Source organism: Strix aluco, unplaced genomic scaffold (assembly GCF_031877795.1).
Source record: "Strix aluco isolate bStrAlu1 unplaced genomic scaffold, bStrAlu1.hap1 H_2, whole genome shotgun sequence".
NCBI lineage: Eukaryota > Metazoa > Chordata > Aves > Strigiformes > Strigidae > Strix > Strix aluco.
The window spans coordinates 707,874-852,052 of record NW_027436667.1 but is presented as its reverse complement, the minus strand read 5'-3'; the positions used below and the strand labels follow the sequence as shown (position 1 = coordinate 852,052).

At 49.5% G+C, this 144,179-nt stretch overlaps 1 long non-coding RNA gene, 1 other non-coding gene and 2 pseudogenes across 2 annotated transcripts; 2 read left to right on the top strand and 2 right to left on the bottom strand.

The window, feature by feature from the left end:
• Positions 1 to 12,255: 12,255 nt before the first annotated feature.
• Positions 12,256 to 18,991, top strand: LOC141919158 (uncharacterized; annotated as a pseudogene).
• A 4,262-nt stretch (positions 18,992 to 23,253) lies between these two features.
• Positions 23,254 to 29,124, bottom strand: LOC141919166 (uncharacterized). Its single transcript, XR_012621885.1, has 2 exons — positions 28,687 to 29,124; positions 23,254 to 23,555 (listed from the first exon to the last, which is right to left on the bottom strand). It is a non-coding gene; the product is annotated as an uncharacterized LOC141919166 (long non-coding RNA).
• Positions 29,125 to 77,274: 48,150 nt separating this feature from the next.
• TRNAF-GAA (transfer RNA phenylalanine (anticodon GAA)) lies at positions 77,275 to 77,347 on the top strand. Its single transcript has one exon. It is a non-coding gene; the product is annotated as a tRNA-Phe (tRNA).
• A 2,213-nt stretch (positions 77,348 to 79,560) lies between these two features.
• LOC141919157 (scavenger receptor cysteine-rich domain-containing protein SCART1-like) lies at positions 79,561 to 107,165 on the bottom strand (annotated as a pseudogene).
• Positions 107,166 to 144,179: the final 37,014 nt, after the last annotated feature.

Here is a 144,179-nt window from a genome sequence, read left to right as displayed (position 1 = left end):
TGGGGAAGGCCTTCCCACGTGACCTGCTGTGTATCGGCGGCTGTGGGCAGTGGATCAAGCTCAGGCCTCAACTCCCTCAGTGTCTCTTTCTCCATCCTAGCCTGTTCCCCAGGATGTTCCCAGCCCTTCAGGATCACCAGCACTCATCCCCAGACCCCTCCACAGCCAGCCCCTCTCTCTTCCAGGCTAAAGGCATCCTTCTGTCCTGGCTGGCCAAACCATAGAGCCCTCCTGCTCCCTGGCAAGACGGGCAGCATGCAGAGAGGGAAATGCTCGCTCCACGCAACTCGATACGCTCCTGAGCAGCCAGGCTGCCACTGTGAGCAGCCAGCCCCTCGCACCTGCTTCTCAGACATGCCAGCACCAGAAAATACCAGCAGCCAAAACATCTTCCCTCTGCTACTCCAGCCCTGCAAGGTCACTCTTGCTTCTCTTCTTCATTTTCTTCTTTCTTTTCACGCCCTGTCCTGGGCCGGAATGGCAAAACCACATTCCATTTGGGTGAGAATATGTCTGTGACCAAACTGGCTGTGAGGACGGAGGCAGCAGCGCTGCATTCCTGCGCCACCTCTCCCCATCAGCCCCTGCCGAGGCTTTTGGCAGAGACCTCCTTCCTCCTGCCCTCGCTGAGCTCCTGCAGTTCTCTGCCGTAGCCTGTGGTGGATTTCCTTGCAGGGACGTCGCCGTGCTCGTCACATCACAGGCTGTCCCAGCTGATGCATAGCTGGCACATCACTCCCGTGAGCTTTACCCACATCCCAACATGCCGCAAGGATGAAATGCTCTTTATTTTTCGAGCGATCAAACCACAGAGGTCTGACAAAACTTCCCGGTGGTGTCAGTGTCACCAGTTACTTTTCCTTTTCTGACTCCCCAACTGGCACTTGGCTGTTACGAAGAACATAAGCAAAGGAGAGGAAAAAATGATTACTACTGTACCCAGTTACTAAATGTTGATACAACATGAACTTTCCAGTCTGAACTCCACAGCATTTGTTGTCTGAAAATATTTTAAATCATTCGCTCCCAAACTGTTTCAAGTTATTAATCCAAAAGGTCAGGCCATTGTTCCACTCTTCTTCCTCCTGCTTGTAATTGCCATATCCTTGCTCTTGTTTCAGTTTCTTGTTGCATAGAAATTTGATTCAGGAGGTTTTCAAGTGATTTTTCTTTTTCTGGCAGGTTATGGGCAAATTTTACTGTGATGGTATCAATGTCCCATTTTCCATCTATCATTTAGACAGGAAGATCCAATGAGGCAACACCTCCAAGGCTTTCGGAGCTGACCTCTGTGTTTCCCATATCTTCCTTCTCCCTAAAGTCATCCCATCCCAGCACAGCGTATCAATACTCCTGTAACATACTGGGTCTTAAAGATAAGCAGAAGATAGTTTTCCACTAGTGGAGTTGGACCTGTGAGAGCTGTGTCATTACCAAACCCCAAGCAGCTACCCAAGGGCCTTATTAAACAGTTTTGGTGGCTGGGTCCCTCGGTGTGCAGCAGCACACCCATTTACTCAATGACCTTCTGTGCGTGGCGTCCTGAAGGTTGAGAAAGACACCACGCACTTCTAAGCACTCAGAAGCCCTTTGTATGAAAACACAAGTCTCTAGCAATAAAACCATAAATGTAGGGTTGTACTACCAATGGGTAGCCAGAGAGCCAGAGCCCACCTTCCTTCATTGTGATCCAGTGAGCCATATTCCACCATCCTGCACTGTTAGTCAGAGAGCCAGAGCCCACCTTCCTAGGCTGTTAGTCAGAGCCCAACTTCCTGCATTGTTGCCCCAAGACCGAGAGCCCAACTTCCTGTGATGGTTGCCAGAGCCCACCATCCTGCATTGTTAGCCAAAGAGCCAGAGCCCAATTTCCTGCTTTGTTAACCAGAGAGCCGGAGTCACCCTACCTGCGTTGTTAGCCAGAGACCCAGAGCGTACCTTCCTTGCTCTCTGGCTAACAAAAGGAACATAGACTCGGGCTAAAACCACAGGAAGGTGGGCTCTGATCTCTGGTGAACAATTCAGGAAGGTGGGCTCTGGTTCTCAGAGCCCCCTTGGACCCCATCCTGACAGCCAGAGCCTACTCAGAGCCCTTGTGGCCTACAGCTGCTAGTCAGAGCCCACTTGGAGACCTGCAGAACAGTAAAGCTGGCCAGTCAATCCTATGGAGAGTAGTCTTTGAGCTTTGCATGGCACACAGAGCCTGCTTAGAGCCCAGGTGGACATCAGCTGGCCAGCCAGAGGAAACTTAGAGTCCTCCTGGACCACAGGTAATCCAGGCTGAGCCTACTTGAAGCCCATGTGGACCAGTCCCCCAACCCTGTGCTAGCCAGATCCCATCTTCCTGCGTTGTTCGCCTTCCTGCATGCCAGCCTCAAGGAAAAATCTGAGTAAGATCTGGCTGGCCAGCTTTGGTCCAAGATGCCTGCAGGTAGGCTCTGGCAGGTGGACTGCAGGCCACAAGGACTCTGAGTAGGCTCTGACTGGCCAGCTGATGTATAAGAGTGCTGTGAGTAGGCTCTGGCTCTCTGACATGTGGTTTAGGCAGACTCTAAGTTGCCTCTGGCTGGCAATCTGGTATCCAACTGGGGTCCAAATAGGCTTTGAGTGGCAGGCTGGGCTTAAAGACAACTGTGATTAGGATCTGGCTGACCAGATGGTTTCCAACGTGGCTCCACATACGCTCTGGGTACCAGGCTGGGCTGAATGACAACTCTGATTATAATCTGGCTGGCTAGCTGAGGTCCCAGAGGGCTGTGAGTAGGCTGTGGTTGGCTGACCTGTGGTGTAGGAGGGTTCTTGGTTGCCTCTGGATGGCCAGCTGATAGCCTACTGGCTCTCAGTACACTCTGGGTGGTAGGACAGACTCTAAGACAACTCTAAGTAGGATCTGACTGGCCAGCTTTAGTCTCCAAGGGGCCCTCAAATGTGCTAGCACAGGGGCTCTGAGTAGGATGTCTCTGGCCAGCTAGGGTCCAAGAGGGCTGTGAGTAGGATCTGGCCGGCTGACCTGTGGTCTAGGCGGGCTGTAGGTTGCTTCTGGCTGGCCAGGTAATGTCCTCCTGGGCTCCAATTAGTCTCTGGATGGCATGCTGGCCTCAAGAAGTACTCTGAGTAGGCTGTGGCTGTCCAGCTGTGCTGTCCAGTGGTCTCCAACTAGGCTTTGGATCGCAGGCTGCAGGCCACAATGGCTTTGGATAGGCTCTGGCTGACCAGCTGCTGCCGTCCAAGAGGGCTGTGAGTAGGTTGTGGCTAGCTGACCTGTGGTCCAGATGGACTCTTAAGTTGCCTCTGGCTGGCCAGCTGGTATCCAGCTGTGCTATAAATAGGCTGTGGGTGGCAGGCCGGGCTCAAAGGCAACTCTGAATAGGACCTGTCCAGCCAGCTGTGGTCCATGAGGGATGCAAGTAGTCTCTGCCTGAATTAGCTCTTGTGCAGGCGGACTCTAAGTTGCCTCTGGCTGGCCAGGTGGTGTCCAGCTGGGCTCAAAGAAGGCTCTGGCTGACACACCGGGCTCAAAGACAAGCCTGAGTAGGATCTGGCTGGCAAGCTGGGGTCTAAGACAGCTCTGAGTAGGCTCTGGCTGGCTGAGTTGTGGTCTAGGCAGGCACTACGTTGCCTCTGGCTGGCCAGCTTGTGTCCAAGTGAGCTCCAAGTAGGCTCAGGTGCCATGCCATTCTCAAGGACAAGCTTTGGTCCAAGAGGGCTGCGAGTAGGCTCTGACTGGAGTGCTGCAGGCCACAAGGGCTCTGAGCAGACTCTGGCTGGCTGACCTGTGGTCCTGGCTGGCAGGGTTTTGGTTTCCTCTGGCTGGCCAGCTGTGCTGTATATAGGCTCTGGGTGGCATACCTGCTTCCAGGACAACTCTGAGTAGGATTTGGCTGGCAGGACGGGGTCCAAGAGGGCTCTGAGAGCCAGAGGCTACCTTTCTGCGTTGTGATCCAGAGAGCCAGAGCCCACCTTCTGGCGCTGTTAGCCAGACACCCAGAGCCCATCTTCCAACGTTAGCCAGATCCTCCCTTCCTGCATTGTTAGCCAGAGCCCACCTTCCTTGAGTCATCCAGTAAACCAGAACACACCTTCCAATGTGAGCCAGAGCCCATTGTCTTCAGCGCTAAGCAAGAGAGCCTGAGCCTACCTTCCTGCATTAGCCAGAGAGCCAGAGCCTCTGGCAGGTCAGCTTGTGTCCAGCTGAACAGTAAGTAGGTTCTGGGTGGAATGCCGGCCTCATGGAGAGCTCTGAGTTGGCTCTGGCTTGCCACCTTTGGTCCAAATGGGCTCCAAGTAGTCTCTGGCTAGCTGGCGGTAGGCCACAAGGGCTCTGAGTAGGCTCTGGGGGGATTACCTCTGCTCCATGCAGGTTCTAGGTTCTAGGTTTCCTCTGGCTGGTGTCCAGCTGGGCTCTAATTAGTCTCTGCGTGGCAGGCCAGGATCAAAGACAACCCTGAGTAGGATCTGGCTGGCCAGGTTTAGTCCAAGATGGCTCCAGGTAGGCTCTGGTGGTTGGCTTTAAAAGGCCTTTAAAAACTGGACAAAAGACTCTTATCACGGTCCAGCATGATATAAAAGAAATACATCAAGTGCTAATGAGAGTCAAAAGGATGGAGAACATCGATGGTGGGAAAGCTTATATTGGTGGTCACCAACAGCCACAGGACTGTTTAATTCCATGTTTCACCTGGTCATGATTTTCCTAATTCTAATTTAATATCTATACTGGTTATAGTAGTATTGTATATTAAGGTTTGGAGAATGGTTAGACAGATTACGCAGTTACAAAAGTATCCCTGTGTGTATACTTCCCTAAAATATTTTTTTTTTTTTACTAGAAGCTAATCAAACACAAAATCCCCTCCAATTATAATTGGATTGTGGCATCCTCTGTTTATAGGCATAGAGGCAAGAGGCAAGCACACTGCCACTCTATGGACAAGATAAATTGACTTTAGTCACGGGGTGGATTGTGGTGGTGCAATTCTCACCCCTCCCCGCCCCTCCTTTGTTGGGCTGCTTTGTGCCAGGTGTGATTCCAGCCACCTCCCCCGAGCTATACACCAATCTGTGGAGATAAGGACTGATAACGTTAAGGCGCCCCCTTAACGAGCCTGGCTCCTGCCCTCCCGATTGCTTAGAAATGGTTATAACAGCCCATCATCTCCTAAGGGCCTGGCACACCTGTGCCTGGGATGGGGTCAAATGGGAACAATAACAGAGTTGCACATTCGTCAAATTCTTGTGCGACTGCTGGAAGGCACCAGAATACTTCGTTGTTCGAGCTGGGCGTGAGTAAAAAGTATCTGACGAAAAGTCAATTATCTTGGACCCTATAAACTGCGACCACCAGGGAGACCCTTTGAGCTCTCCTGGATCGCAGCGGGCCTGTGACCAGCATCTCCCCTGAGCTGGGACGCCTCTCAGGTACCAAACCCTTACGGTGTTGTGTGCTGCCACAGCTGATGGAAGGCCAGGGCAAAGTCAACCCTCTCGAGTCTCAATTATCGCCCATTGACGAACGCCAAGGCATTGTGGGTATTTACTCTAAACTCGAGAGGAGGGAAATTTTCCTTTGAGCTAGCTTCTCTTTCACCCACTCTTTCTCTGCTTACTGGTGTGTGGGTACACACTTCATTCTACTGGATCCGGATACTTTTGTCTCTGTGTGTGTTTGTATGTTTTGTGTTTGTCTATGTGTATGTATATATGTATAAATTAAGATACCATAAAGTAAGTTACTGTGAATCTTGTCATCTTAGAATCCGTAGATAATTTATTTTTATAACATTTTCTGAATTCTTTTGTAATGATCAAATGCTGTTAGATAATAAATCTAGATTTCCTGTTAAATCATTACCGTGTTAATACTTTCATCCGCAACAGATGGAGATGTCCCCAAGAGCCAGTTTGATGTCTCCTGTGTCCCCTCAAGCTCATGGGGTGTCAACGTGGTGATTTGCAGAAGCACAGCTCCACAACTTATAAAGTTATAAAGTCGGTATGTTTATTCAGCGCTGAGGCGCACGGGGGATCGCTCCACCCAAACGTGCGCACCTCTCGTGGCACCTTGTCTTGGCTTTATGCTACAAAGCATCACATATTCATAATATGCCTATACATATGCATGACCTATTCCCGCTTCGTATTATAATGAGCCTGAAAGTCTTTTTCGTATGTTCCGCCCCGGTCTCCTCCTAGTTGTGTCTGCGCAGTGTGTCCCAGTGGTCATGGGCTGGAGTCACAGAGATGAAGTAGCTCCTCTTCCTCACTGTTGAACTTTTTACCTCCATTCCTTGCGCAGTCTCTGTCGCCTTCTGGACTCAGGCCGGACCATAAGGTTGGTTTTGACCAGTTTTTAGGGCTGTCTTCCTATTCTATCAGGAAGCATTCCCTCACAGCTTCCATTAATCAAGGTTTCCATATTGTTTTGCTCTCTGGCCCATCGACTATGATCTATTATCCTATTCAGTCTTAGTTATCTTTTAACTAATGGGCCTCTAGCCCCCAGCCTGATCTCTAAGTCTTCCATCTTTATCTCTAAACTAAGTTATACCTTCCTTTCTTGAGTGCCTAATTTCTATATCCTATTTTAATTTCCTAGCTCCTCATCTCAGTGGGGGATGTGTCATAGATGGACTGTCCCCAAGAGCCAACTTGGGGTCCCCATGTCCCCTCCCATCCCCAGGGTATCAATTTGGAGACCACCAGGAGACCCATGGGAGTATGGGGGAGGTGTCCCCATGTCCCTGTGTCCCCCCTGGGGTGTCCATGTGTCCCCCATCCCGGCCGATGCTGTTGATGCACAAGTGGAGGCCATTGGTGGCTTTGATTGTCAGCCCAGTGTGGTCCCCTTCCATGGGGGTGGGGGGCACACGGGTGACAACAGGGTCCCCAAATCTGAGGGGAAGGGTTGTGGGGGGCATTGGGAGGTGTCCTCGAGGGGTTGGGGGTGCAGGGATGGGGGGTTGGCATCAGTGGGACCTCCAGCAAACCCCTGCAGGGGATGGTGGGGACAGCAGGCACACGGTGTGTGGGGCAACTGGCAGAATGTGTGGGGGGGAGCGACAGCAGTGGGACCCCAACAACCTCTGCTTGTGTTGTCTTCAGTACACAATGCCCGTTCTGATGGCAGGAGCTATTCTGATGTAACTTCACGCCCCAGAGTATTACCTGCCACTTCATGCTGTCTTTCAGCACAGTCCTTCCCCACACCTCAGGCACTTGCAATTTCACAAAATCCCTCAAGAGAGCCTCCAGCCTTGTGCCTTCCACTTCCAGTTTCACAACTTGTCCCCCAAAGAGTGCCTCAGCCCCATCCTGCCCACCATCAAATCCACACCTCATGTCTCTATGAAGACAGCCCCTTGCCAGCATTTACTACCTACCCACAACACCTCACTCATCTTCTCACCATGTACAGTCCCTCTGTGTGCATGAGCTGCCACCACCATGGTGTCCAGACCCACCTGTCACAGTCAGTGGAGTGAAAATGGAGAAAACACCTTTCTCCTTTCCTGATAGTAAGCACATCCTTCTAGGAAACTGTTTTGCAACAGGAGATACCAGCAACTCTTGATTTGGGCTGGTGAATTAAGTCCCTTCTGCTAGTCCGTTTGGACAGGGAGACAAAAGGAGATGACTATGATGCTAGCCAAATTACTGCCATGTGTGTCAGTGGATACAGAAACTGGCAGATCTGGCCCAAACAGCTTAGCAGGCTAGATACCTGCTGGTTCACCTTTAGCTGCTTCTGTCATTTGCTGTTCCTCTTCCTTTCCCAAAGACTGTAAGACTGTTTTTACTTTCTTACCCAATACTCTGTTTCCTATAGTGACTACTGTGACCGCTTGTGAATCTGGCCAGGACTCCAGGCTACAGGGTGAGATGATATTTAAGTTAGAAGACTATTTTCACTTAGAGCAGTATTTAACCTCCTCATTAATTTGGGGGTTTTCATTTCCACTGCATGGATCGCTGGCATTCTGCGTCGGGAGATGCCTACATTGCCTTGCTTGTTATTTGGCCATTCTAAATTTCAAGAAATGTCAGTGAACCAAAGTAATGGGCAGTGGATGAAACAATTGACACCCGTAAGTCAGAAGCTAAAAATACTCAGTAGACTTCAGAGCAGTGATGAGTTGAACTGATGCATGAAATAGCATCTCCATTTGCTTCGTTCTGTTTGATTTTATAGATTCAACTTTGGCTGCAGAAGCTTTAAGTTAAGAAAGACGAGGCTCTTCTTGACAGCAAGATTGCACAGAATCATAGGATGGTTTGGGTTGAAAGAGACCTTTAAAGATTATCTAGTCCAACCCTCCCTGTCATAGGTAGGGACATCTTTCACTAGATCACTTTGCTCAAAGCCCCATCCAACCTGGCCTTGAATACTCTGGGCAACCTGTTCCAGTGTCTCACCACCCTCATCATAAACAATGTCTTCCTCGTGTCCAATCTAAATCTACTCTCTTCCAGTTTAAAACTGTTGCCCCTTGTCCTGTCACTACAGGCCCTGTTGAAAAACCTTTCTCTGTCTTTCTTATGTAATTTTGAAAGGCCACAAGAAGGTCTTGAGGGGGCTTCTCTTCTTCAGGCTGAAGCCTCTCAACCTTTCTTCATAGGAGAGCTGTTCCAGCCCGCTGATCATTTTCATGGCCATCCTCTGGACCTGCTCTAACAGGTCCGTATCTGTCTTGTACTGAGGACCCCAGAGCTGGATGCAGTATTCCAGGTGGGGTCTCACCAGAGTGGAGTAGAAGGGGAGAATCACCTCCCTTGACCTGCTGGCCATGCTTCTTTTGATGAACCCCAGGATATGACTGGCTTTCTGGGCTGCAAGCGCACATTGCCGGCTCATGTTCAATTTTTCATCCACCAGTATCCCCAAGTGCTTGTCTGCAGGGCTGCTCTCAATCCCTTCATCCTCCGGTCTGTACTGATAGTGGGGGTTGCCTCAACCCATGTGCAGGACCTTGCACTTGGCCTTGCTGAACTTCATGAAGTTCTCATGGGCCCACTCCTTACACCTGTCAAGGTCCTTCTGGATGGCACATCCCTTCCTCAAGTGTATCAACTGCACCACTCAGCTGGGTGTCATCTGCAAACCTGCTGAGGTTACACTCGATCCCACTGTCTATATAAATGATGAAGATATTAAATAGTATTGGTCCCAGCATGGACCCTTGAGGGACACCACTTGTTGCTGGTTTCCATTTGGACATTGAGCCATTGACTGCAACTCTTTGATGCAGCCTTTGTCTGCCCTAAGCAATTTTGTTCAACATCTAAACGTCTATTTCAGACCTAATCCCATCCTAAAATCAGGTCTGAGGTAGATCAGGTGAACCAAATTCTGGAGAGTTGTATTTCTTTCCATAGGAAAGCCTAGAGTGATGAAGACTCAACTCAGCTGACTTCCACAGGCATAAAATAGCTGACTTGCTCCCTCAGTTCCCCCATTTGTAAAAGCAGGATTTTTTTACATATTCTGTAAATTGCTGACCTTTGCTAAAACGTGCAAGTTCTTACAAGAGGCTTTATTCATTGGGTTGCCAGTGATGAAATTTCATGCAAGAGAGGACTTGAAGGGCCATCAAGAGGTAACCCAGGGCGTCTGCTGTCTTTTTGAAAGCTCAGTCATAACCACCACGGATAGAAGTGTGCCTGACTTGCCCTTTAAAAGACTTGTGACAGGTAACTCTGCCAGCCCCAGAGCATGGCACCGCTCTCCTTACTAATAGAAATCTCTCTGACTTTTTTAAAAAGATTTGTGGTTTATGTGTTTTGTTTTTGGGATACACAAAGATTTAAATGTATTGTTTTATTACTCACAATGCTATAAAGCCAAAGCCGTGGATCTAATGGGCCTCCACTCTTGGGAAAACCCTAAATCATGGCTTACTGGAAGACTCTGGAAAGGGTTAACTGGACTAGGTCTTTGCAAATGCTTGTCCAGTTTAATATTCAGCTAATCCATTGGCTGTTATTTCTACTGGAGAAATCCTGAAGTGCCTTCAGAATATCATCATCACTGACTGATAGCTATTTCTTTAACATATGTTTGCTCAAACTTTTCAGTCAGGAGAGAGTTATTTTCTCCTCCTTTGCCCCTTCCTTTCATGCCTTTTCTCCATTAAGCCTCCACACCTCCCTCCTCCAGCCCCAAGAGCCCTTGCAGTGGGAGATTTCCTTGGAGAGGGTTAAAGAGTGCTACTTAAGCAGTTTTCTTCTCAGTCTTCTTTCTGCTGCTGGGTTGTGAATGCATCCTTCCGTGCACCCAGGCCAGGCCACACTACCCAGACAGCCCACCAAAGCAGTTCTCACTCAGGTAGAAAATACCAAGATACACTTGTGATGCATGAAATGAAATTAGACGGGATTATACAGTAAAAGGCACCTCCTAAGCAAGTGTTGGAAGATTTCCAGAAGCTATTCTATGTTCTTTAAAGAGTCTGTGCTCTAACATATTCCTACCAGGGAAGACAGGTGTTGGGGACATAAAATCATACAGCTCTTAGAGAAAATGTTAGATCTCCAAACACAGAGGAGGTAAGTTTTCCAGGTTCTCGAGATCCTTTCTTATTTCTTTTCTTTTCTTTTCTTGTTCCCTTTCCTCTTTTCCGGATTTCCTTTCCTCTTTTGTTTCCCTTCTTGGACAAGTGTGAAAATACAAAAAGAAATTTTCACTGAAGTTATCAATTGTCTATGGCTATCTTTGGTTGGAAGCATGCAGAGCTAGTTCTGTAACCCCAGATTAGGTTATTTTGTTGTTTGTTTCCCATAAACCACCTGAGATTTTAGGGAAGCATTCCTCCCTAGGAGCAAGGAGATGGTGCAATTACCCATCCTTTTTGAAAGTTAACCTTCCACACTGTATTTATTTTATTTTGCAATTGATTGCATTATATCATACAATTATAGTCTCTCCCTGAAAAGATACTTTTAGAAGTATTCCTCTGTGGGAATCTTCCCCTGAATTAGTCATTCTAGTCATTGTCTTGGAGTCAACAGAAAGAAATAGACATCTCCGGAAGGTAATTCATCACATCTTAGACACCTTAAGTACACACCTTAGGCTGATCATGAGTTGCCCTGCAAAGGCAGAAAAAAGAGTGCACGACTGGCTCAGATATAGGTGCCTACATGACGTAAGGCAATGAGATGGAATGAGGCAGGTGAATATACTGTAAAATGCAGTTTGGTGATGGTGACGGGGGCCTTACCAAGAGGGACACACAGTAGAGCTGTCTTGTGGTGAGCGGGTCATATCTTTACAATCTTTTTAAAAGTATACACCTTGTTTTCCATTTCCATCAGGAGTTTCCCATCTGCCGTTATTCAGGAATATAGTTTTCCTTGATCATTTATCTCTTGGTCACTCCTTTCTGAACCACTGATTGCCTAAACATGACACCGAGACTGGAGGGGTTTGCTTCCAGTTCTGCCCTGGCCTAGATGGAGCCCAGCTGTTTCTCTTCCTCTGGCTACTGCCCAGCCATAAATATGCACACATTTTGTCCTTTGTTTTCTGTAGAAAACTATGTCAGTGTTAAGTGAAAAGAGGAGGGATGGAGAGGATCACAGCTTGGTAAGACTAGGTAGAAATCGATGTCACATTGTTCTTACTGATCTTTTCTTCTTGGAGATATATCAGAAAAGGAATTATCCATGTAAATTTTACTCCCCTTCTTGAATACCTGTTACCTACTGTTAGTACAACTGTAAGCACAGGAAAAGTCCCTAACTTTCCCATCTTCCTCTCTAGGCTTTACTTTGTGGCTTTGAGAGCAATTTTGGGTTTTCTCCATTTCCGTGTTTCCTGTGGATGTTTGACCAGTTTTTGCTTGCACAAGAGATTTTGCTGTAAATTTAAATAGGCACTAGATAATTTGAATTAACTGAATCATTCCACAGAAGTGCTCAGATGACCTTCACAAACAGGGAGAACTGCTTGTGTTTTTATTGGGCAGGACTTGCCATGGTCATTTTTAACAGCAGTTGCCTGGGAATGTTTTGATACTAGGATGAATCCCATACAGATAGTTTGTTTCTAAGAGGTGCCTATTTTTGGTGAAACTCTAAAGTAAAAACCAGCAAAAAAACCACTTCATAAACTTAATACTAATCCTGTCTATTTCTTAGTGTGCATGCAATTCTGATAAAGAATTCATTTTTAAGAATGAAAAAACCTGATGAATCATTTGTCTTTATTTTTCCATGTGCCCAGGCTGTGTATTGCATATCGCCACCCAACTGAGTAACATGAAGAATGCAAGCAGTGTGAAGGAATTCATTCTTCTGGGCCTCTCAGAGAACCAAAGCGCACAGAAAATACATTTTGTGATGTTTCTGTTCTTCTATATGATTACTGTGGCAGGGAATCTGCTCATTGTTATCACTGTAATTAGCAGTCTGTGTCTGAACTCCCCCATGTATTTCTTCCTCTGCTACCTGGCCTTTCTAGATATCTGTTACTCTTCCATCACAGCTCCCAAAACGATTGCTGACTTCCTTGCTGAAAATAAAACCATCTCCTTTGTGGGTTGCATAGCACAGCTGTTTGGGGTACATTTCTTTGTCTGCACAGAGTTCTTCATCCTCACAGTGATGGCCTAGGATCGCTACGTGGCCATCTGCAGACCTCTCCACTACACCACCCTCATGATCAGGTGCGTGTGTGTGGCCGGATGGTGATTGGCTCATGGGTAGGAGGCTTTGTGCGCTCCATAGTGCAAACTCTTCAAACCTCTCAGCTCCCTTTCTGTGGCCCTAACAAAACTGACCACTACTTCTGTGACGTCCGCCCTCTACTACAACTGGCCTGTACCGACACCTACACTGTGGGCATCATTGTTGTTGCCAACAGTGGAATGATAACTCTGAGCTGTTTCTTCATCCTGGTCATGTCCTCCATTGTCATCCTGGTTTCCTTGAAGTCAAATAGCCGAAGGGTGGCACAAGGCCCTCTCCACCTGTGGGTCCCACATCACTGTGGTGATTCTGTGCTTTGCACATTCATCTACATACGCCCATCTAAATCTGTTGGAGGACAAGAGCGTGGCAGTGTTTTACACTGTCATCATACCCATGCTGAACCCACTCATCTACACGCTAAGAAATAAGGAGGTGAAGAGTGCCATGAGAAAACTGTGGAGTAGAAAAGTGGGAAGTGAAAACGGGAAGGTGTAGAACTGTGGTAACATTTCCAAAGGATCAGAGAAAATCAAGCATCTTTCACTATAATTTATTTTGTGAAAATTCCCCAAGAACTGCCTTTCAAAGAACAGCTTGTTAGCTCCTGTTGTAATTAGGAAGACACCAAAGATTCATCTTTTGATTTGAAAGAAATTGTGAGCTCTGTGACAAACAGGCATTCTCTTTCTATTTTGTCAACTAGTGCAGGCCCAGGCCTGGGGCTCCTGAACACTAACGGAAACATCAGTGTTTAAATAAATACTATTAAAATGCTGAAAATTTTGTCCAGGTAGAGCATCCCATTACTCAGATATAAACTTTCAGATGAACTCCATCTGCTCTGTAACCCATTCAGCCAGGAACACAGAGGTCTATGGTCACATACTGCTGGAATTTCTGCTTGCAGTAAATGTCTTTTTATGAGAACCACATTGTGGTATCTTGAATCTATGAGTTAGCAGTTAAAAATCTGATATTAGGTGCTGGATGGGTCATTTGCTGATGTAGATGAGAGGAGGTAAACTTCTCCCCTTCTCCTGCCAGTGAAACAAATCCTTCCTGCAGTGTTTAAGGCCAGGTTGGATGGGACTTTGAGAAACCTGATCTAGTGAAAGATACCTCTGCCTGTGGCAGGGGGGTTTGGACTAGATGATCTTCAAAGGTTCCTTCCAACCCAAACTATTCTATAATTCTATCTACTTCACCTATCACTGATGCCATCCTTCCAACCATCCCCTCTATCCTTCAGCTCTGACTCAAGATTTTTATTTTAATATTTAGACTAATACAGAATCATAGATCTAATGAAAGACACCTTTCTGACTGTAGGAAATGAAGGAGTCACCAAAGAAGGCATTTAGATGTGCAATTTCATTTATCAATGGAAAAAAGAAAGAATTGCTTAGAGACTATTCCAGTATGCAAGACAACTCCTAGCCTGACAGAGCACATTTACACACACACACAAGGGAAGAAGGTGTTTGCCATGGGAACAGCTGGTACCCCTACTATTGCAGGAGGGAAGAGAAGAAACATGAGGATGAAAAACCAAACCTGTTCGGTGCCAGTCAAAGCTGTCACTGGGTGAGAAGCTATAGCAGCCTGGGGTCTCCATCTGAGGAGCACAATGAGACAAGAGACCCTAGCCCCTACGTTGCCTGCAGAAAAACCACCAAATCAGCTGAGTGAGGAAGGAAAAGCCCTGCTTGGTTGCATCCAAAAGTAACTGAAGCTCTTTTATTTCTCCACTTACATTCCCTATAAACACCTGCAGCTGTGTTACATGTTAATGTGACTTATGTAGGATTGAAGGTTACAAGGTGTTCCCAGCCTAAGCTAGGGCTATATAACTATATATAATATATATGCACAAAACTATACCTATATATATATTAAAAATAGATATTTTTTTTTTTTAATGCTTGGGGGGGGCAACACCAAGTTTTTTTTCTGGATGTCTCATTTCTGGGTGCTGCTGGGCAAATATTTGACCATAGCTTATAGAAGGTGTCACTGAAAACAACATTATGCTCCTTTACACTTTGGTAAGAATTCTTATAAGAACTTAATACTTGGGCTAAAGAGTTGCTTCTGTGTTTTGCATTACCTCAGTAAAAATACCTGGTAAGCAGTGAGGACTAACCACAAACCTCTCTAAATTTTTGAAGTAATTTCCTGTTTAACTTCTTGTTCCAAATTTGTACAGCTTACGTCTAAGGGGTAACAGTCTATAAAGCATACAATCATAAGAACAAGTTAATAAGAAATAAGAATGCATATGAGAACTATTAGCTTAGGACCGAAGGCAGAATTTATATAAATGTCCTCTGTAAGAGACATCTTTACTCCAAGAATATTTGATTGCAAATTAAGGTGAATACAAATCTTGGAAATGGACAGGTGTGATGTTTATTTGAACCAGAAATGCTTCCAGAAGAAATACATGTCCAATAGTAAATATTTATCTGGACAGCATTAAAAAGCCAGACAGCAAACAAACAAGCAAACAAGCAAACCCACGTGCAATCTAACAGTCTAGATGACCACACTCCAACATCACTCTCCAGAGACTGCCCTAATAACTATCCCAAGTACAATTTTTAGCTCCTTGTCCACTGATGATTTCTGACAAAATGTTTTATGCCTCTGGGATCTCATTACTCCTGATAGTCTTGTGCTTCTGCAGCATGATTCAGTTTAAATATTTCTGCTACAATTTCCTCATCTTCTGAAAGATAATTGTTCTTGTAGATGTTCTTGGAAGTAGTTCTTTGAAGAATGGGAAATGCAGGTAGAGAGCCAGGCTGTTCTTTTCAGCCACTGTAGGTTTCAGAATTGGTGGAGATATGCTCTCACAACATCCAAGCAACAACTTGCAGCTGAGACGTTCTGATGAAACCACCTGAAGTGGTTAGAGGAGGTCATCAGAGGAGGAATAGCATGAGAACTCTTGGATACTGGCAAATATGAACTGTGTAAGTTTTCTGATATTGTTCTAGCATGACTGAAATTCTACCTTTGAAAATAGGTATTTCTGGTGAGTGACTTCTGTGAGGTCCATTTGATGAAATAGAAAAAACTCAATTACAGGTTTTTCAACCTTTGCTTTAGTTGGTGTCTTATCTGTTGTTTTTGTTTGTTTGTTTGTTTGTTTGTTTTTTCCCCAGTTATATGCTGTTTCCAGAAAGATCTGTCAAAAGGATGTTGTCAGTGTTACAGAGAGGACTCGGGAGCTGATGGCAGCACTTCCTACGTGATCAGTCTTACATTGTCTGAGCTGGACATATCAGGCAACAACGGCCACGACACATACACTTTGGTCTTTCTCATAGTGCCTTCATTCTGCCCATGGAGGGGCATGGAGATAGGGATGGAGACATTAAGGAGCCTTTCCTCTGCTGCCCTAGTCGGGGAATAGCCAGGAGGTGAGGCAGAGAGCTCAGGAGAAAGAACCAAGTGTCCTGTGATTCTCAAATAGAATTCAGACCCCAAAGAGCTTGCTGATATCACAGGCAAGATTATTACACATTTGCCACCTCTATCTTCATGTATACATTGAGCACTAGTGATACTTGTGTACGTGGGAATCCTGCAGAGGTCAATTCATGGGTGTTTGTGAGTAAAGGAGGGTCACCAGCAGTACATTCATGACCCCAGTGTCACTACAGGTGTATTTATGAGGTGTTCCAGGACCTGGGTGAGGTATACAAACCCCTGTTAATGCACCATTAATGCAAATTACCTCCAGATTAGTTCATTCATGTACTGTAAGAAAGGCAGTCCAAGAAAACACCAGCCAGCTCTTTCTGTGACTGAACTTATTCAGGTGTATCACAGTCAGAGCGAGAAGAAGTAGTTCTGCTGCAATCCTTTAGAGGACTGAAAAGGAAAGTACAGTCACTGCTTAGGCAACGATCTTCCTCGGGCCATGATCAAAGTGTTGTATTAGTGAATTATAGATGCACTGTCTCTTTTGGTCAACTTTTATTTCCAAATCAAAGTGTATTTCCAAATCAAAGGGTAAAAGTGGGTTGTGAGGGGATCTGGTAATTAGTCTTCTTTTTTAAAAGAGGCAAAGGTGAGAACTAGGATTCAGGAGGGTATTATTTCTACCACCCTCCTCAAATAAATAATTTGAGCTTGTTATTGTATACCTCCATAATACGTTCTGATTTGGATATCACCTGTTGCTCCTTGAGGGAAACATTGACTTTAAATGGAAACTGTCCCCAAAAGACAGGAAAGGAAATATGTTTAATATCTAACATACCGGTGGTCCGTATGTGTGTGTGCTAATAATGTCCCATGTCTAATGCCATAGCTGGTGTCTTTTCTGTGCTTCAGATCCAGACTACATGGTGCCTATGGAGAACAAAAACAATGTGACTGAGTTCATCCTCCATGGACTAACACAAGACAAGACAGTAGCAGAAATGTGCTTCTCATTATTCTTAATCTTCTATGCCACCACCATTCTTGGAAACCTGCTTATCATCACTATGATAAAGACAAGTGAACAGCTGAACTCTCCCATATACTTCTTCCTGAGCTACTAGTCTTTTGTAGACATCAGTTAATCTACTGTCACAGCTCCGAAACTCATTTATGACCTTCTCTACTGGGTCTCACTGAGCCGGAATTGGTTTTCCCCTATAGCAGCCCTCATGGTGCTGTGTTTTATGTTGGGAGCTGGCAGGGTGTTGATAGCACACTGGTGTTGTGGCTACTGCTGAGTAGTGCTTACACAGCACCAAGGCTCTTTCCAATATTTCCCCCCCACAGTGGGACAGGGTGGGCAAGATCTTGGGAGGGGACAGAACCAGGACAGCTGATCCAAACTGACCAAAGGGATATTCCAGACCATCTGATGTCTGCTCAAGTATAAAGCTGGGAGAAAGGAGGAAGGGGGTGGGGTCACCCTTGGTCCTCCGAGGCAACGACTACGCATGTTGGAGCCCTGCTTCCTGAGAAGGCCCGACATCGCCTGTTCATGGGTGTGGTGGTTTAGTCCCTGCCGGGGTCTGAGACCACGCGGCTGCTGCCTCTCCCCCACAAAGGGAGTGAAATACAAAGCCCCAAGGCTGAGATAAAGAGAGGTTTAATACAACAGTGCAACTGCAACGCAACAAACAACAACAATAACAATAAGAATAACAGTAATAACAATAAACAGAGCAAAATATCTACCGATACAGCAGTGAGAACAGAGCAAATCCCACAGTACACGCGGTAACTGACTGTCCCGCTTCGGCACCAGGATGTGACGTCCGCATGGTATCTGAATAACCCGGCTAGAGCTCCCCGCCTACTGCTGGGGGAAACTTAACCCTATCCTGGCTAAACCAGGACAATGGGAAGTAGAGAATAAATCTGTTTTCATTTTTTTTGCTTCCGCACGCGGACCTTTGCTTTACTTTGCTTATATTAAAACTGCTTTTGTTTTACCCACAAGCGTTGTTTTATTTTTTCCTATCTTATTTTCTTTCCCCTCTTTGCCCTGATGAGAAAAAAAGGGGGAAGGGGGCGGGGGGAGGGGGGGGTGAGAAAAAAAGGGGAAGGAGGGGGCAAGTGATAGAGCGACTTGGTGGGTACCTGGCATTTAGCCAAGGTCAAACCACCACACCTTCCTGTTGAGAAGAAGACCATCTCTTTTGTGGGCTGCATAGCTCAACTGTTTGCAGGCCATTTCTTCGGGTGCACTGAGATCTTCCTTCTCACAGTGATGGCCTATGATCGTTGCGTTGCTATATGCAAGCCACTTCATTACACAAATATTGTGAACAAGCATGTCTGTGGCTGGTTGGTGGCAACTTCTTGGGTGGGGGGCTTTGTACACTCAGTGGGGCAGACCTTGCTGGCCATTTGGCTACCGTTTTATGGGCCCAATGAGATTGACCACTACTTCTGTGATGTTCACCCTTCACCAAAGCTGGCCTGCACTGACACCTACATCACCGGTGTCATCGTGGCTGCCAATGGTGGTGGGATTTCCCTGAGCTGTTCTGTTGTTCTTGTTGTGTCCTATGCTGTTATCGTGGTTTCTTTGAGGACACGCTCTGCCAAAGGGCGTCTCCAAGCACTCTATACATGTAGTTCCCACATCGCTGTTGTAGTTCTGTTCTTTGGGCCATGCGTTTTCATCTATATGCGCCCTTCCACCACCTTCTCAGCAGACAAGATGGTCTCTGTGTTCTACGCCATCATTACGCCTACGCTCAATCCCTTAATCTACACCTCCAAAGAAGAAGTGAAAAATGCCATGAAAAAGTTGTGGATCAAAAAAGTGAAGAGGAGTGAGAAATGAAACAACACAGTGCATGTTTGTGAGATGATGTGAGCTTAAGAAAGCATGTGGAGTGAAAGAGAGACTTTCCAGTAATGTCGCTCTGTTTTCAGCACAGCTGTTCAGAATAGGGCTGATACTAAATTAAAGGTTTGTGTAACTCATCTTCTTTGGAAACTGTCAGTCAAAAAGGTGTGAAGTTATTGTCAGCTACCAAACCTGAGCATTGGGGGTTGTATTGTGGTATTTACCTCCAGGCACCTCATAGCTGTAGCTTGGGTATTTGTCTAGGCTTCTCCTGGCAATAGGAGAAATAACGAAGTATTTTGAGAGGTTGTTCTTTCCTACTAGCTCCTAAAAGCTTTGGAGAGTAACATCTCCTTAAATTTTTACACAAAGGAGTGATGGTGGTAGCAAGCTTCCAAGAGTACACAAACCTTTCAGTATGGCACAGCACTGACAGCTTTTATCTCACATATTTTGATGTGCTAACGTGAGGTGTCTACAACTGAGCAAGCTGCTGAGGAAAGTCAGCAGCCTTTGGGCAGGTGGGACTCATTTAATGGTACAACAGGACCGTGAGAGATGTCGGAGTTTTCATTAGGTCTCTGCATGACAGGGAGAGATGTCAGGCTGTACTGAAACACCAGCAAATTATGTAAATATTAAAAACATTTTCCAGGTAGAGCATCCTGTCAGTTAGTGTGACCTTTCAAACAACCTGCAGCTACTCTGTAGTCCCTTCAGCTGGGAAATGGTGGCCCAAGGTGTTTGCAAAATTGATTGTTGCCTGCCAGAAACAATCGTACCACTGGTGTTCCCGTTCTGCTTGCAGTACATGCCCTGCTATGAATATTGCATTGTCACATGCTGAATCCATCAGTTAGCTGTTAAAAAACTGGTACTAGATGCAAGTTTGATCGTTTGCTGATGCCGATAATGTTATAGACTATCTTGCCAAAATGATGCAAGTTAGGACAAATTAAATTTCAATTATTTATTTTAGCAAGCGGCAATAAGCAAAACAGCGCTGGGCGGCCGGGGAGTCCCTGCTCCACCAACGGCGCGCACCCACTTCCCGAGGGTCCGTCTTTTTATATCCTCCGCCTTCCGTTATCGGGTCTCTCTGAGAGGTGTATCCTGCGTCTGCGCACTTTGCAGCTAGGGGGTCGCTCCATCCGGGTCTTCCTCACGTCACCAGCTTCTCGTATTTCCTACTTTCCTGAGAGTGGCTCACAAAGTCTTTGTTTATATCTTACAGAATATAGACACTACACCCTTTTTTTTTTTTTTTTTTCTTCTTCTTCTTCCCTTTGTCTTTCTCCCCTTTGTCCTTCTTCCCTTTCTCCCTCTTTTCAGTCTTTTGCCTAGTAGGAGTCCTTGCTTCAGCATTTCAACTTAGATAAGCACTTACAGTCAGTTAGTCGTTACACAGTGTAATAGTTAAGATTAAGCTTAGGCCAACATAGTTTATGGAATAACATGTCACGAGCTCCCAGTATCTTCAATGGAATTTGATGAACAAACAGTTTACTGTCTATCACAATCCCCCCTTTTTCTTTTTATCATTTTGTTCATCAAATCGTTGCAATTCTTGTTGACTTAACAGGAGAGTTTTTTTCAATTTAAAGTCATCATCTAATTGATTGGTTTTGGCTTTAATGAGTATTGGACGGGTGACAGACATCAGATATGTTACTCGTTGCATCATTCTCCAAGTTATGACATATAATATTATTGACAAAGTTAAACTGATTAAGATTAATATCAAGAGAACCACAATGGGGTGACACAACTTGTTTAAGATGCCTGTAGCAGTAGGTGACCATCTAAAAAGGGTGTCCCACCAGTTATGTTCTGTATTCTTTTTTGTTCTTTCCAAGACTCGGTGTATTTCTTCCACATTGTGATGAACAGTTATTAGAGTTTTCTGTCCGTTTTCTCTAATTTTCTCTAAAATTCTAACTAAGTCTTTGTGTTGAAGTAACTGCTTAACCAAAGTGAGGTTCATTCCAATGGGTGTAGGTTGTAGATTATGTATTAATGTATAATTGGATTGCAGGAGTTGGTAAGACGTGACCGGGGCTAAATAGGAAAAGTTACATCCGATTACCTTTGTGAAGTTGCAAACACAGAGATTTGAATAATTTTTTGTCTCTATTATGATCTTGTCTACGGTTAAGAATTCACAAACCGTCCTCAAACATACACAACCTTCGCCAATATATATAAGTACTGTTTTAGGATTTTCATTGGGATGGACCTCAAAGTGACAAATATTTTGTTCGGTATCTAAATAAATATCTTGTGCCTCAATTGTATTGCCTTCACAAATGAATCCTTGTTGTTCCCGTACAATGCAGGACTCTAGATTGACAGTTTGCCATTTTTCGTTTACTTTTCGGGCCCATACTCTATGCTCAGAAGGATAGAGTATGGTTCCGTTGTGATTCAGCCCTAATGCAATGATAGGATAAATTTGGTATATGGTGGCATTGTAAATAGTGAGTATAAAGGTAGTAGCTGTGTTTGTGATGGGGTCATAGGTAAAGTTTACCAGGTTCCACCAGGATTGGAGTTTCTTTTCAAAATTAGTAGCACTGTCCCAAATTATTCTTCGAATTTCAGTAGGAAGAATACCTTCTTCACCTTCTCTTATAATTGAGGTAGTTATCGACTGCATCCATATTTGAGTCTGGATGCAGCTGAGAGTTAAAGAGAGGTTATTTTGGAGCACACTGAGTGCATCTGTAATCAATTCATGATCCTTTATATTTACCTTTTCCCCTTTTGGTAATATATTCGACAACAGCCACTGGTTAGCCCCTAAAGCCAATAAGGAAGATCGCAAAGGCCTTTGTATATTAGTTAAATCACTAATTGAGGTAGCCAATTTGTTCATTATCACCTCCGAATCAATACTATTTAAAACTCCCAATCCTGTTCCCAAAGCACCGGTTAAGTCTCTCTGCGTTCTTTTTGTGTGAGGAGTTTGTTTTTGCAGTCAGGTTGTCCATCCTTCGTAAGAAGTCTTTAGGAAAGGTGAACATGCTGGTTGAATATTTGAAACATTATTTTGCATTAACAATTCAACTTGTTTGAGAGACCACGCCGGGTTAAACAGCATTTGTTGTTTACCTGTATTTCTAATTGCATATGGTCCAATTTTAAAAATTCTTGGGCTAAGCACGACTGTTGGTTGTGTTGGAACAGTATGAGTAGTCTGAGTAGTCTCTTTGGGAGCGTGGGTTGTGATTGTTGTAGTTTCCTCCTGTATATTCAATGGAAATCGGAAAGATATAGCTTGATCTCCTGACCTGGTCCCTCCCAAACAAACTATGGACACCGGTTGGGTTGCAGTAAATGCATACCAACAGGTTTCCGACTCACAACGGGTTTGAGCTATTTTAGATTCCGTTTTGTCTCTGATAACGATTTGAGTAAAAGGGGGCTGACGGACGGTTTGAATTAAAGGGTGCCGACTTATTATCACATTTACATTGAATACTCTGCAGCCTATCTGTATCTCATCTCCTTTTTTAGCTGTCCAGGTATGGGATGAATTCTCCCATTTATATGTTTGGAGTGTTAGGTTATTGCTTAGTATGGCAGTTGCTAACTCTGTCCCATACAAATCTGCATCCATACTTCCTGTATGTCCATAATAAGCATCTGTCCAAGGCCATATAATTTGATTAGTTAGGGTATGTTCAAAAGGTTGGTGGGATTGGTTAGTCGTTCTAGCCCATCCTGGTAGTGTATTCATTGTAGCTAATACACCTAGTCAGACTATCCAATAGCTCCAATAGAAGGCTGACGGGATTCTATAGATTTGCATATTTTTTCTTAGTCTCTTTTGTATCGGGGTGTCTGACACTCTCGTCTGGTTCTTCTCCCTCAGAGGTCCTTTTTTCTTCAGAGTAGGGCAGTAAAGTTTTTCCCACTTTGATACGTCTCTGCCTCCTCTGCCTACTCTGTTGCTTAGAGCAGCAGGGTGTTCCATCTTCTCGGCAGCAGCCGTATTCTTCAGGGGTACATTTGCCTCTACTCCGAGACACATAGGTTTCCCAGTTTTTATCTTTGACCTCGGGTTCACGACAGGGGACCCAGAGGATGTGTTTTCTACAGATCACCCTTAGGATCTGAGAGTGTTATTGAGTAAGCCAATTAGAGTGAGTGCACTCTCTTTAGTAAATATTTTCTACCAAGTTTTAGAATCTCCAGTTTTAGGGCCTGATTAGTTAATCGCTGTTCTCGTTAATAACACTGATTACAACTAGACCGAAGATTTATTCCATGTGCATTATGAATCCCCCAGCCTTCTTTACATACATTACACTTTACACTTTATGCATATAAAAGGAAAACAAATATAAGTTTCAATTGGACAAAAATATCAGGGTCTCACTCATCGAGTCCTTCGTAGGTTCTTATCTCACAATGTGTAGAGAGTTCTTTCAGGTTTTCCGAAGGGTGACTCGTAGATCCCCAGGAGGGCTGGTCACTTTCCAGGCCGGATCCTGTATAGGTCCCTTTACTCGGCTTGCGTGTGTCCACCCCTTCTCAGCAGTCCGAACAGCAGTTTCTGTAGTGATAAGAGCAACATAGGGTCCTTCCCAACGGGGGGTCAAAGAAGATTCTTTCCATGATTTGATTAGTACTTTATCTCCTGGTTGGATTTGATGCATGGTCACATCCAATGGAGGTCTTTGTACTACCATCCCCCGAGCCTGTAGTTGTTTTCTCCTTGCCATTAGCTGTATCAGGTAGGACTTTATCTTTAATTCTTCAAGTTGGGGGTGATCCGGTGGCATTTCTAAATCATAGGGCATCCCATATAGCATTTCAAAGGGAGAAATGCCTACATCAGTTCGGGGCTGAGTTCTGATATTTAACAAGGCTAAAGGGAGACACTTTACCCATGACATTTTAGTTTCTAACATTAGTTTGGTAAGTTGTTTTTTTATTTCTCCGTTCATACGTTCAACTTTCCCTGAGTTCTGCGGGTGCCACGGAGTATGGTATTGCCACTGTGTACCCAGGGCAGCCAAAGTCTCTTTGGCTACTCTGGATACAAAGTGTGGACCTCTATCTGAGTCTATTGCTTCTATTGCTCCATACCGAGGTATAATTTCTTCAAGTAATATCCTTGTTACTGTGTGAGCTGTGGCTCGGGCTGTGGGAAAGGCTTCTACGAATTGAGTTAAATGATCTATAATTACTAATAGGTATTTATACCTCCCCACCTTTGGTAATTCAGTAAAGTCTATTTGTATTCTTGCAAAAGGTCTATGAGTCAATTCTCGCCCCCCATATACTCGTTTTCTTATTTGATGTTTATTTACTTTTTGACAAACGAGACATTCTCCTATCACTCGTTTGGCTATATCATATATCCCAATGCACATGTATTTAGTTGCAAATTGATCCACTAATGCCTGAGTTCCCCAATGAGTGTTTTTATGGAATTGCTGTATTATCTTGGTAGCTATGGGTTTTGGGAGAACTTCTCGGCCGTCCGGGAGTTCCCATTTTCCATTAGCTTTCTGTTTAATCCCCATTTGATTTAATTTTGCTTGTTCTTGAACAGTAAAACTTAAAAGTTCATAGGATTTTCCATGGAAAAAGCACCACTTAAACCCTGGTCTTTCACATACACATTCTATACCGTCTACTCTGTATTCTTTCCAGCAACCATAACAGGGGAGGTAATTATCTCCACAATTAACACACTGCTTTCTGTCCTCTATCGGATCATCCAAGTCCAGTGCTGATAGCGCTGCTCTCTTTGTCTCTTGATCAGCAAGGTTATTCCCCCGTACTAAAGGATTTAGTCCCCTCTGGTGTCCTTTTACGTGTACTACCGCAATTTCGCTGGGCCCTCGTATAGTTTGCAAAATTTGTGATATTAACTCCTGATGTACTAGGCTCTTCCCCCGAGAATTGATTAAACCTCTTTCTTCCCATATTTTTCCAAAGGTATGTACTATTCCGAAGGCATATCTAGAATCAGTGTATATAGTTCCCACTTTTCCATTTAGTAATTGTAAAGCCTTTAATACTGCATATAATTCACATGCCTGTGCTGACCAGCTGGGACTCAAGGGTCCTGATTCTATCACCTTAAAAGTTTTTCCATCAATTATGGCATACCCTGATTTTCTTTTCCCTTCTACCACTCGAGAGGATCCATCTACAAATAATTTTTCTCCTTTCCCTAATTCCTCCTCTTCTAAATCTGGTCTTATCTTAGTCTGCTCCTCGATGTTACGGAGGCAATCATGAAAAAGATCTTGACTAGGTTCTCCATACAAAAATTGGGCTGGATTTTGTAACGATGTTGTTTCAAGGGTCAGGTGGGGGGACGTAATGAGGATTGCCTCATATTTTACTAGTCTAGCATCGGTTATCCATTTTTCTGCTTTTTGCTGTAACACACCTCTAATATTATGGGGTGATAGTACCCTTAATTCACTACCAAAAGTTATTTTATGCGCTTCCTCAACTAACAAAGCAGCTGCCACCACAACTTGTAGGTACGTAGGCCATCCCCGACTTACGGGGTCCAGTAATTTTGAGATATATGCTACTGGTTTCTTTTTTCCTGCCCATTCCTGGGCTAATACTCCAAATGCAGTTCCTTCCTCTGTGTTGACAAATAAGAAAAATGGTCTTTTCAGGTCGGGTAAGCTCAGAACAGGAGCATTTACTAATTCAGTTTTTAGTTCTTTTAACCGTTGATCATCTTCCTGAGTCCATTTTAATAATCCATTTTTAGTTATTTTGGTGTATAAAAACTTTACTTTTCCACTATACCCTTCGATCCACTGTTTACAATATCCAAATAGCCCTAATAGCTGCCGGACTTGTTTTTTAGTTTTTGGACTTGGTAGGGAAAGTATCCCTTTCACCCTTTCTGGATCCAATTTCTTAGTTCCTTGACTTAATCGATGCCCTAGGTATTTAACTTCCTTTTCAACAAATTGCAATTTGGATTTTGACACTTTCAGTCCCTTTAAGCTCAGGAAATTTAACAACTTGATGCTTTCTTCCCGAACCCTTTCCTCATCCTCCCCTGCTATTAAAAGATCATCTACATACTGGACTAGGGTAAGGGTATCTCCTATCTGGTAATCCTGCAAAATTTGTTCTAAAGCTTGCCCAAACAGGTTTGGGGATTCAGTGAAACCTTGGGGTAGGACTGTTCACCGGAGTTGAGTTTTCCTGTGGGTGTCTGGGTCCTCCCACTCAAAAGCAAAATAGTTTCTACACTCCTCTTTTAAGGGACATGCCCAGAAAGCGTCCTTCAAGTCTATTACACTGTACCACCGGTCGTTCGGGCCTAATTGACTTAAGAGAGTGTGTGGGTTAGCTACTACAGGGAATCTAGTTACAGTCCTTTTGTTAATTTCCCTTAGGTCATGGACTAATCTGTACCCTCCATCCGCCTTCTTGACAGGTAAAATGGGAGTATTAAAAGGGGACATGCAGGGTTCCAATAATCCCTGCTTTATTAATCTCTGAATTTCTGGTTTTAATCCTTGCCTTCCCTCCAGAGGTATGGGATATTGCTTAATCCTCACCGGTACTTCAGGATCCCGGATGGTTACCATAAAAGGTTCAACATTCAGTTTTCCCACCGTATCCGGAGTGTACCACACTTCAGGGTTGATTTTAGTCTCATCTTTAACCCGTAGGGGGCATAGTTTGATTTCAAGTTTGTGTTCTGTTATTTCCAAACTAATTCCTAATTCAATCATTAGATCTCTCCCCAGTAGGTTATAATCTGCCTCAGGTACTAACAATAAGGATCCCACCCCCACTTTAGAATCTGTTTCAAGGAGTACATCTTTAATTACCGGTACTCCGAATGGTTCTCCTTTCGCCCCAACTACTTGTACTTTTTTTGATGAAATCTTACATCCTTGGGGCAATGATTGAACAGTAGATCTCTCCGCTCCTGAATCTACTAAAAATTCTACCTCCTGTTGCTGAGGACCTACTTTTAACTTTATCAAGGGCTCAGTTCGTTCTCGGGTCCCCAGCAAATAGAGTCCCTGACACCCCTAATCTTCTTTAAACATTCTCTCATCCATCATTCTCCTTCTGCAGCTCTTCTTTGTGTGACCTTTTCTTCCGCAATAAAAGCAGACAATACTCCCTTTTTCTCTCTCTCTCTCCGGTTCCTTTGATCTATAGCCTGTTCTTTGACCTTCTTGTTTTTTCCCAGCACTGTTCACTCTCTGTCCTTCCCTTATCGCAGCTACCATCATTCTGGTATGTTTCTTTTGAGTCTCGTCCTCCCTTCGGACATAGACTTTCTGTGCTTCTCTCAGTAATTCATCCAACCCCCGATCCTGCCAATCTTCTATTTTTTCTAGCTTCTTTCTAATATCTATCCATGCTTTTGCCACAAATTGTGTCTTTAACAATGCCTGTCCCACTGGGGTATTAGGGTCTAGTCCTGAGTAAAGCTGAAGATTTTTCCTCAGTCTCTCTAACCACTCAGTAGGAGTTTCATCCTTTTTCTGATGTTCACTAAAGGCTTTGTTTATATTTTGTCCTCTAGGGACTGATTCCCTTATACCCTGGATTACAATCGTCCTCAGGTCTTGCATATGACCTCTATCGATTTCATTTTGATTATTCCAATTAGGTCAATTTAGAGGCCATTTTACATCTGCTGCCGGACCTTGCTGATGCTGTTGATTCCAAATTCTCATTCCTGCTCTCCTGATCATATCCCTTTCTTCAACAGTGAATAGTATAGCCATTATGGCTTGTATTTCATCCCAGGTATAGATGTTTGGTCCTAAAAACTGATCCACCCGCTCCGCCACACCTAAGGGATCCTCCAATAGATTCCCCATCTCTTTTTTAAATTCTCTGACGTCCCCTGAATTAAGAGGGACAGTCACATATCCCATGCCAGGCTGGGGTCCCCCCATCGCAACCTCCCTTAGGGGGTACAAGCCACTATCACCCCACCCCATTCTAGTTTGACTACGGGTTATTCGTCTCGGTTCTTTCGGGGATTCAGGTGGGGAGTCTGAATTCTCTGGGTCCTCCGGCGCAGTCGGAGGAGGTGAAGGCGCCGGAGGTGGGGGTGGAGGTATGTAAGGAGGAGGACAGGTGGGAGGTTCGTCCTCATCACGTACCTTCTTTTTCTTAACTTTTTCTTTTAGAGGATATAGATTTATTCGGGTATCTGATGCTATCCATACCTGTGCATATTCACTCTCCTCTAAATTAAAGGGTTTCCTTGAGTTGACATAAATGTTTAGGGTTTGGCAGACCCATTCTTCAAAGGACCCAAAAACAGGCCAATAGAGATGATCGCCTCTGATTTGTTTCCCTCCCCAAACTTCCATACAATAATAAATCATTTTTGCTTTGTCCTTACCCCGCCTAGAGGGGTAATCTTCCCAATGGTTTAACATCAAGCCTAAAGGGCTATCTGGTGGTATTTGGGGGTACCTCACCTTGGGTCCCAAATCACCCATGGGATCAGAAGGCTTGCTTTTCTTCTGTCCCATCTTCCGGAGCGCCTTCACACACTCACACAATTCGCTTCCCCCTTTTCGTGACCCAGTCCCTCGCGGGACATGGGAACTGCACTACCGAGGGGTCCGCACTCGCTTCGCCCTGCTGGGCGTCTCACACACCACGCTCCGGGATACCCAACCCCAACCGAACGGTAACCGGCCTATACTCACGCAACCCTGCGTCTTCGTCCGGGGCTTCGTGCACAAAGATTACGGGGTTACCGGTATTTTTTTTTTGCTTGTTGCCGAGTTTTGGAGTTCGTCGGTAGAGGGCGTGATGTGATAGCACTCAGCCGGGGCCGCTGAACTCAGCGGGGCGCGCCTCCCCGTATGGGGCTTCCCACCAGATTGCCTCTATCCGAGTCACGGCACCAATTTTGTTATAGACTATCTTGCCAAAATGATGCAAGTTAGGACAAATTAAATTTCAATTATTTATTTTAGCAAGCGGCAATAAGCAAAACAGCGCTGGGCGGCCGGGGAGTCCCTGCTCCACCAACGGCGCGCACCCACTTCCCGAGGGTCCGTCTTTTTATATCCTCCGCCTTCCGTTATCGGGTCTCTCTGAGAGGTGTATCCTGCGTCTGCGCACTTTGCAGCTAGGGGGTCGCTCCATCCGGGTCTTCCTCACGTCACCAGCTTCTCGTATTTCCTACTTTCCTGAGAGTGGCTCACAAAGTCTTTGTTTATATCTTACAGTATATAGACACTACACCCTTTTTTTTTTTTTTTTTTCTTCTTCTTCTTCCCTTTGTCTTTCTCCCCTTTGTCCTTCTTCCCTTTCTCCCTCTTTTCAGTCTTTTGCCTAGTAGGAGTCCTTGCTTCAGCATTTCAACTTAGATAAGCACTTACAGTCAGTTAGTCGTTACACAGTGTAATAGTTAAGATTAAGCTTAGGCCAACATAGTTTATGGAATAACATGTCACGAGCTCCCAGTATCTTCAATGGAATTTGATGAACAAACAGTTTACTGTCTATCACAGATAACAGGAGGGGAATCTTCTCTCCTTCCTCTTCCAGTGCAACTTCCAGTAATGATAATTACTATTGTTACAGCGTAATGTCAGCACTGTGATTCTAAAGCTCACCAGGATAACAGCTAAAAGCTTTCCTTTCTTTCAAGTCTGAATGTTCCCAATTTTATGTTTTGGTACTTTCTGGTGAATGTGCTATCTACTTCAGTTTTGTTCTCCCTCCTACCCCTGTGTGGTGGTTTGACCTTGGCTAAATGCCAAGTATCCACCAAGTCGCTCTATCACTTCCACCCCCCCCCCCTCCCCTTCCCCTTTTTTCCTCAACAGGGCAAAGAGGGGAAAGAAAATAAGATAGGAAAAAATAAAAAAACCCTTGTGGGTAAAACAAAAGCAGTTTTAATATAAGCAAAGCAAAGCAAAGAAAAGAAAAGGTCCGCGTGCGGAAGAAAAAAAAAGAAAACAGATTTATTCTCTACTTCCCATGAACAGGTGATGTCGGGCCTTCTCAGGAAGCAGGGCTCCAATACGCGTAGTGGTTGCCTCGGAGGACCAAGGGTGACCCCACCCCCTTCCTCCTTTCTCCCAGCTTTATACTTGAGCAGACGTCAGATGGTCTGGAATATCCCTTTGGTCAGTTTGGATCAGCTGTCCTGGTTGTGTCCCCTCCCAAGATCTTGCCCACCCCATCCCACTGCGGGGGGGAAATGTTGGAAAAAGCCTTGGTGCTGTGTAAGCACCACTCAGCAGTAGCCACAACACCAGTGTGCTATCAACACCCTGCCAGCTCCCAGCATAAAACACAACACCATGAGGGCTGCTACAGGGGAAAACCAATTCCGGCTCAGCCAGACCCAGTACACTCTGGTTCCTCAAACACTCATAATTTAAGCTGTCCAGTGACAACAAACGTAAGACATGCAAATTAATGCCCAGGTCCAAAAAATTCTCCTGTACTATCAACCCAAAATTATTTCTATTCTTGCTTGGATCAATATAATTTAAAGGAGCCCTGCTGCCTAACACCATTCCGAACCCTTGAGTTTATGTCATAGGTGACCTTTATAATCTCTCAGGGCAGCAATCCAAGCGTTGTTTAAGACCATAGACACTGACTGATCCACAGCCCAGTGCATTATCAGGATATTTTTCATAGTTTTATTTAGATACTGGATGAAATTTCATGCTTTGGTCAGTACTCTGGTGCTATTGCACTAGCGTTATCTGAGGGATAGGTATCTCAGTGGCAATATGAGAATTAAATATTTCTCCATACTGAAATACAACCAAGTTCCTAGTTGAACATGGAAAACATTCCTCATTTTCTTAATAAGAACATTATTGTTTGGTTGACATTTTCCTCAGCCATTTCCAGTATGGAGACGTAGAAATGTCTCTAGAATCTCATGACTGTGGGCAATGCTCTTCTACTGCAAAATGACTGACTATGTGTGTGCACGTATCTACCTCTGTGTGTGTCTCTGTGTGTGTGTGTGTGTGTGTGTGTGTGTCTGAGTGTCTCTGTGTGTGTGCGTGTGTGTCTCTGCGCACGCGCATGAGTGAACAGTGGGTCGAGGGGATCCCAGGGCCAGGTTCTGAATAGATGAAAGGTGTAGGACCAGCTCTTAAGGCATCCATTTTGCCTGTCTATATAGGTATATATCTGGCAGTAGCATGTTATCGCAGACCAACAGCCCACACTTGTTTCTCTTTCTCCACTGACTGTGGCTTTGATTGGCATAGAAACCTTTCCTTGCACCACGGGTCTTCGATAAAGCATTTGTGGGGCAGGAAGGCTGGGTCAGTGCAGGGACAGGGCTGGCTCTGACAGGGCTCATGGAGCAGCTGCCAGGAGGTGACACCACGGACTGTTCACAAAGGATAAATTTGTGTATATTGACTTTGTTGTTTTTAGGAAGGCAAAGCTGGCCTGGAGCCAATGGTTGTAAAGGAAAGTCAAGAGCAAGCAGACAAGCTTCAGTCACTCATTAGATGCCAAGGCTGAACAAGGGAAATGCAGGGCTGCTGCTGAATGGGGAGGGTGATTTCATAACAGCAGACACAGATGGGGCTGGGGGACTCAACACCATCTTTGCCTGAAACTTTATTGAAAAGGTGTCCAGGCCTCAGTGCTCAGGGAAGGGGCCAAACGAGCAGGAGAGCACGTACTGGCAGGAACCTCAGGGAATGCAGCAAGGACAAGTGCCAGCATCTGACCCTGCAGGACATCCCCCTGGCAATGACACATGCTGGGGGCTGCCTGGCTGGGAGAAGCCCCATGGGAAAGGTCTTGGTTGGGTTGGGCAGGAGGCAGCCGTGTGCCCTGGCAGCAAGGGAGGCCAGCGGCTTTATGTCCAGGAGTATGGCCAGGAGATCAAGAGAGGGGATGGTCCAGGTTACTGCATCCGGATTTCAGACCCCAAGTACAGGAATGATGTTGGAAAGCTGGAGGGGGGTTGGTGAATGGCCCCCAAGACAGGCTGGGGCTGGAACACTTTTCCTGTGAGGAGAGGCTGAGGGAGCTGGGCTTGTTCAGCCTGGAGGAACAAAGGGTGACGGGGATCTTACTGCAGCCTGTCAGCACCTATGAGGACATAAGTACAGAACTAGGCTCTGCACCATGGTGATGTTAAGGGCATGAAAGAGGAGTGTTGGGTGAAACAGGGGATGTTCAACCTGGAGATAAGGGCTGGAACACCTCCCCTAGGAGCACAGGCTGAGAGTTGGGATTGTTCATCCTGGAGAAGACAAGGCTCCGGGGAGAGCTTATTGCAGCCTTTCAATGCTTAAAGGAGAGACTATTTAGTAGGACCCGTTGTGATAAGGAAAGGAGTAATGGCTTTACACTAAAAAAGGGAAGATTTAGATTTGACATCAGAAAGACTTTTTCATGCTGAGGATGTGAGACACGGGAAGAAGTGTCCCAGAGAATAAGTGGATGCCACTCTCCCTGGAAGAGCTCAAGGTCAGGTTGGATGGGGCTTAGAACAACCTGGTCTAGTGGAGGGTGTCCCTGCCTGTGGCAGGGAGGTTGGGACTAGATGATCTTTAAAGGTCCCTTCCAACCCAAACCGTTCTGTGATTCTGTGGTTCTATGATTCCATGGCTCTATGACTGACTGTGCAGGGCAGAATCCCAGTGCAGATGTTTGGGGTTTTTTTCCTAAGTTCATACTCCCTCCTGCACAAACCAATTTACAAAATTAAAGAGCCCTTTGCAATCCAGACTAGGGCAAAAGCTCCAGCAAATAATGTAATATAGATGCATAAGCTGCAGTTCAAGTGCCCATATTTTGAGTGACAGGCTAACTTCACAGAATCACAGAATCGTGTAGGTTGGAAAAGGCCTTGAAGATCATCCAGTCCAACCACTGACCTACCACTGACAGTTCCCAACTACAGCATATCCCTAAGTGCTAAGTCAACTTTACTCTTAAACACCTCCAGGGATGGGGACTCCACCACCTCCTTGGGCAGCCCATTCCAATGCCTAACTACCCGTTCTGTAAAGAAATATTTCCTAATATCCAGTCTAAACCTTCCCCGGCGCAACTTGAGGCCATACACCTCTTGTCCTATCACTTGTCACTTGGTTAAAGAGACTCATCCCCAGCTCTCTGCAACCTCCTTTCAGGTAGTTGTAGAGGGCGATGAGGTGTCCCCTCAGCCTCCTCTTGTCTAGACTAAACAACCTCAGTTCCCTTAGCCGCTCCTCATACGACATGTGCTCCAGACCCTGCACCAGCTCCGTTGCCCTTCTTTGGACATGCTCAAGTGATTCAATGTCCTTTTTGTAGTGAGGGGCCCAAAACTGAACACAGTAATCAAGGTGCGGCCTCACCAGTGCTGAGTACAGGGGCAAGACCACTTCCCTGTCCCTGCTGGCCACACTATTTCTGATGCAAGCCAGGATGCCATTGGCCTTCTTGGCCACCTGGGCACACTGCTGGCTCATGTTCAGCCGGCTGTCAATCAACACCCCCAGGTCCCTCTCTGACTGGCAGCTCTCCAGCCACTCCTCCCCAAGCCTGTAGCACTGCTGGGGGTTGTTGTGACCAAAGTGCAGCACCCGCCATTTGGCCTTATTGAACCTCATACAGTTGGCCTTAGCCCATCGCTCCAGCCTGTCCAGGTCTCTCTGCAGAGCCTCCCTACCCTCGAGCAGATCAACACTCTCACCCAGCTTGGTGTCATCTGCAAACTGACTGAGGGTGCACTCGATCCCCTCGTCTAGGTCATCAATAAAGATGTGAAACAAGAGTGGCCCCAAAACCGAGCCCTTGCGGACACCACTCGTGACTGGCTGCCAACTGGATTTAACTCCGTTCACCACAACTCTTTGGGCCCGGCCATCCAGCCAGTTTTTGACCCAGCAAAGCATGTGACTATCCAATCCGCGAGCAGCCAGTTTCACCAGGAGAATGCTGTGGGAAATGGTGTCAAAGGCCTTACTGAAGTCAAGGTAGACAACAGCCACAGCCTTTCCCTCATCCAATAAGCAGGTCGCCCTGTCGTAGAAGGAGATCAGGTTTGTCAGGCAGGACCTGCCTTTCATAAACCCATGCTAACTAGGCCTGATCCCCTGGTTGTCCATTATATGACTTCTAACGGCACTCGAGATGACCTGCTCCATGACCTTCCCTGGCACCGAGGTCAGACCGACAGCTCTATAGTTTCCTGGATCCTCCTTCCTGCCTTTCTTGTAGATGGGTGTCACATTTGCCACCCTCCAGTCCAATGGGACCTCCCCAGTTAGCCATGACTTCAGGTAGATCATGGACAGCGACTTGACAAGCACATCTACCAACTCCCTCACCACCCTTGGGTGTAACCCATCCGGTCCCACAGACTTGTGTGCATCCAAGTGGTGTTAGCAGGTCTCTGACCACTTCCTCTTCAACTGTGCTGACGTCATTCTGCTTCCCCTCCCCATCTCCCAGCTCATGAGGCTGGGTGTCCAGGAACAGCCAGTTCCACTGCTAAAGACTGAGGCAAAGTAGGCGCTGAGCACCTCAGCCTTTTCCTCATCCTTAGTTACCATGTTTCCCTCTGCATCCAGTAAAGGAGGGAGATTTTTCCTAATCCTACTCTTGATGTTAACGAATTTATAGAAAGATTTTTTGTTCTTCTTAACAGCTGCAGCCAAGCTGAGCTCTAGCTGTGCTTTGGCTCTCCTAATGTTCTCCCTGCGTAACTTCACTATGACCTTACAGTCTTCATGAGAGACCTGGCCCCTCTTCCAAAGGCAATAGATTCTCCTTTTGTTCTTGAGATCCAGCCAAAGGTCCCTGTTTAGCCAAGCTGGTCTCCTTCCCCGCCTGCTTGTTTTTCGGCACACGGGAACACCCTGCTCCTGTGCCTTTAAGACTTTGCTCTTGAAGTATGTCCAGCCTTCCTGGACTACCATTTTCTTCAAGCCAGCCTCCCAAGGGATTCTGTTAATCAGTCTCTTAAACAGGTCGAAGTTAGTCCTCCAGAAGTCTAAGGTGGCAGTTTTACTAACCCCTCTCTTTGTTTCTCGAAGGATCAAAAATTCAATCATCTCATGATCACTGCACCCAACATGGCCTCCAACCTTTACCTCCCCCACAAGCTCTTCCCTGTTCACAAGAAGCAGGTCCAGGAGGGCATCTTCCCTGGTCAGTTCACTCACCAGATGTATGAGGAAGTTATCCTCCATACATTCCCGGAACCTCCTGGATTGTTCCTTCTCCACTGTGTTGTGATCCCAGCAGATATCTGTGAGGTTAAAGTCCCCCACAAGAACAACGGCAAGTGACTGCGAGATTTCTCCCAACTGTTTGTAGAAAGCTTCATCCACCTCACTGCTTTGGTTGGGGGGTCTATAGCAGACTCCCACAGCAAGATCTGCTCTATTGGCCCTTAACCTGATCCACACACTCTCAACCCCATTATCACTATACTTGATTTCTGAGCTCTCATAGCATTCTCTTACATACAGGGCCACTCCACCACCTCTCCTTCCCTGTCTATCCCTCCTGAAGAGCTTGTAGCCATCAATTGCTGCACTCCAGTCGTGTGAGGCATCCCACCACGTTTCTGTTATAGCTACTATGTCATAATTCTCGTGCTGCATTATGGCTTCAAGCTCCCCCTGTTTGTTGCTCATACTGGTGCATTGGTATAGATGCACTTGAGATGAGCTCATGAATCCAACACCCTCTTGTGAGCATGGGCCCCATTCCCTACCAGACCCTTCTCAAGTGCTTCCACGGTTCCTGAACATCTTTCCCTTCTCCCAAATGAAGTGGCAGAGGGAGAGCCCTCACCAGTCCACCAGCCTTCAAGCTTTGGCATATTTCCCTTAAGCTTGTTCCTAACATGCCCAGTTATCTCCCCGTCCCCCCTCATATCTAGTTTAAAGCCCTGTCAATAAGCCCTGCAAACTCCTGCCCCAGAATCCTTTTCCCCCTCAGAGACAGCTGCATCCCACCTTTCTCATTTGTCGCCAGCAGACCAGGTGCCTTATAAACCTCGCCATGGTCAAAGAACCCAAAATTCTGACGGTGGCAGCAGTCTCTGAGCCACGTGTTAATCAGATATGTTTTCCACCCTCTATCAGTGGTTTTCCCTTCCACTTGAGGGATTGATGAAAACACGACCTGAGCTCCAGAGCCTTCAATTAGCCACCCCAGTGCTTTGAAGTCCTTTTTGAATGGCTTAAGACTTCTTTCTACCACCTCATCGTTACCTGCCTGGATAACCAATAAGGGTTAGTAATCAGAGGGCAGCACCAGACTAGTGATTTTCCTTTTAATATCTCTGACCTGAGCCCAGGGAGGCAGCAGACCTCTCTAAAGTATGGGTCTGGTCGACATATGGGCCCCTCTGTACCCCCCAGAACAGAGTCACCCACTACAATTACCCTCCTTTTCTTCTTACTTGAAGAAGTCGTAAGTCTTGGGGCTGAGGGACAAGCAGTAGATGACTCACCAGGTGAGTCCTCATTTCCATCTTCATTTGGCTGGCTGTCTAGTTCCAACACCTCATACCTATTGTATAATGACAGCTGGGAAGGTGAGGAGGGTGGAGGAGGTTTTTGCTTGCCTTTCCGAGTAAGGACCTGACTCCATTCCCCCCTGCCCTCCACATGCCTTCGTTCTGCCTGGTGAGAGTAGGAGAGGCAGTCATGTATTTCTTGTAGAGCCTCTACCTGTTGTCTTTGACTCAGAGTGTAGCTCCACCAGTCAATCTCATTTTCACACTCTTTGATCGTTCTCAACCTTTCTACCTCCTCCCTCAATTCGATCACCTGCCTGAGCAGATCGTTTACTTGATCACACCGCACACAGACGATGTCTCTGACTCCCTCCGATGCGAGTGCCAGGCTCAGGCACTCTTGGCAAGGAGAGACCTGCACAGCCACCTGTTTGTGCAGGACCTCTGTCTGAGTTCTCACATTCTTCATCACTTTGCCTCTGGGTCGTGTTGTGACCATGGTCCTTGGCCAGGAAAGAACCAATCCCTGTGTGCTGTTTCCCACACACAGTGCTCTCACATCCCTGCAGTGCTGTTCCTTCCCTCCTCTCTCTCCAGTACTGATCAAATGCTTGCAGGGACCGAATGTACCTTGTCCAGTGGCAGGGTCTCAGCCCTGCCCTACAAGCTGCCTAGATGCACTCCCAGTCACGTACTACCTGAACACCCTGGGCTCGGTGGGCAGCGACCAGGTCGCTGCCCTCCCACAGGGTTCTTATCACCGAATTAACGGTGGGTCGTGCTGGTTCTGGCCACGGTAACTCAGAAGCCCTCCCAGCTCGTTACTGAGGGGTGGGGTGTGAGCTGGTCTCCTCGGCGAGTGACCGTTGGTGTCTTTACACCTCGTTCAAAACAGGTGCCACTGGCTCTTGGCTCTGCCCACAGCTCACAGTGCCTCAGCTGCCTGCCCACCGGCTTGCCAGTCTCCTTAGAGCTGGCTAGCCACCTTTTTGTCTCCAAAAAGATTCAAAAGCCCCCCAGAAAAGCTCCTTTCCGGTCCCTTTTGCCGTGAATCCCCCCAGTGCGGCCTTACCTGCACTGGAGCTGGTCTCCTTGGCAAGTGACCGCTGGTGTCTTTACACCTCGTTCAAAACAGGCGCCACCGGCCCTTGGCTCCGCCCACAGCCCACGCCGCCTCAGCTGCCCGCCCACCGGCTTGCCCGTCTCCTTAGAGCCAGCTAGCTGCCTTTTTGTCTCCAAAAAGATTCAAAAGCCCCCCATCAGTTTTTGATGCTGAGCTGTCCTGACACCTAGTTCCATCATGATTCCCTTCAGGTTTACCATCATGGGTAAACAGAGTCACACGGAGTGCCAAATGCTGTACCACCCCTGGCACTGTCACCTTGGATCAGATACCTGTGAGGAGAGGAGGGAAATGAAGGGAGCCCTGTCTCACTCCTGCTGTTCCCCAAAGCAGACTATTCCTCATCCTGAAGGACTTTCTCAGCCAATGGAGAGGCACATGGGAGAGCTTCAGTGTGACAGGATGGGCGCGACCAATCCCAGGAGTCTGTTCCAAGGTGTTCGCATCATTCCTGGGAGAAACTGTACCCAAACACAAGTCCTCTTTGCTGCCATACAGCCCCTCTAACTCATAGTGCACATGGAGAACAGAGTAGTGTCTTTCCTCCAATTCTACAACCTAATTTCAAATTCTGAGCTTCTCATCCAAACCACTTTCAAATGCTCCCAGATTTGTTCTATCTAGCCATCCCCAGCCCTGCAGCCATTAATGGGCCTGTCTAGAAGCACTGGATGCAAGTCTGGGCTCTGCAGAGCCCCACCAGACACAGGCTTCCCTTTGAGCAACAAGTTCCCCCTCCTGTGTACACTGGGCTCAAGAAGAAGACGTTTAGGAGACATTTGAATCTTCGAGTCCCACACAAGACATGTTAAGGGCACAAGCACATGACTGGAATCTATAATCCTTAGATCATGGGTGCTTTTTGTGTAAAAAGCAACTCCCAAGAAATATTAGAATCTGACTTTTTATCTTTTTTTTTTTTATTATTATTATTTTGTGGTTTTATTTAAAAAGAAAAAAAAAAAAAAAGAGGGGAAATATAAATTTTTCTAAGCGGTGAGGTTTGTTCCTTGTCATTGTCTCCATGTTTGCTCTGTCAGGTCTGTGTCCTGGTACATTATGATTTCTGGCTTCCCCTTTTTCTACTGGTTTCCCAACTGACAGCTCCTGCCCCAGCCCCACAACCTAGGGACAAGCCAGAGTATGCTGGTGCCCATCTGCCCTGATTGCATGCTGCTGCTCTCAGGTCTGGAGACCTGGAACTCTCAGGTCCCCACAGCTGAAAGATAATAAACACAAAGTCCCACAAAGCCAAGGCACACATGGCAGGGGATGGGGGGTGGTCAGTCCAGCATCTGGGAACAATGACCTGCCTTCCTGGCTGTGGTGGGGCTGTTGCACCTCAGAGGAGGGAGTGGCCTGGGGACCCCGGAAGGCACATGGGCCCAGTGTTGGGCTCTGACATCTCCTGTGAACCCAGGAGAGCTGAGACCATGGGACAGCGAACCACCGCCCTTCCCAGAGCGGGGCAGAGGACCCAGGGGTCTGGGCTGCCTGTCCACGCTCCTCTCCTGCCCAGACACCAAACTGTGTTCTTTGGGGGATGGTGCTCACTGGAGCCCCACTAAGAACCTGTTTCCTGCTGTGCCTCCAAAACACCGGGTGCCCCAAGGGCTGGCACCGGCTGGCCCTTGCCTCTCCCAGCCTCATGGCAGGACACTCCAGTTTGCCCTAATCTGCTTTATCTGGGGGCACATGGCGGGTGGGTGGGAAGGGGATCTCCTTTACAGAGACACCCCAGGCGCCTGGGCTCCCTCAGCCACTCTGGTCATCACAGTGGTGCAGCCAGAGAGGACCCGGGCGTCAGGGTGCTGGCAGAGGAGAGGGGATGTGGACACGGAAACACACACACACGCAGAGCGAAGCTTTGCTGAAGGGGTTTATTGATCATTAGAGGGAAATGACCCAGGGCTCCCACGGGATCAGGTGGGGTCATCCAGGGATGATCATCTCCTCATGCCGCTGGAGGGGGACAGGACAAGGGTGTCACCACCAGCTCCGGTCCTGAAAGACAGAGCCCAAAATGTGACCCCCAGTGTCAGCTGGGACATGAGAGGGGCCTTGTCCCCACCATCTCTCCCTGCAGAGTCCTGGGGAAGGAGAAGGGTATGGGAGCCCTCAGGATACCCAGGACAGGACTTGGCTCTCCTGAGACCCCTATGGCACCCAGAGCCCCTGCCCAGTGTGTCATTGCCCTGGGATGCCCCTACATCTCCCAGAGCCCTGCCCAGCCCTCACAGTGATCCTGGGTGTCTGGATGGCACCAGAGGCCCTGCCTGGCCTGCACAGTGACCCTCTGGGGCCATAGAGCCCCACGGAGTGCATGGAAAGGCATGGGGGCAGCTCTGTCCAGCTCACCCTGGGACATGGGGCAGTGACAGTCCCCTCTGTTTCCCTCTCCCATACCCAAGGTCTGCTCACGCCTGAGGTCTCAGGGAACCCCCGAGGCCCGGGATCCTTTGTGGGGCTGGAGACACCCTAATCCTGCTCACCTTGACATCAGCAGATACAGCCAGGCTTTTTGGGGGCAGAACCTCCACCATCATGTCATCCAGAAGAGGCTGGGGAGAAAGGGAGGGTTAGGGACACGCTTGAGTACATTGGGGTGTACTGAGTGTTAGGGGACAGCAATGGCATCCTTGGGGAATGTGCCTCTGGGTCCAATGGGGTACGTGAACTTGTATGGTGGTGCATAGAAAGGAGGGGGAAGGGGCCCATGTGTGTGCATGGCTGTGTACTGGGGCGTTGACGTGTACTGGGTTGTAATGAGATGGACGGGTATGCAATGGGTACCCCAGGAATGAGGCCTCCCTGAATAAATACTGGGGTGCAGGGGTGTTTTCTGGGGTTGCAGTGGGGTGCACTGGGGTGTACTGGGACACACTGGGATGCCCTGGACTGTTGTGTCCATGAGAGGTCTGGGTGTATCTGGGGAAGACAGAACACTTGGTACCCACCTCAGCCCTCTTCACTTTCCTGAATTTGAGAAATCGCACCTGCAAAGAAAACACGAGACCTCAGTGGTCACTGGGATGTCCCCAGTCCCAGCAAGGGATGGAATGACCACATTGCCCTCCAGTTCCCCAGGCTCCAAGTCCACCCCACTACTTACCTTCCTCGCATTATTTCCACCTTCTTCCAAAAATGCCTAGGGAGGAAGAGCAAAGGGGTTGTCTGGATTGGACCTTGGTGAGGGGGTGTGTAGAGCACAGGTGTCCTCAGGCCCCCCAAGCCTATGGCTTCCCCCTCTTCTCAATGGTAATATCCCTACTTTTACTCCCAGCCCCATTCCTCCATGTTTCACCTGGGATACCTGTTCATGCAGGGACCAGGGTTGGGGATGGAGACAAGGAGAGTGTGAGGAATTCAGGGTCTCCAAAGAAGATGGGGTTGAGGTGGGGGGAGACCCAAAGACAGGGCACTGGGGTTAATTAACGGACCCCAGTGTGCTTAGCTGGGGGTTTTGAAGGGACAGGACTGTGTCGGTTGCAAGTGGGGCATTGTAGTGGAGAGAACACGAGGACTTCAACGATTTTGGTCGGTGGAGGAAGAGGACTGCAGAGGTTACAAATGATGGGATTGGGAGAGTGTTTGGGACTGGAGGTTCAAGGATGGGATCGGAGGACAGTACCGCAGTGGAGAGGGTGAAAAGCAAAAGACTGGCGGGAAAGATGGAAAAACATTGGGAATGATTAAAGGGAGGGGATTTGGGGACCCAAGATAGGACACGGAAGAGATCCCAGGGAAACATGCCTGAGGGGACCAATAGGATGTGATGGGGAGGCACAAAAGGGAGGGAGGTGGGGGCACCAAGACAAGAAACCGGTGGGGACCCTCCCAGGGAGGAGGCATGTCTGAGCATTCAGTGAGGAACGCAGGCTCTAGGCACAAGGACATTAATTGTGGGTGAAGGCGGGGAACCGAGGGAATTGTGGAAGGTTGAAAGCTGTATTGCCCAGGGCTGGAGGTGCAGGGCAGCCTGGAGGAGCCCCTTGCCTGGGAAAGGGAGAGGCCAAGACAAGGGGTTTCCTGCTCCCCACTATAATTCTATTCTGCAGGAGAGCTGATGTCCTGCAGCCAAGACCCATCCCCAGCCTTGAGCCCCTTCCTGTGGCATTGGGGACTCACCTGAGCATCTTCCGGGGTGCACAGCAGGATGGTGAAGAGCAGGGCCACGCTGAGCACTGCGACCTTCATCTTCCTCTGAGGTGTGGTGAGTGCTGGGTGAGGCTGGAGAAGGTGAGGGGCAGATTTATCCCTCCCAGGACTCCTCCTTGTTCCTCCCAAGAGTCTCCAGGGCAAAGCCAGGCTTGGCAGAGACACCAGCTCTGGCACAAGCCCAGACCCAGCACAGAGTCACCCCCACCTCTGGCACAGATCCAGCCACCTTCCCTGGCATCAGTCCAGCTTCCTGCATGGGGCAGCTGCACATGGAAGGGCCCAGGAATCTGGGGGTGGTGAAGAGCAGGTGGACAGAGCACTCCTGATATCCAGAAACCCTACAGTGATGCCCCACTCCTCCAAAACCATCCTCCAACAACCTCCCAAAGCCAGGTCCCCCCATCTCCCAGTGCCCCTCACGTCCCAGAGCAGTCTGTCCCTTCAGTGCTCCACCACAGATGACACCAGTCTCAAATGACGTGTCTCCAGGTAGAATTGTCTCTGCCCCCTCTCCAGCTCCTTGAGTAAATGGGGGACTGGGACTGGTCCTTCTTCCTGGACACAATGGACCCCAGGATTAGGGAACATTGGGAAGTGGGATGAGAACTTGGGGCATGGACAATGGGGTCAGCCACATGACTGGGATCTTCAGTCACTGGAGGCACTGGGCAGCACTGGTGAATGTTGGGCACTGGGACACCAGGGCTCAGTTTGGGGTAAGTGCTGGGGTGGTCGCAGTGTCCAGCTCCAGCCCACCCATTTCCCTTGCAACACAGGCCCAAAGCTGGCCCAGTACACAGCCATGGCCTCCCCAGAGCAGAGATCAGAGGGGAATATCCCCTGCCCTGGCCTCACCCTGGCACTCCCTGGGGTGACTGGGCTCCAGACAACCTCCAGACAACCTGGGTCCCACTCTGCAGAGTTATCCCTGGATGGTGGATCCAGTGACTTTGTCCTTAACAAGGCTCTGGCTCCAGCCCCGTCCCTGGCTGGGACTCGGACACAGCTCACCCAAGGCCCTTGTCCCCACGTAGTGTCCCTTCAATGCCCTCGTCCTTGGCCCAGGCCAGCGCTGTCCCTGAGCAGGATGTGGCCGTCCAGAGGGACACAGTGAAGCAAGTGCTTGTCTCCAGGCAGCCACTCAGAGCTAATTGCAGGGACAGAGCTGCCCTGGCAAGAGGAGGGAGGTTTGTCCCCGCAGCATCTCTGAGAAGCTGTGTTTGTCCAGGGCCCATGGCACAAGGACCACATTCAGAAAGCTCAGTGCTTCATGAGACTGCCCGATTTGGGAGAGTCTGGGAGGGTTAAAGTAGCCTGGATGCCTGGGCTCCCTCGAGCCCAGAGGTGGGCACAGTCCCAGGGGAACGGCCTGACAGCCAGGGTGCCCCTCTCCTTTGGGAAAGCCTGGTGGCAGGGAAGTCCTGCAGAGCGGTGCTTAGAGCAGGCTGGGGCATGGAGCTGCCTCCCCGGGGACACCGTGTCCCTTTCCCTCTGCCCCCCTTGCCTGCCCTGCAGCTATCCCTGCCTTTCCAGGGTAGTTTCCTTCACAGTAGCCCTGGCCCAAACATCCCCATCCTGGGGGCCCTGGGCAGCATCCTCTGGCGAGTGTGGGGCAGCGGCAGTGTGGGGTTGTAGGCAAGGGGTTCAGCTCTGCACTTGGAGTTGGGAGAGCTAGTGGGTGAAGCTGCTGGCCTGGCTCGCACAAGTCAAGCAGGACCTTTTCCAGCCACCCGGCACCAATGCACCCATTTTCTCTGGTTTAAAGGGAATGAAAGGGCTCAAAAAAATTAATTACTGACAATTATCACTAAACTCTGATGTGATGTATTAAGGCTTTGCTTGTGTTTCTTCGTTTGTTTCAAAGCTTTGCTTGTGTTTTGCTTCATTTGTTTCTCAAGGACTCCTGACTCCTCAGCTGTTTCCTTAGGTCTTTTTGTCTGTTTAGGTAAAACTGAAACACTCGTTAGGCTCACAACATAAATCACTGATAGCAGACTCATAGCCTTCAGCGGACACTTGAGCAACTCCTAGAATGAGATAAGGGGGGGCTCGAACAAAGAGACACAGAGACCTATTACAGGGAGGATGATTCTGCTGATTTAGGAAGGAGACACCTGGACTTTACTTCACAGCGCACGCTCTAGAAAGGTCAACTAGCGAACACTGTGAAGAAGACTACTTACTTCCTCCCTTACCACTGAGGACCCTCACCCTATTTTCACTACACATGCTCAGACTATGCAAATGAATTCTGGGAACTCATTGTCATAAGACACCCTTTTTCTTAGAAATTTAATGAATATGTATGATTTGTGTGTATGTAAACGGATGTCCCTTACTAATTCTCGGAAGCCCTTATGGTAGAGAATCCCCAGGGTGACCCCAGCGCTGCTAGTAAAGAATACCTGCGTAACAGTAAAAAGACTTTACTCTTGAGTGATTTTCTTTGTTTCACGTTTGTGACACTCACACGATCTGCTGTCATTGCTCTGCTCAAGCATGCAAATGCCCCAAACTGCAGAGGGAATAGCTGGTTCCTCTGTTAGCAGGGATATACTCGTGATGAAGATGGACATAGTTTGGATCCACATCTCAGGCACCCCTGCTTTGCCTCCCTGCAGATGCACACAACTATCAGCAGAGATAGATAATATGACATATATTTATTTATTTATGCATAATGCGGGTATTTCTCCAGATGGTGGGAGGGGATAGGTCCAGTAAGGTCTCAATCAGGAGGTGCAGCACATAGTTACTTGTCTCTTTCGGTAGCTGAGAGTCAGCAGTAACCACATGTAATGACCAGCAAAGCCACTGGCTACACTGAGCAACAGCAGCACTGAATGCATTGGGCTCACTGCCTGTGCTGAGTTCGTGGGACATCACCATTATGGCAGCAGATCCAGGAACACTTTCTAAGGCTGGCACGGTCCTCTGTAAACTCATTCTCTGGTTGATATGTGCCACAGTAATTCAAGCCGCCACGCTGTGCTTCCCAATCACCATTCACTTCCAAATCCACCCAGCAGTCCGTGTCACATGTCTGAAAGTAAAATAGTGCTGTGTTATAGTCCTCTGTCTATGAGGGTGTGAGCATCATTTTGTTTTGCGAGACACAAGCTGGGAATCAAAGACTGATGGTATAAATCTGGTCTAGGTTTTGAAGTCAGTGGGAGGTTTGACTGAGTTCAGAGAATCCAAGTTGTCACTGTTTTTGTTCCCACGATGATACAGACTGCTGTCACGGCTTCAAAGAAATAAAAATACACTGAGGAGTGGTTCAGGAGAACTGTAAATGGCTCAGATTCTTCACTGACATTATATGTCATTTTTAAGGGTTATGCTTATATCTTTACGGGACACTAACCGTAAATAAGAGCTCTGTTGTGGATCAGTGGTGAGAAGATTTAAGGCAACTGACTTGAATATTTGCTTTGGAAATTGCCCAAAGGCAGGCAGTCACCTGGAAGATTGTCATTGTAACAGATTCTGCTTTGTGCGCTATCTATTAGATAACTAGGTTACACAGTGCTGTATTTTTTATCATATTTAAATATGCTGTGACATCATTTGTATTCTGAAGTTATTTTGAAAAGAACTGATGAATTGTACGCACTGTCATAACTGAGGAATATTGACTCAGGAGCGGTCAAGGCTGCGTTTAAATGCCAATCAGGTGGATGGCATTTGACAGCCACTGAATATTAAAGGTGCAATGAAAATGCTCGAACTACTTCTCCTTTGGTGGAAACACTTGGTTCATCTGTTCATCCTGCAGAGGTATATGGGGTCGGAACCTAAGCAATCACCCCATCTCTCCCCTCTACCATTTGGAGCTGCACCTTCCCCTGCCCCGTTGTAGGAAACCCAGAGATGGAGGCAGGGAGGGAGAGAAACCAACCGAGGCAGGCACGGAAGGGAAGGAGAAGGGATGGGGGGATAGAAGGAGGGGGAGAGGCAGCTCTGCAGCACTGGCAGGTGTGTCAGTGGGGACAGACGGAGAGTTTTCCGCACATTTACATCTTGCTTCCCATCTCCCAGTGCCCTCCAGTTCCCAGTGTCCCGTAGTACCTGCGGAGGTTGGGGGAAGGACAGGACTCAGCAGGGGGGCTCTGTCCTGCTGTGCTGCTTTTGGCTGGGCTTGAGTGAACAGCGGAGTTGTCCAGAGCGTGTTAGAGGGAACTTACCATGGTGATTTCTGTTTCACAGTTGTGGGTCGTGCTACTGACTTCTCTGGGCTCAACATCAGTTTATCTGCTCTGTCCATGCTCCCTTTTCTGTTGTACATGTTAAAGGCTGGTTTGGCTTTTGCAGTTTGCTGTGCTCTGTAGGGGTTGGTGGTGTTTTGTCTGGGAGATGGACTGTAAAACCTCTGGCCTTGAGCTTAAAAATCAAGTATTTGAGCTCTGCACTGATGCCATTACTCTACTTTGGGAATCATCTCATGGAGGCAATCAACAATTACACTTTTTCCTTTTCTGCTCCAAGAGGTTTTCAGTGGAGGAAACACAGAATGGTACATTCACTATCTTCTTCTGCATGGCAGATATTTACTCCCTTGTTACAAAACTCTTCAATATCTTGAACATCCTTGGGTAACAAAAATACTCCTATTGGTACTTGTCAGTATTTTTTTTTTTTTTTCAGCTTTTTCTAGGGTTAATCAACTCTTTAGGAATATCACCAGGAATATGCCTCAAGGCAGTGTGGTGTGGGACAATATGGGAGGGTACCACACTGATCTGGCACTTCAGCCCAAACAAGTGCGGGATCCTGATGAAGTGACAGTGATTGGAAAAAGGGTGCTCTGGCCCTCGCTATGCCAAAGAGACACAGCTTGTCGCCCTGTGCTGGGGCCTGTCCTACACCTACTGGGCATGATCCAGCACCATTCAGCACTCTCAGGAGAAGAGAGGGTCTCTGGATCTGAAGACACACAAACAGACACTGGCTAAAGCAGAGCCCCAGCCCTCAGCTGTATCAATCACCCCATAGTCAAGAAAGAACAATGGGAGCTGAGGTCAACTTGTGAGATATGCCAAAATATTTCAGTCGTCATCCCGGAGAGGAAGTATCAGCTGGCTGCTCTGATGCTGGGATGTTGGGGCCAATAGTCAGGAATTAGAGGGTGAGGAGCCCGGCAGCTGGGATCCCTTGCCAGGGATAAGACCATGGTCAAAGGGATTGGCAAAGGGGCAGCACTCAGCCTTGGGATGCGACTCCTCTCACATGTGGAGGACAGGCATCGCTTCAAGGAAAATCTTGCAAATTCCCAAACAAATGGGCCCTCATTGAGGGAGGTATCCCGTATCTGAGGGATTTAGCTATGGTGGAGGTGATTTACAGCATCAAGGCTCTCTCCAAATGTCCCTCAAGAAAGGCCAGGAGGCTGTGTGTGCACAAGAGGTTGTGGGGACACAGCCAGATCAGCTGACCCAAACTGACCAAAGGGATATTCTGTACCATACGACATAAACTGCCTTTCTCTCAGCCCATGAGTTCCTTTTCATCTTTTTTTCTCCCGCCTTGTCCTGTTGAGGAGGGGGAGTGATAGAGCAGCTTGGTGGGCACCTGGCAGCCAGCCAGGGTGAACCCACCACAGGAGGAACTGGGGAGCACTGGGGAGCACTGAGGTCCTTGGGGGGCACAGGGGAAAGTGAAGGGAATGAGGGAGCAACACTGGGAGCACTAGGTTGGGTGAGAGGAGCAAGGGAATGGCACTGGGAGCACTTGAGGACGGTGAGGAGAATTAGGGAGAAACACTGGGACCACTGGGGCAGATGGGGAGAATAAGAGAGCAGCAGTAGTGGTACGGGGGTGGGTGGGGGGAATAAGGGAGTGGCACTGGGAGTACTTGGGTGGGCAGGGGCAATGAGGAAGGAGCACTGGGGAACATGGGGGAGGGGGAGGGGAATTAGGAAGTGGCAGTGGGAGCACTGGGTCAGACAGGGAGAATGAGGGAGCAGAACTGGGAGCACTGGGGTAGGTGGGGGAGCAAGGAAGAAGTACTGGGAAAACTGAGACAGACAAGGGAACCAGGGAGTGGCATGGGAGGGCACTGAGACAGGTGGATGGACTGAGGCAGCAGATCTGGGAGCAGTGGGGTTCAGGGGGGTTTAGGTGATGCTGGGGTCACACTCAGGGTGTGTAGGATGACACTGGGAGCAGCACTGTGGCAATAGGAGTCACTGGGGACTGTGAGGTGACTGGAAGCCTGAGGGCAGAGAACATCTGTGCCCTGCTGGAAGGTGTCACCTACCTACTAGGCTCTGGAGGCAGCTGAAAATCAGAAGTGACCACATGTAGCCACCAGCCAGGCCAGGAGCCCCACATCCCCAAGTCCTTTAGACCCCATCCAGTGGCTTCTCACCTCTCACCCCTCCCACATTCGGGACCATCCTCCCCAAGATGGCTCTCAGTCCCTGGAGGTGTTCATTGAGGGGGTAATCAGTGACATCCAGCCCCTCAAAGAGCAGGTCCTTGAAGGTGATGTCCCAGTTGGTCATGAAGCTGTAGTGGCCTTCACTCAGGTGCTCTGGTACTGCTCAGAGGATACCTGTATAGAAGGTGCAAGGTGCGGAAAGACTTGCGTCAATTTAATGATGGTAAAATCATTGCTGGTCCATTTGTGGTGCTCATGTAGATGCCTGTGGGTGTTAGTGAGTGAGTGACTCAGGAAGGGTGAGAAGGTTGGGGATGGAGGGATGGGGGGATGAAGGGATGAAGAGGGAGAGGAAGGGATGGAGAGAGGGAGGAAAGGAAAGAGGGAGGGATGGGGAGACCAAAAGATGCAGGGAGGGTAAAGGGGGAATGGAGAGGATGGGGAGATGGAGGGAGGATTGAACTCACTGCAGGGAGCCAGTGAGCAGTTGGGTGGGCTGTGCTGCCCACGGGGTAACCCCCTACATGCAGGCAATGCCTTAAATCTTCTCAGAGGGACTTCACAGCTGTGTCACAGCCCATTGAAATGCAATTAATAACTTAGTTCTTTGTGGCTCAGTCTTCTTGCAACTAATTCACAAGGCAGAACAATCTTCCAGGTGACTGCCTTTCCTTTGAACCATCTCCAAAGCAAATATTCAAGAGTGTTTGACACCTTCTCACAACTGTCCCACAACAGCCCTTTTCTTTATGCCAAGTGTCCTGTAAAGAACAAGCACCCATCCTCTGATGGATAGTCTTTAGAAATTACCTTTAATGTTTCACTGGAGAATCCCAGCCATTTTCAGCTCTCATGAGCCACACCCTGGGTCTTTATTCATGTCTCTCCATCTGGATCAAGCCAGGCAGAATTTATTTGAAGTCATGACAGCAGTGTGTATCATGACAGAAGCAAAACCAGGGTCACCTCTCGCTTCCCCTGAAATCTCCATTGGGCTTCAAAACCCAAGTCAGGTTTTCCCCACCAGTCTTGTGGAATCGTCCTCACAGAGGATTACTTTAGTTATTTCAGTTATATTAGAGGGAGCAAGTGCTGAGCCTTTTGCTTGGTGTATGGAAGGACTGTGACACTTCAGGAGAGGAAGGGCCTAAGGAGGAAGACAACAACTTGGCAAAGCATTCACAGCTCGCCTCTCCTAATGTTGGCCTCAGAGGACCTCAGTTCAGAGCATTCAATGCTGCCATTGCTCAGAGCAGCTGGCAGGTTTGCTGGTGGTTACACAGGGTCACTTCTGATTTTCACTCCCACAAGAGACTTGTAGGCAGGTGACCCCAAGAGGGATGAGGGGGTTGGAGTGGTTCTTTGGGACCAACAGTCTTTGTGCCCTCACCTGATGGGACACCACGGCCAAGCTGTCTTGGGGAGGAGACAAGAATGGGATTGAAGAGAGAAACCCAGCGTGCCTCAGTGGTTTCCCTTTCAAAAAGGCACAAGAGAAAGACATCAGGGTCCTGAGCTGAAATGGCCCAAGATTGGCCAAGACTGTGAGGGTGCTCTCAGTTGTCCTTCCCTTTTCCTTCTAGCACAGGATGTGGACAGAATTGCTTGCCCCATGGAAAGGACTCAGGCTGACAGCCATGTTTTAGGGCTCTATTGCCATTACAGTTGATTCTTGTGCAGGACGAGGTTGCAATGCTTGAAAACAGGCATGAAATTATGTCTCATCCTTTGGTTTGGCCAGTCGCCAGGCTCCCACAGCTGCCTCTGCCCCACACTGGCCAGAGGATGCTGCCCAGGAGAGGCAGCAAAGGAAACCACCCCGGTACCCAGGTGTCTGGGCTGCTTCAACCCCCACAGCAACAGGCTCTCTCCAAGCTCCATCAACACGCTCTTTGTGCCACGGGCCCTGGGAAAACACGGCTTATCAGAGATGCTGTGGGGACAAACATCCCTCCTCTGGCCAGGGGAGCTTTGTCCCCACAATTAGCTCCGAGCGGCTGCTCAAAGACAAGCAGACAATTCATTGTGTCCTCTCTGAATGGCTGCATCCTGGTTGGGGACTGTGTTGACCTGGGCTGATGATGATGGCATTGAAGGATGTCACAAAAATTCACACTGACCGAGGTGAGAAACCAGAACACAAAGTACAGAATTACAAGGGTAAATATTTATTCATGCACATGAGGTGTCCCAGTCAACTTGGGACACCCAAATGTGGTTTTACACAGGGTTCTTGTACCCTTGAAATGTTAGGTAAACCGTGACTTGACTAATCACTAACACCCGCACTGCGAGTTAATAAACATAGTAAACCCAAAGTTTTCAGTAAAATGCCGCTACCTCATTACATTACACTGTATATTGTGGGTTTGTATATTTATATAAAATACAGATATATATTAGTCAAGGTGTCTGCTCTGGGGAGATGTTGGCTGAGGACTGGGACCAGTTTGGGACTGGCAGGAATCTGAAGATGGTGTGATTTGGAACCTTGCACTGAGCTTAGACCCTACACCTCCCCCAGCTCTATCCCCCTCTCCTGCTGCCCACCCTTCACTACTGCTCCTCATTTCCCATGTCTCCCCATTCCCCCATCACAAACACCATCCAGTTCCAAGTCCCTCTGCTGTGCCATTGCCAGTGCCCCTGAGCCTCCCCCACCTCCCAGTGAGAGACCCTGATTAACAGTGTTATTGTTAGGGTTGGGGTTAAGGACTAGGGTTTAGCATTAGGGTTAGGGTAAAGGATTAGGTGTCAGAATGCAAGCTGCGTCTCTGCAAGATCGCCTCATCTTTTCATGACTTCATCACACTGGAGAGGTTGTGAAACAACCTCCAGAGGACTGGATGCACTGAAGAGTCCTCAGGCATTCTTCAGATGATGAACCCCCGAATACTCTACGATGTCCTTAATCTCAGAGTATGGCTGCTGCTTAACATGTTCATTGAGGGTTAAGCTTTGGAAGAGCCTGGTTTGCACTTGTGTCCCTTTAATTTCCTTTAAGTCTTTGAGCTTGACTGTGTGACACATCCTTTGAGGAGGGATACAGCAACATAGGCAGACTGGGATGAAGAGGATTTACCAGGTCATCAAGATGGATGGATGTTATGGTCCTTACCACGTATGACCGGTGCAAGTAAATGCCTCATGGAGTTGTCTTCAAGACTTGGTCACGGTCAGGCAGGAGGCAAGTAGTCTGCTCGGTCTCACACATACCTCCTATAGGCATTTTTATCTGACCTAATCCCCTACACTTTCACAAAAAAGAGAGAATTTTCATTTTTAGGCAGTGAATCAATCTGTTTTCAGAGGAACAATTGAAAACACAAAGGGAAAAACATTCATGCACAGACAGGTCCAAGGTATCTGGGTGTGAGATTCACCAGGTGGTTCACTGGGAGAACCTCCGAGGATGACCTTGCAGACTGAGGATGGGTGTTTCTGCCTCTGGGGAGCTGAGACTCATTGTGGGATGCCAGAAAAAGCATTTGGCAGTTTTGCAAATCTTGTCATGGAATGTCTAGGAAAGGACCAACAGCAGCGAAAGGAATTGATCAAGGTGGGTTGGGGAGGAAAAAACATGGGAAACAGAGGGAAAAGGAGAGAAAAGGAGTGAGAAGGAGCTGGTCACATGTAAGCAGTTTACTAGTCATACATTTGTCTGGCCATGCCTGCAACTGATCCCTCCAGCCTGTCATATTGTCTCATTAAAGTTCATTTCCAACAACTTTCTGGGGTGAGGGGACCCTGTGCTCTTTGTAGAGATAGAGGTCCAAGTGACAGCCATTGGAGAGGGAATCACAAGTCATAGGGGCTCGCTCAGGTGCTCACAGGGCCAGCAAATGAAGACTTTCCAAAGGGGACACAGAATGGCCTTGCTAGGAGAGCAGCCAGCTCTCAATGTGCCCCCATGCAGCCTCCTCATCCCCACAGACCTGCATGGGCTGAGTTCATACAAGTAACCCCTGACCCCACCCTTATTCACTGCTGGTTATTTTTCTCCTCTGGAGACTTGACCCTACACACAAAGGCCTGGGAGACATTGTTGGTGAAGACTGAAGCAAAGGCGGCCTGGAGTTCCTCAGACCTGTCTGGATCTGCCATTAGTGATTACCCACCCCGCTGAGCAGCTAGCCCTGAATTTTCCTTGTTTATTCTTTCCATGTTAAGGAAGTGGTAGCAGCTCACCATCTTGCCCTTGATGTCCCCTGCAAGGTCCAAGCTGAACGAAGCATTGTCTTTCCTGAAAAAATGTCTGCTTCCCTGGAATGTGTTTCCAAATTCCTCCTTGACAGCCTGCCCTGCTTCCACCATCTAGTTCCCCACCAGTTCTGCAGTGGCCTGCTGGATGGGCTGGACTCCTCACCATTCTGGAACAACATTGGGAGAGAAGGAGGGAAGAAGGGAAAGAGGGGAGGAGAGAGGGAGGGAGGGATGGAGAAGGAAAAGAAAGGAAGGTGATTAGCTTTCCTGAAAGAGTGAGCAGCTGTGCCAACATGGCCTGTGAGATGAGGAGGTGGGAAGAAGCAAAACATGAGCTGCAAGGAGTGAGAGGTGGCCACAGAGGGAAGAAACCAAATTGGTGCCCGTCACGTCTACACAGCTTGGCTATGGGGTATGAGGGACAGGGGCTGACTCCTTCCATTGTCCAAACTAGTACCTAGGCAAATAGTGTTGACTTTCAGAGGTTTTGCTGAGAGGGTAAAGCAGGGAGAGGAGAGATGCAATTTGTACGGGAAATGCACGTGTTCACACACATGCACACACACAGCCCCATAGAGCCGCAGGCCCAGCCCTGGTGACAAGCTGGTAGGAGAAAAGCTCCTGAAGAGGGTTCATGGAACAGGCAGGTAAAGAGGGGGAGAGCTGGGCTTCCCAGAGCAGACAGGGAGAGGCAGGTGTCTGGGAAGAGGCAGGAAGGGAATGCCAGTGCTCTTGGAGAAGACAAAGAGAGACACTGGTATGCTCCCACCTATGACAACCTCAATGAGAGCAACCCCATGATGGCAATCATAGAACCCTAGAATGGTTTGGGTTGGAAGGGACCTTAAAGATAATCTAGTTCCACCCCCTCTGCCCTGGGCAGGAACACCTTCCACTAGACCAGGTTGCTCAAAGTCCCATCCAACCTGGCCTTGAACACTTCCAAGGAGTGGGCAGCCACCACTTCTCTGGGCAACCTGTTTAGTGTCTCACTACCCTCATAGTAAAGAATTTCTTCCTTATATCTAATTGAAATCTCCCCTTTTTCAGTTTAAAACTGTTAGTCCTCACCCTATCAGTACAGTCCCTGATAAAGAGTCCCTCCTCATCTTTCCTGTAGCCCCTTTAAGTACTGGAAGGCTGTTATAAGGTCTCCCCGGAGCCTTCTCTTCTCTAGGCTGAACATCTTGAACTCTCTCAGCTTGTCCTCATAAGGGACGTGCTCCAGTCCCCAATCATCTTTGTGACCCGCTTTGATGTCCTCCTGATGTTGGTGCCCCAGAGCTGGACACAGCACTGCAGGTGGGGTCTCATGAGAGCAGAGCAGAGGGGGAGAATCCCCTCCCTCGACCTGCTGGCCACACTTCTCTTGATGCAGCCCAGGACACAGTTGGCTTTCTGGGCTGCGAGCGCACATTGTTGGCTCATAGTCAGTTTTCCATCCACTAATACCCCCAAGTCCTTCTCCTGGGGGCTGCACTCCATCCACTCCTCACCCAGACTGTATTTGTGCATGGGATTGCCCCAACGCATGTGCAGGACCTTGCACTTGGTGTTGTTGAACTCCATGCAGTTCTCATGGGCCCACTTCTCAAGCCTGTCCAGGTCCCTCTGGATGGCACATCCCTTCCTTCCAGCGTGTCAACTGCACCACACAGCTCGGTGTCATTGGCAAACCTTCCGAGGGTGCACTCGATCCCACTGTCCATGTCACCAGCAAAGATGTTTAACAGCACCAGACCCAACACCGATCCCTGAGGACGCCACTCGTCACCGCTCTCCACTCGGTCACAGAGCTGTTGATCCTAACTCTTTGAGTGTGACCATCCAGCCAATTCCTTATCGACCGAGTGGTCCACCTGTCAAATCCATGTCTCTCCAATTTAGAGACAAGGATGTCGTGCAGGACAGTGTCAAATGCTTTGAACAAGTCCAGGTAGATGACGTCAGTTGCTCTTCCTTTATCCACCAGCACTGTAACCCCATTGTAGAAGGTCACCAAATGTGTCAGGCGGGATATTCCCTCAGTGAAGCCACATTGGCTGTCACCAATCGCCTCCTTATATTCCATGTGCCATAGCATGGTTTCCAGGAAGATTCAATCCATGATCTTACCAGGCAGAGGTGAGACTGATGGGCCTGTAGTCCCCTTGGACTTCCTTTATTCCGTTTTTAAAAATGGGGTTTATGTTTCCCTTTTTCCAGTCAGCGGGAAATTCACCAGACTGCCAGGAGTTCTCAAATATGATGGATAGTGGCTTAGCCACATCATGCACTGGTTCCCCCAGGACTCATGGATGCATTTCATCAGGTCCCATGGGCTTGTGCACCTTCAGGTTCCTTAGATTGTCTCAAACCTGATCTTCTCCTACAGTGGAGGGTTCTTCATTCTCCTAGTCCCCATCTTTACCTTCTGTGTCTTGGGTGGTGTGGCTGGAGCACTTGCCCATGCAGACTGAGACAAAAAAGTCATTGAATACCTCAGCCGTCTCCATATCCCAGGTGAGTAAGCCTCCCTTTTCCTTCCAGAGAGGGGCCACATTTTCCTTCTCTCACCAACATAACTGTAAAAGATCATTTTGCTGCCCTTGATGTCCCTGGCCAGAATTAATTCTATCAGGGCTTTGGTCTCCCTAACCTCATCTCTGGCTGCTCAGACAATTTCTCTGTATCCTTCCCAGGCTACCAGTTCTTGCTATCACCCTCTGTAGGCTTCCTTTTTATGCTTGAGCTTGTCCAGGAGCTCCTTGTTCATCCAGTCAGGCCTCCTGGCATTCTTACCTGACTTCCTCTTTGTCCAGATGCCTCACTCCTGAGCTTGGAGGAGGTGATCCTTGAACATCCACTAGCTCTCTTGAGCCCCTCTTCCCTCTAGGGCCTTATCCCATGTTACCCTGCCAAGCAGATCCCTGAAGAGTCCAAAGTCTGCTCTCCTGAACTCCAGGGTAATGACCTTGCTGTGTGCCCTCCTCGCTGCCCTAAGGATCTTGAACTCCACCATTTCATGGTCACTGCAGCCACGGCTGCCCTTGAGCTTCACACTCCCCACCAGCTCCTTCTTGGTGAGAACAAGATCCAGCAAAGCCACTCTCCTTGTTGGCTCCTCTGTCACTTGGAGAAGGAAGTTATTATCGACAAATTCCAAGAATCTGCTGGATTACTTATACCCTGCTGTGTTGCCCCTCCAACAGATATCGAGGTGCTTGGCGTACCCCATGAGGAGCAGAGCTTGTGAAGGTGAGGCCGCTCCCATCTGTCTCTAGAGGACTTCATCCACTCTTCCTGGTTGGGTGGCCTGTAGCAGAACCCGAGTATAACATCTCATGTCCCTGCCTTTATATTAATATATATTAGTGATATTCCTAAATAATTGGTTAAGCCTAGAAAAAGCTGAAAAAAAAAAAAAATACTGACAAGTACCAATAGGAGTATTTTTGTTACCCAAGGATGTTCAAGATATTGAAGAGTTTTGTAACAAGGGAGTAAATATCTGCCATGCAGAAGAAGATAGTGAATGTACCATTCTGTGTTTCCTCCACTGAAAACCTCTTGGAGCAGAAAAGGAAAAAGTGTAATTGTTGATTGCCTCCATGAGATGATTCCCAAAGTAGAGTAATGGCATCAGTGCAGAGCTCAAATACTTGATTTTTAAGCTCAAGGCCAGAGGTTTTACAGTCCATCTCCCAGACAAAACACCACCAACCCCTACAGAGCACAGCAAACTGCAAAAGCCAAACCAGCCTTTAACATGTACAACAGAAAAGGGAGCATGGACAGAGCAGATAAACTGATGTTGAGCCCAGAGAAGTCAGTAGCACGACCCACAACTGTGAAACAGAAATCACCATGGTAAGTTCCCTCTAACACGCTCTGGACAACTCCGCTGTTCACTCAAGCCCAGCCAAAAGCAGCACAGCAGGACAGAGCCCCCCTGCTGAGTCCTGTCCTTCCCCCAACCTCCGCAGGTACTACGGGACACTGGGAACTGGAGGGCACTGGGAGATGGGAAGCAAGATGTAAATGTGCGGAAAACTCTCCGTCTGTCCCCACTGACACACCTGCCAGTGCTGCAGAGCTGCCTCTCCCCCTCCTTCTATCCCCCCATCCCTTCTCCTTCCCTTCCGTGCCTGCCTCGGTTGGTTTCTCTCCCTCCCTGCCTCCATCTCTGGGTTTCCTACAACGGGGCAGGGGAAGGTGCAGCTCCAAATGGTAGAGGGGAGAGATGGGGTGATTGCTTAGGTTCCGACCCCATATACCTCTGCAGGATGAACAGATGAACCAAGTGTTTCCACCAAAGGAGAAGTAGTTCGAGCATTTTCATTGCACCTTTAATATTCAGTGGCTGTCAAATGCCATCCACCTGATTGGCATTTAAACGCAGCCTTGACCGCTCCTGAGTCAATATTCCTCAGTTATGACAGTGCGTACAATTCATCAGTTCTTTTCAAAATAACTTCAGAATACAAATGATGTCACAGCATATTTAAATATGATAAAAAATACAGCACTGTGTAACCTAGTTATCTAATAGATAGCGCACAAAGCAGAATCTGTTACAATGACAATCTTCCAGGTGACTGCCTGCCTTTGGGCAATTTCCAAAGCAAATATTCAAGTCAGTTGCCTTAAATCTTCTCACCACTGATCCACAACAGAGCTCTTATTTACGGTTAGTGTCCCGTAAAGATATAAGCATAACCCTTAAAAATGACATATAATGTCAGTGAAGAATCTGAGCCATTTACAGTTCTCCTGAACCACTCCTCAGTGTATTTTTATTTCTTTGAAGCCGTGACAGCAGTCTGTATCATCGTGGGAACAAAAACAGTGACAACTTGGATTCTCTGAACTCAGTCAAACCTCCCACTGACTTCAAAACCTAGACCAGATTTATACCATCAGTCTTTGATTCCCAGCTTGTGTCTCGCAAAACAAAATGATGCTCACACCCTCATAGACAGAGGACTATAACACAGCACTATTTTACTTTCAGACATGTGACACGGACTGCTGGGTGGATTTGGAAGTGAATGGTGATTGGGAAGCACAGCGTGGCGGCTTGAATTACTGTGGCACATATCAACCAGAGAATGAGTTTACAGAGGACCGTGCCAGCCTTAGAAAGTGTTCCTGGATCTGCTGCCATAATGGTGATGTCCCACGAACTCAGCACAGGCAGTGAGCCCAATGCATTCAGTGCTGCTGTTGCTCAGTGTAGCCAGTGGCTTTGCTGGTCATTACATGTGGTTACTGCTGACTCTCAGCTACCGAAAGAGACAAGTAACTATGTGCTGCACCTCCTGATTGAGACCTTACTGGACCTATCCCCTCCCACCATCTGGAGAAATACCCGCATTATGCATAAATAAATAAATATATGTCATATTATCTATCTCTGCTGATAGTTGTGTGCATCTGCAGGGAGGCAAAGCAGGGGTGCCTGAGATGTGGATCCAAACTATGTCCATCTTCATCACGAGTATATCCCTGCTAACAGAGGAACCAGCTATTCCCTCTGCAGTTTGGGGCATTTGCATGCTTGAGCAGAGCAATGACAGCAGATCGTGTGAGTGTCACAAACGTGAAACAAAGAAAATCACTCAAGAGTAAAGTCTTTTTACTGTTACGCAGGTATTCTTTACTAGCAGCGCTGGGGTCACCCTGGGGATTCTCTACCATAAGGGCTTCCGAGAATTAGTAAGGGACATCCGTTTACATACACACAAATCATACATATTCATTAAATTTCTAAGAAAAAGGGTGTCTTATGACAATGAGTTCCCAGAATTCATTTGCATAGTCTGAGCATGTGTAGTGAAAATAGGGTGAGGGTCCTCAGTGGTAAGGGAGGAAGTAAGTAGTCTTCTTCACAGTGTTCGCTAGTTGACCTTTCTAGAGCGTGCGCTGTGAAGTAAAGTCCAGGTGTCTCCTTCCTAAATCAGCAGAATCATCCTCCCTGTAATAGGTCTCTGTGTCTCTTTGTTCGAGCCCCCCCTTATCTCATTCTAGGAGTTGCTCAAGTGTCCGCTGAAGGCTATGAGTCTGCTATCAGTGATTTATGTTGTGAGCCTAACGAGTGTTTCAGTTTTACCTAAACAGACAAAAAGACCTAAGGAAACAGCTGAGGAGTCAGGAGTCCTTGAGAAACAAATGAAGCAAAACACAAGCAAAGCTTTGAAACAAACGAAGAAACACAAGCAAAGCCTTAATACATCACATCAGAGTTTAGTGATAATTGTCAGTAATTAATTTTTTTGAGCCCTTTCATTCCCTTTAAACCAGAGAAAATGGGTGCATTGGTGCCAGGTGGCTGGAAAAGGTCCTGCTTGACTTGTGCGAGCCAGGCCAGCAGCTTCACCCACTAGCTCTCCCAACTCCAAGTGCAGAGCTGAACCCCTTGCCTACAACCCCACACTGCCGCTGCCCCACACTCGCCAGAGGATGCTGCCCAGGGCCCCCAGGATGGGGATGTTTGGGCCAGGGCTACTGTGAAGGAAACTACCCTGGAAAGGCAGGGATAGCTGCAGGGCAGGCAAGGGGGGCAGAGGGAAAGGGACACGGTGTCCCCGGGGAGGCAGCTCCATGCCCCAGCCTGCTCTAAGCACCGCTCTGCAGGACTTCCCTGCCACCAGGCTTTCCCAAAGGAGAGGGGCACCCTGGCTGTCAGGCCGTTCCCCTGGGACTGTGCCCACCTCTGGGCTCGAGGGAGCCCAGGCATCCAGGCTACTTTAACCCTCCCAGACTCTCCCAAATCGGGCAGTCTCATGAAGCACTGAGCTTTCTGAATGTGGTCCTTGTGCCATGGGCCCTGGACAAACACAGCTTCTCAGAGATGCTGCGGGGACAAACCTCCCTCCTCTTGCCAGGGCAGCTCTGTCCCTGCAATTAGCTCTGAGTGGCTGCCTGGAGACAAGCACTTGCTTCACTGTGTCCCTCTGGACGGCCACATCCTGCTCAGGGACAGCGCTGGCCTGGGCCAAGGACGAGGGCATTGAAGGGACACTACGTGGGGACAAGGGCCTTGGGTGAGCTGTGTCCGAGTCCCAGCCAGGGACGGGGCTGGAGCCAGAGCCTTGTTAAGGACAAAGTCACTGGATCCACCATCCAGGGATAACTCTGCAGAGTGGGACCCAGGTTGTCTGGAGGTTGTCTGGAGCCCAGTCACCCCAGGGAGTGCCAGGGTGAGGCCAGGGCAGGGGATATTCCCCTCTGATCTCTGCTCTGGGGAGGCCATGGCTGTGTACTGGGCCAGCTTTGGGCCTGTGTTGCAAGGGAAATGGGTGGGCTGGAGCTGGACACTGCGACCACCCCAGCACTTACCCCAAACTGAGCCCTGGTGTCCCAGTGCCCAACATTCACCAGTGCTGCCCAGTGCCTCCAGTGACTGAAGATCCCAGTCATGTGGCTGACCCCATTGTCCATGCCCCAAGTTCTCATCCCACTTCCCAATGTTCCCTAATCCTGGGGTCCATTGTGTCCAGGAAGAAGGACCAGTCCCAGTCCCCCATTTACTCAAGGAGCTGGAGAGGGGGCAGAGACAATTCTACCTGGAGACACGTCATTTGAGACTGGTGTCATCTGTGGTGGAGCACTGAAGGGACAGACTGCTCTGGGACGTGAGGGGCACTGGGAGATGGGGGGACCTGGCTTTGGGAGGTTGTTGGAGGATGGTTTTGGAGGAGTGGGGCATCACTGTAGGGTTTCTGGATATCAGGAGTGCTCTGTCCACCTGCTCTTCACCACCCCCAGATTCCTGGGCCCTTCCATGTGCAGCTGCCCCATGCAGGAAGCTGGACTGATGCCAGGGAAGGTGGCTGGATCTGTGCCAGAGGTGGGGGTGACTCTGTGCTGGGTCTGGGCTTGTGCCAGAGCTGGTGTCTCTGCCAAGCCTGGCTTTGCCCTGGAGACTCTTGGGAGGAACAAGGAGGAGTCCTGGGAGGGATAAATCTGCCCCTCACCTTCTCCAGCCTCACCCAGCACTCACCACACCTCAGAGGAAGATGAAGGTCGCAGTGCTCAGCGTGGCCCTGCTCTTCACCATCCTGCTGTGCACCCCGGAAGATGCTCAGGTGAGTCCCCAGTGCCACAGGAAGGGGCTCAAGGCTGGGGATGGGTCTTGGCTGCAGGACATCAGCTCTCCTGCAGAATAGAATTATAGTGGGGAGCAGGAAACCCCTTGTCTTGGCCTCTCCCTTTCCCAGGCAAGGGGCTCCTCCAGGCTGCCCTGCACCTCCAGCCCTGGGCAACACAGCTTTCAACCTTCCACAATTCCCTCGGTTCCTCCCCTTCCCCCGCAATTAATATTCTTGTGCCCAGAGCCCACGTTCCTCACTGAATGCTCAGACATGCCTCCTCCCTGGGAGGGTCCCCACCGGTTTCTTGTCTTGGTGCCCCACCTCCCTCTCTTTTGTGCCTCCCCGTCACATCCTATTGGTCCCCTCAGGCATGTTTCCCTGGGATCTCTTCCGTGTCCTATCTTGGGTCCCCAAATCCTCTCCCTTTAATCACTCCCAATGCCTTTCTTTCCATCTTTCCCATCAGTCCTTTGCTTTTCATCCTGTCCACTGTGGTAGTGTCCCCAAATCCCCTTCCTTGATCCCCCACTGCCAAACATTCTCTGTCCTTTTTGTCCTCTACAGTCCTCCTCATTCTGACACCTCCAACCACTGTATTTGAAGTCCCTGTGCCCCCTCTACTTGAATTCTTTCACCCCAGACTTGCATCACACAGTCCTGTGCCTTCAAACCCCCCAGCCCAGTACCCTGGATTCCACTAATTCACCCCAGTACCCTGTCTTTGGGTCCCCATCACCGCCTTCTTCTTTGGAGGCCCTGAATTCCCCACACTCTCCTTGTTTCCATCCCTAACCCCAGTCCCTGCATGAACAGGTATCCCAGGTGAAACTTGGAGGAGTAGGGCTGAGGGGAGCAGAAGGGATTTTCCTGCTCAGACCAGGGGGAAGTCATGGGCCTTGGGGGACTGGGGATACCTGTGCCCCAGCACCACCAAGATCCAGTTTACTCTTTGCTCTTCTTCCCTAGGCATTCCTCGAAGCAAGTGGAGGTTATGGTGCAGTGGTAAGTAGTGGGGTGGATTGGAGGGCACCCAGTCAGGGGAACTGGAGGGCAATGTGGTCGTCCCATCCCTTGCTGGGACTGGGGACATCCCAGTGACCACTGAGGTCTCATGGTCTCTCTACAGGCATCATTCAAACTCGGGAAGGTGAAGAGAGCTGAGGTAGGTACCACAAGTTTTGCTGGCCCCAGACCCTCCTATCCAATGGCCATGACACTTCAAGGTTTCCCAGTGTGACCCAGTAATTCCCAGGGCACCCCACTGCAACCCCAGAGGATACCCCTGCACCTTTCCCCAAGATCTATATTGCATTCCCATCCATCTTATTACATCCTAGTGCAACCCAGGACACCCCAGTACACAGCCACGTGCCCAGGGGGCCCCTTCCCCAGGACGCCTACTCCTTTCTGTGCACCACCATACAAGCTCACATACACACATACAACATTTGTGCCAGAAGCACCTGCCCTGAGAACACCATTGCTGTCCAATGACTCCCAGTACACCCCAATGTACTCAAGCGTGTCCCTAACCCTCCCTTTCTCCCCAGCCTCTTCTGGATGACATGATGGTGGAGCTTCTGCCCCAAAAAAGTCTGGCTGTATCTGCTGATGTCTAGGTGAGCAGGATTAGGGTGTCTCCAGCCCCACAAAGGACCCCGGGCCCCAGGGGTTCTCAGGCGTGGGCAGACCTTGGGTATGGGAGAGGGAAACAGACGGGACTGTCCCTGCCCCATGTCCCAGGGTGAGCTGGACAGAGATGCCCCCATGCCTTTCCATGCACTCCGTGGGGCTCTATGGCCCCAGAGGGTCACTGTGCAGGCCAGGCAGGGCCTCTGGTGCCATCCAGACACCCAGGATCACTGTGAGGGCTGGGCAGGGCTCTGGGAGATGTAGGGGCATCCCAGGGCAATGACACACTGGGCAGGGGCTCTGGGTGCCATAGGGGTCTCAGGAGAGCCAAGTCCTGTCCTGGGTATCCTGAGGGCTCCCATACCCTTCTCCTTCCCCAGGACTCTGCAGGGAGAGATGGTGGGGACAAGGCCCCTCTCATGTCCCAGCTGACACTGGGGGTCACATTTTGGGCTCTGTCTTTCAGGACCGGAGCTGGTGGTGACACCCTTGTCCTGTCCCCCTCCAGCGGCATGAGGAGATGATCATCCCTGGATGACCCCACCTGATCCCCCGGGAGCCCTGGGTCATTTCCCTCTAATGATCAATAAACCCCTTCAGCAAAGCTTCGCTCTGCGTGTGTGTGTGTTTCCGTGTCCACATCCCCTCTCCTCTGCCAGCACCCTGACGCCCGGGTCCTCTCTGGCTGCACCACTGTGATGACCAGAGTGGCTGAGGGAGCCCAGGCGCCTGGGGTGTCTCTGTAAAGGAGATCCCCTTCCCACCCACCCGCCATGTGCCCCCAGATAAAGCAGATTAGGGCAAACTGGAGTGTCCTGCCATGAGGCTGGGAGAGGCAAGGGCCAGCCGGTGCCAGCCCTTGGGGCACCCGGTGTTTTGGAGGCACAGCAGGAAACAGGTTCTTAGTGGGGCTCCAGTGAGCACCATCCCCCAAAGAACACAGTTTGGTGTCTGGGCAGGAGAGGAGCGTGGACAGGCAGCCCAGACCCCTGGGTCCTCTGCCCCGCTCTGGGAAGGGCGGTGGTTCGCTGTCCCATGGTCTCAGCTCTCCTGGGTTCACAGGAGATGTCAGAGCCCAACACTGGGCCCATGTGCCTTCCGGGGTCCCCAGGCCACTCCCTCCTCTGAGGTGCAACAGCCCCACCACAGCCAGGAAGGCAGGTCATTGTTCCCAGATGCTGGACTGACCACCCCCCATCCCCTGCCATGTGTGCCTTGGCTTTGTGGGACTTTGTGTTTATTATCTTTCAGCTGTGGGGACCTGAGAGTTCCAGGTCTCCAGACCTGAGAGCAGCAGCATGCAATCAGGGCAGATGGGCACCAGCATACTCTGGCTTGTCCCTAGGTTGTGGGGCTGGGGCAGGAGCTGTCAGTTGGGAAACCAGTAGAAAAAGGGGAAGCCAGAAATCATAATGTACCAGGACACAGACCTGACAGAGCAAACATGGAGACAATGACAAGGAACAAACCTCACCGCTTAGAAAAATTTATATTTCCCCTCTTTTTTTTTTTTTTTCTTTTTAAATAAAACCACAAAATAATAATAATAAAAAAAAAAAAGATAAAAAGTCAGATTCTAATATTTCTTGGGAGTTGCTTTTTACACAAAAAGCACCCATGATCTAAGGATTATAGATTCCAGTCATGTGCTTGTGCCCTTAACATGTCTTGTGTGGGACTCGAAGATTCAAATGTCTCCTAAACGTCTTCTTCTTGAGCCCAGTGTACACAGGAGGGGGAACTTGTTGCTCAAAGGGAAGCCTGTGTCTGGTGGGGCTCTGCAGAGCCCAGACTTGCATCCAGTGCTTCTAGACAGGCCCATTAATGGCTGCAGGGCTGGGGATGGCTAGATAGAACAAATCTGGGAGCATTTGAAAGTGGTTTGGATGAGAAGCTCAGAATTTGAAATTAGGTTGTAGAATTGGAGGAAAGACACTACTCTGTTCTCCATGTGCACTATGAGTTAGAGGGGCTGTATGGCAGCAAAGAGGACTTGTGTTTGGGTACAGTTTCTCCCAGGAATGATGCGAACACCTTGGAACAGACTCCTGGGATTGGTCGCGCCCATCCTGTCACACTGAAGCTCTCCCATGTGCCTCTCCATTGGCTGAGAAAGTCCTTCAGGATGAGGAATAGTCTGCTTTGGGGAACAGCAGGAGTGAGACAGGGCTCCCTTCATTTCCCTCCTCTCCTCACAGGTATCTGATCCAAGGTGACAGTGCCAGGGGTGGTACAGCATTTGGCACTCCGTGTGACTCTGTTTACCCATGATGGTAAACCTGAAGGGAATCATGATGGAACTAGGTGTCAGGACAGCTCAGCATCAAAAACTGATGGGGGGCTTTTGAATCTTTTTGGAGACAAAAAGGCAGCTAGCTGGCTCTAAGGAGACGGGCAAGCCGGTGGGCGGGCAGCTGAGGCGGCGTGGGCTGTGGGCGGAGCCAAGGGCCGGTGGCGCCTGTTTTGAACGAGGTGTAAAGACACCAGCGGTCACTTGCCAAGGAGACCAGCTCCAGTGCAGGTAAGGCCGCACTGGGGGGATTCACGGCAAAAGGGACCGGAAAGGAGCTTTTCTGGGGGGCTTTTGAATCTTTTTGGAGACAAAAAGGTGGCTAGCCAGCTCTAAGGAGACTGGCAAGCCGGTGGGCAGGCAGCTGAGGCACTGTGAGCTGTGGGCAGAGCCAAGAGCCAGTGGCACCTGTTTTGAACGAGGTGTAAAGACACCAACGGTCACTCGCCGAGGAGACCAGCTCACACCCCACCCCTCAGTAACGAGCTGGGAGGGCTTCTGAGTTACCGTGGCCAGAACCAGCACGACCCACCGTTAATTCGGTGATAAGAACCCTGTGGGAGGGCAGCGACCTGGTCGCTGCCCACCGAGCCCAGGGTGTTCAGGTAGTACGTGACTGGGAGTGCATCTAGGCAGCTTGTAGGGCAGGGCTGAGACCCTGCCACTGGACAAGGTACATTCGGTCCCTGCAAGCATTTGATCAGTACTGGAGAGAGAGGAGGGAAGGAACAGCACTGCAGGGATGTGAGAGCACTGTGTGTGGGAAACAGCACACAGGGATTGGTTCTTTCCTGGCCAAGGACCATGGTCACAACACGACCCAGAGGCAAAGTGATGAAGAATGTGAGAACTCAGACAGAGGTCCTGCACAAACAGGTGGCTGTGCAGGTCTCTCCTTGCCAAGAGTGCCTGAGCCTGGCACTCGCATCGGAGGGAGTCAGAGACATCGTCTGTGTGCGGTGTGATCAAGTAAACGATCTGCTCAGGCAGGTGATCGAATTGAGGGAGGAGGTAGAAAGGTTGAGAACGATCAAAGAGTGTGAAAATGAGATTGACTGGTGGAGCTACACTCTGAGTCAAAGACAACAGGTAGAGGCTCTACAAGAAATACATGACTGCCTCTCCTACTCTCACCAGGCAGAACGAAGGCATGTGGAGGGCAGGGGGGAATGGAGTCAGGTCCTTACTCGGAAAGGCAAGCAAAAACCTCCTCCACCCTCCTCACCTTCCCAGCTGTCATTATACAATAGGTATGAGGTGTTGGAACTAGACAGCCAGCCAAATGAAGATGGAAATGAGGACTCACCTGGTGAGTCATCTACTGCTTGTCCCTCAGCCCCAAGACTTACGACTTCTTCAAGTAAGAAGAAAAGGAGGGTAATTGTAGTGGGTGACTCTGTTCTGGGGGGTACAGAGGGGCCCATATGTCGACCAGACCCATACTTTAGAGAGGTCTGCTGCCTCCCTGGGCTCAGGTCAGAGATATTAAAAGGAAAATCACTAGTCTGGTGCTGCCCTCTGATTACTAACCCTTATTGGTTATCCAGGCAGGTAACGATGAGGTGGTAGAAAGAAGTCTTAAGCCATTCAAAAAGGACTTCAAAGCACTGGGGTGGCTAATTGAAGGCTCTGGAGCTCAGGTCGTGTTTTCATCAATCCCTCAAGTGGAAGGGAAAACCACTGATAGAGGGTGGAAAACATATCTGATTAACACGTGGCTCAGAGACTGCTGCCACCGTCAGAATTTTGGGTTCTTTGACCATGGCGAGGTTTATAAGGCACCTGGTCTGCTGGCGACAAATGAGAAAGGTGGGATGCAGCTGTCTCTGAGGGGGAAAAGGATTCTGGGGCAGGAGTTTGCAGGGCTTATTGACAGGGCTTTAAACTAGATATGAGGGGGGACGGGGAGATAACTGGGCATGTTAGGAACAAGCTTAAGGGAAATATGCCAAAGCTTGAAGGCTGGTGGACTGGTGAGGGCTCTCCCTCTGCCACTTCATTTGGGAGAAGGGAAAGATGTTCAGGAACCGTGGAAGCACTTGAGAAGGGTCTGGTAGGGAATGGGGCCCATGCTCACAAGAGGGTGTTGGATTCATGAGCTCATCTCAAGTGCATCTATACCAATGCACCAGTATGAGCAACAAACAGGGGGAGCTTGAGGCCATAATGCAGCATGAGAATTATGACATAGTAGCTATAACAGAAATGTGGTGGGATGCCTCACACGACTGGAGTGCAGCAATTGATGGCTACAAGCTCTTCAGGAGGGATAGACAGGGAAGGAGAGGTGGTGGAGTGGCCCTATATGTAAGAGAATGCTATGAGAGCTCAGAAATCAAGTATAGTGATAATGGGGTTGAGAGTGTGTGGATCAGGTTAAGGGCCAATAGAGCAGATCTTGCTGTGGGAGTCTGCTATAGACCCCCCAACCAAAGCAGTGAGGTGGATGAAGCTTTCTACAAACAGTTGGGAGAAATCTCGCAGTCACTTGCCGTTGTTCTTGTGGAGGACTTTAACCTCACAGATATCTGCTGGGATCACAACACAGTGGAGAAGGAACAATACAGGAGGTTCCTGGAATGTATGGAAGATAACTTCCTCACACAGCTGGTGAGTGAACCGACCAGGGAAGATACCCTCCTGGAACTGCTTCTTGTGAACAGGGAAGAGCTTGTGGGGGAGGTAAAGGTTGGAGGCCATGTTGGGTGCAGTGATCATGAGATGATTGAATTTTTGATCCTTCGAGAAACAAAGAGAGGGGTTAGTAAAACTGCCACCTTAGACTTCTGGAGGACTAACTTCGACCTGTTCAAGAGACTGATTAACAGAATCCCTTGGGAGGCTGGCTTGAAGAAAATGGTAGTCCAGGAAGGCTGGACATACTTCAAGAGCAAAGTCTTAAAGGCACAGGAGCAGGGTGTTCCCGTGTGCCGAAAAACAAGCAGGCGGGGAAGGAGACCAGCTTGGCTAAACAGGGACCTTTGGCTGGATCTCAAGAACAAAAGGAGAATCTATTGCCTTTGGAAGAGGGGCCAGGTCTCTCATGAAGACTGTAAGGTCATAGTGAAGTTACGCAGGGAGAACATTAGGAGAGCCAAAGCACAGCTAGAGCTCAGCTTGGCTGCAGCTGTTAAGAAGAACAAAAAATCTTTCTATAAATTCGTTAACAGCAAGAGGAGGATTAGGAAAAATCTCCCTCCTTTACTGGATGCAGAGGGAAACATGGTAACTAAGGATGAGGAAAAGGCTGAGGTGCTCAGCGCCTACTTTGCCTCAGTCTTTAGCAGTGGAACTGGCTGTTCCCTGGACACCCAGCCTCATGAGCTGGGAGATCGGGAGGGGAAGCAGAATGACGTCAGCACAGTTGAAGAGGAAGTGGTCAGAGACCTGCTACACCACTTGGATGCACACAAGTCTGTGGGACCGGATGGGTTACACCCAAGGGTGCTGAAAGAGTTGGCAGATGTGCTCGCCAGGTCGCTGTCCATGATCTACCTGAAGTCATGGCTAACTGGGGAGGTCCCATTGGACTGGAGGGTGGCAAATGTGACACCCATCTACAAGAAAGGCAGGAAGGAGGATCCAGGAAACTATAGAGCTGTCAGTCTGACCTCGGTGCCAGGGAAGGTCATGGAGCAGGTCATCTCGAGTGCCGTTAGAAGTCATATAATGGACAACCAGGGGATCAGGCCTAGTCAGCATGGGTTTATGAAAGGCAGGTCCTGCCTGACAAACCTGATCTCCTTCTACGACAGGGCGACCCGCTTATTGGATGAGGGAAAGGCTGTGGATGTTGTTTACCTTGACTTTAGTAAGGCCTTTGACACCGTTTCCCACAGCATTCTCCTGGCGAAACTGGCTACTCGCGGCTTGGATGGGCACACGCTTCGCTGGGTAAAAAGCTGGCTGGATGGCCGGGCCCAAAGAGTTGTGGTGAATGGAGTTAAATCCGGTTGGCGGCCGGTCACGAGTGGTGTCCCCCATGGCTCAGATTTGGGGCCACTCCTCTTTAATAGCTTTATTGATGATCTAGATGAGGGGATCGAGTGCACCCTCAGTAAGTTTGCAGACGACACCAAGTTGGGTGAGAGTGTTGATCTGCTCGAGGGTAGGGAGGCTCTGCAGAGAGACCTGGACAGGCTGGAGCGATGGGCTGAGGCCAACTGTATGAGTTTCAATAAGGCCAAATGCCGGGTGCTGCACTTGGGCCACAACAACCCCCATCAGTGCTACAGGCTTGGGGAGGAGTGGTTGGAGAGCTGCCAGTCAGAGAGGGACCTGGGGGTGTTGATTGATAGCCAGCTGAACATGAGCCAGCAGTGTGCCCAGGTGGCCAAGAAGGCCAATGGCATCCTGGCTTGCATCAGAAATAGTGTGGCCAGCAGGGACAGGGAAGTGATCTTGCCCCTGTACTCAGCACTGGTGAGGCCGCACCTTGATTACTGTGTTCAGTTTTGGGCCCCTCACTACAAAAAGGACATTGAATGACTCGAGCGTGTCCAGAGAAGGGCAACGAAGCTGGTGCAGGGTCTGGAGCACATGTCGTATGAGGAGCGGCTAAGGGAACTGAGGTTGTTTAGTCTAGAGAAGAGGAGGCTGAGGGGACACCTCATCGCCCTCTACAACTACCTGAAAGGAGGTTGCAGAGAGCTGGGGATGAGTCTCTCTAACCAAGTGACAAGTGATAGGACAAGAGGTGTATGGCCTCAAGTTGCGCCGGGGAAGGTTTAGACTGGATATTAGGAAACATTTCTTTACAGAATGGGTAGTTAGGCGTTGGAATGGGCTGCCCAGGGAGGTGGTGGAGTCCCCATCCCTGGAGGTGTTTAAGAGTAAAGTTGACTTAGCGCTTAGGGATATGCTGTAGTTGGGAACTGTCAGTGGTAGGTCAATGGTTGGACTGGATGATCTTCAAGGCCTTTTCCAACCTACACGATTCTGTGATTCTGTGAAGTTAGCCTGTCACTCAAAATATGGGCACTTGAACTGCAGCTTATGCATCTATATTACATTATTTGCTGGAGCTTTTGCCCTAGTCTGGATTGCAAAGGCTCTTTAATTTTGTAAATTGGTTTGTGCAGGAGGGAGTATGAACTTAGGAAAAAAAACCTCAAACATCTGCACTGGAATTCTGCCCTGCACAGTCAGTCATAGAGCCATGGAATCATAGAACCACAGAATCACAGAACGGTTTGGGTTGGAAGGGACCTTTAAAGATCATCTAGTCCCAACCTCCCTGCCACAGGCAGGGACACCTTCCACTAGACCAGGTTGTTCTAAGCCCCGTCCAACTTGAACTTGAACTCTTCCAGGGAGAGTGGCATCCACTTGTTCTCTGGGACACTTCTTCCCGTGTCTCACACCCTCAGCATGAAAAAGTCTTTCTGATGTCAAATCTAAATCTTCCCTTTTTTAGTGTAAAGCCATTACTCCTTTCCTTATCACAACGGGTCCTACTAAATAGTCTCTCCTTTAAGCATTGAAAGGCTGCAATAAGCTCTCCCCGGAGCCTTGTCTTCTCCAGGATGAACAATCCCAACTCTCAGCCTGTGCTCCTAGGGGAGGTGTTCCAGCCCTTATCTCCAGGTTGAACATCCCCTGTTTCACCCAACACTCCTCTTTCATGCCCTTAACATCACCATGGTGCAGAGCCTAGTTCTGTACTTATGTCCTCATAGGTGCTGACAGGCTGCAGTAAGATCCCCGTCACCCTTTGTTCCTCCAGGCTGAACAAGCCCAGCTCCCTCAGCCTCTCCTCACAGGAAAAGTGTTCCAGCCCCAGCCTGTCTTGGGGGCCATTCACCAACCCCCCTCCAGCTTTCCAACATCATTCCTGTACTTGGGGTCTGAAATCCGGATGCAGTAACCTGGACCATCCCCTCTCTTGATCTCCTGGCCATACTCCTGGACATAAAGCCGCTGGCCTCCCTTGCTGCCAGGGCACACGGCTGCCTCCTGCCCAACCCAACCAAGACCTTTCCCATGGGGCTTCTCCCAGCCAGGCAGCCCCCAGCATGTGTCATTGCCAGGGGGATGTCCTGCAGGGTCAGATGCTGGCACTTGTCCTTGCTGCATTCCCTGAGGTTCCTGCCAGTACGTGCTCTCCTGCTCGTTTGGCCCCTTCCCTGAGCACTGAGGCCTGGACACCTTTTCAATAAAGTTTCAGGCAAAGATGGTGTTGAGTCCCCCAGCCCCATCTGTGTCTGCTGTTATGAAATCACCCTCCCCATTCAGCAGCAGCCCTGCATTTCCCTTGTTCAGCCTTGGCATCTAATGAGTGACTGAAGCTTGTCTGCTTGCTCTTGACTTTCCTTTACAACCATTGGCTCCAGGCCAGCTTTGCCTTCCTAAAAACAACAAAGTCAATATACACAAATTTATCCTTTGTGAACAGTCCGTGGTGTCACCTCCTGGCAGCTGCTCCATGAGCCCTGTCAGAGCCAGCCCTGTCCCTGCACTGACCCAGCCTTCCTGCCCCACAAATGCTTTATCGAAGACCCGTGGTGCAAGGAAAGGTTTCTATGCCAATCAAAGCCACAGTCAGTGGAGAAAGAGAAACAAGTGTGGGCTGTTGGTCTGCGATAACATGCTACTGCCAGATATATACCTATATAGACAGGCAAAATGGATGCCTCAAGAGCTGGTCTTAGGCCTTCTGTCTACCTAGAACCAGGCCCTGGGATCCCTTGTCTCCCTTTTCACCCGTGCACAGGCAAGCACACAAACACACACACACACACACACACACACACACATAAACACAGCTCTCTTCAGCACAGACTCACAAAACCATTGAGGCTGGAAGGCAGCCAGCTTCCACCTTTTCTGTGACACCTCTTCATGCTTCATTTTTAGTCAGGAGCTCCCTTCTCCATGCAAGTTTCCTGCCACTTTTCTATGACTTCCTGCATGCCAGGGTGGACTGTTCTGGAGCTGGAAGAGATCCATGAGCATCAAACAGTTCTCTGTATCCCTCTTCTCTGCAGGGTGGTATCCCATGGGCTTCTTCCAATCAAGTCCCTCCACAGGCCAAAGCCTGCTCTCAGGAAGCCTTGTTCCATTCTTTCAGGGGCCACAGCTCTACCTTCTCACCTCTGACTGTTACATCCCTGAACACCTCTTCCTTGTTTGTAAGTATGAAGTCCCAAAGGGCACCTCACCTCACTGCATCCACAGTCACCCTTCTCAGGACAAGTCAATAAGCTCCAAAAGCAGCCTGTATGGCTTGCACCTTGCTCTGTTGTCCCTTCAGCAGATATTGGGATAGCCAAGGTGGGCGGTGAGATATCAGGAAAAGAAGGAAGATGCTCAGGAGAGAGCAAGGTGGGACAGCTGAGTGGGTGACTACAGCCTGCAGGGAAAGAGGTGTAGGTGATGCAATAAGATTCCTATTTTATCCTGTGGTGGAGGTGACACAGGGTTGTGGAAAAGCAAAAAGCCCCCAGTAAAGTCAGCCTCTTCCTGACTTTGGCCATGGCTGTTGTTTCTGACACGGATGCCTATGAGGAGGCACAGTCCCTGGCAGCACTGGCGCCTCATTGCCCCCTTGTCCCTACTCAGGAGCCTGGGAGGTGCACATCTCCATTGTCCACTGCCCCAGGAAGAGCCCTGAGGAATATGTGAGGGACAGGATCTCCCTCCCCAGGCACTGGGGGTCACGGTTTGGCCCTTTGGTTAATGGGGTCAGGGCTTGGTCCTTTGGTTTCATGAAACACATCCAGGTTTCCTCAGTATCAGAGCCACCTTTCCTTTGCTTTTTCCTACCTGTCATCACTGCCTCCACATTTCTGCTCTAACCGGAGCCTGGAGAGGCTTTGTCAACAGTGTCCCCCAGTGGGACCCATTAAAGTCACAAGAAACTTTGTAGTTTGAATCTAACTTTGAATCTTCAGAGGTTTATTCAGCTTCTTCACTGTGTCTGAGATTCATGGAACTGGCACGAAACCCACCCGAGGGTTCATTAAAATGCCTTGGGCTGGTCCTGTGCTGCAGAACTGGGCCGGGCTCCTGGGATGGAGGTTGCTCAGGGCAAGTGGGCAGTGCTGCAGAGAGACAGCTCTGCCCAGGAGCAGCTCCTCTGCAAAGCGCAGCAGGGCTGAGGGCACTGCCGGCAGGCACATGAGAGCAGTGAGGCAGGGAGAGCTTAAAGGCAGTCGGGAGTAGGAGAATACTGATGGCTCAAAGGAGGAGAAATCATCAGGGCCATTGACACAGTCAGTCTCTGGGTGCAGGGCAATGCAGCTGCAGTTCATGGAGGGATCTGGTCAAGATGGCACAGGCCCCAGGAATCTCCCTCCTGTCTAGAGGAGGAGGACGTGCTCCAGAGCAAGGCTTCCCTGCTGCACTGTCAGAGGGACAGGCCATGGCGGCTGCCTTCTCCTGGGGATGGCTGCAGGGGTGTGCAGCCGTGGGTGCAGCCAGGGGTGCCCAGGGTTGTCCTTCAGAGCAGGGTCCCTGCACCCCAGGGGCTGTGTGCTGGGGCAGGGACTCTGCCGCCTGCCAGAGTCAGCACTCAGCCTGCCCAGGGAGCTCCCCACAGCACTGTGTGGAGAAGCTGTGGGGATAGGGAGAGACCCCCAGCAGGGCAGGGTCCTTCTGCTGTCCAGAGGGTGCTGCATGGGTCAGGGCTGCTCACAGCTCTGGCTTATAGGCTAGCCATCCTTGGAGAGAAATTTTCCTAATGGAGAAAAAAGGGGGGTTTTACTTGGATGGGAAGGAGCATGTAATGTCAGTTTTCTACTCCAAGTTTGCCGTGTGGGGATTAAGAGGCAGGAATTACACACACTAGTTCGGAAAAGGCACTGATACTCCCAGTCTGTTTCTCCGAGTGATGAATGAGTCTGGAAGCATCAGATCAATCCCCTATGGCTTACAGCATCACCTTTCCAGCCTCATCAGTGTTCATATGATTTGCCAATCTGAGCTTTGAAACACAGAGGTGCCCCTGGGCAGTGCCCTGTCCCTGGAGGTGTCTGCAGAGCAGAGCTGAGCACACAGCAGCTGGGATGGCATCTGTGAGCCTGGACAGGGATCAGACATGGGGACAGCGAAGCAGATCCTGGCAGAGGCAGCTGCAGGAAGCAGAGACATGGGCAGCGACTGAAGAAAACGTCTACCAGAAATCTCCTTTCAGGGGATATATGGCACCTCCCATCATCCCCTGCAGTGCAGATCCCTTCCCCTGAGCAACCCCTCTTTATGCCTTCTCTCCCGCCCGGCTGAGATGCACATCCTAGAACTCACAACCATGAGTTCCAGGGCATGAGTAGGCTCCTTGTCCACCTGAGGCTCAGAGGAGGTGCATCACTCCTGCCACCTGATCATTCCCCTCTGCCCAGCAGAGGGGTGAGGGCAGGGCCCTCCGAAGTTGCTATCTGGGATGGTGATGTGCACATCTGGGAAGGGGATGTCTCTCCCCCATGCCTGGCTGTCTCTCTGCTGGCCTTTCTTGACTGGACCATCACTCTATCTCTTCTTGTCTCTCCACTCACCTGTGCTGCTCTTGTTCATGCTGTCAGGCTCTCTGGGGATGGAGAATTATCTGCAGAGTCAGGCACTGACTTTGTGAGTCCTCCCCACCAGCTCACCTCACCGGAACCAAGAGCCTTTTGCCTCTTAGGGCTCATGGCTCTTTACTCTGAGTACAGCAGAAATGCTGAGGATTTCTGATTTCAGATAACACTCCCCAGGTGAGATGGGGTGGGGCAAGGAAGGGCTGTGCAAATAAACAACAAAAAAGTCTAGAACTCCTTTCTACAGCCAACTTCCTTTATGACTGAGCATGCACCTGCTGACAATCCCTTCGATGTTAATGGGAATTTCATCTGAGAAATTCTGACTATCATCACATATGGTTGCTGCATCCCCGCTGCTCACAGGTACCCCCTAGACTAGAGCAAGATGGACACCTCGGGAGCCTATAGCAAGAGGTGCTGCTCCTCAGGGCTCACTCAGCCAGCATGAAGCAGAGCTCCAGCCATGGAACTGAATTGATGTCCTGCTAAGCAGAAGAAATTAGTACGTGTGTTGGTGGAGGGGGGACACTCTATGAGATATGTCTCTGATTTTGTACAGCAAAGTGATTCCTAAGTTGTCATTGTGTTCTCCTGGCACAGGTCCTGGATCCTTAGGGAAGAAATGTCCAGTGCAAGCTCCATCACTGAGTTCCTCCTCCTGGCATTTACAGACAGGCGGGGAGCTGCAGCTCTTGCACTTCTGGCTCTTCCTGGGCATCTCCCTGGCTGCCCTCCTGGGCCAACGGCCTCATCATCACCACCATCGCCTGTGACACCACCTGCACACCCCCATGAACTTCTTCCTCCTCAACCTCTCTCTCCTTGACCTGGGCCCCATCTCCATCATTGTCATGGTTTGTGCCCAGCGGGAAACTGAGCACCACGCAGCTGCTCAGTCACCCCTTCCCCCTTGGGAATGGGAAAGAGAAAATAAAGCAAAAGGTTCAGGAACTGAAATAAGGACAGAGAGGGATGATTCACCCATTGTGGTAATGGGGAAAAGACAGATCCAGTAAGGGGGAAAAAAAAAAAAAAAAAAACATCAATTTAATTCAAACATTAACAACAACAAAATTTAACATAGTAGTACAGTGAGAAGTATTATCACATCTTAAAAACACCTTCCCCCACCTCTCCCTTCTTTCTGGGTTCAGTTTTGCTCCCGATTTCTCACCCTCCTGCCCCACAGCAGCACAGAGGGGCAGAGGATTGAGTTACAGTCAGTTCATCACGTGTTGTCTCTGCTGCTCCTTCCTCCTCATGGGGAAGACTCCTCACACTCTTCCGCTGCCCCAGCATGTGGCCCCATTCATGGGAGACCATCCTCCATGAACTTTCATGTGAATCCTCATCACAGGGTGAATTCTTCTCAAGATGCTCTGTCATGGGTTACCTCCATGTGTTGCAGTCCTCCCAGCACTAAACTACAACAGTGAGGGCTTCTCCCCTCAGAGTCTGTACTGGTTTAGCCAGGATAGGGTTAAGTTTCCCCAGCAGCGGCGGGGGAATCTCTAGCCGGCTTATCCATATATCATGCTGATGTCACATCCTGGCGCGAGCGCGGGAAGAATCGGTGATTGCGTGGGTTGGCGCAGCCGGTTCTCTCACTGCTGTATCAGTATATACTTTGCTCTGTTCATTGTTATCACTGTTATTCTTATTGTTATTGTTTGTTGTGTTGCTGTTGCTCTGTTGTATTAAACCTTTCCTTATCTCAGTCTTGGGGCTTTGTATTTCACTCCCTTTGTGGGGGAGGGGCAGCGGCTGCGTGGTCTCAGACCCCGGCAGGGATTAAACCACCACAGACTCCCGGCCTTCTTCAGGCAGAGCCACCTGCTCCAGCATGGGGTCCTCCTCTGCTTCACCATGGACCTCCATGGGTGGCAGGGGGGTGGCCCTGCCACCTCACCACAGGATGCAGTGTGAGTCTCTGCATTGATGCACACCACCCCCCTTCTTCTTCCTTCCTTTCACTGATCTTGGTGTTTGCACAGGTGTCCTCCTCGCAACTCCTCCTCACAAGTTCAACTCCTCCTCACAGGTTCCCTTTCTTAAATATGGTATCACAGAGGTTCAGCCATAATTATTAATTTGTTTGGCCTTGGCCAGAAGCAGGTCTGACTTGGAGCTGGGGGAACTTCAGGAAACTTCTTCACAGGAAGCCATCACTTTAGCCCCCTCCCCCACTAGCAAAAACCCCCACCACACACACGAACCCTGTACAAGGAGCTGACAGAGTTCGCAGATGTCACAAAGCTGCGTCAGGGGACCAATGCATACACTGGCAGGCTGCCTTCTGGAGTAACCTCGGCAGGTTGGCAGACTGGGCCAACAAGAACCTACTAGATTTCAGAGAGGAGAAATTCCAAGTCCTGCCCTGAGCTGGCCTAACCCTGGACAACCTCCCTGAGTAGGGTGCAGCTCAGCAGAAAAGGCCCTGGGGGGTCATGGTGGACAACAAGCTGCACATGAGTTGGCAGTGAGCTCTGGCAGGCAAGAAGGCCAACAGCATTCTGGTTGTATGAAGAGGAGCATGACCAGGAGATGAGGGGGAGGGATTCTCCCCCCCCATTCAGTGCTCGCTAGACCACATGCCCAGTTCTGCACTGAGTGTGGGACCTCCTGCCCCCAGTACAGGAAAGACATTGATCAACTGGAGCAAGTTCAGTGAAGGGGCACCAATACAATTGTGTGTGTGGGGGCATGCAGGGGGCTGGAGAGCTTTCCACCTGAGAAAAGGCTGAGGGAACACTGTCCAGTATGGAGACAAGAAGGCTTTGGGAAACCTCGCAGGAGTATTTCAGTACCTGTCAGGTGGTTAAGAAGATAGAGCCAGACTCTTCATAGTGGTGCATGGTGGGAAAATGAGAGGCAATGACAAAAGCTGAAAGACTGTTCAGGCAGGAGATGAGGACCATGAAGTCTATGAGGTCATAACCATGAGGTCACACACACTGGAAGAGGTAGCCCTGAGAAGTTGTGCAATCCAGATCCTTGTAGGTTTTCAAGCCTCCTTTTCCCCTAAATATGGTGTCCCAACACTGAACAAAACACTCTTGCTCAGGCAAGAATGAAGCAGAAGCCTATGGCACCAGCACAAGCTCGGCTTCCCCTGGGCCTTCTCTTCCCTGTGAAAGAGGTCTTCTACCAAACCACACCTCTTCCACCCTCAGCCTTTGCAGCTGCACGTGCCTGGCCTGCCCACTTGCCTTCATCACCATCACATTTGTAATTAAGGCCCAACACAGATCTTGGCACTCCCACTGTAGGCTGGCACCCACCCCACACCTGGAGCCCATCTGGCCATGGAGGCAGGGAGAGGCCAGGTCCACTCTGCCTGGCACGGGGCACAGCTTTTTCCTGGGCATGTCCCCAAGGAGCTCTCCTCATGGGTGTCAGCCTGTGGCCTGGCAGGGGTGGCACAGGGACAAGGGCTGCTGGGGCAGGGGTGAAGGAGCTCAGCTGGGAAAGCATTAGACTGAAGATCTAAAGGTCCCTGGTTCAACCCCAGGCTTCAGCAGTGATTTTCTCCCTTAGATTTTTGCAGAGCCCATCTGCCTTCTTCCATCCTGCCCTGGTTCCTCCTTGCTCCTTCACCTCTTGCCAGAGCACTGCCCGTGCTCTGTAGCTGCAGATCTACAGGTTAGAAGGAGCCTTCCTCCAGCACCACAAGCCCCCAGCCTCCCCCTGGGCAGGACTCTCCATTCAGTGTTTCTTTGGGGTGGTCTCCAGCTGTGCTTCCTTCCCTGTTCCACAAGGATCGGGATCTCTCCTCTGCGAGGTCTCTGCAAAGACCTTGTCCCTCTCATCTTTTTCATTCTCAGTGGTGCACAGACTGCTCCCCTCCTCACACACATCCTGCACCTGGACCTCAGTTCCCAGACCAGAGGCCACCATCCCCCCAGTCCCAGGGAGAGGCACATTTTGGAGTTGAGGCCTGAATGGGAGTATCCTCTCTCCAGAGGTCTGTCACAGCCAGACCTCTGATGTTCCCTGGACAGCTGAATAAGCCGTGCTGAGGATCGTGGCACATGGGCGCAGTGTTCTTTAGTCACACACTGTCCTGAGCAGAGATTCTTGGCCCCCTTTGCCCCCCAGCTGCAACACTTGATGAAACACAGACATGCTCCTCTCTGGGCAGCAGCAAGGAGATACACAGCACAGGGGGACCCCTCTGGGGCCCCACATGAACATCCCTCTGCATCGCTCCTCCCTCCTGCAAGGGCACAGGTCAGGACAGAAATGTCACCAGTGGCTCCCCTGAAGTCCAGCATGGAAGGTCACCAACTCACACTGTGACTTCCAAACAACTCCAGCTCAACCACTGGATGTCATTTTCATTCTCCGAATTTACCTCCCTCTGCATTTTCTGTACATCACACATGCTTCTGTGTTCTCTATCAGCACCAGACCAAGGGATCACAGCACAAGTGTCCCAGCTGTCCCCAGTTCCCATCCCCAAATATCCTCACACACTAGATGGGACTGTCCAGCCCAGCTGCAGCCCTCACAGACATCACTCCCTGCTCACAGGAAGAAAGATCTGCTCATGAGCTCCAACAAGCGGCTGGGCTCCCCTCTTGCAACCTCTTGCTGCTACAGAACCCTTCTGGCCCATCAGGAACACGGTGACAACTGTGACCCAGGAGATCGTCCTCTGTCTCCAGTCTGAGCACCTCCCCAGTCAACCAGTCAGGCCAAGGAACGTCTGTCACGGATGAAAGTATTGACATGGTAATGATTTAGTAAGAAATCTAGATTTATTAATAACTAACAGAAATTTATCATTACAAAATAATTCAGAAATGCTGAAAGAAAGAAAAGCGACTTATTCACAGATTCTAAAATGACAAGATTCACACTAACTTACTTAACAGTACCTTAATTTATACATATATACATGCACGTACACAAAACAGACAAACACACACACAGAAACAAGGGTACGTACCCCCCCACACGCACCAATACGCAGAGAAAGAACGGGTGAAAGAGAAGCTAGCTCAAAGAAAAATTTCCCTCTCGAGTTTAGAGCAAATACTCACAATGCCTTGGCTTTCCTCAATGGGCGATAATTGAGACTCGAGTGGGTGGACTTCGCCCTGACCTTCTGTCTGGAGCAGACGATACCTTAAGGGTTTTGGTACCTGAGAGGTGTCCCAGCTCAGGGGAGATGCTGGTCACAGGCTGCTGTGATCCAGGAGAGCTCAAAAGGTCTCCCTTGTGGTGCCAGTTTATAGGGTCCAAGACTTTTGTCAAATACCTTCTGTTGCCTTCCAGCAGTTGCACAAGAACTTGATGAATGTGCAACTCTGTTATTGTTCCCATTTGATCACATCCCAGGCACAGGTGTGCCAGGCCCTTAGGAGATGATGGGCTGTTATAACCGTTTCCAAGTAATCAGGAGGGGCAGGAGCCAGGCTCGTTAACGTTAGCAGTCCTTATCTCCACAGATTGGTGTATAGCTCGGGAGATGTGGCTGGAATCACACCTGGCACCAAGCAGCCCAACAAAGAGGGGCGGGGAGGGGTGAGAATTAAACCACCACAACATCACATACTGGACTGTAGTCCCACAGTAATGTGCACATCCCAGCCTGCTGCGGACCTGCTGCCTTGTAGCCAGCTCCCCAGGGATGCACCTCCAGAAAAGTTTGGCTTTTGTTGTGACTGAGTGCTAGCGAGAGGAGGGGAGAGGAGAGACTGTCCAAGCAAGGTTACTGCCTTGTCAGCTTTAAGCATGAGCTTGAAAATGCTTGTCCACAGGGATAGTTCCTAAAGGACTATCACTGCTCTGAAAGAGCCCTTCTAGGTCTGGAGAAAGAACGGGGTAGTCACTGCTGAGGATGGGCTTTGGGGCCATGTTGTGCAAAGCAGAACAGATGAGCAAGTCCATCACTTTAGCTCCACTCAACCACTCCAGAAGTTCATGGTGACTGTGGTCTGATTTTGATTGCACAAAACCCTCTCTGCCAGGCAGGAGCTCAGCAGGGGAAAATCTATGGCACAGGGCAGCACAATTGCCCCAGGTTTACCACCATGAAGACACCATCCTGTATGAGGTCAAGTGATCAACCTTTGAGTTAACAGCTGAACATGCTCACCCACCCTGCCACAGAGCCCAGCCACGGCTGTCCCAAGCACTGCTTTGCTGTCAGGGCAGTCCTCAGTGCTGAAGGAGTGGGAAGGTCCATAAGCCCAACCCACATCCCAGGGAGATGGACACCTGTTGTTCAGCTCACCTCCAGGGATGCTGGTGGGAACAGTGGTGCAGAATGAGGCCCCATGACTGGAGGAGGGGTTATAGGATTTCTGTCCCCATGTCCCCACACCACACACCCTGGGGTGTCATCAGAACCTGGGGGCACCTCAGCCCAGGGAGGGAATTTCCCTCACCCTGTTGCACTGCTCTTGCTATGGAGTTGAGGACAGATGTGGCACAGAGGGGTGTTGCCCTGTGGGGCAGAGGAGGCTCAGGGATTTTCTCCTCTCCATCAATCAACCCTGGAGTGTGTCAGAGCATGGAAGAAGTGCCTGCAGCAAGAGCCTCCTCCTGCCCCATTGCCCTGCAGAGATGTTAAAAGGGCAGCACTCTGGAGTGCAGCCCTATTCCAGGATCAGGCCCCAGTGGAGAGGCAGTCCTGACTTCCCCCTTCTTAGGACAATTCAAGTGTTGTATTCTGTGGAGGGTCCCTGGAACCCAGGTGTGGTGGTTTAGTCCTTGCCGGGGTCTGAGACCATGCGGCCGCTGCCCCTCCCCCACAAAGGGGGGCAGAGATAAGGAGAGGTTTAATACAACAGTGCAACAGCAACACAAACAACAATAACAATAACAGTAACAGTGATAACAATGAACAGAGCAAGATATATATATACCGATATACAGCAGTGAGAGGACCAGCTGCACCAACCACGTGATCACCGATTCTTCCGGCTCTTGGGTGCCCGGAGGTGACATCAGCATGATATATGAATAACCCGGCTAGAGCTTCCCTCCACTGCTGGGGAAACTTAACCCTATCCTGGCTAAACCAGGACATAATCCACCCCTTTATTCTATACCATGTGCGTCACATCCAGCTGCCATTTAGCAATTAGCATTAACAAAGAAAAATTAACAAAAGCACAGTATAATTCACGGTGTGTTTTCACCCACAATCAAGTCCCCTTGTGGTACGCATCAGACCTCTCCATCCTTCTGCATCACCCACCAGGTGCACCCAGGTCCTTGAGCAAAAACAATCCCGTGGATGGGTTTGCCTTTGCCCAGCACAGGACTAGCCCAGACCATTTTTCCCAGCAGATCCCTCATGCGCACCACAGGGACTTTATCCCCGTCTACAACACATGGAAGTTTTGACTGAGCCGGGCCAGCTCGATTGGCAGATCCTCTTGTGTTCACTAACCGAGTGGCCTCTGTCAGATGTGTGTCCCAGGGTTTGAAGGTTCCACCCCCCATTGCTCTCAATGGAGTTTTTAACAGTCCATTGTAACGCTCGATCTTCCCAGAGGCTGGTGCGTGGTAGGGGATGTGGTAGACCCACTCGATGCCGTGTTCTTCTGCCCAGGCATCTATGAGGTTATTTCGGAAGTGAGTCCCATTGTCCGACTCAATCCTCTCTGGGGTGCCGTGTCGCCACAGGACTCGGTCTTCAAGGACCAGGATGGTGTTCCCGGCGGTGGCGTGGGACACTGGATAAGTTTCAAGCCATCCAGTGGTTGCTTCCACCATTGTGAGCACGTGGCACTTGCCTCGGCGGGTCTGTGGCAGTGTGATGTAGTCGATCTGCCAGGCCTCTCCATATTTAAATTTCATCCATCGATCTTCATTCTGCTGGGGCTTCACCCGTTTGGCTTGTTTGATTGCAGCACACGTCTCACATCCATGGATGATCTCTGCGATGGTGTCAATGGTGAGGTCCATCCCTCAATCTCGAGCCCACCTGTATGTTGCATCTCTGCCTTGGTGGCGCGAGGTCTCATAGGCCCACTGGGCTATGAACAGTTCACCTTTACGCTGCCAGTCCAAGTCCACCTGAGCCACTACGATCTTAGCAGCCTAGTCCGCCTGCTGGTTGTGTTGATGTTCATCAGTGGCTCAACTCTTGGGTATATGGGTGTCCACATGGCGCACCTTCACAACGAGGTTCTCCACCCGGGCTGCAATATCCTGCCATACTTCAGCGGCCCAGATGGGTCTGCCCTTGCGTTGACAGTTGCTCTGTTTCCATTGCTGCAACCACATCCACAGGGCACTTGCCATCACCACGAGTCAGTGTAGAGATAGAGCCTCGGCCTCTTTTCTCACTCAGCAATCTCCAAAGCCAATTGGGTGGCTTTCACCTCTGCGAACTGGCTTGATTCACCTTGTCCCTCAACAGCTTCAGTGGTTTCTCGAGTGGGATGCCACACTGCAGCCTTCCATCGTTGATGTTTCCCCACAATGCGACAAGACCCATCAGTGAACAGGGCATATCGCTTCTCCTCCTCTGGCAGCTCCTTATATGGTGGGGCCTCCTCAGCACGTTTCACCTCTTGTTCTGGTGACATCCCAGCATCTTTGTTCTCTGGCCAGTTTTTGGTCATTTCCACTAATCCTGGGGGGTCGAGGTTCCCTATTCGAGCCTGTTGTTTTATCAACGCAACCCATTTACTCCACGTGGCATCTGTTGCATGATGTGTGGAGGGAGCCTTTCCTTTGAACATCCATCCCAGCACCGGCAGTCGGGGTGCCAGGAGGAGCTGTGTCTCAGTGCCGACCACTTCTGAGGCAGCTCGAACTCCTTCGTACGCTGTCAGTATCTCCTTCTCAGTCAGGGTATAGTTAGCTTCAGAGCTTTTGTATCCCCGGCTCCAAAAGCCTAGAGGTCGGCATCGGGATTCCCCATATGCTCTCTGCCAAAGGCTCCAGGAAGGGCCATTCTCCCCGGCTGCGGTGTAGAGCACGTTTTTAATCTCCTGCCCTGCTCGGACTGGCCCGAGGGCCACTGCCTGGGTAATCTCCTGCTTAATTTGTTCAAAGGCTTGTTGTTGCTCTGGGCCCCATTTAAAATCGTTCTTCTTGCGGGTTACGTGGTAGAGAGGGCTCACAATCAGGCTGTAGTTTGGGATGTGCATCCTCCAGAACCCCACAGCGCCCAGGAAAGACTGAGTCTCCTTTTTGGTGGTTGGTGGGGCCATGGCTGTTATCTTGTTTATCACCTCCATTGGGATGTGGCGACGCCCATCCTGGCATTTTATTCCTAGGAACTGAATCTCCCTTCCAGGCCCCTTAACTTTCTGTTGCTTGATGGCAAAACCAGCCTTCAGGAGGATTTCAATTATCTTCTTTCCTTTCTCAAAGACTTCCTCAGCTGTGTCCCCCCATACAATGATATCATCAATGAACTGCAGGTGTTCTGGAGCCCCACCTTTCTCCAGTGCAGTATGGACCAGTCTATGGCAAATGGTGGAGCTGTGTTTCCACCCCTGGGGCAATCGATTCCAGGTGTGCTGGATACCCCTCCAAGTGAAAGTAAATTGTGGCCTGCACTCTGGTGCTATTGGGATGGAGAAGAATGCGTTAGCGATGTCAATCGTGGCGTACCACTTGGCTGCCTTCGACTCCAGCTCATACTGGAGCTCTAACATGTCCGGCACTGCAGCACTCATCGCTGGCGTAACTTCATTCAGGCCACGGTACTCCACGATTAGTCTCCACTCGCCATTAGTTTTTCTCACTGGCCATATAGGGCTGTTGAAAGGTGAATGAGTCTTGCTGATCACCTTCTGGCTTTCTAGTCAACGGATCAGCTGATGGATGGGGACCAGGGAATCTCGGTTAGTGCGGTACTGCCGCTGGTGCACCGTCTTGGTGGCAATTGGCACTCGCTGCTCTTCAACCTTAAGCAACCCCACCACCGAGGGGTCCTCTGAGAGGCCGGGTAAGGTGGACAATTGCTCAGCCTCCTCCAGGGCAGCTATACCAAAGGCCCACTGGTACCCTTTTGGGTCTTTAAAGTACCCTCTCCTGAGGTAGTCTATACCTAGGATGCACGGGGCATCTGGGCCAGTCACAATGGGGTGCTTATGCCAGTCCTTCCCAGTTAAGCTTACTTCAGCTTCTAATAGGGTCAGCTGTTGGGACCCCCCCGTCACTCCGGAGATGCAGATGGATTTGACCCCACCGTGGCTTGATGACATCAGGGTGCACTGTGCGCCAGTGTCTACCAAGGCCTTATATTCTTGTGGTTCTGATGTGCCAGGCCATCGGATCCACACCTTCCAGTAAATCCCATTATCCCTTTCCTCCAGCTGGCTAGAGGCAGGGCCCCTCTAATCCTGCTCACCATCACTCATTTGATCTAAGAGTGACTCCTGCAAGAATGACTTCCTGGTCCCCTCAAGAGGGTGAGGCATAGTGTTGGCCATTCTATTCTGTCTGGGGTCCCAGCTGCCTGGCCTCTCTCTCCTCCAATTCAAAACCAGCAGCTCCACTATCCCAGCACCGGAGCAGCCAGGTGTAGATTTGCTCGCCTGGAAGTCAGCTAAAATCCTTCCACATATCTCACAACTCACTCAGGGATAGAGATCGGATGGTTACCTCCGGCTCTTCCTCCTGATCTCGTGATGGGCCTGATTCATTATCACCTTGTACACTGCGAGGGGATTTTTTGGTATATTTGGTTTTCCCTATCAGGGCGACTGATATAGGTACTGCTTGTCCCTCTGGCCCAGCTGCTGTGCTGGTGGAGGCGACTGGTACTGGCACTGCCTGTCCCCCTGGACCAGCTGCTTTACCAATAAGTCCACTTTCAGATCCTGCAGCTCTTTCTCCCCCTTGAGGGCAGTGAACAGTGTTAAGGACTATGCAGTAAGCATGGGCAAGCCACCAGCACATTGCAGCGAGTTGTGTTTCCCGGGGTTTGTCAGAGTGGCAACACACCTTTTCCAAATGCTCCACCAGTTTATCAGGACTCTCCACTTGTTCGGGAGTGAAATCCCAGAACGTTGGGGGTGACCACTGACCCAGGCACTTGCCCATCTCTTCCCACACACCTTGCCACTCATAAGTATCTGCCCTCGGGGTGTTATAGACTATCTTGCCAAAATGATGTAAGTTAGGACAAATTAAATTTCAATTATTTATTTTAGCAAGCGGCAATAAGTAAAACAGCGCTGGGCGGCCGGGGAGTCCCTGCTCCACCAACGGCGCGCACCCACTTCCCGAGGGTCCGTCTTTTTTATATCCTCCGTCTTCCGTTATCGGGTCTTTCTGAGAGGTGTATCCTGCGTCTGCGCACTTTGCAGCTAGGGGGTCGCTCCATCCGGGTTTTCGTCACGTCACCAGTTTCTCGTATTTCCTACTTTCCTGAGAGTGGCTCACAAAGTCTTTGTTTATATCTTACAGAATATAGACACTACCTCCTTTTTTTTTCTTCTTCTTCTTCCCTTTGTCTTTCTCCCCTTTGTCCTTCTTCCCTTTGTCCTTCTTTCCTTTCTCCCTCTTTTCAGTCTTTTGCTTAGTAGGAGTCCTTGCTTCAGCATTTCAACTTAGATAAGCACTTACAGTCAGTTAGTCGTTACACAGTGTAATAGTTAAGATTAAGTTTAGGCCAACATAGTTTATGGAATAACATGTCACGAGCTCCCAGTATCTTCAATGGAATTTGATGAACAAACAGTTTACTGTCTATCACAATCCCCCCTTTTTCTTTTTATCATTTTGTTCATCAAATCGTTGCAATTCTTGTTGACTTAACAGGAGAGTTTTTTTCAATTTAAAGTCATCATCTAATTGATTGTTTTTGGTTTTAATGAGTATTGGACGGGTGACAGACATCAGATATGTTACTCGTTGCATCATTCTCCAAGTTATGACATATAATATTATTGACAAAGTCAAACTGATTAAGATTAATATCAAGAGAACCACAATGGGGTGACACAACTTGTTCAAGATGCCTGTAGTAGTAGGTGACTATCCAAAAAGGGTGTCCCACCAGTTATGTTCTGCATTCTTTTTTGTTCTTTCCAAGACTCGGTGTATTTCTTCCACATTGTGATGAACAGTTATTAGAGTTTTCTGTCCGTTTTCTCTAACTTTCTCTAAAATTCTAACTAAGTCTTTGTGTTGAAGTAACTGCTTAACCAAAGTGAGGTTCATTCTAATGGGTGTAGGTTGTAGATTATGTATTAATGTATAATTGGATTGCAGGAGTTGGTAAGACGTGACTGGGGCTAAATAGGAAAAGTCACATTCGATTACCTTTGTGAAGTTGCAAACACAGAGATTTGAATAATTTTTTGTCTCTATTATGATCTTGTCTATGGTTAAGAATTCACAAACCGTCCTCAAACATACACAATCTTCGTCAATATATATAAGTACTGTTTTAGGATTTTCATTGGGATGGACCTCAAAGTGACAAATATTTTGTTCGGTATCTAAACAAATATTTTGTGTCTCAATTGCATTGCTTTTACAAATGAATCCTTGTTGTTCCCGTACAATGTAGGACTCTAGATTGACAGTTTGCCATTTTTCGTTTACTTTTCGGGCCCATACTCTATGCTCAGAAGGATAGAGTATGGTTCCGTTGTGATTCAGTCTTAATGTAATGATAGGATAAATTTGGTATATGGTGGTATTGTAAATAGTGAGTATAAAGGTAGTAGTTGTGTTTGTGATGGGGTCATAGGTAAAGTTTACCAGGTTCCACCAGGATTGGAGTTTCTTTTCAAAATTAGTAGCACTGTCCCAAATTATTCTTCGAATTTCAGTAGGAAGAATACCTTCTTCACCTTCTCTTATAATTGAGGTAGTTATCGACTGCATCCATATTTGAGCCTGGATGCAGCTGAGAGTTAAAGAGAGGTTATTTTGGAGCACACTGAGTGCGTCTGTAATCAATTCATGATCCTTTATATTTACCTTTTCCCCTTTTGGTAATATATTCGACAACAGCCACTGGTTAGTCCCCAAAGTCAATAAGGAAGATTGTAAAGGTCTTTGTATATTAGTTAAATCACTAATTGAGGTAGCCAATTTGTTCATTATCATCTCCGAATCAATACTATTTAAAACTCCCAATCCTGTTCCCAAAGCACCGGTTAAGTCTCTCTGCGTTCTTTTTGTGTGAGGAGTTTGTTTTTGCAGCCAGGTTGTTCAGCCCTCGTAAGAAGTTTTTAGGAAAGGTGAACATGCTGGTTGAATATTTGAAACATTATTTTGCATTAACAATTCAACTTGTTTGAGAGACCACGCCGGGTTAAACAGCATTTGTTGTTTACCTGTATTTCTAATTGCATATGGTCCAATTTTAAAAATTCTTGGGTAAGCACGACTGTTGGTTGTGTTGGAACAGTATGAGTAGTCTGAGTAGTCTCTTTGGGAGTGTGGGTTGTGATTGTTGTAGTTTCCTCCTGTATATTCAATGGAAATCGGAAAGATATAGCTTGATCTCCTGACCTGGTCCCTCCCAAACAAACTATGGACACCGGTTGGGTTGTAGTAAATGTATACCAACAGGTTTCCGACTCATAACGGGTTTGAGCTATTTTAGATTTCGTTTTGTCTCTGATAACGATTTGAGTAAAAGGGGGCTGACGGACGGTTTGAATTAAAGGGTGCCGACTTATTATCACATTTACATTGAATACTCTGCAGCCTATCTGTATCTCATTTCCTTTTTTAGCTGTCCAGGTATGGGATGAATTCTCCCATTTATATGTTTGGAGTGTTAGGTTATTGCTTAGTATGGTAGTTGTTAACTCTGTCCCATACAAATCTGCATCCATACTTCCTGTATGTCCATAATAAGTATCTGTTCAAGGTCATATAATTTGATTAGTTAGGGTATGTTCAAAAGGTTGGTGGGATTGGTTAGTCGTTCTAGCCCATCCTGGTAGTGTATTCATTGTAGTTAATACACCTAGCTAGACTATCCAATAGCTCCAATAGAAGGTTGACGGGATTCTATAGATTTGCATATTTTTTCTTAGTCTCTTTTGTATCGGGGTGTCTGACACTCTCGTCTGGTTCTTCTCCCTCAGAGGTCCTTTTTTCTTCAGAGTAGGGTAGTAAAGTTTTTCCCACTTTGATACGTCTCTGCCTCCTCTGCCTACTCTGTTGCTTAGAGCAGCAGGGTGTTCCATCTTCTCGGCAGCAGCCGTATTCTTCAGGGGTACGTTTGCCTCTACTCCGGGACACATAGGTCTCCCAGTTTTTATCTTTGACCTCGGGTTCACGACAGGGGACCCAGAGGATGTGTTTTCTACAGATCACCCTTAGGATCTGAGAGTGTTATTGAGTAGGTCAATTAGAGTGAGTGCACTCTCTTTAGTAAATATTTTCTACCAAGTTTTAGAATCTCCAGTTTTAGGGCCTGATTAGTTAATCGCTATTCTCGTTAATAACACTGATTACAACTAGACCGAAGATTTATTCCATGTGTATTATGAATCCTCCAGCCTTCTTTACATACATTACACTTTACACTTTATGCATATAAAAGGAAAACAAATATAAGTTTCAATTGGACAAAAATATTAGGGTCTCACTCATCGAGTTCTTCGTAGGTTCTTATCTCACAATGTGTAGAGAGTTCTTTCAGGTTTTCCGAAGGGTGACTCGTAGATCCCCAGGAGGGCTGGTCACTTTCCAGGCCGGATCCTGTATAGGTCCCTTTACTCGGCTTGCGTGTGTCCACCCCTTCTCAGCAGTCCGAACAGCAGTTTCTGTAGTGATAAGAGCAACATAGGGTCCTTCCCAACGGGGGGTCAAAGAAGATTCTTTCCATGATTTGATTAGTACTTTATCTCCTGGTTGGATTTGATGCATGGCCACATCCAATGGAGGTCTTTGTACTACCATCCCCCAAGCCTGTAGTTGTTTTCTCCTTGCCATTAGTTGTATCAGGTAGGACTTTATCTTTAATTCTTCAAGTTGGGGGTGATCCGGTGGCATTTCTAAATCATAGGGTATCCCATATAGCATTTCAAAGGGAGAAATGCCTACATCAGTTCGGGGCTGAGTTCTGATATTTAACAAGGCTAAAGGGAGACACTTTACCCATGACATTTTAGTTTCTAACATTAGTTTGGTAAGTTGTTTTTTTATTTCTCCGTTCATACGTTCAACTTTCCCTGAGCTCTGCGGGTGCCACGGAGTATGGTATTGCCACTGTGTATCCAGGGCAGCCAAAGTCTCTTTGGTTACTCTGGATACAAAGTGTGGACCTCTATCTGAGTCTATTGCTTCTATTGCTCCATACCGAGGTATAATTTCTTCAAGTAATATCCTTGTTACTGTGTGAGCTGTGGCTCGGGCTGTGGGAAAGGCTTCTACGAATTGAGTTAAATGATTTATAATTACTAATAGGTATTTATACCTCCCCACCTTTGGTAATTCAGTAAAGTCTATTTGTATTCTTGCAAAAGGTCTATGAGCCAATTCTCGCCCCCCATATACTCGTTTTCTTATTTGATGTTTATTTACTTTTTGACAAACGAGACATTCTCCTATCACTCGTTTGGCTATATCATATATCCCAATGCACATGTATTTAGTTGCAAATTGATCTACTAATGCCTGAGTTCCCCAATGAGTGTTTTTATGGAATTGCTGCATTATCTTGTTAGCTATGGGTTTTGGGAGAACTTCTCGGCCGTCCGGGAGTTCCCATTTTCCATTAGTTTTCTGTTTAATCCCCATTTGATTTAATTTTGCTTGTTCTTGAACAGTAAAACTTAAAAGTTCATAGGATTTTCCATGGAAAAAGCACCACTTAAACCCTGGTCTTTTACATACACATTCTATACCGTCTACTCCGTATTCTTTCCAGCAACCATAACAGGGGAGGTAATTATCTCCACAATTAACACACTGCTTTCTGTCCTCTATCGGATCATCTAAGTCCAGTGCTGATAGCGCTGCTCTCTTTGTCTCTTGATCAGCAAGGTTATTCCCCCGTACTAAAGGATTTAGCCCCCTTTGGTGTCCTTTTACGTGTACTACCGCAATTTCGCTGGGCCCTCGTATAGCTTGCAAAATTTGTGATATTAACTCCTGATGTACTAGGTTCTTCCCCCGAGAATTGATTAAACTTCTTTCTTCCCATATTTTTCCAAAGGTATGTACTATTTCGAAGGCATATCTAGAATCAGTGTATATAGTTCTCACTTTTCCATTTAGTAATTGTAAAGTCTTTAATACTGCATATAATTCACATGCCTGTGCTGACCAGCTGGGACTCAAGGGTCCTGATTCTATCACCTTAAAAGTTTTTCCATCAATTATGGCATACCCTGATTTTCTTTTCCCTTCTACCACTCGAGAGGATCCATCTACAAATAATTTTTCTCCTTTCCCTAATTCCTCCTCTTCCAAATTTGGTCTTATCTTAGTTTGCTTCTCGATGTTACGGAGGCAATCATGAAAAAGATCTTGACTAGGTTCTCCATACAAAAATTGGGTTGGATTTTGTAACGATGTTGTTTCAAGGGTCAGGTGGGGGGACGTAATGAGGATTGCCTCATATTTTACTAGTCTAGCATCGGTTATCCATTTTTCTGCTTTTTGCTGTAACACACCTCTAATATTATGGGGTGATAGTACCCTTAATTCACTACCAAAAGTTATTTTATGCGCTTCCTCAACTAACAAAGCAGCTGCCACCACAACTTGTAGGCACGTAGGTCATCCCCGACTTACGGGGTCCAGTAATTTTGAGATATATGTTACTGGTTTCTTTTTTCCTGCCCATTCCTGGGCTAATACTCCAAATGCAGTTCCTTCCTCTGTGTTGACAAATAAGAAAAATGGTCTTTTCAGGTCGGGCAAGCTCAGAACAGGAGTATTTACTAATTCAGTTTTTAGTTCTTTTAAGCGTTGATCATCTTCCTGAGTCCATTTTAATAATCCATTTTTAGTTATTTTGGTGTATAAAAACTTTACTTTTCCACTATACCCTTCGATTCACTGCTTACAATATCCAAATAGTCCTAATAGTTGCCGGACTTGTTTTTTAGTTTTTGGACTTGGTAGGGAAAGTATCCCTTTCACTCTTTCTGGATCCAATTTCTTAGTTCCTTGACTTAATCGATGCCCTAGGTATTTAACTTCCTTTTCAACAAATTGCAATTTGGATTTTGACACTTTCAGTCCCTTTAAGCTCAGGAAATTTAACAACTTGATGCTTTCTTCCCGAACCCTTTCCTCATCCTCCCCTGTTATTAAAAGATCATCTACATATTGGACTAGGGTAAGGGTATCTCCTATCTGGTAATCCTGCAAAATTTGTTCTAAAGCTTGCCCAAACAGGTTTGGGGATTCAGTGAAACCTTGGGGTAGGACTGTCCACCGGAGTTGAGTTTTCCTGTGGGTGTCTGGGTCCTCCCACTCAAAAGCAAAATAGTTTCTACACTCCTCTTTTAAGGGACATGCCCAGAAAGCGTCCTTCAAGTCTATTACACTGTACCACCGGTCGTTCGGGCCTAATTGACTTAAGAGAGTGTGTGGGTTAGCTACTACAGGGAATCTAGTTACAGTCCTTTTGTTAATTTCCCTTAGGTCATGGACTAATCTGTACTCTCCATCCGTCTTCTTGACAGGTAAAATGGGAGTATTAAAAGGGGACATGCAGGGTTCCAATAATCCCTGCTTTATTAATCTCTGAATTTCTGGTTTTAATCCTTGCCTTCCCTCCAGAGGTATGGGATATTGCTTAATCTTCACCGGTACTTCAGGATCCCGGATGGTTACCATAAAAGGTTCAACATTCAGTTTTCCCACCGTATCCGGAGTGTACCACACTTCAGGGTTGATTTTAGTCTCATCTTTAACCCGTAGGGGGCATAGTTTGATTTCAAGTTTGTGTTCTGTTATTTCCAAACTAATTCCTAATTCAATCATTAGATCTCTCCCCAGTAGGTTATAATCTGCCTCAGGTACTAACAATAAGGATCCCACCCCCACTTTAGAATCTGTTTCAAGGAGTACATCTTTAATTACCGGTACTCCGAATGGTTCTCCTTTCGCCCCAACTACTTGTACTTTTTTTGATGAAATCTTACATCCTTGGGGCAATGATTGAACAGTAGATCTCTCCGCTCCTGAATCTACTAAAAATTCTACCTCCTGTTGCTGAGGACCTACTTTTAACTTTATCAAGGGTTCAGTTCGTTCTCGGGTCCCCAGCAAATAGAGTCCCTGACACCCCTAATCTTCTTTAAACATTCTCTCATCCATCATTCTCCTTCTGCAGCTCTTCTTTGTGTGACCTTTTCTTCCGCAATAAAAGCAGACAATACTCCCTTTTTCTCTCTCTCTCTCCGGTTCCTTTGATCTATAGCCTGTTCTTTGACCTTCTTGTTTTCTCCCAGCACTGTTCACTCTCTGTCCTTCCCTTATCGCAGCTACCATCATTCTGGTATGTTTCTTTTGAGTCTCGTCCTCCCTTCGGACATAGACTTTCTGTGCTTCTCTCAGTAATTCATCCAACCCCCGATCCTGTCAATCTTCTATTTTTTCTAGTTTTTTTCTAATATCTATCCATGCTTTTGCCACAAATTGTGTCTTTAACAATGCCTGTCCCACTGGGGTATTAGGGTCTAGTCCTGAGTAAAGCTGAAGATTTTTCCTCAGTCTCTCTAACCACTCAGCAGGAGTTTCATCCTTTTTCTGATGTTCATTAAAGGCTTTGTTTATATTTTGTCCTCTAGGGACTGATTCCCTTATACCCTGGATTATAATCGTCCTCAGGTCTTGCATATGACTTCTATCGATTTCATTTTGATTATTCCAATTAGGTCGATTTAGAGGCCATTTTACATCTGCTGCTGGACCTTGCTGATGCTGTTGATCCCAAATTCTCATTCCTGCTCTCCTGATCATATCCCTTTCTTCAACAGTGAATAGTATAGCCATTATGGCTTGTATTTCATCCCAGGTATAGATGTTTGGTCCTAAAAACTGATCCACCCGCTCCGCCACACCTAAGGGATCCTCCAATAGATTCCCCATCTCTTTTTTAAATTCTTTGACGTCCCCTGAATTAAGAGGGACAGTCACATATCCCATGCCAGGCTGGGGTCCCCCCATCGCAACCTCCCTTAGGGGGTACAAGCCACTATCACCCCACCCCATTTTAGTTTGACTACGGGTTATTCGTCTCGGTTCTTTCGGGGATTCAGGTGGGGAGTCTGAATTCTCTGGGTCCTCCGGCGCAGTCGGAGGAAGTGAAGGCGCCGGAGGTGGGGGTGGAGGTATGTAAGGAGGAGGAGAGGTGGGAGGTTCGTCCTCATCACGTACCTTCTTTTTCTTAACTTTTTTTTTTAGAGGATATAGATTTATTCGGGTATCTGATGCTATCTATACCTATGCATATTCACTCTCCTCTAAATTAAAGGGTTCCCTTGAGTTGACATAAATGTTTAGGGTTTGGTAGACCCATTCTTCAAAGGACCCAAAAACAGGCCAATAGAGATGATCGCCTCTGATTTGTTTCCCTCCCCAAACTTCCATACAATAATAAATCATTTTTGCTTTGTCCTTACCCCGCCTAGAGGGGTAATCTTCCCAATGGTTTAACATCAAGCCTAAAGGGCTATCTGGTGGTATTTGGGGGTACCTCACTTCGGGTCCCAAATCACCCATGGGATCAGAAGGCTTGCTTTTCTTCTGTCCCATCTTCCGGAGCGCCTTCACACACTCACACAATTCGCTTCCCCCTTTTTGTGACCCAGTCCCTCGCGGGACATGGGAACTGCACTACCGAGGGGTCCGCACTCGCTTCGCCCTGCTGGGCGTCTCACACACCACGCTCCGGGAAACCCAACCCCAACCGAACGGTAACCGGCCTATACTCACGCAACCCTGCGTCTTCGTCCGGGGCTTCGTGCACAAAGATTACGGGGTTACCGGTATTTTTTTTGCTTGTTGCCGAGTTTTGGAGTTCGTCGGTAGAGGGCGTGATGTGATAGCACTCAGCCGGGGCCGCTGAACTCAGCGGGGCGCGCCTCCCCATATGGGGCTTCCCACCAGATTGCCTCTATCCGAGTCACGGCACCAATTTTGTTATAGACTATCTTGCCAAAATGATGCAAGTTAGGACAAATTAAATTTCAATTATTTATTTTAGCAAGCGGCAATAAGCAAAACAGCGCTGGGCGGCCGGGGAGTCCCTGCTCCACCAACGGCGCGCACCCACTTCCCGAGGGTCCGTCTTTTTTATATCCTCCGTCTTCCGTTATCGGGTCTTTCTGAGAGGTGTATCCTGCGTCTGCGCACTTTGCAGCTAGGGGGTCGCTCCATCCGGGTTTTCGTCACGTCACCAGTTTCTCGTATTTCCTACTTTCCTGAGAGTGGCTCACAAAGTCTTTGTTTATATCTTACAGAATATAGACACTACCTCCTTTTTTTTTCTTCTTCTTCTTCCCTTTGTCTTTCTCCCCTTTGTCCTTCTTCCCTTTGTCCTTCTTTCCTTTCTCCCTCTTTTCAGTCTTTTGCTTAGTAGGAGTCCTTGCTTCAGCATTTCAACTTAGATAAGCACTTACAGTCAGTTAGTCGTTACACAGTGTAATAGTTAAGATTAAGTTTAGGCCAACATAGTTTATGGAATAACATGTCACGAGCTCCCAGTATCTTCAATGGAATTTGATGAACAGTTTACTGTCTATCACAGGGGCAGCTTTCCAGGTGGTGCTATTATTGAAGATGTACCACATGGCCCAAAACAAGATTTGGCAGATACTCAGAAAGCATTGTGCCGGGAACACACTAGTCTGGGTGCTCCAAGGATAGCTAAAACTCTCAAAAACTGAGAGGATCTCTTCCCCTGGCTTACCCATAGAGGGGGTGAGACCCCTAACAAAAGCCCAGGGAACAAACAGGTACTGGTTCACCCCCACAAGCAGTGATACAAGCATATTATAAGCAGTCTGCAGCCAGTACAGCAAAACAAGACCCTTGACATGTTTTCCACCTATAACAAACACCAGCACTAGGAACACACAGTGGATATAAGGATTTATCCAGCCCCACCACGCAAGCAAATTGGCCAGCATTGCAAACATTTCTTATCAAACAATACAAATAAAGACAGAGAAATTGCACCTAACACACCTTCTTCTTTTGTCCTTATTTCAGCCCTCTTGCTGCCCCATGATGGGTGCCAAAAGTTTTGGTGGTTTAGTCCCTGCCGGGGTCTGAGACCACGCGGCCGCTGCCCCTCCCCCACAAAGGGAGTGAAATACAAAGCCCCGGGGCTGAGATAAGGAGAGGTTTAATACAACAGTGCAACAGCAACAAAACAAACAATAACAATAACAATAACAGTAATAACAATGAACAGAGCAAGGTATCTACCAATACAGCAGTGAGAGCAGAGAGATCACATAAACGCACGTGTTCCCCAAGTCTCCCACGCTCCTGCGCTTGGGCACCAGGAGGTGACGTCAGCATGGTAATGAATAACCTGGCTAGAGCTTCCCCCCACTGCTGGGGAAACTTAACCCTATCCTAGCTAAACCAAGACACCAGGGGACACCAGGGCTGTGATGTCACAGACACATCATGGGAGTAGGTGTCACAGGGAGGGAGCTCAGTGGCTGAGCAGCGACTTGGATTGGGGGAGGTCCTGGGTTCGCTCCTTGGCATCTCCAGGGGTTCTTCTGCCCTGACTCCCCAGCCTCAGGCAGGTGCGGGCTGCAGTTCAGGCACTGGTCCTCTCCAGGCCCTGCAGGCCTGTCCTGCCCACCGAGGGCTCAGCTGCAAGGGGAGGAGGGTGGCAGGAGGGCTGTGTGTGCTGCCTCTGCTGAGCCCCTCTTGGAGAAGAGGGTGGCTGTGCTGGACCTGAGCTCAGGTCACTGCCTGGCACCACAGACACCCCCACCACCACCCAGGGGCAATGCTTGGCAGCAGAGTGTGCTCCTCTGAGGGGAGAACTCAGGGAGGGGAAAGATGTCAGCAGCATGCTAGGAATCCTTTCTGGCTGCACTGAGAGATGTGCTGTGAGTGTGCTGGTCCAGCCCTGGTGTCCTTTGGGACCAGGGCCACACTGCGCTGGTGGCTTCCCAGGGGTGAGGGTCTGAGATTGTCCTTTCTGCAGGTGGAGATCCCATGCCACATGGGAAGCATTCCTCTGTGCCAGCAGGTAGCGGGGTGAAGGGAAGTTGCTACAAGTATACTTGAAATTGCTAATGTACAGGGACCTGTAAAGTAGGACATCTAGTTTTACCGTTAACGATCACTTGTGTTTTACTAGCTTTTAATTTTCCCGTATCTTACTGCAATGTATGTAATTTCATTTATACTTTTTTTCCTAACTACCCTCTGTAGTCATTACCCACTTGTAAGATGTTTTGAAACCTTTAACTCCTTGCCTAGTGAAGATAAGACAGACCTTGGACAGTCTGAAAAACTCCCTGAGTACATCCCTGAAGCAGGAATCTAAAAAACAAGTGTCTAAGAAGATGCCAGTGTCAAGATAAGTGACTGGAAGCTGGTCTAAACTAACCTCCTTGGAACAAACAGGAGCTGATGAGGTAACTCTATGACCATATATGGACAAAAGAAACCTAAAGTTCAACTAATGGACAGTGTGAGAAAGGCTATGTGGACCACTAAGGAGGGGAGAAGACCCTCACTCTATTTTTACTACGCATGCTCAGACTATGTAAATGAATTCTGAGAATCCATTAACATAAGACTGTCTTTTCTAAGAAATCTAATGCATATGTGTGCTTTTTGTGTATATTAGAGAGTTTTGTTAGTAAGCGCGGCACTCGTGGTGGAGCGATCCCCTGTTCTGCCCAGAGCTGCAAATAAAGAATCCCTGCTGAACAGTCATACTCAATTCTGACTGTGGAGTGAAGCTCTTGTTTCAGGAGTCTGAGCTGGATGAACCTGGGCAGGGCTGTGGGACTCCCAGCTGGAGGAGTGACATTTCTCTGTCTCCAGATCCTTCTCCTTCCACCATCACCACTGGTTTGAGCAGAGCCTCAGCTCAAGGAACCTGGAGATGCTGAGGTCAGTTACTGCCCTGCCAAGGGGGGACTGGTGGGGCTGGTGCCAACATCTTGTTCCTGTGTTGTTTGGTGTTTCCGTCCACCCTGTGCTGGTGGGATCGGGGAGGCACAGGCCTGTCCACAGCCACACACAGGTGGCGAGGGCCAGGAGATGGTGCCTTGGTTGCTCCCCGAGCAACTAAAATGGGGTGTGAGACACAGACTTTCACTGCAGGGTGCCCAGCCCCTGGGCATAGTGAGACCAAAATCAGAGAAATAAAGTTGTTCTCCCATGTGCTTTCCACAGCTGAGCTCTGCCCAACATGGGGCAGCAGTGTTGAGGGTTGGGATCTCACTGCAACCCCCCTCAGGTAGGTCCTCAGGAGCTGCAGGAGCACCAACAGCTCTGGGGCACAGTGAAAATCCTGCTTGGCTACAGAGAACGGACCAAGCCAGCAGGGCCAGACTGTTCAGGTCCCCAAATGCCATGAAACAGGTTCTTTCTGCTCAGGGATGCTGCCCCCTCCAACACACCCAGGCCTGGGGCTTATTTCCCCAAGAAGGAAGAGGCAAACCTGCACCAGGTGCCAGAGTAAGGGAGAGAAAATATACCTTCAGGAGGGCAGACCTGGTGGGGAGGGGGCACGGGACAGACAGTGGGCTCTTCTCACCAGTCCCCACCTGGGGCACCTTGACTCTGTAGATCAGTGTCCGTACTGCCCATAGGCTCCCACCATCCTGGGTCCAGCAGATAAAACTCCCCTCTTCTTTACTTCACTTTTAAACCTTATTTCTCTGAGTTGCAGAGCTGGAGTTTATCCCAGCCAGAGTTTTCCAGGGGATGGAGGCTGTGTTTGCAATGCCCATGTTATGTCACCCATCATTGTGGGGTCCTGCCCTGGGAACGCTGCTCTCCCATAGGACTGCAAGCAGGAAGGCTCCTGGGTGTGGGGCAGAGGGTTGTGTGAACCTCAGCTCCTCCCAGATCTCCCTAGGGTCACCCCAGGGATGGAGGAGTTCCCAGCAGGGAATGGGGCAACACTGCAATAGGAGAGGCTGTTGCCAACATCTGCCTTCTCCCCACTTCTGCACCAGGGCCAGATCCTTCTCTTTGCAGGGCTACAGAGCTGCAGCTACTCCCCACAGAGAATCCTGCCAGAGACACCCGACGCACCTTCCAGCCTGTAGCAGAGAAGCCCTTTAGGGAAGAGCTGGTGGGGTGTGGAGACCCACCAGTGGGAGCAGGGAGGGCAGGTCCTGCTCAGGTGTCAAACCATTCTCCCCACCTGGCTCCTGCATGAGAGAATTCTCTGCCCATGGGTGCTGGGGCAGTTGAAACCCCAGCTGAGGGAGAGGGACCCTGGCTCAGCCCCCAGCAGCACCAGTTTTAGTGGTGGGACACAGAATCTTCACTGCCATGGAAATGTGCCCACACGAGCATCTGCCTGGATGGGCCCTTCTCCAGGCCAGAGGCTTGGCCACAGCTTTTGGTTGCAGCGCACATCTTGTGGGGATGCTTCCTCCATCCCCCTGGCCCTCTAACAGTGCTGAGGGAAAGGTGCCCTCATCCTCGCTGCTCCCAGCCCTCCTGTACCTGCCCACAAGTCCTGCCCCGCACGCAACCAAAAATGGCATCCCTGGCAAGGCAGCAGGAGGGAAGGGTGGGAGCTGGAAGGGAGCAGGAGGAGGGGGGCCCAGGGCTGCTACAGGAACAGCAGGAACATCCAATGGAAACTGGGGTCCTGGCAGAGCATGAGGAGAAGGAATCCCAGCCCTGTGTGTTCCAGAAAGTGTCTCTGTACCCTGTGCTGGGGCACTGGGGAGCAGAGCTGCCTCCTAAGCACTGCGGGAGGAAATCCGCAGTCCGCGATCCCACCAGGGGCTGGCTGGGGTGTTCAGGGCCCTGTGGTCACCTTAGGGCTCACTTCTGTGAGACAAAAACCCAGGGCTTACCCTGACATGGCAGCTCTGACATGGCCTCTGAACTGTGGGACCAGCATGACCCAGGCAGGGCCTGCGTGAAATAGCAGCTGGAACCCTCAGGTGAGGAGATGGGTGCTCCCACTGGGGTGCTTCACGGGACCTATCAGAGAGACATTTTGACTAGAAACTGCCTGTGGCCAGCAGGATGGAAATGCCTCTGTCACTAAGATTATTCCCAAGGGACCATGGGCTCTCGCAGCCCCACAGCCTGACCCTGAGTCTGCTGTCCCTGAGACACACCCCTCCCTACCACTGTGTGTCTGTTCTCTGCATCCCCGATCAGCCTCAGGGAGATGCCGTGACACCTGGCACATACCAGCTCTGGGTCAAAGCCCCCAGAGACTTTTAATGAGAACAAATAAGGATGAACAGGATAAAAATGGGAATAAAAATAGAGGAAACTCCAAGCAGTTTCTGCTGCCCATGGGTCAAGGGAGTTGGTTCCCTCATGCTCGGAGCTCTCCCAGCTGCACAGACCTCTCCTCCCTCCCAGCTGCACCCAGCTGCAGGGCAGGGATGGGCTTTCCTGGCCAGGAGCTCAGGGACTGTTGTGCACCAAGCTACAGTAACACAGCAGTTGTGTCCTCACAGGGATGTGCCACAGACACCTCTTCAGCATCACCATAGCCCATGCTCCCCGGGGACAGGGATGAGGTGTCTCCTTCAGTTCTAGGGACCTCAGCACTTCTCTGGGAGTACAGGCTGCCCCCTGTAAGCAGCAAGGCCAGACGTTTCAGTTCGCCCCATGGGGTCTGTACCCCACCATCCTCCCTGCTCTTCACCACATTCAGATCCTTCTCTCACCCCCAGGCCTTTCAAGGAAAACTCCCGGGGCAGGTTCCCCCTCCCCAGGAGATTCGGGTGTCAGTACAGTAGTGACTTGGAGGGCACCAGGGATGGCACCCTGGGGATAGTCAGCGCTGTCTTTTCCTCTCACCTCTGCGTGCATCCCTGGGGCTTGCTCCCTTCTCTGGCATCCTGGGCATTTCCCACTCTCCCTGCCCAGGCACAGCAGCCTCTCCCAGATCAGAAACCTCTGTGGCATCATCGTAGCCATCTTCTGGGTGACCTCTGGGCAGGACAAGGACATCTGAAAGGAGAGAGGAGCTGGTGACAGTGAGAAGATATGTCCTGCAGAGCAGAGGACGGGAGGATGCACAGGTACACAGGGCTGAGACATGGGGTTGGCAGCACTACAGGAGACCCCCACGTCCTCCCCATCTCCAATGGTGACACTCAGTGACTCCTCTGTTCATCATGTGTCTGCAGGGAGATCAACCCCTTCCTGCCTCTGTTACCTGATGCTGATCCCAGACTATCCTCCTCCTTGCTGACCCCAGGGTAAGGCTGCAGCTGGGTCAGGGACTCCTCTGAATAGGAGCCTGGAGAGACGCACAACGCATGTTATGGAGCAAGTCCCACTGACCTGGCTTATGGTCAGCGCTGATGGGGAAGGGGGACCCACAGAGCTGGGGCTGCATGGGGAGGAGGGCTGGGAATTCACCCTGGTCCCCCAGGACAAACCCTGTCTCATAGGTGCTCCAGAGCTGCCCTAGGACAGCCCATTCCCTCACTCCTCAGGTGCTACATGGGGTGCAAGGGTAGGAAAAGAGGGGCTGTCCAGCTGGGACAGTCAAAGCTGACTGGGAGAAAGCTTCTCTCCTGGGCCTAGGACCTGGATGCTCTCCCTACAGACCCCATGGCCCCAGCACTGCAGGGACCATGGACTGGGGGGACTTCAGAGTATCAGTTCCAGTTTGGGGCCAGGGGAAAGGGTCCTGCAGATGTGCCTCCAGGGAGGACCCACACCCACCTGAGCCACCAAACCTGGCCTGCTTTTCCCACACTGGACTGTAACTGATCTCCTCATACACAGCCTCAGGGAAGGACTCCTGAGCTGTCCTGGAGCCTGGGGACTTCTGGGGAGCAGGGCAGACACCACGGGTCCACAGCCCAACTGCCTGCATGCCACCTCGGCATCCTGCATGTCCCAGGAGTCGTCACACACCGTCCCCCAGGAGCCATGATGCCAGACCTCCACTCTGCCTGAGCACCCGTCCTCACCACCCACGGTACGAATCTTCTCCCTGGCTGGAGAAGGCAAAGACCTCCCATGGCACCAGGACACCACGCAGAGTGAAACCTGTCTGGTCTCTTCTGAGACCTCACCTGGAGATGCCTCTGCCTCCCCCAGGCACTGCTGGCAACCTGGGTGACAACTGCTGCTGGACATGTGAGGCTATGCTCACATTTGTGCCGCTGGCACCAGAAGCGTCTGACATGGAAAGGAAAAGCCTCTCCAAGCTCTTTCTCTGTGCTTGGCCACGGCCAACCAGGGAGCAGGAGCTGGGGTTACATGAGTGCCCAGGAGGATCAGAGTTACTGTTGCAGGTGATGTTGGTCTCCTCTCGCAGATCTTGGCATGACTGTGGGTTCCAGGGAGTGGAGGGACACTGCCAGAAGGAGCTGTTCCTCTCCCCACACTTCATGCGATCCAACCAGGCAGGGACAAACTCCCCACAGAGGGGTGACGTCTTTCCAGGGATCCTCCATCCCCACAGCCCAGCTCCTTGCACACCAGCGTCACCATGTTAATGTCATTGAGTTGGAGCAAATGCTCCCCCATGTCCCATTGTAGAAAACCTGCAGGTGCCCAGAGCAGCCATTACTGTTCTCCAGACTCAGGGCAACAAACTGGGAGAAAAAGACAAAAAAAAGGGGGAACAGGCTGCCCTGGGGCTATGGGAGCCAGGACACCTGTGCACTCCCAGGCTCTCAGCCGGAGAGCGGCAGGGCCAACATGTCCCCTTTGCACCCAGGGCCAGAGAGAAGTCCTTGATGGACAGACACCCCATCCCCTTCCTGTTAACCCTTGGGGATGGCTGAGGTCCCCAGGACCCCCAGTGGGACTGAGGGTGCCCATGCATGGGTGTCCACAGGATGGGCTCGGGCAGGAGTTCAGAGGCAACCAGGGACAGCCTTGGCCATGCCCGGCTCTCCCCATGTCCTGGCCTTCCCTGGAACCAGGCTCCCACCATAGCTCCTGGCACAGACCTGAGCAGATGACTCCCGCATCCTCTTTGTGCCCGCAGTCATGCTGTCCCCAGGGCCCAGACAGGCAGTCCCAGAGAGCAGCTTTGGCCCCAGAGCAGTTCACACCATCGAGACAGATCTGCCCCTCCACAGCCCAGCTGGTGGCAAATGACGGTGGCATCAGGCAGGTCCCAGCCATCATTGCAGATGGTGCCCCAGATGCCCTGGTAGTAGATCTCCACTCTCCCTGCACAGCGCCCAGCTCCGTTCACCAGCTGGAGCCACCAGCTCCCTGCAGCGGGTACTAACCCCAGTTGCTGCCAGGGACTGCCTGCCCGCACAGACCATCACCTGGGGGGCCTGCACAGTGCCTCTCACCCCCGCAAATGACTCCCACGTCCTCCGCAACCCCTGTCACCAGCGCACTCTCAGGCAGGGAGGTATTGCAGTCTCGGGTTGGCCTCATGCCCTGCGCACTGGACCCCTCGCAGCCCCATGGGGGCCATCCATCTGTCAGGCTTTGGGGGGTTGTAGGCTGTCCCAGCCTCCTCACGCCGCAGCTGCCGGCACACCACGCTGGCCTCCTGCATGTCCCACTGGTCATCCAGGACTCTGCCCCACACCCCATCCTGGAAGATCTCCACTTGTCCATCGCATCAGCTCCCTCTGCCCACCACCCACAGGGATCCAAAGCCGTCTGAGCCTGGGGAAAGAAGAGATGCCACAGCCATGGGCAACACCGGGAGCATGGCAAACTTTAGGGAGTGGGGCGAGGGGGGATTTCCCCACCAAACAGGACAAGATCGAGCCTTGTGCTGAGGATAAGTGAGGGCAAAGCCTGGGCCCTCTCTGCAGCTCACACCCAGGTCTGTTGCTGCTGGGGGCACCCAGGCAGCTCCTGCTGGGTGGTGGGATGAGGCTCTGCAGGGCTCTCTGTGGGATGGGATGTGGGTGTCTGCAGCCATAGGGATGGGGCAGAGCCCTGCAGCCCTGTCCTGGGCTCCTTGCACAGTACGAGCACAGAGGAGCCCAGGCCTGGCAGTGGCACTGGGGCCTAAGCCAGTGCCCTGGGAGCAGATGCCTGCATCTGTTCAGTCCTTAGCTCTCCCAAAGTGGAGCGCTCACTCTGAGCAAGGAAAGCCCTCCAGATGGCTCCTGGGGAAGCCAGGGTTTCTCCAGGGAGAAAGTCAGCCTGACACAGCCACAGGACCCCTGCTCTGGGTGACCATGTTGTACACAAATCACAACTGGAGCTAATGCAGCATTTTTCTGGCACTCACGTGAGCAAATGACAGCAGCAGTGTTCCCTTGGGAGCAGGGTGAGGCCCCCCAGGGTGGTCACTGGGCACTGCTGCAGGTGGGCTTCAGTCCCGTCACAGTGGAACGAGTCTCTCCAGGCCCGGCCAGTCTCTCTCCCAAAATGCTCTCCTCCAGGAATGGACTTAGCAAACCCGCAATTGAGCTGACGACAGAGAACGTGGGCATCTGAGAGATCCCAGCGGGAGGCACAGAGGGTCCCCCAGGTCCCCAGCACCTGGACCTCCACCCTCCCCACATATACTATGCTGCTGTTCACCAGCCTGAACCCTGTGTACTCTGGGAACAGAGAAGAAGGAAAGAGGGTGGAATTGTGCTCTTGTACCCACAGCAGCTGCCAGAGAGACCAGAGGGACAACATGCCCTTGTTTTCTTTCTGCACTATTTTCATGCTGCAGACAACCCCATCCACCCCTCCTGTCCTCACACCTGGCCCAGCACAGTCCTCGCTCTGTTGCCCAATCCCCAGCATAGCCCCAGTGTTCAACACCCCTCCCTGAGTCCTTACCTGTGCAGATGACAACAGTGCTGTTTGCGCGGGTGCAGGGCTGGTCCCTGGGGGACCCCCTGGAGCAGGAGGTGAGGAAGGATTCATTCCCCACACACTGCAGCTCTCCATCCCAGACAGGACCCACCCCTTCTCCAAAGTGACTTCCTCCAGGGACCGGCAGGGCTATGCCGCACTGCAAATCCCTGCAGAGCATGTCAACAGCTTTGGGACCAGAATGGGAATCAAAGACAGTTTTCCACTGGTCCCCATCATGGATCTGCACATGTCCTGAGCAGCAGCTCTTCCCTTCCACCAGATGGACAAATCCAGGAAAAAAACCCAAAACAACTGGGAGTTCCCAGAGCCCTCTGGCTCACATCTCCAAGCAAGCCGTGACAAATTCACCCATTGCACATCCCAGAGAAATCTGCTGGGGGTGTTGGGTTAACAAACACACCCAGGACCCCTTACACCCCTTCACTGCACCATCACAGCACTCAAGGGTGTGTGTCTGTCACAGACCCACAGCAGACCCTGCAAACCATGATGCTGCCTTTGGGACGAAAGTATGAGTCACACAGTTTTCCAAAGGTCCTCATCATGGATCACTATATGTCTTCAGGAGGGGCTGTCCCCTTAGAGCAGTCGGACAGATTCTGGAGCAACCAAAGACCCCTGAGAGTTCCCACAGCCCTCTGGCAATACCCTGACTGATCTCCAAGGTGGCCACAGGCAAAAAGCCCTACGACATCCCCAGCTGCTCTCAGGGGGTGCTGATGGCACAAACACATCACCCCCACCCTGCTGCTCCTCAGAAATCAGCACAGCACTTATGGGCTTGCTTCTCTCCCAACAGCCACAGAAATCTCTCAGACAAACTGCTGCTGCCCCAGAGACCTTGGGTTGCCCAGTACCAGTCCCTGGGCCCTGACGCACCCAGAGCACTTGGGGTTTAGGGAAATGGGCCAAGGCACTGTTGGCTGCTGCAGCTTGCTCTGCCCCACTGAACTCAGGGCCAGGCGTGAGGAACCCCTTGGTGCCACGAGAAGCGCACCTTGTTCCTGCAGGGGTCTTTTTGGGACACTGCTGATGGATGGGACACGTCACAGGGCAAAAGTACAGTGGGGTTGTACCTGCTATCAGTGGCTGTGCCACCGCCCTGCTCAGGCACCTACCCAGGAAAGAGGTTCTCAGCCACGGCCAGAGTGCACTGCTAGGCATGCATGTCCCTGCCCATGGCTGGGCAGAAGGCAGGAGACTGGACTGAAGATCAGCCCTGGGCTTACACGAGGTCCCGGTGTAAGGGCAGGCACAGAGGAGAGACAGTAAGCGCTGACAAATCCTGCGTGGCACCGAGCAGCCAGGGGCTGGGGCAGGCAGGAGTGGCTGGGCAGCAGGTCAGCACTGCCTGGACGGGGCCATGTGCCCGTGGGCAGGCTCTCATGGGGTGACCCTGAGAGAAGAATGAGGTGCCACGTGCCACCCTGCTCTTCTGCCCAAGCCCAGTGCTTCTCTTCTCTGATCAACCCTTTTGCTTCAGCCAAGGGATTCATGTCTGCCAGGGGGGACAACCCAACAGTAGCTGTCCATCTCATGCCCTTGGCCAGGACTGTGAGTGGCCACATGAGTCACTTTTGGTGCCTCTGGCATGGGGACACCTGGCCCTCAGCACTGACAGACAGGTCCTGGGTGAACAGGAGGAGAAAGATGGGAATCAACAGACAGTGCGGGACAGGGATGAAGGGTTCATCTGTGGCTCCTCAGGGGCCAGGCATGGTAAGGGCACCCTTGGGCAGGTTCCCACTGGCCTTTCCCCAGGGACTGGGGACACCAGTAATGACAGTGCCAGCTCAGCAGTGTGATCAGCCACATTGGGCAGTGCTCTGGTTCCTGACGGTTGATCCCTGAGGGCACAGCCAGGTTCCTTCCATAATCCCAAATCCAGACATGGAGAATAGCTTGTCCTCTTACCTGAACACATCACTCCAGCATCCTCATAATGATCACAGTCATTTTCACCCCATCCTCTATGTGTGCAGTCAGACAGGGCAGATTCGCTGCCATTACAGCCAAGAGCACCCATCCAAATGGGGCCAGATCCTGGCCCAAAGTGACCGTACTGAGGAGGTCCAACAGCACACCCACAGCCCAGCTGCTTACAAACCACTGCCGCATCATTCATGTCCCAAGAGTCACCACACATGGTCCCCCACTGGCCCTGTTGTTTCACGTCCACTCTCCCAGCACAGCGACTGCCACCATCCGCCAGCCTCACCTCCACTGCACCTTCAAACACCAACATGAAATGGATCAGGAGAGCACGAAGCCCCAGCACTGAAGGTCTGAGGGAACCCCCTGCCACAGTAGAGTCAGACGTACCAAGGTGGGAGCCCACTCCCCTCCAGGCTGTCCCCAGGGCAGTTCAGGTGTCTCTTTTATTCTCATGGGCTGCACAAGGCTGGGGGTGCCCAGATCTGGCCCTGCTGGGTCATTTGCCATCCCACCACACAAGGCATCTTTTCACAGCCCAATGGCTATCTCCCTCCTGGCCATGGCCACCCGCACACTGCCCAGCCCTGCGCTGGGCACCTGCTCCTCCCCAGCACCCCCTGAACATCCCTCTGTACCTAGGCCTGCAGCTTCCCATGCAAACTGCCTGCCCCAGCACCATCCAGACCCACCCCCATGCTGTCACGGTCCACTTGGTGGACTCATGATGGTTCATTTGCTACGATCTCAAAAGTGCAAAATTAAGGCGACCAACACCAAAGGGGATAGCAGTAATCAAACAGTGAAACTTTATTATGTTGCCTGTGAAGCAGCATGTGATAGTTACAGATGCATGAAAGAAAGAAGAAAAGTAAAGTTAAGCTTAGAGAGAGAGAGGTTATAGCTACCACCACTGATCTCACGACATCCTAACGGTCCCGGGTCCAGCTGATGCTGCGTTGTCGATCGTCGTGGTCCTTGGTGGGGAAAGCTTCTAATTTTCATTGTCCAGAAGTCATCTTTTATGCTTAGTAACACACCTTGCTCCACCTCTGCCTCAGGGATCTCCGTCCTTCTCAGAATTCAATTATCATATCTCCGCCCTTCTCGAGTGAGGCCATCGTGCGTGCGCAGGGGGGAGTGTCCAAGGTGTGGTCAGTCTTGGAGGCGGGTAACCTTCAACCAGGAGGTGTGTTTTGGTATTATAATGAAGCAAATTTCATCTAAGCTTCATGATTTCTTCATCAATGTTATGGCAACAGTCACGATCCACCTTTTTTGGCAATGGCTATGCAATTATCACTAACAGCTCCGGTTAGGCCCAGGTACCGAACAATAGCACAGCACTCTTTGTACTACACATCTCAGGCACCGAAGAACAGCACTGCACTGCCTGCACCACACGGGTCAGTACTCAGGAGAACAGCACAGCACTGGCTGTGCCACACAGTTCTGCATTCAGGAGCCTTTGCACCACATTCCACTCCAGGGATCGGCAGCTGCGCTCCAAACAGACCGTTGTCTGGTACCTCACTGTCCATGTCCCTCATGACAATGTTGAGACAATGCTGATCTTCTGACCGACTCTTACACCATGCCCAGGGCTTTCCGTGTCCCCACTGAGACGATCCAGAAGGTCCCTCCACCCACATCCCCTCCTCCCCCTAGTGTCAACCCAGTCCCTGCACTGGGCCAGGCCCCCCAGGCAGGATGTCCCTCTATGGTAGATGCTCTGGTCTTCTTCTCTCTGTGGGGTACAAACTGCCCCTGTGGGGTCAGGGCTCCCCTGGAACAACGGGGCAGGGAGCAGCAAACAAAACCCTTCAGAGCACCCAAGACATTGACAGTGCCCTGGGGGGAGGGGGGGGGTGGGTGGATCTCTGGGTGCTGCCATCTCTCACTAGGCCACCACTGGCTCCAGAGGCACAGTGTTAGGGAACATGGGGTCCCAAAATTGTACCCCAGGACAGGGTGTCTATGAATCCAGCCAGGCACAGGCTGCCCTAAACACTGGAACCCTGGAGAAGGAGATGATACCCTCTCCCACCCAGGTGGGCACAGGGTCCAGGGAGTTGAGCACCTTCTGCCCCTCGTCTCAGTAGCACCTGCAAAGAGTCCCCATTCCCCGACAGATCCCAATGACCATGCTGGTACCCTCTGGCCCTGGGCTGTGGGACAAGGGAGATGGCACTTACCCCTGCACAGCTGTACCCAGAGGAGCAGCCACAGCATCTGAGGGGACAGGAGTCCCTCTGTGCCCATCCTGAGCCTCCTGCCCTGCCCACAGATCCCTGCTGTGCCACACTCCCTGCCACAGCTCCTGGGGTCTCATGGGGACAATGACCACAAGAGGGCAATATATCTCTGCAGATGCCAGCACAGCGACAAGAGGAGCCAATCAAAGCCGCAGCCCCTTTTTAGACATTATGAGGATCTATCTCCCCTCTGACACAGCCCAGCCCTCCAATGAACTTCTTCAGTGCCATTCATGACCATATATGAGGGATGGCTCCACTGCAGGTGTCATGTCACTGTGGTAGTGCAGCATCACAGGACAGGGTCAGTTGTAGTGGGGGAAATGGATTTTTCATCCCTTGAACCCTGCTGTGTGGACGAGGAGCACTGAGCACTTCTTGTATCAGGCACAACCAAGAGCCCAAGGCGCGAGTGTCCAGCCATCCCCATGCCGTGGGAACCACAGGGCTGGGACTGCACCAGGAGCCGTGTCAGGAAAGGAAAGAAACAGCTCCTGCCTCTGCTTCAGACCCCACTGTGCTGGGAACAGCCGCTGGGAAAGGGCCTTAGTCCAGGCCAGAGCCCCATCCCAGGAGCGCTGGCTCACCCGTTCCTCCCTGGAGAGCCCCAGGGAAGGTCCCTTCCAATGAGCCGGAGCTGGGACATGTCCCTGTCCTGGCAGCAGACACACAGCTCAGATGTATCTCTGACTCTCAGCATGTCACCGAGGGGCCGTTATTCCCTCGGTGGCGCAGGAGCTGCAGCCTGCAGGTGCACAAACCACAGCCCACTTGGCCTCGCAATGCTTCCCGTGCTCCCCCGTAGCGCCTGGGTAGGAAGTCTGTGGTCTCCTCCTGACACTGAGCCCAGGCACATCCCTGCGGTGCCCCCGAGCCACCCCCTCCCCAACAGCTCCAGCCAGGGCTGCAGGGGCTGCTCCTTCAGCCTTGCAGACATGGGGCTGGGCAGCTCCCGGCCCCTGCGATGCCCCTCTGATGCACACAGCCACTCCGCTCTGAGCCCCACAGCCACGGAGTGCCATTGGTGATGTGACCTCACACCGTCCTATGGCCACCGCTGTGTGCTCATGAGTTACACTGACAGTGATCTCACACCCTCCTACTACCACTGCTGTGTGTGCATGAGTCACACTGTCACATGTGTGTGCAGTGTATGGATTTCTGCTGGTGATGGTTCTTCTAAAAATCCATATTTGGGCACGGTCTAAATATCGTTTAGGTGACATCAGAAGCACCTACGCAAGCTATGTGCCAGATCCTGGCCTATCAGCTGCTCAGGCACCAGTGACATCACAAGCTCACACACAGCCATGGGTATGCTCCTGGCCTATCTGCTACTCAGCCACAGGTGATGTCATAGCATCTACCTCTGATATTGGCCTGCTCCTAGCCTATCGCCTGTTCAGACACCAATGACCTCAAACCCACTGACACAAACTATGGGCCTGCTCCTGCCTATGAGCTACTCAGGCAGCAGGGACATTGTAAGCACCTACACACGCCGTGGGCCTACTCCAGGCCTATGAGCTACTCAGGCGTGAGTGACCTCATAAGCACAGACAGAAGCCATGGGCCAGCTTCTGCCCTATCAGCTACTCAGGCAACAGTGACCTCAAAACAACCTACATGTACTTGTCGTGGTTTAACCCCAGCCAGCAGCTCAGGCCCGCACAGTCACTTGCTCATTATTTCACTGAATAGAAAGTTAATTCTACCCCAGTTAAAACCAGTAAAATGCCAGATGCCTGCTCCTGCCCTATCAGCTACTCAGGTACCAGTGACCTCACAAGTACAGATACAACCATTCACCATGTTCTCACTGTTGAGGTACTCGGCCTCTGGTGACCTCACATGCACCTGTAGAGGCCATGCACCCAGTCCTGGCCAATCAGCTATTCAGCCAAGAGTGACATCACAAGCACATACCCAATGCATTTGTCCCTCTTGCTTATCAGCTACTCAGACACCAGTGACCTGACCACCATGCGTCCCTCCACTTGTTATCTGCTTGCCTACAAGATAAGAAGGCACAAGTGACCTCACAAGCTCTGACACAAGTCATGTGCTTGGCCTATCAGCTACTCAGGCACCAGCAATCTCACAAGCACTTACACAAGCCATGTGCCAGCTCCCAGCCTGTGATCTACTCAGGCACCAGTGGCCTCACAAGCACATACCAACCTAGTTGCTGTGTGCTCGTGCGGTGGGGTAACCCTGTGTGGCATCCTCCACCCAGTCACTTGCTCACTCCCCAGCAGCGGGATGGGAGAGGAAGCTGGAAGGAGAAAAGTGAGAGAAAAAATCTCATGGGTCAAGATAAAGACAGTTGAATAAGTGGAGCAGCAGTCACTCAGAGCAGGAGATCAATGCCCGCCCAGACTCTGAGCAAAGGATACTTTGAGGAACACCCTCCACTCCCCCAATTTTATTGCTGATCATGACATCGTATGGTGTGGAGTATCAATTTGGTCAGTTGGAGTCAGCTGTCCTGGCTTTGTCCCCTCCCAGCCTCTTGCCACTCCCAGCCTCCTCCTTGTCAGGGCAGAGGGATAAACAGAGAAGGCCTTGAAGCTGTGCAAGCACTGCTCAGCAACAGCTACAATGTTGGGGTGTTATCAAAGCTGTTTTGGCCACCAACGCAAAGCACAGCACCATAGGGGCTGCCGAGAAGAAAAGTACCTCCATCCCAGCCAGACCCAGTACAATCCCCACCCCTTATTCCATACCATGTGCATCCTGCTCAGCTCCTACAGTATTCAATACATTTACAGCCACCACCACCATCCCCTTCCCCATCCCCTGACATGACACACACACACAGCAGACTGGGTTTGGCTGGTGTGGCTCAGGCAGACCTGGACAAGTCCCAGCACATGCCTGACTTCTCCCCTCACTCAGTCAGCCAGAGCTTTTGGAAACATTCAGTTTATCAACTTAAGGACAAGGAAATCTATATAACACCAGCCTGTACCCCACAGTGGTCTTACAGGTAGCTGTGAGACCCCCCACAGCCATGGGGAAATGGAGTTCCCCACCAGCACCCTACCCCTCTGTTTGGCATTTCAAAATCCAGTTTGTGGTTCATGGGCTAACTGGCTAGTTCCTCTGGTTCACATGGCCTTTTTTGGGATCCCCTTTGAGTCTTTTCCCTATTGTCCCCACGCACATATTCTTCTGAAGTTGGCATTTTGTCCTGGTTTTCCGTGTTCGCAGACAGTGTTGCCTGTGCCTTGCAGCATCAAGAAGAGCTCAGAGTCTGCCCCAGTCTACCCTGCCTGGCCATCTGGCAGGGCTGGGCTGCTGGGGGCCTTCCAGTCCAGCTGGCAGGATCGGGCTCTTCTTTGGATGTTACAGGAATGGCGCTGAGGGCCCCTTAATGGTGTCCTGGGAGGAGGTCATAGCCCTGGGGCATGTTCCAGCTTGTCTGTGTCGTCCCCACCTTCTTGAAATTCCCTCCAGCCCAGACGTGTCTGTACTTCTGTACCCTGGTAAAGTAGGGATCCTCGACTCAGCCGTTTACATTTCTGCCTATTCACATTTCAACTCTAATTGTTCATTCCATTAGCTCTTATTAAAGCAGGTTTTGTCCATTCTATATCTATGTTGTAATTGTTATATAGATTTAATTTCTCTGGCTTTATAAATGTTTAATATCTTTATAAATGTATACACATACATACATGTATAGAGGTATATATATTTTAAATGCTGTATCTAACCACAAATAAATAAAAATATATTTACGTTTATTTTTATACTCAGTCACATATAGATTTCTAAAATTAGCTATATCATCTATAAATATACGTATTTTTATATCTGAGCACTCCCTTGTCCAAAGCAGGCAGGCAGCCAATCACAGGGCTACATAGGAACACATGGGTATGACGGTGTCAAAAAACGGCTGCCACCCAGTCACAATGCAGTATGAAAACATGTGGGGAATGAGAGTGTCCAAAGCGGCGGGTCCCTGTATGTAATGACAGCGGCTTCCTTTGCTGACGTGCCTCTGGGTGCGCTGGGAGGGGAGGCTCCTCTTGCCGCCAGTCATAGGATTCCCTGAGAACAGGGGGGGTTGATGCTGTCAAGCAATGGCCATCAGCCAATCACAGAGCAGTATGATCTTTAAGAGCAGGGTGGCTCACTCCCATAAAATGGCGGCACCCATTCATAAAATGGCAGCCCTCCCAGTTGGCGGCCAGAACAAAATGGCAGGCCCTGGGTGTGTAAGGGAAGGGCCTTCTGTGTCAGATGTACTTCAGGTAAACCAGAAGGGTGGGGGTGGGGAGAGCAGCGGCCCTTGCAGCCAGTCCCAAAAAAGCCCGTGACTAGTGGAGGGGAGGGACTTGCTGGGCAAATGGCCCCTGAGGCAGCTGGGATAGGGCAGGACTTCTGCTGGCAGCGGTGGGCGGGGCATTGCTCCTGTCTCACCTCCAGTGCCAGTGGTGCCCGTGCTCCTGGCGTGTTCCGAGGCAGGGACCCAAATAAGCACAAGGAGGGCACGGGGTGAGGGAAAAGTGCTCCTTTGGAACGGTGCTCAGGTAACGGGCCAACGTGGCATCAGAGCTCCAGGGTTTGTGCCTGACCTAAGAACTTTCCCAGCCTCCGTCGGCTTCAAGGCTGCGCGACCCCCTCAAAAACTCCACTAAGGGACCCTCCTGGGTCTTGTGCAAAAATCTGCACTACTGTGTTGAGGATCCCCTCTGAGCAGGGACAACACAAAGCCTTTTCCACGTGCCTCCCTCACCTCACTGTGCTTTCCCGTTATATCTGGACCAGCTTTTTTGTTTTTCTCAAGCCCCCCCCTCCATCTCCTCCCCACCCCTGGACCTGCTGGTGGCATTTTTGTACTCAGTGGTGCCTCCAGAAGTGAACCCCCTCATCTACGGCGTGAGGATCAAGGAGCTCAAGGATGCCATTAAGCAAGTGATTTCATGGATGCTTCTCAATAGTGATAAACCTCCCATAACTCTCCACAAATGACTGCTGGGGTGATTTATTTCAGGCCCTTGCTTTGTTGTTTTATCATTGTCATCGATAGCATTGGAATCATCATTTTTGTTATCATGATCATGGTCACAATCTGGATCATGGTTTATGCCTATCATTACCATTTTGTGATAATTGGTGGATATTGTATTTGTACACGAGTGTTTATATTCAAATCACTTCTACTGAGGCATGAACCTGCTCTGTCCTGTTGCAGCTGCACCCACCCCGACAAAGGTGGGGCTTCCCGACCATTAGCACACAGTTGCTGCTGATTCTTTTTGTCAACCCCTTCTTCTTGGATCTTTACGGTAACGGTGGTCCTCAGCCAACAAGAGCTGATACTGGCCACAGACTGGATTCAGCTTGGCTATAAATGGAGTCCCATCAGGGAGCCATTTTGAACCAGTCCTTTTTGGAGCAGCACAGCTGCAATCAAGGACTCTTCCCTTGGGTCAGAACACCACCCAAGAAAACTCCTTGAGGCTGAGAGCGCTCACTTTTCAGGTGAGCAATTTTGCATTTTGGGTTAACGTTAAATCCTAGGAATTCCCTGAATTGCCTGTGCAGTAAGAGTTTCTCTCTCACAGACATCTGAATCTGTAGTTTATTAATGATTGTGGGATTGATAACAGTATTTCCCTCCAAATAAATTTTATTTTGAGTATTTGTCTTGTTTATTTTGAGACCCTCTGCAGCAGTCTCACCTGGAGTCCATATAAATGTACATCTAACTTTGGGTCAGAGCTGACTCTCTCACAGGATGTCTGTTACAAAATGGCATCTCCTCAATGCATTGCCTGAAGGGTGAACTCTTCCAAAGCTGCTGTCAAGAATAGGCAGAAGCAACTGTACTCCAGAAGTGTCTGTTGCTCCACGGATTCAGAAGCAAAGAGGTCAATATAACAATGTGACCTGTTAGAGATCGAGGATTGGACCGGCTGCCTCCCTGTGCCTTTGCCTCCATGTCCTTCAGGCCAGGTCCTTGGCTGTGCCACACAAGGAGAAAAGGCTCCTACAGGAAAGGGCTCCTGCTGCCAGTGCACCCTGGCTGGGCCAGAGAGGGATCCTGGCAGCAAAGCGATGAGCCCAAGTGCAGAGCCAGGCCAGCCCTACACACTGCCTCTGGGTGCCGAGGCAGCAGCCCTCCCTTGAGAAGGGACCATCGCATGCACAGGGCTGGCGTGGGGGTCTTTGGGCTATGCTGTGCCCCTGTGCACGAGCCATGGAGTCTGCAGAGCCTGGCCCTGGGGCACTGAGCCCTAGTGCGAAGCAAAGCTGTCATGGCAGGGACTGCTTGCATCTCGGGCAGTTTCCCAGACAGGTCTCGTCACCCACCATCCTGCCCATGGGGTCTGTGGAGAAGGGGGCAGACGACGGGCTGGCAAGGAGGCTGTGCTGTCCGTCCTCCCACTCAGTGCCCCACTCTCTCACATCCTCATGGCTGTGCTGGTGAGCCCTGCCTGCCAGGACCTTGCCCTCGTAACCCCTGTGCTGCCTGTCAAGAAGCCAGAGGGGAGGCTGGTGTTCAAGGAGAGGGCTTTCACCCACACAATCAGTTGCTGCTTTGCAAAAAGGCAAAGCTGTGGTTTTTATGCAGGCAAAGAAACTGCTCTTCCTGCTGCTGTACAGCATGGAGCAGCTGTGGTGTGCTGACAGCAACACCAGTGTGGCAGCACTGCCTGTAATCAGCAACATGCTCCACTGCCTGGAGGGCAATACACCCAGTCTCCTTGCTCCGACACTGGCTGACAAGCTTCAGCCACTCTTTGATGATGTGAGGCTGCTGGAAGAGCCTGGTGCCCCATCAGCAAGGCCGCAGGGTGTGCGCGTAGCCCTGTCTCCTGCCTGTGCCCACTGTCCTGAGCACTCGTGCCTCCCATCACAGCCCCTGTGCTCTGCTGGGGGACGTTCTGTCCCAGAGTCCCCAGATCACGGCCCTGTGCTGAAGCAGCTCCATCACTGCCCTCAGCTGCTTGGTGTCACTTTCCCCTGCAGTATTCGTTGTGCCCGGGGCTGAGAGGAGCAGAGAACCAGGAGCAGGCCCAGGAGAGGAGAGGCTGTGGCCCATGGCTGTCCCTTTCTGTCCCCTCATTCTGCCTTGGGGCTCTAGGGAAGCCTGTCCCCACAGACAGGAGAGGTGAGAGAGCCCAGGTAAGCCTGTCTTGCTGCTGCAGGAAAGACCCAAGTGCCCCAACTCCCTACACACAGACTCTCCCTGGCTTGACCTCCTTGCCATGGGGGGCAGTGGAAGGATCAGGCCTCATGCTGGTGTGCCCCATCCTCATGCTGAGCCTTGCAGATGCACGCCCTGCCCTGGCAGTGTCCCCCCAGCCTTCCATACACACCGCAGTGTCTCCCTCTCTGGCCCACAGACCCAGGGACCCCAGCCCCCTCCTGGGAACTGCATGCCCAGCACAGCCCCTGGGCAGACCTTCTGCAAGCCACAGCTTGCTCACTGTGGAGCAGAGCTGCCTGGGGCCATTTTGGAGGGGCTGCAGGTCTGCCTGCAGCTGCTTGAGGCAGAGACTCAGGGGTGTCCATGTCCACGTCAGCCAGGCTGGCCCCTTGCTCACCTGTGAGGTTGGGGTAGCTGGGGTTGATTTCCTCCTCTCTTCCTCCTGCCAGGAGTCAAGCACTGTGCGGGAGCTCTCAATCCATCTTTTTCAAGATGCGATGGAGTTTGTGGTGGGCAGCGAAAAAAAGATGAAGCAGGAAGTGTGTGAGAGCCTGCTCCCACTGTTGCACCTACATGACCAAGACAAGCGCATGGCTGAGGTGGTGTGAGAGACTGAAATGTCATATGACTGTCTCAAAGCTTGCTTGTTTCTGTGCAAACCTCCAAGACAAGCTGCTGTGGCCTGTGAATTAGTCTGGGGATGTTGCCCAGGGAAGCGGGAGTGTATTAAAGGATAAACCCCCCCACTTCTTTGCGGTTTCATTGTCAAACTCCTTAGATGAGCCTCAAAGGGGCAGACATGTACTGAGCTGGCCCCATCATGTAGCCATTTGTGGCTCTATTGTGTAGGCCAGACCCCATGCATGCATTGCTAATGAACTGATAAGAGGCAAATGTTTCTGCTCAGAAGCCAGATGCAACAAAGTCTGTGGGACCAGAGAAAAAAAAACTAAAGGTGGGCAGATATCCTAATCAGCAGATAGGATGAACTTAAAAAGGCAACAGAAAACTTTGCTTGGTGTGCATCCACCATCGATGCCAGATCCGTGTGCACCCATCACCGAAGAACTGAAGATTGAGGACCAAGGGGATGCCGCTGGATCCATGGTGGTGACTATTCTTGCAGGCCTATCCCATATCCTCGCTTTATTTCTGTCTTTTCCTTCCATTCTGTCCTATCGCTACCCCTCTTCACTTTTTAATAATAAGATCCTGTTTTGGGTATACAGCATTTGACCTCATTTGTGTCTTAATCTTGTTCTTGGGATCATATCGAAACCTCCCCTGACATTGGATTGGGACAGGTGGGGTTTCCCAACATGCTGACCAGTCCATTAAGGAGAGCGATGCTGGCACCTCTTGGGTGTGCCTGAACACCAGGGGTCAGGGCTGCTGACAGCTGGACCCTTTGAACATGTCTCACATTGAGGCCCATCTTGTTGAGTCCCTGAGGACCGGGCAGACCCCCCATCCATGTCTGCAGTGTACCCACTGCTACCTTTCTCCCCCTACCATGCCTCCAGCTGCCCAGGACAGGGATGTGGGTCTTTCCCTGCCCTACACCCTCCACACAGCCCTGCACCAGCACAGCCATGGGAAGGATGCGGCAGCCCTGCAGCTGGCAGGGGCCAGGACATTGCCCAGACCTTCCTTGACTGGTCCCACAGTGCTCAGCAGCAGTCCAGGGCCACCAAGGACCAAACATTCAAGTCCTGATGGGCTTGCACGGCACCCCAGAGCACCCCCAGCCTGGGGAGAAAAGATTTGGGAGGGAGGGTGTGGAATGCAGTCAGGAGAGGGGTCTGGCCCTGTCTCCTGGGTACTGAGCTCTGGAGCAGCAACCAGTGGGACAGGGAGTCCTCATGTCCATTGCTTTTGGCTGAGTCCTGCCCTGGAACCTCGGTGACTGCAGCACTTCAGCCTCCTCCCAGCCTTGGCAATGGCTTAGAAACATTTGTGCCACTGCTACAGCAGCATGAGGTGCCCAGGGTCGTGGCTGCCCTCTTCTCCTTCCAAGGTGTTGAACCTGGTTACAGTGTCAGTCCCCAGCTGCTGCATCTTCTCCACATGGGCTGGGACAGCCTCTGAGCTCTTCCAAGGTGAGGGAGGATGGAGGCTCTTCTGCCCTGGGTGATGGTGGCATCTCTGCTGCTTGGCAGGCCTCTTGGGAAGCCCTTTTCAGCACTGCATGGTTCCTGAAGTGGGGGCAGCTTACAAACCTAGCCGAGACTGAGCAGGTATGGAGGATTGGCGAGCACCTGGTGAGCTCAGCCTCAACGCCCCCAGGATCCAGCCTGGGTGAGATCTGTCCTGTTCCCAGCATACGGGATGGAGGGATATGCCCCCCTGCTGCTGCAGCCCAGAGCCCCTGCTGGGTGCTCTACACCCGCTGCCTTTCCTCTAGCGCTGACCAGCTCTGCTCCAGGTTCCTCACCCCTTGCTCCCTGCTGGGGACTTGAAGGGGACCCTGCCACAAGGATGGCAGCACCACATCCTCTGGCAGCCCTCTGCTCCCTCTGAACCTCAATGTCACACGGCTCCCAGAGGGGAGCTGGGAATGTCCTGGTGAGACGAAAGGAACGGGAGGGTGGCCCTGGGCAGTGGGATGGCCTGGCTGGGGGGAATTCTGCACCAACCCTGCACTGTTCTCCTCTCTTCAGCTGGGCAAGAACAGGCACACAGCCAAGGACTATCTGTGCCAGAGCCGGCCATACCTGTAGAGCCTGCAGGAGCCCTTGAGGCATGAGGCTCTGAGGTTCATCGGTGAGCCACGAGCCCTAGGGCCCTTCCCTTTTCCAGGGTCCTGATGCAGTAAGTCAAGAGCCCTAATGACTCAGTGTAGGGCCCAGGAACCTGTGGAGCACCCAGTCACCTGGTCCCACTCCTTCCTGCACAGGTGGGGCTGGAATGAGGCTCATCAGTCCTACACCCCCAGTGTTGCACCACAGGAGCCCCCCAGGCTCAGCCCTTCCTGGAGGAGCTGTGCTGCCAGGTGGGTTGGACAGTGAGGTCCCTGACAGGCTGCGTGTCCCTCGGGCTCACTGGGCAGCACGTGGTGGAGCAGTGTGAGAAGATCCAGGGCCTCTGCAAGGGCAGTGGGGTGTCAGTGGGGGCTGGTGCAGAGGATGAAGGACTGGCATTGAGCTCTGCCCTATCTAGGGTGAGGGGGGTCTGCTCTCAGTACCTCGATGGGGAGGGGGATATTTCAGTGAGATGGGGAACTAGGAGATTAAAATAGGATATAGAAATTAGGCACTTAAGAAATGAAGATATAACTTAGTTTAGAGATAAAGATGGAAGACTTAGATATCAGGCTGGGGGCTAGAGGCCCATTAGTTAAAAGATAACTAAGATTGAATAGGATAATAGATCATAGTCAATGGGCCAGAGAGCAGAACAATATGGAAACCTTGATTAATGGAAGCTGTGAGGGAATGCTTCCTGATAGAATAGGAAGACAGCCCTAAAAACTGGTCAAAACCAACATTATGGTCCGGCCTGAGTCCAGGAGCCTATAGAGACTGTGCGAGGAACAGAGGTAAAAAGTTCAACAGTGAGGAAGAGGCGCTACTTCATCTCTGTGACTCCAGCCCACGACCACCTAGACACACTGCGCAGACATGACTAGGAGGAGACCGGGGCGGAACATATGTAAAAGACTTTCAGGCTCATTATAATACGAAGCGGGGGTAGGTCATGCATATGTATAGGTGTATTGTGAATATGTGATGCTTTGTAGCATAAAGCCAAGACAAGGTGCCACGACAGGTGCACACGTTTGTGGTGGAGTGATCCCCTGTGCGTCTCAGCGCTGAATAAACATACCGACTTTATAACCTTATAGGTTGTGGAGTCATGTTTCCGCAAGTCATAGGGGCTCCTGGGTATTCCTGACCAGCAACCTCCAGCTGAGCCACCCATCCCCTTGGTCCCTCCTGGCCATGGGAAGAGATGTCCACAATGGGCTCTGCCTGGAGGGGGAGGCCAGGCTCTCCACAGATACAGGCGGGTCTCTCACTTCTATTTCTTTGTTCCCTCAGTCCTTCAGGGCTTGAGGGAAGACACCAGCCCCTTGATCTCTTCCCTGGCAACTCAGATGCTCCTGATATGGAAAAAAGGAAGGCTGACATCAAGGCTTAACGTAGGATGGCTGTGCCTCAGGCTGCAGGGGGGGCACGGAAAAAATGGCACTCTGCCCCAAGAGACAGGTCTGCTTGAGCAGTGCTAAAGCAGCAGTCCCAGACCCAGGGTGCTCTGCAATCTGTGAACACGTGAGGCTGCTGTTAAGCTCCTGGCATCTCCTCCTGCCCACAGACCTGCTCCATTCCTTGGGCACATCCCGTCCCCATTGCTGTGCTACCATTCACCCTGTTGTGCTTTTCCCAAAGAAGGACTCCTCCTTCTTCCACAGGTGTGTGTATCTTCTCTTTGTGAAGAGTAACAGGAAAGAAACCTACCCCAAAATAATCAGCACTGTCCTGAGAGTGGCAAGACATCTGCTCTTTCAAGAAGTCCCTGCCAGTGTAGAGCATACCCACTGAGAAAAAAAGCCTGAGAAAGAGATAAAAGTTAGCAGGGGGAGTGGAGGCCCTCCAAGCTAAGGAATGTCTCAAACACTCGCAAGATGAAGCTATAGTCACAGGGTGGATAGTTTGGAGGTTGCAGCTGATAAGGCTGCCCCAATAACACAAGATGCAGCTGGAGGAGGGAGCCCTGTGGAGACAGGACGGTTCTGCTCTGAGGCACCTGGTCAAGTTCAAAGGACCATCTGTTCAGTGAATGACCTTTGCTTCATTATCCACGAAATGCATATTAAAGTTAATATCCCTGAATATGCTAACGAAGACTTATGAAATAATGCTAATTACATCATCCCATGAAACACCTTACCCCTCCCCATCCATGGGATATATGGGTATGTGGGTTGACCTAGGGGACAGACCCAAGGAAAGTGTGTATAAATCGAGGGGGGGAAAAGGAGGGGGGTGGGGAGGATAGGCCTGGAGAGTGCACTGAAGCAAAGAAGACGGATGCCTCCTGGAACCCTCGCTGGCAGGACTGACACAGGAACCCAGACCAGTGATCTCTATTCCTCTATTCCCTCCATCTCCCTCCTTTCCTTTTTCCCCTTTTCCTTTACTATCATTAAGCAATGCAAGACATACTGTATTGCTTGCCACAACTCATTATATACTTAGCCAATTATCATGTGTTTAATTAGTACATTGTGGGTAGTTAACAAATGTTTGGATTTTGAGACTTGTCTCGCTGTTGTCCACTCCGTTGGGGATTTACAAATCTGAGTAATTTGTCTTCCTTGTCTGAGAGGGACGTGACACCCACACACTTTGACACAAAGTGAAGTAGAGGAGCAAAATCACCACCCTTGACCTGCTGGCCAAACTTCTTTTTAGGCAGCCCTGGATATGGTTGGCTTTCTGGGCTGCAGGCACAAATTGCTGGCTCTTGTCCAATTTTTCATCCACCAGTATCCCCAAGTTCTCCTCAGAGCTACTCTCAATTCATTCATCACCCTGTCAGTGCAGGACCTTGCACTCTGCCTTGTTGAACTTCAAGAGGTTCTCATGGGCCTGAAAGTCAAGTCTGTCAAGGTCCCTCTGGATGACATCCTTTCTCTCAAGAGTGTCAACTGCACCACTCAGCTTGGTCGTCATCTCCACACTTGCTGAGGGTGCACTCAATCCCACTGCCTATGTCGTTGATGAAGATATTAAATGGTATTGGTCCCAGTACAGACCCTTGAGGGACACCTCTTGTGGGGCATTGAACCATTGACTGTAACCCACTGGACACAGCCATCCAGCCAATTCCTTATTCATCTAACAGGCCCTCCATCAAACCCATCAAATGCAGAAGCCCAGTAGATGTCCTCTATAGCTCATCCCTTGTCTACTGATGCACTCACTCCATTGTAGAAGGCCACCAGATTAGTCAGGCACGATTTGACCTTGGTGAAACCATGTTGGCTGTCTCTAATCAGGATGGATCTTGTTCCAGGAAGATCTGTTCCATGATCTTACTGGGCACGGAGGTAAGGCTGACTGGTTGGTAGTTCCCAGGGTCCTCCTATCAGCCCTTTTTAGAAATGGGCCTGAAGTTTTCCTTTTTCTATCACTGGGTACTTGAGGAGTCACTGGGGACTTTACAATGGACACGCAATGAACCCACGCGAGAACAAATGCCATCAGCTATTCCTGAAGGTACCATGATGGCATGTGGGACAGACAGTGTCTAGAGGTCATTTCACGTTGAGAGTAACATCCCCTGGGAAACACCTGAATGCAGCACTGGGATGTGTTTCCTTGAAATGAAGGATCCTCTGTCAGTTCTCCATGTCTTGGGGCATAACAGTCAAGTGCAGAGCAGGGCAATACACCCCAGGGTTGAGGTGCCTCCCAGCCTCCTGGGAGTGGCAACCAATTGCCAAAGAGACACTAGGACTGCTGCAATGTGCTGCCTCTGCATGTGGAAGGACTCATGTCTCTGAACACCCCTGTGTACAGGAAGAGGACATGAGGCCAGCTCAGATGCTGACACCTCAGAGCCCTGACATTTCTCTGTGTGACTCCAGGAACAATTCCCACCATCCCAGTGAGATTTATCTCACCTGCCTTGGAAAGGCTCATTGCCATTTCCTCTCTCTGCTCTGATAGTCTCCCCTGCCTTTCTGGCCTGTGCCTTCCAACGCACAGTATTAAAGAAGCACAGCTGTGGAGCATCACACATGTGCAGTCAGAGGGGTTCTGCAAGCATGAGCATCATTGCTCTCTAGAAGGCAGCAGCTCTCACCTTTCAGAAGACGCAGAGCACATTGAGGGAGGATGAATACACTCAGAGGCACACATACCTCCATCTCCTTATTTCACCTCTCTGAACTTCCTTCACAATTTCTTTAAGCAGCTAACAAGGAAACAATATTCTTCCTCACAGGTGCTCTACCAGGTAAGATTGACAAGAACAATTTAACATCTTGCATGGAGAAAGAGGACCCATAAAATCAGGCATCATTGACGGACTTTCCCCTACTGTAAATGTGAAAGGTATCCAATCCTTTGACAAGTCACTTCCTCCTCTCTCTCATGACCTGCCTTGAGATTGTAGTTGGGAACATCCTCATTATTGGGCTGTTGGTGCAAATCCAGCTCTGTAAAACCGCATGGCTGCCTTCCTGGGGGATGTGTCCTCCCTGGAACCTGCCACAGCTCTACCACCACGCCCCAGCTGCTGGCCAGATTTCTGGCTGGGAACGGCACCATCTCGGCTCACACCAGTGTTAGTACTGTTTCCTGCACCTTTTGCATGGACAGAGGGTTTACTGCTGGTGATCACATTCTGTGGTCAGTACTTGGCTGTATGACACCACATGTTATCTGAAAGACTCATGACCTGGAAGGTCTGTCTCCAGCAGCTGCCCCTTGGCTAGGGTGATTTCTGTCACCTACAGCAATTTCATTCTTGTCCCAGATATGGTTCAGTGGCCCAAAGGTGCTGGACGTCACCTGTGATCTCACCCCATTGCTGGAGCTCTCCTGCAGCAACACTGCGACACTCAAGCTCTTTGCTTTCATAACATGCTTTTTAGATCCAGTCCTCCCTTCCTGTTCACATGGGCATCCTATGCTTGCATCAGAGCTGCCACCCTGGGGCAGCTCTCCTGCCCAGCATGGCCAGGCCAGGCATAAGGCCTTCTCCACCTGCTCCTCTCACTTCACTCTTTTCTACAGCACCCTCATCCTTTCTTTGTGATGCCCAGAACAGCCCTCCTGATAATGTCTGTCAGAGCCCTTTTCCTGCACCATTCTCATGCCCCCACTCAATCAACTCATCGTGATCAGAAAGTTTCCAGGGGAAGAGAAGCACCGAGAAAAACACTCAGGAAGGCTGTGAGCTGTTCAGAGAGCCCATTGGAGTTGTGGGCCTGCAGGAAGAAATCACTACTAGCCCTCTTTTGAACCAGCCCAGAGGACCTGGAAAGATCTGTGCTGTGTCCTGGACACTCCCCTGGAAGTGCAGGATATGGAGAAGGCTTCTGGTGTGGGAATGTGCAGACAGAGCTGGCCGGTGTCATTGTGAGACCTCTTACAAACATATTAGAAGGGGCAGAGCAATCAGAGGAGTTCCTTGGGACTTGTGAAAGCCACACATCAAACCCATGTCCAAGGAAGGCAGGGAGGAGAATTGGGAGAATTACAGACAGGTCAGCTTCACCCTGGGAATGTGATGGGGTAATTGTTCGTCAGCCATCTCCAGGCACTTGAGGAATGTGCCTTACCTTTGAAGAGGTAAGATCTGTTCAGGTAATGTTGACGCTACTGCAACACTGACTGTGAAAACATTCAGGATAGACCTTTACCCTATCTCCAACCAGTAACCTTAAGCCCTAACACTACCTTTAAGTGCTACCCCTCACATTGAAAAGAATCCCCTACTGAAATCCCTAACCTTAACCTTACCTGAAAGGCAAAGCCCAAACCCATAACCCCGTACCCTTATTCATACTCCATTTCTTAACCTTTGACAGAGACACCGCGTGATGAGCTGCCCCCTGCTCTGCTGCAGGGGAGGAGGAAGAGAAATCAGGAGGAAGGCTGTGCCGAGGAAGAAGACAGGCTGGGGGGAAGGTGTTTTTAAGATGTGGTAATACTCCTCACTGTCCCACTCTGTCTGTTAATGTTGTTGTTGTTAGTGTTTGAATTAAATTGATGTTTCTTTTCTTGCCCTAATGAGTCTGTCTTTTGCCCATGGCCATAATGGGTGAGTCATCCCTCCCTGTCCTTAATTGATTCCCGAGCCTTCTGTTGCATTTTTCCCTTCCCATTCCTGAGACGGAAGGCGTGAGTGAAAGGCAGAACTGGCCAGGGATGTGAAGACTAGCTGTCATGACCTTGAAATAGCGGGGTCCCAGTTCCCGAGAGGAGTGAGGAAGCAGATTAGAAGACTGTAGATGCCAGACATCAGAGGAGAAGCCTCTGGCCTATTCTGGGGAATTTTAGTGATGGTCTCACGGTCAGCAGCACTGAAGGGAAGCAGAGCTCAGGACAACTGGCCTTCAAGGAGAGCATCTTCCAAGCTTGGCAGTGGTCTGTATCAAAACTCAGTTGAAACTGAGTTCAAGAGCATCATAACAAGTGTTTACTCCTTAAGAATTAGTTAAAGAAGTAGCAAAGAGAATGTGTGAGCACTGCTACATGTAGTGAGGGTAGGTGGAGAAAGATCTGAGATACTCTATGTCCTCTTCTCCTCAGTCTTCACCAGCAAGGTCTCCCAGGCTTTTGTGCCTCAAGGCAGGACACTGGAGGTCAGTGGTCAGTGGTGAATGAAAACCAAATCAGGGGCTACTTGATCAAACCCAACCCTTACCAGTCCACAGGACCAGAGGGCCTGCATCCCAGGGTGCGGAGAGAGCAAGACGATGTCACAGTGAGGCCACTCTCCATCATCTTTGAAAGGTCATGGAGACTGGGGACACTAACTGGAGATTACTGAGATCACATAATCTGTAATCAGAAAAAGTAAGGAAAATGGAAAAAAGATAAATTCCTTCCTACTGATATTGAGTATTGAAACTTTTCACATTGACTATACTCCTGAAACCTCTCAAATTAGCCACATAAGATGTGAGGAATTAAGGAAAGCTATGCCCAGAGACTTGACTTGTCAGGGTGTTTTGCATGTTAATGATCCCTCTGGTGCCAAGTTCTTGAACTACAGATCCTGAAAGAATATTAAACAAACCTCTGGAGAACTAGAAGTCAGCAGCAAACCTTCATGTCTCTGAGGGTATTATCATGCCCTGCTGAGGGCCACCAGTGAAGAGATTATGGAGGGAAAAACCAGAGAAGGTGACCATCTCTGGGGGCTGAGGAAGAAGGAAATCAGAGGTGATGGAACCAGGCAGAAAAATGAATGTGGAGGTGGCTATGAAAGAAATATCGGGAAGGGTTCTTAAACGATCCCAGGAGTGAAATTAAGACACAAACAAGGTCAGATGCCATACAACCTTGTTCACTTTATTTGCTGTAACAATTAGTTATAGCGATACGACAGAGGAAAAGAAGAGGAAAGTCAAAATCCCTAAGCAAGAAAAACAGTAGATATGCAGCTAATTACCACCACCACTAGGGATCCAGCGATGTTCCATTGGCTCGGGCTCGGTGCAGGTGATGGTGCTCCAAGCTCCGCTGAGGTCCTGGCTCCAAGCAACAGGTTTCAAAGAAGGTGCCCCCGAGGGAGGAGTACACAGTCCTTTTATTGTCCCAGTCCCCTCGACCTTTTCCAAAAGCATCTGCCCATTTCGTGCCAGCCTGCACGTCTCATCCTGATCATGGGGCTCCTGGTCCCGTGGTCCTCCATGTGCAGATGCCCAGGCGCTGGTCATGCCGGCCTGTGTGTCTCCAGCACCCTGATTTAGCTTCGGGCGGATGTCGTGGTTTTGTCTGGGACCCTTTGTCTCCTTCAGAACGTACTCCTCCATGGCAACAGGGTGCCGAGGCCAGGAAATGGTGGTGGTGCAACAGCAATGTTGAGACAAACAAAGTTTAACACAGTTCCTTACAAGGTTATCAAGTCCAACCCCCTGCAATGAGCAGGGACATCTGCAACTAGATCAGGTTGCTCAAAGCCCCCTCCAAACTGACCTTGAATGTTTCCAGGGATGGGGCATTTTCAACCTCTGGGCAGCCTGTTCCAGTGTTTCACCACCCTCATTATAGAAATGTTCTTCCTTATATCTATCTGTGAAACAGTCTCCCTCCATCTTTCTTTTAAGCCCCCTCCGAGTACTGAAAGGCAGCAATAAGGTCTCCCTGAAGCCTTTTCTTCTCCAGGTTGAACAATCCCTCTGAACATTTTTGTGGCCTCCTCTGGACCCTCTCCAACAGGTCGATGTCTCTCCTGTGCTGAGGACCCCAGAGCTGGTCACAGTACTCCAGGGGGGCCTCAGCAGAGCAAAGGGGCACCATCCCCTCCCTCGACATGCTGGCCACACTTCTTTTGATGCAGCCTGAGATACTGTTGGCTTTCTGGACTGTGAGTGCACATTGTCAGCTCATGTTCAAATTTTCATCCACCAGTACCCCCAAGATCTTCTCTTCAGGGTCACTCTCCATCCGTTTATCCTCCAGCCTGTACTGATACCAGGGGTTGCCTTGACCCAGGTGCAGGACCTTGTACGTGGCCTTCTTGAATTTCACAAGATTCACGTGGGACCACTTCTTGAGCTTGTCTAGGTCCCTCTGAATGGCATCCCGTCTCTTGGGAGTGTCAACGGCTCCCCTCTGCTTAGCGTCATCTGCAAACATGCTGAGGGTGCACTTGATCCCACTGTCTAGTCATTGATGAAGATATTAAACAGTACGGGTCCCAGCATGAAGTTAATTAGGATTCTCAGAGATGGGGCAAGTTTCTAACTCCCTGAAACTCAAAGCAGCAATCAGATAGGTGGGAGGTATCTGAATGATCAAAGAGCAAGAGGAGGGGGAAATCTGGAGATCCAAGGGAAGGGTGTATGTGCAGATAGTCTGCTGAAAAGCTGTCCTTAGCCATGGTCACTGAATCAGGAGAGGTGGGAACACCTGAAAGGTGAGGGAGATTAAACACACAGTGTAATAGAGTGGTGGTAATGCAAGTAGAGAGGGAGAGCAGTATTTCTTCTCCTATGTTTAATGCACTTCCTGGAAATTCTCACATTCTGGCATGGTGGGAAAACACTGACATTTTATTAAAAGCACTCATATGTTTCAGCTTGAGCTTGAACCAGCTGGATTTTGAAAACCTCCCTGGACAGAGTCTGCAGAGCCTGTCTGGGTGACCTGCTCAACTCTTATTTGAGCTGATGGTGATGAAGTTTTTTTCCTTGTGTCTAGGCTAGAGATCTGACAGAGGAGACCAGCTGTGCCATCATGCCAGAGATGTGTACCAAGGCCTCTGGGTCAGACAGACTGGGCTCCTGTTTCTGGAGAGGTGGAATGGATGCAGACCTGCTTGGACAACCATGATTATCACAAATCAAATGCCCAATGTTCCCAAGATGAACAGGAAAAACTTTTGAAGAGACATGGGCAGCTTATTGCTGCTGAAAGACAAGTGATTGAATCAGCTTCTTCAGTGTGTCTTTGATCTCCTGGTTCCTCATGCTGTAGATGAGGGGGTTCAATGCTGGGGGTACCACCGACTACAGAACTGCCATCAACAGATCCAGGGATTGGGAGGAGATGGAGGGAGACTTCAGGTAGGCAATCATGCCAGTGCTGAGAAACAGCGATACCACAGCCAGGTGAGGGAGGCACATGGAAAAGGCTTTGTGCTGTCCCAGCTCAGAGGGGATCCTCAGCACAGCCCTGAAGATCTGCAGGTAGGACAGTACAATGAAAATAAAACACACAAAAGCAAGAGTGATACTAACCACAAGAAGCCAAATTTCCCCAAGGTAGGAGTTGGAGCAGGAAAGCTTGAGGATCTGTGGGATTTCACAGAAGAACAGACTCCTCAGCCAGAAGACAGAGACTGGGAGAACGACGTCCCCCACAATCCAGGAGGAGATAGTCAGTGACCTGCCGCATCCCATAGACATACGCAAGTCTATGGGACGGGATAGGATACACCCGAGGGTGCTGAAGGAGCTGTCTGGGGTGCTCACCAAGCCGCTTTCCATCTTTTACCAGCAGTCCTGGCTGACTGGGGAGGTCCCGACAGATTGGAAATTGGCCAATGTAACACCCATGTATAAGAAGGGTCGGAAAGATGATCCGGGAAATTACAGGCCTGTCACCTTGACTTCAGTGCCCGGGAAGCTGATGGAGCAGCTCATCCTGAGTACCATCACACAACACACGCGGGACAACCAGATGATCAGGCCTAGTCACCATGGGTTTATGAAAGGCAGGTCCTGCTTGACAAACCTGATCTCCTTCTACAACAGCGTGACCTGCTTATTGGATGAGGGAAAGGCTGTGGCTGTTGTCTACCTTGACTTTAGTAAGGCCTTTGACACCGTTTCCCACAACATTCTCCTGGAAAAACTGGCTGCTCGTGGCTTGGATGGGCACACACTTTGCTGGGTAAAAAACTGGCTGGATGGCCGGGCCCAAAGAGTTGTGGTGAACGGAGTTAAATCCAGTTGGCAGCTGGTCACGAGTGGTGTCCCCCAGGGCTTGGTTTTGGGGCCACTCCTCTTTAATATCTTTATTGATGATCTAGATGAGGGGATCGAGTGTACCCTCAGTAAGTTTGCAGACGACACCAAGCTGGGTGGGAGTGTTGATCTGCTCGAGGGTAGGGAGGCTCTGCAGAGAGACCTGGACAGGCTGGAGCGATGGGCTGAGGCCAACTGTATGAGGTTCAATAAGGACAGATGCCGGCTGCTGCACTTTGGCCACAACAACCCCCATCAGTGCTACAGGCTTGTGGAGGAGTGGCTGGAGAGCTGCCAGTCAGAGAGGGACCTGGGGGTGTTGATTGATAGCCGGCTGAACAGGAGCCAGCAGTGTGCCCAGGTGGCCAAGAAAGCCAATGGTATCCTGGCTTGTATCAGCACTAGCGTGGCCAGCAGGGACAGGGAAGGGATCTTAGCCCTGTGCTCAGCACTGGTGAGGCCGCACCTCAATTACTGAGTTCAGTTTTCGGCCCCTCACTACAAAAAGGCCATTGAATGACTTGAGCATGTCCAAAGAAAGGAACGAAGCTGGTGCAGGGTCTGGAGCACAGGTCTGATGGGGAGCGGCTGAGGGAAGGGGGGGGCGGGGGTTTGTCTGGAGAACAGGAGTCTGAGGGGAGACCTTATCGCCCTCTACAACTCCCTGAAAGGAGGGTGCAGAGAGGGGGCATGAGTCTCTTGACCCAAGGAACAAGTGCCAGGACAAGAGGGAATGGCCTCAAACTGTGTCAGGGCAGGGTTACACTTGCTATTAGGAAGTATTTCTTTCCAGAAGGGGTTGCTGGGCGTTGGAATGGGCTGCCCAGGGCAGTGGTGGAGCCCCCATCCCTGGAGGGGTTGAAGAGTCGTGTTGACATAGCGCTGAGGGATCTGGTGGAGTTGGGAATGGTCAGTGTGAGATTCATGGTTGGACTAGATGATCTTCAAGGTCTTTTCCAATTTTGATGAATCTGTGATTCTGTGAACTGGTTCACATCATTGCCTTGGCAGAGTGGTAGTGAAAATGTGTTGGCTGTGTGCAGGAGAGAATTGAGCAAGCCAGTGCCCCAGGCAGCTGCTGCCTTGTGGACACAAGCTCTGCTGCCCAGGAGGGTCCCGTTTGCAGATGGCAAGGTAATGGTCATAGACCATGATGGTGGGAAGAAAATATTCCCCTCCAATGAAGAAGAGAAAGAAAAAGACCTGGGCAGCACATCCATAGTAGGAGATATCCCTGGTCTCCCAGACAGAGTTGGCCATGGCTTTGGGGAGAGTGGTGGAGATGGAGTCCAGGTGGAGGAGGGAGAGTTTGAGGAGGAAAAAGTTCATGGGGGTGTGCAAGTGATAGTCACAGGCAATGGCGGTGATGATGAGGCCGTTTCCCAGGAGGGCAGCCAGAGAGATGCCCAGGAAGAGCCAGAAGTGCAAGAGCTGCAGCTCCCGTGTGTCCGCGAATGACAGAAGGAACTGAGTGATCGAGCTGCCGTTGGACATCTGCTGCTTCTAGTTATCCGTGAAAGAAAAGACATTGAGAAGTTAGGGGAGATTTCTCTGAGCAAAACCTACTCTGTTTCTCATAGAAATCTCCCAAAGTGCTTCTCCCCTTTTCAGGAACACCTTTGCCAGGTCCCTTTCATGAGCTTTCTTTGGGGCTGGCTAAGTGTGTCACTGGGAGCAGGGGCTCTGCTGTTGGTTTTGGAGGAGTCAGTCCTGCCCTACAGCAATAGGTAAATAAGAACATGGGGTGGCCTCAGAACAAATCAACTCATGATATCAAAAAGCTTTTCAGCACTGTCACTCCCCAATCACCTGACTGCAGAGCAGAGCTGTGGGCATTTTGCTTTGTCTACGTTGTTGTTATTGTGTCACCACACCTGAGGAGTGGCTTTAAGGCAGAAATCCTTGGCATTTCTGCTGCACTCCAAGGAAAACCTTTTGGGTCGTGAGAGGCAAAGGCGGTGTCCCATAGCACAGAGTGAAGAGATCCAGTCCGTCCATCAGTCCTGTTCTCAGCTGCCCTGTGCTGGCACCTCTTGGAGCTGCAAAAATGACCATACTCAGATGTTTCCCTGAGGAGAACCTGGACACTGCTAAGAGTAGAGGAACCCTTTTCAAAGTGCAGATCTCCAGACTCCCCATCCCCTCTCATCGTACCTCACCATGATCTCAGCTCTCCCCTCCCAGCCAGGGACACAGCGGGCTCATTGCAGCTGCCCACCTACAGCCGTCCAGCAGCATTTTCATGGCCTTAGCACCAAGGTTTTTTCTCCATGGGACTCCTAGATACCATGGAACTGCTATGGGAGAGCTGTGCCCTTCTGGAGGGCAACCTGGAGCCCAGCAGCACTCCCAGCGGAAGTCGAATGTCCTAAAGATGGGGTGTGCTGAGAGGAGGGCCAGCTCATTCCAGCCCCACACACCTCTGGGTGCTCAGAGACCCCAGGTCAGGTGAAAACAAAGGCAGCAGGGACAGGAGGGGAAACATGGAGAAATGCTGCAATGCTCCTGCTGATGGAGACAGGACAAGGACAGAGATACAGGCACTTGGGGGTTCCTCCTCGTCAGAGATCTGGATGACTAGGAGGTCACTCATCCTGAGATCCCATGGCTGTAAGGACAGAGGCTCTGCTGGGTGGGAGACACCAGCTGGGTTTCTTGGGCCTCTTGGCTCAAGCCTGCGGCCTTCTCATTTCCATCAATGGGAAAAGATTCAGTTCAGGAACCAGTTTGTCCCAGTTGCCTGCAGAACCAAGGCAGTTGTGTCACACAGTAGCCATGTCAGAGGGAAGATGGAGGTAGTGGCAATTAAAATAGTTTGGGCTGAAATGGAAACTCAAATCGGTAGCTGGCAGGACAATACTGGCTGCAATTAGTTACCTGATTTAGCTGTGAGGTCTCACACATGTCACTGAGGAGGACAGGGTGACAGGGAGAGAGGACCACACTTCAGTTTCCCAAAGCCCAGGATGGTGACCAAACCATCCATCCTTCTCTTACCCTCTGGCATCCCAATTCTTGGGATGCAAACCTGCTGGGTCTTCTGTCAAAAAGCCTTCAGTCATCCTTCAGGTGCTTGTGTGATTTCCTTAAGAGTAGTAGTAGCTAAAAAAACCCCAACACATAATTTAAAAATAACATTTTTCTGCCTAAAACTAAACATCTGCAATGTAGCATTCTGTATCCATCTGTGCTAGCCGCTCTGGGCAATGCCAGTTGAATCCAGTGTTTGCAATATAAGGTGTGACACCCTATCCTCAACACACACCTAAAGCAGTTCAGATGAAGGGTGACCTTGAAAAAGTTGCCCTTATTGCCCCCAGGTGTCAGGGACACTGCTGATTTACCTCTCTAGAGTGTGACAGAGGTTGAATCCCCTCCTCAGGAAAGACTCCCTGCCCAGGTATGGAGCCAGCTCACCCAGTTCTTACTGGCACTTCACTCAGCACCTTTTTTGGTGTATTTGGTGCTTTTCTGTGCCTACTCTTTCTGCACGGGAGATCATAAAAAGACAACCATTTCATAAGAGATGGTCATAAGGGCCCAGACAGAGAAATCTGATTATGAGCTCTGAAGGGAACCTGCAGGATTTTTAATAAGCACAAGGAAGATCCAAGAAACGACTCTTCTGAGTGGTAGCAGTGGCCCTGAGAAGCAGGAGATGTGTAGGTCTGAGACAGAGGGTCGAGGGATGTCAGTGGGAAAGAAGGTGATGGCTGATGGCTTAACAAATCCTTACGACCAACATCTGAGCCCAGAAATGGAAAGCAGTTGATGTCTGTGGGTGGAGAAGGTCTGTCCTGGGAATATGGCATGAAGGGAGGCCTCTCCTGTGCAAATCAGGGATGATAGAGACGCTTCCATCTTGTGGGCATGGCTCAACCCAGGAGATGGGGAATGCCTGGTGCTCGGGGTGGCTGTGCTCAGTCATGTCCCTGAGGTGACCTTGTCTCTTCTCCTGTGTCACTCCCCAGGTGTGGATGACCTCAGAAAACATCCATGAGCCTGGAGGATGGCATGAACCTCTAGAAGTGATGACCCATTATGGCAGGGGAAGAGGGAAGGGGTTTTAACACGCAGGGAGAGAGCAGTGTGTGTGTGGCAGTAGTGTGCTAAAGACCTGAATTGACATGGGGTGGTCATGGTGAAGTGGAATAGGTTGGATTTGGATTTTGAGACCGCAGAAGAAGGAGGATGCACATTTCAGTGCTGGGTTCAAACACAGTGAGGATTCAAACAAGTCTGAGGCTGTGACATCTTGGGTGACAGAGGAGCATTAGCAGGAATTTGAAAGAACCTGGGTGAGTTGTGTGGAACTCACAGGCCTTTGAAAATCCTCAGAAAACCACAGCTTTGTGTTTGAAGCAACAGCCAGTGAGGACAGGAGGAAATCAGTAAAGCTTGGGTCATCATGGGGTCAGGGTAAGGTGAAGGAAGAAGAGGGGTGGTTAAAGTCTGCAAGGAAACAGGCACAGGACAGTGTAGGACAGCCTGGTGGGGATGGCCAAGGGACCTGGTGGGGCTCAGACACCCCCCCAATGGAACTGAGGTCTTATCCTCTCAGCTGTGGCTGTTGTCTTTTCTAGGGAGGCCCAGGAGAGGACACTGGTTCATTACAACCCCAGGGTCCATTGCTTCCTCATCACCATAGACCATGGGCCCAGGAAGAGCCCTGAGCACACCGTGAGAGAATGGTTCCTGATTTGCAGGGGATGGGGGTCAGGGCTTGGCCATCTTGCTTGGCAAAACACATCAAAGGCTTTCAGAGCTACCTCCTGTAACAGTTGGTCAGAAGATCAGCATTGTCTCAACATTGTCATCAGCGACATGGACAGGAAGGTACCCGACAGCAGCCTGTCTGGAACACAGTTGCCGATCTCAAGATGGTGCAAAGGATCCTGAATACAGAACTGTGTGGTACAGCGAGTGCAGTCCTATTCTCCTGAGTATGGAATTGTGCGGTGCAGGGAGTGCAGTGCTGTTCTTCAGAATACAGAACCGTGAGGTACAAAGAGTGCTGTGCTGTTGTTGATGGTACCTGAGCTGAACTGGAGCCATCAGAGATGACCGCATAGCTACTGTCAAAAAAGATGGTGTGGTGGTGCAATTCTTACCCCTCCCCGCCCCTTCTTTTGCGCTGCTTGGTGCTATGTGTGATTCCACCCACATCCCCCAAGCTATACACCGATCTGTGGAGATAAGGACTGATAACGTTAACGAGCCTGGCTCCTGCCCCTCCTGATTGCTCGGAAATGGTTAAAATGGCCCATCATCTCCTAAGGGCCTGGCACACCTGTGCCTGAGATGGGGTTAAATGGGAACAATAACAGAGTTGCACATTCATCAAATTCTTGTGCAACTGCTAGAAGGCACCAGATGGTATCTGACAAAAGTCAATTATCTTGGACCCTATAAACTGTGACCACAAGGGAGACCCTTTGAGCTCTCCTGGATCGCAGCGGGCCTGTGACCAGTATCTCCCCTGAGCTGGGATGCCTCTCAGTTACCAAACCCTTAAGGTGTCATCTGCTGCCAGAGCTGACGGAAGGCCAGGGCGAAGTCCACCCGCTTGAGTCTCAATTATCGCCGGTTGAGGAATGCCAAGGCATTGTGAGTATTTACTCTAAACTCGAGAGGGAAATTTTCCTTTGAGCTAGCTTCTCTTTCACCCGTTCTTTCTCTGCTTGTTGGTGTGTGGGTATGTACTTCATTCTACTGGATCCAGATACTTTCATTTCTGTGTGTGTTTGTACGTTTTGTGTATGTGCATGTATATATGTATAAATTAAGGTACCGTTAAGTAAGTTAGTGTGAATCTTGTCATTTTAGAATCTGTGAATAAGTCTCTTTCCTTTCTTTCAGCATTTCTGAATTAGTTTGTAATACTAATAAATTGCTGTTAGTTATTAATAAATCTAGATTTCTTACTAAATCATTACCATGTCAATACTTTCATCCGCGACAGATGGATCACAACTGTGGTCATAACATCATGAACTTTAGATGAACTTTGCTTCATTATAATACCAAAAAACACCTCCTGGTTGAAGGCTGCCCGCCTCTAAGACTGACCACGCCTTGGACACTCCCCCTTGTGCATGCGCGGTAACCTCACTCGAGAAAGGTGGAGACCCCTGAGGCAGAGGAGGAACAAGGTGTGTCACTAAGCATAGAAGATGACTTCTGGGCAATGAAAATTCGAAGCTTCCCCACCAAGGATCACAACGATCATCGACAGAGCATTAGCTGAACCCGGGACCGTTAGGATGTCTTGAGATCAGTGGTGGTAGCTATAACCTCTCCTTCTCTTCTCTCTCTCTTCTCTCTCTTCTCTTCTCTTCTCTTCTCTTCTCTTCTCTTCTCTTCTCTTCTCTTCTCTTCTCTTCTCTTCTCTTCTCTTCTTCTCTTCTCTTCTCTTCTCTTCTCTTCTCTTCTCTTCTCTTCTCTTCTCTTCTCTTCTCTTCTCTTCTCTTCTCTTCTCTTCTCTTCTCTCTTCTCTTCTCCTCTCTTCTCCTCTCTTCTCCTCTCTTCTCCTCTCTTCTCCTCTCTTCTCCTCTCTTCTCCTCTCTTCTCTTCTCTTCTCTTCTCTTCTCTTCTCTTCTCTTCTCTTCTCTTCTCTTCTCTTCTCTTCTCTTCTCTTCTCTTCTCTTCTCTCTCTTCTCTTCTCTTCTCTCTTCTCTTCTCTTCTCTTCTCTTCTCTTCTCTTCTCTTCTCTTCTCTCTCTCCTCTCTTCTCCTCTCTTCTCCTCTCTTCTCCTCTCTTCTCCTCTCTTCTCCTCTCTTCTCCTCTCTTCTCCTCTCTTCTCCTCTCTCTCTTCTCTTCTCTTCTCTTCTCTTCTCTTCTCTTCTCTTCTCTTCTCTTCTCTTCTCTTCTCTTCTCTTCTCTTCTCTTCTCTTCTCTCTTCTCTTCTCTTCTCTTCTCTTCTCTTCTCTTCTCTTCTCTTCTCTTCTCTTCTCTTCTCTTCTCTTCTCTTCTCTCTAAACTTTACTTTTCCCCTTTTCCTTCACCCATCTCTAACTATCATGTGCCACTTCATGGGCAACACACTACAGTTTCACTGTTTGATTGATGTAATCCCTTTTGGTGTTGGTTGCCTTAATTTTGCACTTTCGAGATCGTAGTAAACGAACTATCATGAGTCCACCGAGTGGACCGTGACAGGGGGGTCCCGTGAGAGTTGTGACCTCTTTCTTTCACACACTCAACCCTGGCTCCATCACCTACAACTTCTCTAAATCTCCTCTAACCTGGTGTCCCGATACGATATCGGGGAGGGTTCTAAAACGATCCAAGACCAAGATTAAGACACAAAACGAGGTCAGATGCTGTACAACCTTGTAAACTTTATTGTACACATAACTGGTAATAGGGGCAGGACAGAGAGAAAAGAAAGGAATAAAGTCAGAATCCCTAAGCAAGCAAATGGTAGAGATGCAGCGAGACTAATTACCACCACCACAAATCCAGCGACGTCCTGTTGGCTTGGTCTCGATGCAGGTGATGGTGTTCCAAGCTCCTAGCTCTGCCAAAGTCTCAGCTCCAAGGAAGGATGAGATGACAAGGATGAATAGCGTGCTCACGGAAAAGGAGTACACCGTCCTTTTATTGTCCCAGTTCCCACGATCTCTCCAAAGAGTCCACCCATTTCCACAGAGCTCATTGTAATATCCCGTGCCAGCCTGCATGTCTTCCTCATCCCAATTTAACTTCAGGCGGCTGTGGTGGTCCGTTGGGGACAATTTGTCTTCTTCAGAGCGTATTCCTCCAACAGCAGGATGCCGAGGCCAGAAAATGGGGGTGGTGCGACAGCAATGTTTGAGACAGATAACACAGTCCCTTACACCACCCCATGGCTCAACACTGCTGTCTTCGTGGTGGCGTGAAAGATAACAGTACAGAGAGAAAAAGGGAAAGGCCAGAAAAAGCGCAAAATACAGTACAAACAAGATTTCCAGCAAATTTTTCATCAATAACAAATATGAACATCTTTAACTAACAAACATATAACCAATAACGTCTCTAAGAAATATATCATGCTCAAAACTAACTAACTTTATAAAACCAAAACATCTTATAAATCAATTTTAAGGCTCTGATGAATCAGCAGAAGAACACGACGGCAGTTTACCTGGTTGATATTCACAGGGACAAAAAAGAAGTATTATAATAACAATTAAGATAATGGTTAACAAGCCAAAGGCTTCGAAGTGAATTAAAATTAATCCCATCATTTGTTCCTTTTTTTTCCCGCGGTCTTAACAAAATACCACAAAGTGTCTGAGGCCCTGGCAGTCCACGCGGTCTGCTGCTCTGGTCTGCCGGAGTTGGAGTTAACATGCGCGGCGGGAAAATCGCTTTCCAGACCGCTTTTATCCTAAGGCGCATGCGTCACTTGGACCTAGAAGCTTCTATCCCAGATTTAAACAAAGGTAAACAAACAACACCGCTATTCGTAACAATGTTAACAATATTCTAAATAAACATATAAAAAGGTAACAGTAACACTACCAACTAACAGTTTTTTAACCAAACAAACTTAAAGAAGATGTGTCCCAGGTCGGGCCGAGGGATGTGCTCTTGGTCTTTGGGGATGGGAAGGGGAAGGAGGTGGTTGTTTACATGAACAGGTACAGCTACAAGATGGTTTACATGGACACTTACAGGACGAATACATACATACCACAAGGGAAAATATAGCAAGAGCTAACAAAGCAACCGCCACAAAATTGAGTATCAAAAGGTGTGGGAGGCATTGGCCTGTCAGCCTTGCACAGCCTGTGAGAAAGTGCTAGGCTTTGATGAAAAACAGGCCTTGGAAGAAAGATAAGAGGCTGTTGAGCTATGCCAAGGTGGCAGGGAAAAACAACAAACAGCTGCAACACTAAACTGTGGAAAAGTACTGAATCGTGAGAAGTTGCTACTGCGAGAACAGCGCGTAAACGAGAGGGTGATTGGTCTGCACAGGGCATGTTAGAGTGGTCTTATGCTGATAGGAGAAAAGGTTGATAGCTGTCTAATTGCTGATTTGTTAACTATGAAGTAAGAGCTTTACCGACAGCATCCAAGAGCATAAATATGTACCATTGTAACAATAAACTCTCTTTTTCTCTCTGGATTTCATCGAGAGTCCATGCCTCATGCCACAAATGGTTCCCCGTGTGTGCGGGAAATAAGCGTGACCAGCTTGGATCACTCCAGTGGTAAACCCCACAGAACTTAAGTAGCTGCTGAAAGGAAGCAGAAGTCGGCATCAATCACCATTGCAGTGTGAGCAAGGTGAGCTGTGGGGAAGCGATGGGTAGTTTAATATCCTCAGAAGAAAAGTCAGTGCTTTCACTGATGGAAAGACTATTAGCCTATTAGCTAAATATGATGCCGATATTGACCCACATGTCTTGAAGAGTCTTTTAAAGTGGGTATCAGGAGAAATACTGGAAGTTGACCCGGTTACTATATTCACTGTTCTGGTATGGGATGAAGCAGGAGTAAGATTGTGGGACTACGCAACCCGAGGGAATGAGGTTGCGACAGAACTCTTGCACTCATGGAGAACTCTTTCTGAGATAATAAAAAGGCACAATAATGAACGTGGCCAGACTGTTAACACAGAGAATGAGAACCCAGAGGGCAAGGACGCATATTTTGAACCTCGGGAGCAAGATTTATATGCTGGGTCTCTAGACTGTGATAATCTTTCAGACCCTGGCGCTGTAAATCCTAAAACAGACTCTGGCCTATGTCCTCCCTCAGCTGGGGATGATCCGTGGGTAAAAGTGAGGCAAGAAGCCCTGTTGCAAGGGGATATAGACATAGCGAGAAATATTGTTGCTCCTGTAATTTATGAGCCGGAACGTCACCCACGGTAGGAAGGACTGCAATTTTCTGTTATCAAAGAACTTAGAAAAGCAGCGTTTAACTTTGGGATTACATCTCCTTATACTACTAACTTTCTGGGCTCAGTAATGGCTACTTACACCTTGACTCCTCGAGACTGCAAAACCTTAATGCAGTTAATATTGATGGGAACTCAATATGATATGTGGCAGTCAGCATGGCATAGGCTTGCAGAAGAAAAACGTCTACAATATCTAAACTTGCCGCCCACTGATCTTGCAGCACTTCTCTCTTTCGATGCCTTAGTGGGTAAAGGGCAGTGGCATGATCCTGTTCGACAAGCAAAGGAGACGCCGCGGCATGTCTTGGATGATATAAAAGATCTGGCATATCGAGCATTTTTACAGGTACCTGAAGCTGGCAAACCTATGAAATCATTTACTGAGATTAAGCAAGGTGCAAAGGAGTCGTATATGCAGTTTATTGATAGACTGAGAGAAAGTTTGAACAAACAAATCCCTAATGAGGACGCTCGTCAAATCTTGTTATTGAAACTAGCAGTTACTAATGCTAATGCTGACTGTCAGAAAGTGTTGTTGCCATTGCACAATCCAAGTCTTATTCAAATGATACAAATATGTAATAGAATTGGTACTGTTGATCATAAATATGAGGCAATGCCTGCTGCTTTTGCTTCTCTTAAAATGAGACAACAGACCTGTTTTGGGTGTGGACAAGCAGGTCACCTCAAAAAACAATGTCTAAATTGCCAAAAGCAGGTCAAAGCTCCTAATGTCTGCCTGCGGTGTAAGAAGGGTAAACATTTTGCAAAGGAGTGTCCCTCCAAATTTGATAAAGACGGGAGGCCGATTTCGGGAAACCAATCAATCAGCACGGGCCGGAATTGCACCAAGACACAAATCATTCCGGTAAATACCCAAATGCATCAGAATTATGTGCAGCTACTCGAGGCAGTGCCGGCGTGGACCTGGCAGCCTCCGAGTCAGTAACCTAATTATTAGATACCACGGTTTCCTTGATACCAACAGGAGTATATGGGCCGTTGGGAAATGGACAAAGTGCATTATTACTGGGAAGATCATCTACAACCTTACAGGGGTTGTTCGTTTTACCAGGGGTCATAGATGCCGATTATGAAGGGGAAATCAGAATTATGGCCTGGACCCCTATACCCTCCTGTTCAGTAACAAAAGGGTCAAAAATTGCTCAGCTTGTTTATTTTACCGCAGCTTCCCCTAATAGTATGCCAAGAAGCTGGGGTGACTCAGGATTTGGATCATCAGGTACTCCTCAAATATTTTGGGCCCAAACAGTGACACAAGGTTGACCTCTGGTAAAATGTGTCCTCACTAAAGCAGAAGAATCTTTTGAACTCACAGGCATTTTAGATACTGGCGCGGGTGCAACCGTAATATCTGTGAGCAAATGGCCACAGCATTGGCTGTTAGCTCAGGTAACTCAAGCACTTTTTGGGGTTGGTGGCCATGCTGTAACGTTTCAGAGTAAAGATCTCATTCATGTAAGGGACCCAGAAAACTGGGTAGCAAATATTCGTCCATTTATATTGGAAACCCCTACTACATCATGGGGTCGTGACTGTATGGCTCAATGAGGAACTCAAATTGGATCAAATTTCTCTTAGGGGTCACTGCAGTGCAACCCACCCTGAAACCCACCTTGAGACTAACCTGGAAAACAGAATCACCTGTGTGGGTGGGTCAGTGGCCCTTGCCAATGGAAAAGTTGCACCACCTTAATGATTTAGTTCAGGAACAGTTAAGTGCAGGACATATCGTACCTACCACCAGTCCTTGGAACTCCCCGGTGTTTGTTATTTAAAGAAAAGTGGTAAATGGCGACTTTTGCATGATCTCCAATGCATTAACGATGCCATGGATGATATGTGTACGTTACAGCCAGGAGTGCCCTCCCCAACAATGATTCCCTGAAACTGACATCTTGTAATAATTGATTTAAAAGATTGTTTTTTTATTATTTCCTTGCATCCAGATGATGCACCCAAATTTGCCTTTTCTGTTCTCAGTATTAATGTCAGTGAACCTGCAAGACGGTACCACTGGGTTGTTTTGCCACAAGGCATGAAAAAGAGTCCCACGATGTGTCAGTGGTTTGTTGCAAAGGCTTTGAGCCCTGTTAGAATGCAGGTCCCCCAGGCTGTTATATATCATTATATGGATGACCTCCTTATAGCAGCAGAAACACAGGAGATGATGGAAAAGGCTCTTGCTTTAACCAAAGACTCAGTATCTCAAATGGGGTTGCAAATAGCACCTGAAAAGGTACAGAGACCATCACCGTGGCAGTACCTGGAGTAGAGAATTTGTGAACAGACTATTGCCCCACAACAGATTGAACTTAAAACTGATATTAAGACATTAAATGATTTACAGAAACTGTTCGGAGCTATAAATTGGATACGGCCATTGTTGGGTCTAACTAATGATGATCAGCATAGCTTGTTTGATATTTTGCGAGGAGATCCTTCACTGACATCACCCACAGTACTTACAGAGAAAGTGAAACAAGATCTCCACCGTGTGGCTAACGCCATCTCAGAAAGACAAGCATCGCAATGTGTGTCCGGCCGTCGATATCAACTGATATTATTTAATCCTTCAGGGCAGCCCTATGCTCTGCTGTTTCAATGGGATGAAACACTTAGTGACCCTCTTGTTATTGTTGAATGGATTTTTTTGTCACACCAAATGCACAAGACGGTCACTACTCGTCCAGAAATGTTTGCCAAACTGATCATGAAAGGTAGCAGCGCCTACTATGACTTGCTGGTCAGGAGCCTGTGTGTATCATTGTTCCGGTCACTATGCACATGTTACAGTGGCTAATACAAATGTCTTTAGAATTCCAGACAGCGATCTGTGACTACCCCGGGCAGCTTTTAGTACACAGTCTGTCACATAAAATATTACAGCAAAATTTTTTATTATATGCCATGCCAAAGTGCAGCGACATACCGTTGCAAGCCTTGACTGTGTTTACTGATGGGTCTGGAAAAACGGGAAAGTCATTCATAGTATGGCAAGACCCACATACTCAAATTTGGCAATCAGACATTACTCAATCCCTCGGATCACCACAGATGGTTGAGCTAGCTGCAGTAGTCTGTGTATTTCAACTCTGGGATACCCCAATTAACATTGTTACTGATTCTGCTTATGTTGCCAATCTTGTACAGAGTATAGAGAATTCATGTCTGAAGGACGTTAATAATCCACTGCTATATACATTAATGTACACCCTTTTACAATTATAAATAACCACAAGACTTCTTATTTTATTGTACATATTCAAGCGCATACTGCACTACCTGGACCTTTTGGTTGAAGGCAATCGACGATCAGATGCATTGACTCTGGTGGCACAGGTGGTACCTAATGTCTTTGAGCAAGCTCGTCTTTCACATGCATTTTTCCACCAAAACACCAGAGCAATACAAAAACAGTTTTCTTTATCAAGGCGTCAGGCTAAAGACATCACTGCCACTTGTCCTGAGTGCCAGAAGGACTCCCTCTCTTCAACAGCTAGTGGTGTCAACCCTCGGGGACTTGCCTCTTTAGAATTATGGCAATATGACATCACTCACTTCACTGCATTTGGAGTGTTAAAATGTGTACATGTGTCTGTTGATACCTTTTCTGGAGCAGTGTCTGTGTCCTGCCATACATGTGAAAAAGCATGCAATGTGTGAAGACACATTTTAGCTGCATTTGCTTCCTTGCGCGTGCCATGACAGATTAAGACAGACAATGGACCTGCTTATGTTTCTGCTTCTCTTTCTTCTTTCTTTCAACAGTGGGGATTCAAGCATCTGACCGGCATTCCCCACTCACCGACCGGACAGGCCATTATGGAGCGTACGCATGGCACGTTAAAGCGTCTATTACAACAACAAAAAAGGGGGACATGGAGGGTATCAATCTACACCTCACGAAAAGCTAAATAAGGCATTATATGTCATGAACTTTTTAAACATTTCCCCTGTCTCACAGGTGCCATCAATATTGCATCACTTCTCATCACAGATACCGGATCAACAAGAAGTCCAGGACAAGGCTCAAGTGTTAGCAAAAAACCTGGGAAGTGTAACTGGGAAGGACCATATCCTTTAATAACCTGGGGAAGAGGTTATGCTTGTGTCTCCACAGGTCACGCTCCCCGGTGGTTACCAGCAAGGTGTCTGCCATACGTGAAGCGTGAGAGGCAGCCTGTGATGGACACCCAGGAGCCGGCTGTGGATGCCCCTGTGCTGACAGTTTGCAGTCTCTTCAACTGATCATTTAAGCAGAATCTATGGGTAATGTTTGCTACTGCTATGGGACAAAATACACTACCATTGCCAATTCTTTTCAGAGAAAATGCTAACAGTAATTCAAACTCATTAATGAAATATATAAGCTTATTAGTCACCAGTGAAAGATGTAGCTTAGACAAAATGTAGTTATTAATAAGGATGAAATGCTATAAGAATGTGTATATTCAACTTCCTTTGTTTAGCAATATTGAGAATTAAGAATTCAAGTGTTTAACTTTATTAGAAACTCCCTTGGTTTCCCCCCCTGAGTGGTGGCCAGGCTCTGGGTGGAACCCAACAGGAGGATGAAATCAGATGTTTCCGCTCAAAGGAAATTGCCAGTTATTATTGCCTGCTGATTTAGATATATGAGGCTGGACCTGCTTGCAGCGATGTTGGATGCCTCACCTACAGATGGATGCATTGCATAGGATTTCCGGTTTGCGAGGAAGGGCACTGTAAATTCTCGCTGCATCCAGGGTTCCCCAGCAATTGCGGATCTGAATGTTAGTACCCCATTAAGTAAGTGTGTTATTCCGTATTTTCCTTACTGTTTATTTTTGTATAATTTAGTCATATCCCTTAAAGTAGTGAAAATTAATAGTAGTGAAATTCGCCTACTCTTTTAACCAGTAACTGTAACTGCTGTATTGTTTCTAGCCTTCTGTGAAACTATTTTAAGTATGCTGTGTTTTTTGAAGTTTGCTTAACCCTTAATTGATAAAGTCTTGAAACAAGTCTTGCAGGTGCAGCTGCAAAACAAAGAAAGGGGAGATGTGGGAGGCATCGGCCTGTCAGCCTTGCACAGCCTGTGAGAAAGTGCTAGGATTTGATGAAAAACAGGCCTTGGAAGAAAGATAAGAGGCTGTTGAGCTATGCCAAGGTGGCAGGGAAAAACAACAAACAGCTGCAACACTAAACTGTGGAAAAGTACTAAATTGTGAGAAGCTGCTACCGTGAAAACAGCGCGTGAACGAGAAGGTGATTGGTCTGCACAGGGCATGTTAGAGTGGTCTTATGCTGATAGGAGAAAAGGTTGATAACTGTCTAATTGATTATTTGTTAACTATGAAGTAAGAGCTTTACCGACAGCATCTGAGAGCATATGTACTGTTGTAACAATAAACTCTCTTTTTCTCTCTGGATTTCATCGGGAGTCCGTGCCTCAGTTGCCACAAAAAGAGTGTACATTCTGGTTGTTGTCGCAGACTGCGGAGCAGAAGATAGATGGTGGTCTGACTTGCCTGAGTCAGGGGTCTGCCAAAATGGACGCCCCCAGCCCAGAGCGCATGCGCTGTTTAGGCCTTGGTATTTCCGTCTCACCTTCAAGGGCCCAGCAATGACCTTATAAAGTCCCAGCTCCATTAGCAAAGGGACCTTCACTGATTCCAACAGAATGACCTAAAACCGTGAATTTGTTTTCCCTCCATTCTCGGTTAACACTTAGAGAGCCGGAGCTTCCTCCGGAACCAAGGGAGAGGAGAACGGTCGCCCAAAACAATTTCGACGATGGTACACAATACATCCTACAAATATTAATAAGGCAATAGACATCAATACTATACAAAGAATCAAAATCCACATCAGGATCCCCCATCGTGACTCAGGATATCGTTCTCCGGGGGAGGTTTTACCTGCAAGAAAAAAGAAAAATCTTCTCGGTTCGTTTTGAGAACTGGAAGGGAGTTATAATCAGAAAGATGGAATAATCCACCTTGTATTAATTTTGTGCTCCTTTCCATGAGCATCTTTGGCTTTCCAGGTGTACTTATTAAGGGGTGTGTCCAACACCAGTGG